We start from the raw sequence: 144,179 nt of genomic DNA, 5'->3' as shown, positions 1-144,179 counted from the left end.
GTGTTGCCTCTTTGGAATGGGACAGGTTATGGTTCAGTATCAGAAGCATATCTCAGAAACTTAACATAATAAGGGTTTTTTTCCTTATTTACCCAATTCCCCCTATGGACCTTAGTGACTCTCGTGCAGCTATCTGCCATGTGGTGACTTAGAGATGAAGGCACCTTGAACTTTATGGCACTTCCATCTCAACACACAGTCTTCTCCTTGACTGTGATAGAGAATCATGCATGAGCTCTTAAATGCTCGAGCCCAGAAGAATATTTATCACTTTGTAGTCATGAGGCCTATCTTACAGCAAAGCAGAGTATGGGGAGGCCTGGGAAATGGAGTCTTTCATGTGTCCAGGAAGAAGAAAATTGAAAGTACTGTTGCATCATCTTTCATGCAACTTTATGTTTGTGAAACTTTTCATTGATTGCACACTCCATAATTTATGGTTAGACATTTAGATTGTTTCCAGTATTTCAATATTATAAATACAAGCAGAACTTCCCAATTTCACTATGCTTCTAGTTGCAGCCACACTGGCACTGATCTGCCATATTCTCAGGTTCAGGCCTCCACCTACTCATTCACTCATTCACTGCCTCAGCTCTCACCCCCACCCAATCAGATCAGCCTCAGCTTCTTCTCAGAGTCCTCAGGTAGGTGACAGATACTCCAATTCCTCTACTCATTAGGGAATTATACACTGAGTGTGAGGCACTATGTCTGACACACATATGGCGACATACTACCTCTGCTGCCCAGAGCTGTGCCAGCTGTGTACTGTCAAGAACTGTTTCCTGACCGTCTACTGGTCTACAGCAGAGGGGAAAGGGTCGGAGAATACTCCGGTCCTTGCACCACACGCACTCAACCATTTACACCCCGAAGCTGCTCTGCATGGATGTGGAGTCTCACATAGTCCTTCGTTAATTCTTCTCCTTCCATTTCTCTGTTTTCTTGTGGTGGAGATTCAAATTCTCTTATTGCCCATGGTCCTCATCGATATCCTCCCTAGAGAACACTCACTCATTCTTCCACCAAATGCCAAAGCTGCCATGTACATCGACTGATACATACACATGCTCGTGGAGAGGCACATCCCCTAATACCGCCCACTGGGACCATTGTAGACTCATGGTCTCCAGGTCATCCAGAACCACCTCAGAGGTCAGGAGCACTCAGTGGACATCACCAAGAAAAGTTTCTATCTTCTTTTAGAGTATTTATTCCCAGGAGTGGGATAATTGGGTCAAAGGATTAAAAAAATTTTATGGCTCTTAATTCAAGTTGACAAATTATTTTCCACAATTTGGATGGTGGATAAGCACACTGTGTAGTAATATCAGTTTCTTGCACTGCCACCAGGATGAGGAATAACCATTGTTGTAAATTTTATCACTGTGATGGACGAAAATCATACTTTTTCCTTGTTTTAATTTGCATTTCTGTGATTACCACAGGCTTTAATCTTTTGCCATATGTGTTTCAAGGAATGTTTTTACTTATATGATTTATTAGCACAGATGTTAGTTTATTTATTGATTCAAAACATTTTTTATAAGTTCTTTATATAACAAAGATGTTAGTCTTCTGGCCATGGTGGTTGCATCTTCGAGCCTCTACTCCACCCTACAACCCCTGTTCTGGTCTATTTGCCTTTTTATTTTCGTTATTTTATTTTCACTGTTTTTGTTGTGGTACAGATGTTTAAGCTTTTTTTTTTTTAATTCAAAGTTGTCAATCTCTTCCTTTGTGGTTTCTTCTTTCTTTCTTTCTTTCTTTCCTTTCTTTTTTGTTTTCATTTTATTGATTTTGTTTTGTTTTCATTTCAAAGCTTGCAAATATATTACCTGCCCATCAATAGGGGACTGGATAAAAAGTAATCAGAAATATCAATATATTTTCTTTTTTTATATTGGGGTATATTGTTAAGTGAAAAAAGCAATGTGTAGAACAGTGTGTATAGTTTGCTACTTTTACTTTAAGAAAAGGGCAAGAGAAATATGGAGATAGATAACTATATCTATCTATCTACTTAGATAGAGAGATTTGGTTGTATGTTATTTTTTAAAAAGGAAAAAATGGAATAATAAAACCCCAAACTAAAAGGAACCAGGGCACTTTGGAGAAATGGCTAGGGCAGGAAATTATAAGACAAGTCTGAAATATCTTGTGTACCAGAAAACAAGGAAACTGTCAAAGATTGTTGGGTTTGTGCCAAAAGCACACAATAGCCAACAGTAAGGACTTTTCACTAATCAAAAATGGAGTAATTTGAATATTAAAAATAAACAAACAAAAAAGTCTGAGAAAATAATGACATATGTATGTACTTGATTAAAACATAATAAACATTTTAAGATCATGAGTTCATAATGATATTAAAAAATAATTCACGGGCCAGGTAAGTGGATGCTAGGACATCAACTCATTATTTTGAAAAGTAGTAAAGAAAAGAATAATTTATTTTGCTTCTTCTACATGAACTGTATTGCAGAGTAACCGAGTAGTTGATGAAGTTGAGATTTCCATTATAGATTTCCAGCTAATACATGCAAAGGAATGTGGTAGCCAGTCTCCAAGATGGCCCCCAACGATCCTGACTTTGGGTATTCACACCCTGTGTAGTCCCCTCCCACACTGTACCAGGGCTGACCTGTTTGACCAACAGCACATAGAGATAATGATATGTCACCTCTGAGATAAGATTATAAAAGATTTTGGCTTCCATCTGGTTCTCTCATTCTATTCTCTCTCTCCGTCTCTCTCTCTCTCATTACTCATTCTGGGGCAGCTGTCATATTGTGAGACATTTAAGTAGTCTATGGAGAACCTCACTAGGTGAGAAACTGAGTTATTCAGTTAAAAGCCAGTAGAAACTAAGGTCTGCCAACAACCATGTGAGTGAACTTGGAGGTAGATCCTCCAGCCCACAAAGATTGGAGTCCCAGTTAGCAGACTGACTGCAATGTCATGAGAGACTCTGAGGCAGAATCACCCGGCTAAGCCACTCTTGGATTCCTGACCCACAGAAGTTATGAGATAATGCTCACTGTTTTAAGCTACTAAATTTTGAAGTAAGTTGTTATGCAGAAACTGCTAACTAATCAAAGGGATGACAGAGTTAGAATATCATAGATTTGTACTGCCTCATAATTGGATGTTAGCAATGCTCATCAGTGACTGCTAAAACCATAAGGCACATACTAAAGGAGAACTTTATAACGATGGGTCTATAGGCTCTCAGTATCTGAACTAAGGAATGAAATTTAAAAAATATTTATTTTCATACTCACAAGTACAGTTTATTATGGTAAAGAGTACAGAGCAAATTCCACAAAGGATGAAATCAAGAGGAAACCGAGCACAAACTTCCAAGAGTCTCTCTCACTGGAGTCACCCAAGACACAATTTGACCAGGAACAAATTGTGACAACCCCTGCAAAGTGTTGCCAGTCAGGAAAACTGGATTGAATCTAGTAGTCTAGGGTCAATTACTGAAACTTATAGTTCCTATGTGACCAAATGTATCACTGGAGTTCCAGACCCTGAGAAAGAAACTGTTTTTACAAAATATCCTCACTAACTGGTACAGTATGAGTGATCAAATTTTTTAAAACAACTTATTAAATTTTTGTTTAAAAAATTTTTTTGTTTAAGAATTTTTTATTATGTACAATTTCAAAGATATAAAAAGTATAGACATTAATTGGCTGGATTCTATACATCCATCACTAATGCATTAACAATTACCAACTCATGGCCAATCCTGTTTCATCCATAACAGCATCCAGCTCCCCTCACTCCATCACGGTACCAGGTACCTTAAAGTAAATCCCAGACACCACATCACTTCAGCCACCGATCAATCTTAACATTACAAAAAGAGAGACAAATAGACATTACTCGTCTTCTGGTGTGACATAATTAAATGTCTGCACCATTATCTCTGAAGTATTATTGCTAAAGAAAAAAAAAAGAAAGAAAGGAAAGGAAAGGAAAGGAAAAGACCTGAATTTGAAATCAAGCGCCAGCTACATATTTACCAGAAATACAAAGGATATGTAGGAAACTCTACATATAAGTGACCTAATTTCTTTTCTTTTTTTTTTAATTTATTTTTTATTTATTTTCAGCATAACAGTATTCATTATTTTTGAACCACACCCAGTGCTCCATGCAATCTAGTGCCCTCTCTAACACCCACCATCTGGTTCCCCCAAACTCCCACCGCCCCCACCACTTAAAACCTCTCAGATTGTTTTTCAGAGACCATAGTCTCTCATGGTTCTCTTCCCTTTCCAATTTCCCCCAACTCCCTTCTCCTAACTCCCCATGCCCTCCATGCTACTTGCTATGCTCCACAAATAAGTGAAACCATATGATAATGGACTCTCTCTTAAGTGACCTAATTTCTTTCAAAATTCAAATGGCTTGAAAAAGTGCAAAAATAAAATTCTGAGATATATCAAGCCCCATGATATGTGGACTATATTAGTCAGGGTTCATCAGAGAAACAGAACCAATAAGATGTATATAAGAGGAGCTTTATTATAGGTATTGGTTCACATTATAGAGATAGACAAGTCCCATGATCTGTGTCTAACATCTACAGACCCAGGAGAACTGGCGGTATAATTCAGTCTGAGTCTAGAGGCCTAAGAACTGGGGATGCCAATGGCATAAGTCCCAGTCTGAGTATGAATGCTCTGGAGTCATGAGTGACAACGTCTGATGGCAGGAGATGGACGTCTCCGTCCAAGCAGAGAGAACAAATTTGCCTTTCCTCTATATTTTTGTTCAGTGCATGTCCTTAGTGGATTGGATGATTCCTACTCCAACTGGTGAGGGTGACTGTCTTACTCAGTCTACTGATTTAAATGCTAATCTCTTCTGTAAACAACCTCGCAGACACACCCAAAAATAACGTTTCACCAGCCATCTGGGTATCCACTAACCCAGCCAAGTTGATACCCAACATAAACCATCACATGAACACTATTCAGAATTCAATTCAAACAAGCCATCTGTAAAAGACATTGTGAGACAATCAAGGAAAAGAGAACATGAACTAGATATAAAAGGATATTAAGGAATTATTAGATTTCATAAGGTGTGATAATGGAATTCTGTTGTTTTTTTCATCGTTGTTCTTATCTATAAGGATACATATTGGAGAATTTATGGATAAAATTATGCTGTATGATGCTGGAATTTGCTTTGCTCATCATGATTTTTTTGTATTTTTACTTTCTAAAATATTATATTAATATTTTATAAGATATTAAATATAATATTAATATTTTATATTATTATAATGTATTTTATTTATAATGCATATTTAAATTTATAATTTAACATAATATAATATATAATATAATAATATAAAAATCAGTTATAAACTATTTAAATTTATAATATAAGTTTATAATTTATATTTTATCTATAATATAATATATTTTACAATATGAACATTAAATATTAATATAATATTAATTTATTATATTATGATTAATAGTATATTAATATTTAATAAGTAATATTAAATATTACTTATCTTGATTATGGAGTTTTCCTTTAGTTTTGGGCCCAAAGCAAGTGTCTCACTCAACTCACGCTAGACCTGGGCCTGAAGAGACCAAATGTAAACACAAAGGTCAAGAGGTAAGCAATGGAATAGCAGAATGGGATAAACACTACAAAGGCAACTGTGGTAGAGAATCTCTGGGGAATGAAGAGAGAAAGACGGGGAGAACGCGTGTCTGTGTGTGTCGGCATGTGGATAGCGGTGGATGGTGGAGGCAGGTTGGGGAAAGAGGGATCTTTTCAATGAGTGGTTGAAACTAGAGAGAAGTAGAGGGAATTCAGGATATGTTTTCAGGATGGAAAGATGGGACTTGCTAATGACTTAGAAAGAGGAGGGGAGCGAAAAGTAGGAGATTGGATTCAGCTTCAGTAATGGTGAACGGGGGGGATACCTTTAACTGAGGTGAGCGATTCTGGGGAGGAATAGCATTCAAGGGAAACCAGGTTTGATTTTGAACCATATTAAGTATGAGCTGCTTATATAAAGACACACATAGAGCTGGAAAAGCCACTCACAAAGACAGGTAAGAAGAGGTGAGCAAGAGATACAAATTTTGATGAGATCATTTATGGGAAAAAGAAAAATGGACCAGGCAGACAGCTGAGCTCTGGGGCCACCCACACTTAATGGTCAGGTAAGAAGGGGGAGTCAGGAAATGAGGCTGAGAAGGAGCCTGTCACTGAGGTAGGAAGCGACCAAGGAAAAGATTTCCTAAAGAATGGTGTGATATACTGCTGAGGAGTGAAATAAACTGAAAAAAAAAAAAAAAAAAAAAAAAAAGAACTAACCATTGGGTGTGGTAACAGGCTACCACGATATGGACGGTTTCCATTGAGTAGGGAGATGGAATCGGAATGAACTGACAAATGAATTTGAGAGAGGCAAGGAAATGAAGACACGAACCTGATAATGCATTTAAGCAATTCTTCAAGGAGAGAACAGAGAGGCGGCTTGGAAGAATCAAGTTGGGGCATAATCTACAACCCTCAGCTCTACTCCCTACCTACAGTATTTTGTATTGAGTACAGTTCTGGTTCAGGTAGCTGTGGAGATTGATTTCATGAGTATAGAGTACTTTGTGAGAAGATTATCAAAAAGGAAGTAATTTGTTTTACATTTTGCACGTATTTTTTATATATTGTCTTTTAACCAGCTATGACAATGGCAGAGAAGGACATTTGCTAAAAATGTTAGGTCTAAATCAGGGGTTGAGTTTTTAAAAGCAAGAATCATTTCTTGGGGCTCCAGGTGGCTCCGTCAGTTAAGTGTCTGACTTGCTTTTGGCTCAGGTCATGATTTCAGGGTCATGAGATCAAGTTCCATGTCAGGCTGCACTGGGCTGCCCTGCTTAAGATTCTTTCTCTTCCTCTTCCTCTGCTCTCCCATCCCCCAACATGTTCACCTTAAAGAAAACGAAATCATTTCTTAAGGCAGGGATCTCGGGTACAGGTAAGAAAGGGATGAGGGAAATTGAGCCCCATTTCTGAACAGTGCATCTGATGGCTGAGATGGGGGTCTGCCTACCACCACCTACAAAGTGAGTGCCCTAATTGAGTGGATAAACCCTTAAAATAGCCTTGAGAGGGAGTAGCCTCAGTGACACTTTGGACGTCAGAATTTGTAAGCAGTGTGCCATTGTCCCTTGTCTTTCCCACAAGAGTAAAGCCAGAACTATCCCTGATGGTTCCAGTCACCTATGGTGGGTGGGTGGGGGTGGTCCTTACCTCACCAACAGAAGCACCAAAGGTGGCATGTCTTCTCTCCCTCCCCCCAATTCCCTTGATCTCCAGGGAAGACAGGCAGAGAGAGGAGAACAGTAAACAAGCCACAGACCTCACCTCTCTGATCCACTTCCTTTTCATTAAGCTCAGAGGGACAAATTGCCTGCTTTGAGAGGTAAAGAAACTTATTGTGGGTTTTGAATTCTAAACCCAAGACACCAGGTAGTGTGCTCTCCTTGATATAGTCACACCTCATTTCAAGCAAACTGAACCATAAAATATGACAGCCTCTCTTGAGTCCTGCTTGTCGTGCCTCTGTCTGTGGCTCTTTTCACATTTCCTTCTCAGACTTGGGGTGATTTCTCAAAAGGGTATACATTTCTGTATTTTAGACAAGGAAATGCAACATTCATGTAGTCATCAACTTTGGTACTCTCTGGCCACACTTTGCCCAGAGCGACATCTAGAAACACACAAATCCATTTCTAAAAGCTTATAGAGGGTTGCCTGGGTGGCTCAGTCGTTAAGTGTCTGGCTTCAGCTCAGGTCATTAACCCCGGGGTCCTGAGATGGAGCCTCACATTGAGCTCCCTGCCCGGAGAGCCTGCTTCTCCCTCTCCCTCTCCCACTGCTTGTGTTCCCTCTCTCACTGTGTCTCTGTCAAATAAATAAAATCTTTAAAAATAAATAAATAAATCTTGTAGAACAAGACAGCTTTTACTGATTGTTCTCCCCAAAGGGGCAGTGAAAGGAGAATTATGTCACCCAACACAGCAATCTGTCCCAGTCCCTTCTCTTGAGAAGAGAAGTTATTTATCTCTTCCATAAAATGCCCTCACTTCTTCCTCTGGCCACTGGCTCCTCACTGCCCTCTCTTCTTCCTCGCTTTCTCAGGAAGGCCTGCTGTCAGCTTTTGCCACCTTCCTCTCCACCCCTCACCCCAGCAGTCCTGATGGTTCCTGACCAGAGATTTCCTGCTCTTGAATATTATCAGTCAAAACAGGGGTATGGGTATACCGTCCCTTGTGATAGGACTCTCATTCTAATCACCCAGGCCCTTGGAGTTTGGATTACTTTCCTATTGTTGCCACAAATTTAGTGGCTTGAAACAACACAAATTTATGATCTTCAGTTCCACAATTCATCACTCCTAAATGGGTTTCAAGGTGTTAGCAAGGCTGTGACCCTTTCTAGAGGCTCTAGAGCAGAATCTGGGTTTTGCCTTTTCCAGCTTCTAGAGGCTGCCACATTCTTGGTTCTTGGTCCACTGCCATCTTCAGAGCCAGCAACCACATCACTCCGATCTCTGCTTTCTTCCCTATATCTCCTTATCTGACTCTGGTTGTTCTGCTATCCCCCTTTTTCACATTTAAGGAAGCTTCTAAGAACTTTGGCCCTGCCCTTATAATCCTGGATATTCCCCCTATCTTCAGCTGATGAGCCAACTTAATGCCATCTGCAAACATATTTCCCCTTTGCCCTTTAATAGAACATATTCACAGTTTTGGGGGATTAATGATATGGACACTTTGGGGAAGCCATTATCTGTCTACCACAAAGTTCAAAGGCCAGTGTGGTTGGTGGTAGTTTGTGGGGTAATTGTCTCTCCTTCCTGTAGCCAAAGGCTACACAGGTGAGATGTTGTACTCAAATGAGTGGCTAAGGGCTTAGCTGAAGTCTTCCTCCAAGCTGAGCATCATGTAACCCTTTCTCAGTTTTAGCTCTGCTGCAATCCCTGTCCTTTACCCCCATGTTAAGGGTGGTTGGGCAACAATGGGTGGCAAGTGATCTTCAGAAGAAACACAGATCAGCAAACACTTGAGCTCTAGTCCAGAGACATTTTCTCTCCATGACAGCTTCCATTCTCTCCTGGAAACCTCTTGGCTCACGAACACTGAATCATCCAGATTTTGGTGGACATCCTGGCATTTGTACATCTAGCCCATCCCAGGTTAATGCCAGACTAACATTAAATTCTTCTTATTGTCTCAGGGAGGAGGGGAAGCAATGTATTCCTGGGGCTCTGATTTGCAGATGAAATACAGGATGGCCACATGTTCTGATCTGGCCACATCACTCCAGATTCCAGGTTTACACAGTATGAGAAGATAGTCTCCCAGTACGGGTGTCATTAATTCTTTATCTCACTGAATGCACCTGCTGCTTCTCACATCAAGATGTGAAGTCAAATTTCCCTCCCTGGGCTGGCCTTAGTGACTTCCTTGACCAAAAGAATGTGATGAGAGTGATATTCTAGGTCTCTCGTGGCTAAGTTACAAGGGCTTCACTTGATCATCTTGGAATCCAGCTATAATTATGTGAGAGCCCATGTCACACGGAGACAGCAAATGTAGGATCTCTGGTAATAGGACCTGCTGACCTCCTAGCTGAGAGCAGCCTCAACCACAAGCCACAGGAGTGAGCAGTCTTGAGCATCTAGCCCAGCCAGGCCTTCAGCTGACTTCAGCCCCACTTGTTGTCTGAATGCAAGAGCGTTCAAGGCCTTCAGTGTGAACCATCCAACTGAGACCAGCCAACTCTTAGAACTGCGAGCAATAAAAATAGTTACTATAATCCACTAAGTTTTGAGGTGGGTTTGTTACAAAGCAATGGACATTCAGGGTACATGTATACCCTTGGGGGAACCCAGAACAAATCTAGGTAGTGTGATGCTGGAAAAGCTGTTGAAAAATGTCAGATACTTATAGAGAAGATATAAAATGTGTGGTCAATAAATAATAAAGACAAAGTGCCATAGGATTTTGGAAGAGGAAGATATCACTTGTGGGGAGCTGATCAAAGAGGTTCCCTGCAGAAATGGGATTTAATCCAAGTCTTGAATCCTGGGTAGGCTTTAACAGGTAGAGAGAAGGGATAAGAGAGAATATATTCCTGAAAGAAGTAATGTGGATGAAAACAGCCAATCAAAAGAATTAAGAGTAGATGAGAAACCCAAGCAGATTTGCTAAAAACATTCGTCTTTCAAGATTCAGGGCAAGGGTGCTCCCTCCCAGGCATCCTCCTCTGCTTCCTCTAACTTTCCTGCCTTCGGCCTCATTTGAACTGATTTTTCTGCTTTTGTCATAGCACCAGGAATACTCTGGGCTCCACTTTTTTTTTTTTTTTAAACACTCCTATTATGATTAGGCTAAAGGTTAAGTGTCTATAACAGAGTTCCCCAGTATAGTGGCTTAAGTCATGAGGATAGTTCTTTTTCTCTCCCATATAACAGTTTTCAGAGGAGACCTGCCCCTCGTGGTCATTCAAGGACACAACCCTTCTAAGTCTTTGCTCTGCTATTCCCTTGGGCAATGTCACTAGTTACTGCAGTCAAGACTTGGTCACAAGCACATCCAGGCTCCGGACAGTCTGGAAGTGGGAAGAGAGGTAAAGAGGTGGTAGGCCTGACATTCCTAACCCACTACTGGTGTATATTACTTCCTTCACATGCTTTTGTCAAGAACTTGGTCACATGGCCTCACCTAAGCCCAAGGGAGGCTGGGGAAGTGGGGCCCAGCTGGACAGCCACATGGGACAGTAATTCTATCACTAGGGAAGGAAGGGATTCGAGGTGGGCAGTAGCAGTCCATGCCACAGGTGCGCCTCGTTCTCTGAGTCTAGGGGCTCTTTGAGGACAGAAGCCACACTTTCCTCAACTCAGGTCCCCTCGCCGAGCCTCCTGGCTAACCCCCAGTAGTATTCAATCCATACCTGCTGAAAGGAGAAAGCTATCACTGTGAATGGCCTTGGCTGGATGTGATAGAGGTGCAGCGGCATGGGGACCTGCGAAAGAGAGGACAGATGTGGAAGTATTTAATACAGAAATGCACAGGGCCTGATGGAGCTTGCCAGCACAGAGAGCTTTTAATGTTATGATCTTTTGTGATCTGAGTTGACAGCTCTTTGGCACAGGTTTAAAGAGCTTGAACTGAATACCTCACTTAACAGACATTTATTGAACCCATTCCAAATTTAAGAAATTCCTCAACTCTTTCAAAATCCCTTTAGGAAGAAGTGTGCCTCGAGCTTGAAGACTTTCAGGGTTCTTTCTCAATACTAGCTTCTGTTACAGTGACTGGGTTCGAGCGTCTAACCACACAGCAGGGTTTTTACCTGGCAACCTTTCCATGCCATCGACCCTACCTTCCTGCTCCGACACCACCTCTCTGGGGTGCTCACAGATCCCCAGAAAGTGAATGTGTGTGCTCATTCACGGATGTCCGAACACTTTCTCCTTTCTAGAAACCCAGGCTCTGTGGCTGAGGGCAGTCTAAGCATGTTATTCTTCAATGTCAGCCCAGGTCTTAGAATCAGTACAGACTGAGTCTGAATTCTGGCTCTGCCCTTTACTACTTAACATTGGTAGTAGGTTCAAGTTACTTCATCTATTTAAATCCCAGCTCCTTCACCTGTAAAATGGGGGTTGGAATGGGGCCATGTCACTGGGTGTGTGAGGATTTAATAGGGTTCTGAGTCTAAAGCACTTGGTCCTTAGTATTGCACTCAATAAACAATAGCTCTTCTACTAGTATGACAAGTAGGTCTTCAGGTCTCCGTGGCTTCTCACATCAAAGGCTATAAACAGGTGTAACAAAAATAATAGCCGGTTATGGCTGTGCACAAAACTCAAGGGTGCAAATTGGAACCTTAGTAATTTCTTGACCCAGCCCTAATTTCTGATTCCGTGGCTCTGTCCTAGCCTCTAGAGGACAATCTGATCCTGGTGCATGCTGTCCCAACCCAAGATTTCTTGGCCACATTTGGGATGATTATCAAATTGGAGTTCAGAATTCCATTTTTATTTTTATTTTTTACATTTTACACTCCTCCCTGGTGCAGCATAATCTGACAGCCTTACTCCTTAGCATAGTCACCATGTAAAGGGAGAACAGGGAACTCTTTGGTCTTCTATGCTTCTGGGACCCATGCTTTTTGTTGGCTACTGATGTCCTGTGGTTGTGGTGCTCCCTCAGAGATGATACTCTGAGAGAGGTGGCAGCTCTAGTCGCTGGCACATTTGGTTTCATCCCATGGACCAGGCCTGTCCCTCTTACCTCCTGGGACAAGCTGAGTTCACTCTCCACACCCTGCCAGGCTAGCTGTCTCTCATTCCTCGCTAACCTGTAGCTCATCAGAAGCTCATAGAAGCTCTCTAAGCTGTACTTGGTCCTATGAAAAACCGGGTCCCTCTCATTGTCCAGACGGACAATGCCATTATCCCTCTTGCTTCCTCTAATCAGAGGTGCAAGACCCATTCGAGCAACTGCAGCTGGGAACCTGAACCCCTACATTTTCCTTCCTGTTCTATCTCGCTGCCCTTGAGGACAGTGCTCCTTCTTTCCCTTCTCTTTCTCTCTCATGAGAACTCATGCTGAGAGGAGGGTCTCACCTCTTATAATCTTGTTCTTCCTATATAGCTCTGCTTCTCCATCTCTGTCCTCCCCAGCATGTACAAGGGACTTGTACATGCGCACAAACACACACACACACACACACACACTCACACGCGTGCACACACAGTAGAAACCAGTTCTCTGAGTTTGTGCATACTTTTCAGACTATCTCCCATCCACCAGAGAACAGAAGTTCTTTGAAATGATGAGCCAAGGAGTCTGCCATTCCTGTTAGCAGGGTTTTTTTGTTTTGTTTTGTTTTGTGGCTGCTGGGAGGAATGAACACGCCATTTGATGTCTCAGCTATCAGTCTGTCACAAATTAGTACTTCATGTCTTATCCTGTCTCGTGAGTTACACGGGTTTTTACCAGGTTACTACAGTTGCAAAGGAGCGCTACCGGCCTGCTCAGTTCTCGGAGCGGGCTGAAGCCCCTTCATGGTGCACCCCTTGACCCTTCCATTTCCCATTCCAATCTTTTCATTTAACTTTTATCAAATCGAAATTATACGTATAATTTTAGAAGTCAAATAATCTTCTAGACCATTAGAAAAGCGGCAGTCTTCTGGGCCCCTCGCCTGTCCTCCATTCCATTCTCCCTTTAGTTCTTTAGCTGGTTCTTTTTATATGTGCCTCTATGTTCCTAAAATTGGGATCATATGGCTGCTGCTCGACGTAAAGGCATTATTTACGGATTTCAAAGTAGGGAGATGAAGATAGCCCTTCCTTTAAAGACTCCCACACATACTAATTTGCCCTCCTTCTATCAATACTTAAGGTTTACTTTGTTTTGAGGATATAAATGCTAGTCACTGGTGAGCCAGATGGTAGAGTTTAATTGCCTTTCCCTTCTCAAACAGCGGTTTGTTTTCCCTGGAGCTCATAAATGCCCTTTTCCTCCTTGCTTAGTTTTCTGTGTAGTTTTCTTACATCTAAATTCCTGTCCTCTCCTTGAGGACTTGGCTCCCAGATACTTCCACCCAACCCTCTGGACCACAGCCTTCTTGGCCTATAGCACAGCTCCCATCTCTTATTTATTCTCTCATCTTCTCTTATTGGCTACCTCTACATGTTTGTTCTACTTTCTGGGATATTTCTATGACCTTTTATTTCAACTTTGCTATTGGCCTATAAGTTTTTTTACTGTCATGGTTTATTTTCTGTGTGCTCTTTGCTTTTTGACTTTTTTTTTTTTTAAAGCAACCATTCCTATTTCACAGATTCTATGTTATCTTTAATTTCTCTGGAATATGATTAATTATCATATTTAAAATATTTATTCTTGGCATCGTCTCTATTAAGACAGAGTCCTTTTTTTTTTTTTTTTTTTTTCCTGCTTGTTTTGGTCTTTGCCTTTCATGTTGAAGGACTACCTCAAATGTCTAGTGGTCCTCACCTTAACCTTTCATGTTTGGGAGTGCCGTGCTAAAAATCTGATTGTTGACTGGTGGTCTTGACCTGGAGTAATAAAGGTAGAGGGAGCAGTAGGTGTCAGTATCTTTTGTTGGATTTTCCTGGACTGCTCAGATTCCCTGTGGAATGATCTCCAATCTCCAGTCAACATCGAGGGAGCTGAGTGTAGGAAGAGGGCTGGAGAAGAGAGCAGAGTGGGGAGAGGGCCATCTTTTCTGGTCAGTATACAGACTTGGACTTGATCTTCCTGTTTTTAGTACTGTATCTCCTCTCATCAGTGCGTCACGTCTTCTAGTTCAAAGACCTCTGTTTTATCCTTCCCAGATACAAACTTTTAGTTTTGTGCTCAGACTGGGGCTAAGACCCCAGGATCTATACACTCCTCCATCAGTCCTCCTGTTCTTGGCCACCCCCCCCCCCCCCCGCATTTCCCCCTTCCTGAGCTACCTGATGCCTCAACTCTTGACTTAGGTTTTAGTGAAGTCAATTGCCACTGATCATCTGCTGTCAGCTTCCAGAATGTAGTGAGTGTTGTCCCTACTCCCGCTTTCCTTTGTCATTTGTTTACACCCTTAAGAAAAAAAATCCCTTTCCTGCCATTTTAGTAGGGTTTGGGGAGAGTGGAAAGATAAAAACTGTGTACAATCTGCCATCTTTAAGCAGAAGTGTCTCATTCTATTTGAGTCCTTTCTGCTTTCACTTGGGAACCATCCAAGTTAGATGCTATGATGTAGCATTTTAAACATCCTCTATAACCCGACTCCATTTTCCTTCCACTGCTCTGGATCTGCACCCAAATGGGGATTATCCCACAGGCCATCTTCTTTCCTCTTACAAACAGACTGCTCAACACACAGATCAAAATGACCTCAGACACCACACTTGTCAGTTTCAGCCTAGCTCTCAACAGTTGCCCAGAAGAGCTTAAAGATCCCTGGTCAGTACCATCTTCCATCCCCCTTAACAGCAATTGCAGACATTCAACCCTTCTACCAACCCCCCAATTCTATCCTACTTCTCTGTGCTTTATTTATTTTTTTTTAAGATTTTATTAATTTGTCAGAGAGAGAGAAAGAGAGCGAGAGAGCACAAGCAGGGAGAGCGACAGGCAGAGGGAAAATCAAGCTTCCCGCTAATCAAGGAGCTAGGTGTGGAACTCGGTCCCAGGACCCTGGGGATCATGACATGAGCTGAAGGCAGACACTTGAATGACTGAGCCACCCAGGTATTCCTCCTCTGTGCTTTAATCAAAAAATGACTTTCCTTCATATTTCAGGAAAAAATGGAAGCAACCAAATGTCGATTTCCTTAACTTCTTTCCCCTATTTGTCTACCCCATGAAGGAATCTGCGTCTGAACCCATCCACAGCCCTCTCTTCAATACACTTAGGGCCAGTACTGTACAGACTCTGCTTCCAAAACTGCCGGAGGCGCTCCTCCCACCATGTAGACCACACAGTGGCTTTCAAAAACCAGCTCCGCCTGCATCTTTGGGACTTACCCCCCCCTGTTCTTTGCATCTTTGACTTCTCTCCCTGTTTTGGACATTCCTTTCAGCTTAGAAACAACTTAAATGTTTCCACTTTAGAAGAATCTCTGTAAATCCCCATTTAGATACTTGGCTCTCTTTCTCTCCTTACCCCTTCACTGGGCTTCTTGGAAACATTGGTGCTCATTATCTCCATTTCCTTATCTTTCCCTATTGCTTAGACCTTTGCACTCAGCCTTCAGTCTCCCTCGCCGATGCCCCCTTGGTGGACACATGTGTTGGGCATCCCGCAGATCTTGGCTTACTTGGCACTATTTAGCAGGCTGGGCCAACGCCTCCCTGACCCACCAGTCTTCCTAGACTGCACTACTTCTCTCCTGGTTCTCCTCACTCTCTGGCCACTCCTCCTCTGCTGTAGACATTCTTCCTCTCCTGTGCTTGATGTTCATGTGCCCAGTGTTCTATCTCAGTCCTCTTTCCCTCTCCTTCTCCATAAGCTTCCTGCATTCATCCCACACTAATCACCTGGTCTCTCAGCACCTCTGTGTGGATGGCTGTCTCTCTACCTTAGTTTTTCTGCAGAGCTCAGACATGGATTTCCATCTGCGGGCAGGACATTTGTGCCAGGATAGTCCATGGGAACCCCAAACTCAGCATACCCCAAGACAAAACTAATATTTCAGAATCTAAACTTGCACGAAATGCTTTTTGCAATCTGTGAAATCTTGGAGGAAGTTACTGCATTCTCATCTGGGAAACTGCATGATAATACATTCCCTATAGGATTAAATGGTCTCATTATATCTATGATGTATGTCTAGCAGTTATGAGAATCATTGACATACTGTCCTTGCTCAACAAATGGCCCCATCATTAGTAGTAGCAGAAGGAGAAGGAGATGGTGAGGAGGGTTAGGCACCGCCATTACCTGTTCCCAGTCCACACACCTGGGATTCACCCCCGGCCCCTACCCCTCACCCACACCTCCACCTCACTGCCTCCTGACAACCTTACTCAATCTATCATCAAGCCTACTGATGCTATCCCATAAATATCTCTCATACCAGGTGCCTTGTTCCCATCCTCACTGCCCTGCCCTCCCTGTTCAGTCCTAATCCTCTCTCACCTATGTATTGAAAAGTCTTGCTGCCTAGTTTCCCAGCCTCTGATCTTAACCATTTTCCCTCCAGTCCATCCTCTAAATCTTCACCAAAATTATACACCTAACATGACTGCCTGCCTGTCACATCTCTCCCAAGCATGTTTTAGTAATACTTATAATCATAGCAAAGAGGGAGGGAAGCTAAATATTTAAAATTGTAACTGACCATACCTGCATCGTCTCCTAAGGCATGCATTTCTCCTGAACACAGGGCTCTGGTAAAACACCTGAGTGGGTGCAGAAGGTGAACAGTTGAGAATGTAACACAAAGAGATAGCTGATCTCTTCAGAGGAAATAGACTGGAATTAGGGATTTGGAAGGCAACTAGAAGGGAAAGAAATCTGAGGAAAGCCTTGTGGATGGGGAGATCCCAGCTCACTAACTCAGTGCGTGGCTGGAGAGAACTGGGCTGTGCTGAAGTGGGGCTGCCACATAAAGATTAGAGATATGGATGGTTCTGGGCTGCTCTAGAACCCCTCCCATTCTGCCCTCAACCCCACTGCCCTTTAGTCTCCCTGGAGGCAAAGTTTTGACTGGAACGTCTGGGAATGGGGAGTTGGGGTGGAGATTGGTGTGTCTGGGGCTGAGTTTTCAGCAACCAGGGCCAAGAGTTTAATTAACAATGGAAGGATTGAGCAAATAAGCAGATATGTGCGGATAATGGGAGTCAGGTTTCTTTCTGTTGGAGAAGAGTTGCAAATAGGTAATGAGGAAGGAATGGTGTGGGATTGGAATCAGGAGTACTGATATGAACTTGTGGATTTTATAGATCTATATGTGTATGTAGGCATATAAGTACACAGAATATACATGCATAAATATGTTTATTTCCATACTCTGTCTCCTAAGAGGGCTTAGAATCAATTATATCACAGTAGCAATTTAATCACACCTAGCTCCCAAATCTTGGTTGCTAAATACCATTCTCCACTAAAGGGAACTGGGGCACCTAAGAAAAAGCAATGATTCCAGGCTGGGAGAGAAATGTATAAGAGAAGACGGGAATATTTTATTGTTTTGTAAAGAAAAAAAATGTTCAATGAATGCTAGAGACCTGGCAAAAGAACACAGGAATGAGCTGAAGGAGTTCTCACTGGCCAAATCTGAAATATCCCCAAATTCATTTTGAGGATGAACACATATAATGACAGTAACAGTTTATAATCCACTGAATAAAATAAGAATCCATACTGATATAAATAAATGAAAAACTAAATAAGAGAAAAGAAAAAGGTCTCCCTATGGTTAAATGCCAAATAAATATGAAAGGAATAGTTAAGTTAGGAAATCATCAGTGGGTGATCAAACTAGTGGATAAAAGTTTGAGGAGGAAACAGAAATGTACATAATCTCAAAGTATCTCCCCCCAAATTTCTTATTAATTACAAAGGGGAAAATAGTAACTTTACAGCAAGAAATGTATCAGACAACATATTAATGAAGTGGTCAAAGATAATATCACTGGTAATGGCCAGAGTGAAATCATGCGCTGCCTTCTTTTTATTTTTTTTTTAAAGATTTTATTTATTTATTTGAGAGAGAGAATATGGGAAGGAGGGGCAGAGGGAGACATAATCTTAAGAAAACTCCATGCCGAGTGTGGAGACCAATGCAGGGTTCAATCTCATGAACATGAGATCATGCCCCTGAGATTAGGACCTGAGCTGAAAATAAGAGTCAGATGCTTAACCAGCTACACTACCCACGTACCCCAACATCATGTTCTGACATGATATACTGAGAATACATCATTTCAGTGATATTCCTGTTGAAAATGCATAACCTGAATCTAATCATGAGGAAACATTTGGCAACATCAACTAAGGGATATTTTACAAAATAACTTGTTAAAGTCAAGAACTTCAGCAAAAGAAAGGTTGAGGAACTTTTAAAAGAGATGGGGGAAAAGAAAGAAAACTATGGAAAGAAACTAGATGTCCATTGACAGATGAATGGGTAAAGAAGATGTGGCACACACACACACACACACACCCACACACAGTGGAATACTATGCAGCCATTAAAAATGAAATCTTGCCATTTGCAATGACTGGATAGAACTAGAGGGTATTATGCTAAGCGAAATAAGTCAATCAGAGAAAGACAACTGTCATATGATCTCACCTATATAAGAAATTTGAAAGGCAGGGTGGGGGATCGTGGGGGTAGGGAGGGAAAAAATGAAACAAGATGGGACTGGGGAGGGAGACAAACCATAAGAGACTCTTTATTTCACAAAATAAACTTAAAGTTGCTGAGGGGTGGGTAGGGGGGATAGGGTGGCTGGGTGCTGCACATTGGAGAGGGTATGTGCTATGGTGAGTGCTGTGAAATATGTAAGACTGATGATTCACAGACCTGTCCCCCTGGGGCAAATAATACATTATATGTTAATTAACTGCCCCCCAAAAAGGGATGGAAAAAAATACCTAAAAAGACATGACAAATAAATGCAATGTCTGATTCTAGATTGGATCCTGGACCAGGAAAAAATAGTTATAAAAGACTTTATTGAGACAACTGATGAAATTTGAATATGGACCATGGATTAGAAAATTGTATTGTATCAATGTGAAATGTCTGTATTTTAAAAATTGTACTGTGGTTATGAAAAAGAAAGTCTTTTTTTCTTAGAAAATGCACAGTGAAGCATTTGGGGGAAGGGGGCATTAACCTATGTGAGGTAGGTATGGGTCTCCAACCTATTCTCAAATAGTTCAGAAAATTCCATATCTGTCTATCTACCCATCTAACTAACTATTAATGATAAAGGAAATGGAACTGAGAATTTCCTGGAATTTTCAAAAGACACCAGACCCAGGAATCTCAATAAATTTCAAGCAAGTAAATGGAAAGATAGCCACATTCATATATATCCTGATAAAACTGCAGAATAGTATTTGAAAAAAAAAAAAAAAAAAGCTTGAAATAGCCAAAGAGAATAAGCAGAGAGATAATGTGTCAAAGTGGCAGTTAGCCTTAAAATTGAATTTCCAACTGAAATAATGGAAACCAGAAGACAGGTAAGGAAGAGTATGTCTGGATGACATGAGATCCCTTAAGGGGTCTCTTAGTTTATCATGCCCTATTAATTAAGGTTAATGGCAAACTATGACAATTCAATCCAGGTAGGATCAGTAATGGCCAGACCCTTTAGGAAAGAAGATTTGGGTCATGTCCACCAGGTAAAGAACTAGGTAGGACCAGTTGTGAAATGTGTATATTGGCTTTTAGGAGGGCAATTCAAGAATCTATCAACACTATAAAGTAACTCCCTTTGACTCAGCAGTTCCACTTCTGAGAATCTACCCTTCCAAATATATACAATATGCGCAAAGATGCCTGTGCAAGGATGTGTGGTCCATCTCCAGAACCATGAAATCTATCACGGTCGATCCCAACCAAAAGAATACCGTGGATATACCTCTCTATACTATTATGCAAGCATCCTTAAGAACTCAACTTATTTTGGTCAGTGAAAATAGCAAACCATGCAGACCATTACCTTTTGTGCAATTTCATTTCTGTAAAACTGAAAGCATGCATAAACACATAGTTGTATGTCTAAACACATATACAGATACGTGTGTGTGTGTGTGTGTGTGTGTGTCTGTGTGTGTAAATACTGAGAGAAAGGCTTATAAGAACATACACCAGACTGGGAGGTGGCGAAGAGACATGATGATTTGTATCAAGGAGGATGTTATCTTACTTCATATAGTTCTTTTTTTTTTTAAGGTTTTATTTATTTATTTGACAGACAGAGATCACAAGTAGGCAGAGAAGCAGGCAGAGAGAGAGGAGGAAGCAGGCTCCCTGCTGAGCAGAGAGCCCGATGTGGGGCTTGATCCCAGGACCCTGAGATCATGACCTGAGCAGAAGGCAGAGGCTTTAACCCACTGAGCCACCCAGGCGCCCCAACTTTGTGTACTTCTGTGATGCTTGAGTCTTTCACAACACAATGGGTTAATATATGACTTGTGGATGGAGAACATTTAAAAGTAAACTGCTCTAAAGGAGAAAGAGCAGCATTCCCAACAGCTCCTTGCAAAGAAAGGGGATGTCTTCAAAACTTAGAGCCATCCCTTTCTGGAGCCCTTCCCTAGCTGAGTGAACTCAAGGCACAGGGAGAAGTATTGTTCTCAGGGTTCTGTGAGCAGGCATCTATCCTCCTGGACATGAGCTGGGACTCTGAGTGGAGTATCAAACTCCATGTGTGGAACAGCCCAGTCATTTCCATTACCTGGGATGCCTCATCCCAGCATGCCCCATCTTCCCAGCACTGGCCCAGGGCTCCCATTCACCCACCCTGCTGCATTTCAAGGCCAAGCCTACTCTTTTTTAGGAACAGCGAAAGAAGCCCCGATGATAGTGTTTTCCAGCCTTCTCAAATTTGTCTCGTGGGGTAGAATAAGGTCAACCGCAGTGATAAACAAAACCAAGAACGAGGCAGTGTGTAGAGTATGGTGATGATTGCGGTTTTCATTTCCTCTAGACAGAGAAACCTCAGGAGGCTGAAGTCAGGGCTTCCCAGCATTTTTACCTGAGACTTACTGGGAAATTTCAAAAGTTTAGCCCCACACCTTGGTGGGGGACAGTTGGGGGCAGATGATTCCTTATCCAGGGATGGGATGGGGATTGTAGGGAGAACTTTGTGTGAGACCAAATACACTGTAGAGACAGGAGAGACTGGGAATTGGTTTGTTCTCTGGGGAAGTTAAAAGAGTTGGGACGTTTACAATTTTAAACTTATTTAGAAGTTAACATCTGAATACAGTTTTGAAGAGGTAAGAGATGCAGCCTTGTGAAAGTCAGAACTAGTACTCCAGGTACAGAGCCAGAAGGGCAAAGGCCCTGAAGTCTGTTGCGTTGCACAGCAAAGTCCTTGTGGGAGGGAGAGTAAGAGAGAAGATCAGAAGGGAAGGGAAGAAGATGGAGAATGAGAACTGCCTTGACAGCTTGTAAGGACTTGGGCGTTTATTCTAGATGAATTAGGGAGCCCTCAGCAATCTTACGAGCCAAGTAGCAAAATGATTTGGTTGTGTATAATAGGATAGTTGTGGTTGCTATGTTGAGAATGGACTAGATTAGTTAAGGATTAAGGGGAAAGCAGGGAGGCCAGTGAGGCCTACAACAACCCAAAGAAGAGCCCGTAGAGTTGAGATTTTCTTGACAGAGTGGCTAGTATCACCTGAAGGGCATGGGATACTCTCTGGGGGGACAGGAACTCTTTAGAACAAATAATGAAATTTATATACCACCTCTCTATGTTTCTACCCTCTGAGATTGATACTTTTATTAGTCAGGGGTGCGGCCAAGGAGTTTGCATTTCTTTTTTTTTTTTTTTTTTTAAAGATTTATTTATTTATTTGTCAGAGATCACAAGTAGGCAGAGAGGCAGAGAGAGAGAGAGAGGAGGAAGCAGGCTCCCTGCTGAGCAGAGAGCCCAATGTGGGGCTTGATCCCAGGACCCTGGAATCATGACCTGAGCAGAAAGCAGAGGCTTTAACCCACTGAGCCACTCAGGCGCCCCGGAGTTTGCATTTCTACATGTTGCCTGGTGATAGTACCTCTGGTCTGGGAACCATACTTTGAGAACCATCAACTTTTTCTTCACATCCCTGACGAAAATGTGCAATGAACATGTGTTTATCACACGTCCTAAAGGAAGCTTCTTCCTTACCCCTGTGTCTGGGTACCAGGCGTGATGCACTGAGCTCAGCTCTAGGCCAGGCATGGTGATGTATGAAATGAAGTTCTTCAGCATCTCTGGTTTCAAAGGTTTGCTGGTAACTGGTGATTAAACTTTTCAGGAAACGGTCATTATAGGGAAGGGATTCATTATAATAACAATAACAATGGGTGTGACACTTTGCCTGGGGGGTTTTACTCACATATTCTCCAATTAAATCCCACGGAAAGCCCTGTGAGTCTGGCATTATCACCCCTCTTTTATGAATGAAGAGAACGAGGCTTGGGGTTTAGTTTTCCCAAGGTCACACGATTAACAAGTACCACAGCCCAGCCAGGCCTGACTGACCACTCTGCTGTGTTTACATCGCAGACTACAGTCAAGAAGTCACTGATACGAGGAGATTGCCTTCAAGACAGGAGCTTCCTCCCTGGCCGACGGTGAGCCATTTTGAAAAATGCAGGGAATATGCCATCCTTTAAAAAAAATGCCTCCTGTCTGAATTGACATCCTTATTCACACAGCACATTTCCAGCCCCAAGCTCTTCTTAACAGTGCTGGTCCCCCAATAGGTAGCAGCGGCTGCCCCAACATAAGGCTTTTTCCTGATCTTTGTGATTTTTTACCGTTCTCTGGGGCAGCACGTTTCCTCAGCTCTCACTTTCCTCACTTTCGTCTCAGCCTCCTCCTGTAGGATGATGGACACAACTCCGGGGATGAAGCTTGGCAAATCAAGGTTTGCCGATCTCTAAATGGAATCCAACGCTCTCACTAGAGAAGGAGAAAAGAAAGTTCCAGGACTTTCCCGCCTCATCAGTCTTCCCCCCACCCTCCCGGGAGGATAAAAAAAAAGCCGCCTCAAAAAAAAAAAAAAAAAAAAAAAAAAAAAAAAAAAGCCGCCTCCCAGGGCCTCCCTGCGGGAGCAGCAACTGTGCTGGGAAACTGGGCCTGCTCCGGGAGCAGCTGCGCAGTGAGGCGCGGGGCCGGCGGGTGACAGGGGGTCAGGGCGCGGACCTGCCCGCAGGGGCGAGGTGAGCCGACCAGGAAGGGATGCTCCGCAGTCCCAACCAAGAGGGGGAGCACCTGGAGCAAGTGTGAGCGCGAAGGTGGGTGCTCACATAAGTGCACCCCGAGACCTGGAGGTCCGGGCATGGGCTCGCTCATTCGGCAGCGTTTCGAAAAGCCGAGGTGTATCCGCGATTCTTACCCTCTTTAGGGGGCCAGGACTCGGTAGAACAAATGATGAAAACGTACCTAGAGAAACACAGACACACACTACTGCACACCACAGGTTAACAACCCCAGATGAGGGTTGATAATGGGGACGCAGAACGACTATAAAAAGTAAGAATTCGTAATAACGTGTAAGGGTAAGGTTACTAAAGTTCGCTGAGCAGGATCTTTTTGGAGAATAAATGCATGCAGTATTTACCCATGGGAAGTGACACAGAAATCTTAATGGTGACTTCCGATGATGGGATAAAAGGTGCTTTCAATTTTTCACCATTTTCTCAGTAAGAAAAATCAGGTTTCTCTGTTGCTACCAGAGCGTCTGCATCCAGTCATTATCCTCGATCTGGGGAGCCCACACAGTGGCAGCCGCGGCCCGGGCCTAACTGCCTGGACTTTGTGTCGCGCGCGGGGAGAGGCGTGTGTTACAGACAAAAGGCGAGCAAACTTCAGGCTGGTGACAGCATGGGACGGGGACGGGCTCCTTTTTAAAGGGTGCCCAGGGAGCCCTCGGCCGACCGCAGCACTTGAAATCCAAAGCGCTCCCAGCCCGGCCGCCGCCAGCAGGGAGCTGACGGTGCGTGCGTGCGCGATCTCGGGGCTGCGGCGGCGCGCACGGGCGCGCCTCCGCGGCCAGTCCCCGGCCCTAGACGATGCCGCCGAACAGGCGGCGGCGCCGGCGCGCTCCGGCGGCCTGAAGCGGCGTCCGGCTGCCACGGGCCGGCGGCGCGATGACCTGGGCGGCCGCCCCCGGCTCGGGGCTGTGAGGGGCTCGGGGCCGGGGGTGGGTGGTGGCGGCGCGGCGGGCGGCCAAAGCTCCTCTGCGGCGGCGGCGGCGGCAGCCATGCGCGGGGCGGCGCGGCCGGGGCCGCGGGGCCGGGGCCGCCTCCCTGGGACCCGCGGCCTCAGGGCCCCGCCGCCGCCGCTGCTCCTCCTGTTCGCACTGCTGCCGCTGCTGCCCGCGCCGGGCGCCGCCGCCGCCCCGGCCCCGCGGCCTCCCGCACTGTCGCCCGCGGCCGCGGGGCCCAGCGTAAGCCTCTACCTGAGCGAGGACGAGGTGCGCCGGCTCATCGGTGAGTGGGGCCGTCTGCGTCGGGGTAGGCAGGTCGGGCCCGACCCCGGCTGTTTCCGGCCGTCCGCGGCCCGGCCCGAGAGGGGGGACCGCGGCCAGGTAGCGTCCCAGCACCCGGGGTCGTCTCGGGGCCCCGGCCTTTGCCCTGTCCCAGCACCCGGGGTTGTCTCGGGGCCCCGGCCTTTGCCTGCCTGGCTGGCCAGGAGGTGTGGTCCCTGCCCGGCCCCCGGACGGGGTCAGCCTTCCCGCCCACCCCCTACGTCCTCGCTGTCCCGCCGCGACAAACTGGGAATCCACCGGATTCCGTCTTCCCCGCAGCCTCTTAGGCTTTTCGCTCTATTCCCTATTCAAAGCGCCCAAACTTTTCTTCGGTGATGCATCAAGTTCCTTTGACCCTTCCTAGGCGTGTCATTGTAGGGTCCTGGATTTTGGATATCTCGAAGTCCACGTTTTATTTAGACCAAGCCTGCTAACCTCTGGCTGTGGTTTTGATGCCCCAGTAGAGGCCACAATTCTGTACTCTCACTTTCTGGTTATCATACTTGTTTTTAAAATTGAGGGGAGGGGAGGGGAGAGGTTAGAGGGGCACTGCATGTTCGTGGTAGTCTCCAAGTCTTGTGACGGATAAGCATATTTTTAAATGGAGAATGAATCTCTGGGTTGCAGATCTGCTAACTTCCACAGTATCTTTTCGGTTCTTGTCTTGGATGTGCGGGACTGTGGACCGATTTGTATTTCAAGGCCACTCTCCTACTCTGAATACCTTGTAAGGAAAGGAGAACTAGCTTTGGGTCAGTTGGTTGTTCTGTTCCACCTAATTAGCTTTGTCGTTTGGGGAATTAATTTGAAAAATAATGGTGTTTTTGTGCTGAGACCGTGGATTCTGGAAATGAGCCCTTAGAGAAAGGTCTGATAAAAATGGCCCCAAATGGGAAGTCTTTGGTAGTTAAAGATACCTAGATATTCTTTGTGTGTTAGGCTTTCCTATGTGTGTTGTGAACAAAATAACATTTATTTAATCTCAGTTTATGGTACATCTGAGTGATTTTTTTTTAAAGATTTTATTTATTTATTTGACAGAAATTACAAGTACACTGAGAGGCAGGCAGAGAGAGAGAGAGGAGGAAGCAGGCTCCCTGCTGAGCAGAGAGCCGGATGCGGGACTCGATCCCAGGACCCTGAGATCATGACCTGAGCTGAAGGCAGTGGCTTAACCCACTGAGCCACCCAGGCGCCCTGAGTGATTTTTTTTTTTTAATCATCCATTATCTGTCAGTTTTAGTTTTAGTTTTTTAAGTTTATAAGATTTTTTTTTTGAAGTCGATTCAATGTTGGAATGGTATTGCTTTTAGCAGTCTTGTTTAGACATTGTTACATATATGGTTTGTAGTCTTTAATCAAAGAAGAATGCTGTGTTTTTGTAATGTTCTGCCCTTCTTAATCCTCTTTTTAGTCTAGTTGAATTAGCTAAATTTAGTTGAAATGAATTAAAACTGAAAATTATGTTGATACTTGGAGCACAAGACTAAAGTTAAGGAAAAATAATGCTTACAAATAGACTCCTGTCACATAATTATTTTAAAAATATTAATGCATTCTGCATGGTTTTAAAAGGTTTTTTTGGTTAAAAGCTTGTATATAATTTGTGACTTTGTTTACATAAAAGAGTGCATATTAGAAACCAGCCAAGTGGGAGTAGAGGATAGGGAACAACCAGAGGCTGACAGTGATGGAGTGCCTGCCATTTACTGGCCCCTGCATGTTTTATACACATCATTTCCTCTAATTTTCTTGTGACCCCGTTAAGTAGATACCATTACTCCCATTTTAGAGTTGAAGAAAGTGAGGCTTTAGCCTTTTCAAGGTCACACAATTTATAATCATTAAAAAAAATTAAACATAGTGTTGACAAAGGCCACAAAGTTTTATTAAATTTAATGAAGACTTTGTTTATATAGAAGTTTTGTCATTGCTAATTAATATTTGAAATAATGTATATGTATTTGTCACTTGACTGATGAGCATCCACCTTTTGCCCAGGAATGGGCAATTGGGAGGCAGGGAGGGACGAGCCCTTCACTGATCAACTTCTGGGACAAGAGGGAATTCCAGTGGTATTTTTCCTAATACAAATAGAGCTGACCTGTTAAATTCTGATTCTCCTTGCCAGATCTAAGCCCATCTCCTTTATCCATTCTACCTTTGTAGTATTCCTTGGCTGCTCCTGGGTGGGGAAGAACAAGTGGGTAAGACTCAGATATGTACCAGGCATCTCTCTCTTTTTTTTTTTTTTAAGATTTTATTTATTTATTAATTTTACAGAGAGAGACACACAGTGAGAGAGGGAACACAAGCAGGGGGAGTGGGAGAGGGAGAAGCAGGCTTCCCACTGAGCAGGGAGCCCGATGTTGGGCTGGATCCCAGGACCCTGGGATCATGACCTGAGCCGAAGGCAGATGCTTATTAACCCACTGAGCCACCCAGGTGCCCTTGTACCAGGCATCTTGAGTTCTCAGACTGCAGTTTCTAATAAAGTGTTTAAGACTACTTGATATAATAGTTCGTACTGTGTGTTTGCATCATTATAGGTTAAATGCCTCTGAAAGCTGGTCTGGGAAACTAATCATCATTTTATAACATTTCTAAGACTATGAGTTTGGAATTCCAAGTAAGAAACTTATAAATAGGGGCTTATGGGTGGCTCATTGATTAAGCCCCTGCCTTCAGCTCCGGTCATGGTCTGGGGTTCCTGGGATGGAGGCCTGCATTGGGCTCTCTGCTCAGCAGGGAGCTTGCTTCCCTGTCTGTCTCTCTGCCTGCCTCTCTGCCTACTTGTGATCTCTCTCTCTCTCTCTGTCAAATAAATAAATAAATAAATAATCTAAATAATAAATAAATAAATAATCTTAAAAAAAAATAAAAGAAACTTATAAATGAACTCGATAGTGACAGCTTTATAAATTGAACTAATTGCCCTTGATATGAGAATAACTTGTTTTAATCCAGTTAATACGTGTACACAGTTTAAATATCAAATAGTGCTAAAAAGCTTAACATAAAACACAGCAGTATCGTACCCTTGGCCCTTTTATCCTTCAGGTGCTACTGGAAGTGACCATCTCATACTAGTTCTGTTTATTTATTTTCCTGTATTTTACTTTCATATTTTGAAATTAATGTAGAATAAGCATTTGATTGCCTAATATCATAATTGAGCACTTGCCCTTTTCTCTAGGCGTCTTGGTATAGCTACATAATAATTTTTGGTAAAACCAACAATCAGTATTTACATTGTTGCGTATATCCTTATTGCTCACTTCTGAGTTAAATAGTGATACCAGGTTATGGTTTTTTTTTTTTTCCCTATACTTTTATGTTTTCCCTGGAGCAAATAATTGCCTCCAACTTTTTGATTAGTTTTTCATATATCTATGGCTACATTCCGCAGATACCCCAAGAAATATGTTCAATGCCTTTTGATGTTTTTTGTTTTTTGTTTTTTTTTTCCAGGTAGTACAAATCATCTCTCAGTTCTCTTTGGTTTCATCTTAGAGACTCCCTGCTTGGGAGCCTTCCATCCTCTTACTCCAGTATGGACAGTAGGATTGTTTTTCTTGTGGTATCTCTTCCCTTCTCTCCTACCTTAGAGCCTGTTTCCTGAATCACTTGTTTTCTTTTTCTTGGTTTGCTTCATTTTGCTAACAGGTATCCTCAGTAGCTTCCTAAGAAGGGATGCATGGGAGGTAAATTATTTGAGGCTTTGCATGTCTGAAGGTATCTACCCTAGCTGCTTTATAGATGATTTATAGGTCCTTTATAGATAATTTGGCTACATTTAGAATAGTAGGCAAAAAGTGTATTTTTCCCATAATTTTGATGGCATTTTCACACTATTTTTGGATTTAAGGGTTTCTAAAGAGAAACTCAAAGCCATCTGATTGTTTTTATTCTTCTGTTTTTATTAAGGCTCAGGGTCTTTTTCTCTGGCATTCTGAAATTTATTCTTAAAAAGATTTTATTTATTTATTTGAAAGAGAGAGAGCACAGAGGGAGAGGGAGTAGCAGACTCCCCACTCATCAGAGAACGAGATAGGGCTCAATCTCAGGATCCTAAGATCATGACCTGAGCTGAAGGCAGATGCTTAACTGACTGAGCCACCCAGGCACCCCTGGCATTCTGAAATTTTATAAACTTTTGTGTGGGTCCTTCCTTCTGTTCGCTTGTTGTCTGTCTTGTTTTAGTAGGCCCTTTGGATCTAGAGACTCATATTCTTAAGTTTTCCAAAATGTCTCTTACTTTGATAATTTCCTACCCTTCATTTTTTGTTTTTTCTTTCTGAGACATACTGGTTTGATTACTGAATCTCCTGGAATTGATCTTCAAATACTCTTAACCTGTGTTGCCTCTTGTTTATATCTTTGTATTTGGAGGAAGAAAGTATGTGGGTAAGAATGATCTCAATTTTGTCTTCTAAACTTTTATTTTTAAAGTTTAATGATGATGTTTTTAAGTTTCAGGAGCTCTTTTTTTCTGTTTTCATTTTCACTTAATTTCATTTTCTGTTTCCATTTTATTCTTTATGGATATATTGGCTTTGAGGTGTGTGTATAAGTATTTTTCATTTTTTCTGTGTGCTTAATATGTTTTTAATATTTCTTCTGCTTCCTCCAGTGTCCTTGTTCATTTCAGGGTTCTTGTGGTTGTTTAGATCACAAACATCTGATCATCCTTGGCTGTCTGCAATTAAGAGTGAGATGCTGAAAAGCTGATTAGGAGAGAGAGTGTGTGCTGGTGGTAGTCTAGTGACTTCCTTTCAAGTACAGGTAGGCTTTTCATTGCGCTTCTACCCCACAGATCCGCACTTTCACATCTTACCTGAGAACAGTCAGCGTCTGCAGAGAAGATACTTTGAATAGCCTGCCTCTGATGTGTTTGGTAATACACTGGCTGCCTGGGTTTGGGTTATCTGGTTGAGGAGGGATGCCACCATTCAAGCTGTAGACTTTGACTTCCCTTTACAGTTCTGCCTCTGTGGTTCAGTTTCTTTAGAAAAAACTTAGGGTCTTCTGTTGGATCTGGTGGCCCCGCCTTTTAGATGCTCCCTTTTGTCAAGCCTGAGCATCAGGCTGGCCTTTGGTGCCTCAGGGGTCCTGAGGTGCAGTGACTCCCCTCTTAGAAAAGTTTGTTGAAGTGTATATTATGTGGTCTTCTTTCCCTTTCTGTTTCTCTTTGTGGTTTATTATCTTTGTGATTTCATTAGTATCATTCAGAGGAGTTTGGGGATGAAACCAGGATAAAGGTCAGTGGTCATTCTGCAATATATAAATGGCAGTTTAGGTAGGGCTTTGAGTATTTTTTAAAAAAATATTTTATTTATTTATTTAACACAGAGAGAGTTCACAAGTAGGCAGAGAGGAGGCGGAAGTCGGCTTCTTGCTGAGCAGAAAGCCCAGTGCGGGGCTCCATCCCAGGACCCTGAGATCATGACCTGAGCTGAAGGCAGACGCTCAACCCACAGAGCCACCCAGGCGCCCCTGGGCTTTGAGTATTGAAGAGCTGTTGATGTGTGATAGGTTTTTTTGTTTTTTTGTAATAATATTTAGAAGAGTAGTAGTTGATAACTTTTTAGAATGCTGCTGGCAGGTAGCAGTCTTTTGCCTTTCTTTGTCAGGCACAAAGGTAATTCCTGTTTTAAGTATGTACTGTTATTTTCATTTTATAGATGAGGAAACAGACTTGGAGGAAGTATGTAGCTAACCCAGTTCCTTGGTTGTGGGGCATATAGTCCTGATGGAAGTCTATCTGTACAGGGGCTCCAAAAGCCACAGGGGCTTTTACTCTCCATGTGGCATTACTGTGCCCCCAAGCCCAGTTTCACTGCTCTCATTTACTCTTCTTAACAGGCTGCAATGTAGTCATGTATTTCCCCATTTTTACTGGTGAGGATGTTGATTTGGGAGCCTTTGGGCAGTGAGTAAATGGTCCCCTCTTGACTCAGTCCTGCTTGAATCCAGAATCCAGAATCCATCTTGCCTCTTTGTCAGCTCTGGGGGAGCCGTGATTAACCAAAACACTCGAGAAGTAGAATCTGAAAGCCCGTGGCTACATGTTCGTGCTCTTGACCATAATCTGCATCTTCCCATGTTCCCGCTCTAATTGTATTATATAATAATAAGTAATTCCATGTATCCTAATAATAGTTTTAATAGTATTGAATTCCCTGGAATGCAGGGCTTGTGAAACTTGTATGTGGCTGGGGCAGTGCTAGGAGTTTGCTCCTAGCGAGATGCTGAGGGATGAGGGCAATTGTATAAACTGGAAATGGCATCAGTGGTGGTAGTGATAGGGACTCCGTAAGGATCAGGGGTCTTCTAAGAATAGACTATGCCTCCCGCCCATTAGATACTCACTTGGGGTAACTTGCTTTTCTATTAAAGTAAATACCCTCTGGAAGAGTTAAGCATTGTTCACATCTTATTTAAAGTCAGTTAAATACAAGTTGAGATCAATGCTCTTCAGATCAGTCTAGTAAAAATCTTTGAAGTCCAATCATATTTTGTTGTAGAAAATGGTGACTCAAAATTATTAAACTCCTTTTCTTGAGGAACTCAAAATTTCGGAGGGGAGACAGTTATGATGAGGACTGTAACAATGAGATAAGAGTCACACTGCTGACCGACATAAGTAAGTTATTGTAGGAGTGATGACTTTCGACTCTAGAAAGGGAAAGGGGAAAGAGCCTTAGAGCATTTAGGGAAAGTGTTCCAGGAACGGAGACATTTGAGCCTTCTGGGGATGAGTTTGATAAGTAGAAACGAGGAGCAGTTCTTTCCGAGTGGGAAAGCAGCATGAAAAAGCTACAGATGTATGAAAGTAGATGGGTGTGAAATCAGGAAGTAGGAAAAATCTAATGTGGCTAAAATGAGAAAAATTGGCAAAGCCAGTGGCAGAATGTAAAGCTGGGAGGTAGGTTGAGATTGGATTAGGAGTTTGAATTTCATCTCGTAGGTAACGAGGAGCTGTTGGAAGAATTTAGGAAAGGAGAATGTACAAACAGGACTGGGTTTCAGAAAAGATGACTTTTGGCCCCAGTGGAAAGGAGGTTGGAAAAAGACAAGCTGGATTTGGGAATGGGACAAAATCAGCCTTGGGCTGATAAGAGGGATCAACTAGGGTAGTGAAGGAGTGGGATGGATTTGTGAGGAATGTGCAGGGAGTTTGGAAAAGACTTAGTGGAGGAGACCTGACGTTAAAGCAAAGAGAGGAGTTAGAACGCCAGGGTTCAGATTTGGATTGCTGGACTGAGGGACTCTTTCCATTTGGGAGGAGGTTGAGGAAAAGAAAAATAAAGTGAGCCATGTGTTCCTCTCCTCAAAGCACCTCTCTTTCCTCTTAAACCTCAGGCCAAGTGCTTGATGGGGGAGAGCAGTGAGAGTGTTCTCTCTACTGATGTGTCTGGCATAACCTAAGAGGTATGGGGTGCTTGCTGGTGGAGTCGGTTAGCACCCCGCAGCCGACTCTCAGCCCTGGGCATTTTGGGTGGGGTTGGTGGCATTAATGCAGCATTAATTTGAGTCCATGTGTTCTTCATTGGAAGAGCAAGTCTGAGACATTGTGCAGTTGTGGGTTTTGAGTTTTTTTTTCCCCTTCTTCATGCTACACATGTGGGAGAACTCTGTCCAATTATGGTTAAACCTGTCCCCTATGAGTCACATCCTGAGTTGACTAGTCATTTCTGAAGGTGCTGCCTAAAACACTGTTTGGATTTTAAGGGTCATTTTAGAAACAAATGAAATCTGAGGGAAATTTTTTTGAGCATTGTGAATTGAGAAGTTGTATGGCATTAGTTTTGTGGCCTAATGCAGTTATGCCAGTGTTGTGAAAAAACTTGCCAGCTGTACCTACTGAAACAAAACAAAGCAAATACTTAGATATGAAACACAGCCTTTAGCTACCCTGAAATTATATTATACTTAAAAGTGCTTTTTTTGTGTCACCCTTGTTAATGCAAATCAGGTATAATATTTTCTGATCAAAATGTTATTAAACAACTCTCATTCATGTGTGACCTCTTAAAATGCAATGTGCCAAAACAAGTGTGTGTATATTGCTGAGTTACATAATAAATACTTAGTGAACAATTCTTTTACTGTGCCCAGCAAGTGTTACTGCTGAGTGGTAGAATATTTCTGAAAAGTAATTTCATAGGTCTCATGCTTGTTCATGAGATAAATATGCCTACTTGTAATCTCTCTCTGTCAAATAAATAAAATCTTTTAAAAAAAAAGAAACACATTCTTATATAAATATGTGTGTTTTAGTATACCTCTTGCTATATGCCAAGTACTTCACATGTGTTCTCTTTTTGTTATATCAACCATACAAAGTAGGTGGCATTGACTTTTTTTTTTAATAGATAAAGCTGAGGTTCTGGGAAATTACAGAATTCACAGGAGGTCACAGAGATGTCTGGGGCTTTGTGACTCCAAAGTGCATACTTTCTCTGTGCTGCCTCTGAAGGTTAGCAGTTTACTTAGTCCTTATCTCTGGAATCATCTAAGGGGCTTAAATAAAATATGGATTCCTAGACCTTTCCTGAGCAATTTATTTAGGAGATCAGAGATGGGGCCCAACTCATGACCTTTTTTGAATGTCATGTTTCACTGATTATAAGGTGTCCAGTTTTCCCATGTTTGAACATCTCTGAAATTGGAACCATTTTCCAATCAATGGTAAGTCATGAGTTAATCTTTTTAATCTTTCTTAGTGGCACAAAAAATAATGGTGCAATTTCGATTAAATGAAATATGGTGTTGTAAAAGGATTGCCACCTTCCTGTTTTGGGGGATGTAGGGTAGATAGCTCTCAGAACTCTTTCAGAGTTGTAAAATTCACTGAGGGTATTTATTACTTACTTGTGCGAATGGCTGTGTAATAATGTCCTTGCAAGGAAAGCAGATGATGGCAGTGAAATAACTACCATTTAGTTTACAAGCAATAGTAACTCAGTTATCAGCTAGGAAGTTGCTGGTAAAAGAAATATCAGTGGTTCTCAACCTCATTTTGTCAAAGTCTTCTGGCCTTTCTCTAGACAAAGGCATGGATACCCAGCTGTATTAAGTTTTGTGTACTGTGCTGACTTAGACTTTGGGGGCTTTGTAGGGACCTCTGATGAAAGCTTATGGTTGTATCTTGTGTCCCACAAAAGTTGATTTTGGAAGTGGGCACATTACATTCTGTATTTCATCCTGGTATTCCTTGATGTCCTCCACAAAATTTTAAAGATTTGCATACATTAAGATTCACTTAATTGTGTTGTATGTGTTTTAACAGATGTATAGTATCATGTACCCACCATTGTATCATATAGAATAAATTTACCACCCCCCAAATCCCGATTTATTTGAAATAAATTTGCTTTTAAAAATGTATTTATTATGGAAAAGTTCATACATTCAAAAATAGAGTAATAGAATGAACCTATGTGCACCCATCATCTAGCTTCAACAATTATCAACTAGCGGCCTTTTTTTTTTTTTTTTTGGCCTGTATCTCTCCACTTCCTAATCTACTCCTTTGCCCTCACTGCCCTGATTCCTCACTTGGATTATTTGAAGTAAACTCAGACGCATAATTTCATAAACACTTTTTAGTGTGTATCTCTAAAAGATAGGGACTTAAAAATTTATAATAATCATTATCACACCTAAGAAATTAACAGTTCATAAATATCAAGTATGTATGCTGTTCAGATCTTTCTGATTAAAGATTTTTTTTAATTTATTAATTTATTTGACAGACAGAGATCACAAGTAGGCAGAGAGGCAGGCAGAGAGAGAGGGGAAAGCAGGCTCCCCGCTGAGCAGAGAGACCAATGGGGGGCCTCGATCCCAGGACCCTGAGATTATGACCTGAGCCAAAGGCAGAGGCTTAACCCACTGTGCCACCCAGGTGCCCCCAGATCTTTCTGATTTATAGATAAATGTTTATATGGAGACTCTTGCCTGCCACCTTTTTTCTCTTTTATCCCCCTTCATCTCCCGTGTGTTTAATTCCTCTGGTGCCAAGCTCTTTTTCACCCTAGGTTCTGCATTTGATGGTTGCTTTGCCTCACACACTTTCTCCTGATCTTTACAGGCCTGGAGCCATACAGATCTCAACTTGAAATGTCACTGCCTCAGAGAGCCCTACCTTTCTAGGGTCGACCCCCAGTGCCACTGTGTTCTTATCACCCTGTTTTATTTTAAGCATATGATACTTTTGTTGTTTCTGTCTCTCCCTATACAAAAATTAGTTCTGTTTGAGTAAAGACCTTTTATATTTTCCACTCTATATCCCCAGCACTTAAAGCAATACCTGGCATATAGTAGATGTCCAGTAAAAGTTCAGTGAATGAATAAATCATACTTTTTTTAGGGGAGATCCACTGTCTTATGCCTTATGGGGTCTTCATTCTCTTTACCATTTTCTTTTTTTTTTTTTTTTTTTTTTTTTTTTTTTTATTTATTATTTATTTGACACAGAGAGAGAAATCACAAGTAGGCGGAGAGTCAGGCAGAGAGAGAGAGAAGCAGGCTCCCGCTGAGCAAAGAGCCCGATGCGGGGCTCGATCCCAGGAAACTGAGATCATGACCTGAGCCGAAGGCAGTGGCTTAATCCACTGAGCCACCCAGGCGCCCCTCTTTACCATTTTCCATTGCCTTCTGAGTTATTATCCAAGAGGGAAATTGGGCTGGACTTACTTGTATTTATGAATGGGAGTTTAAGTAAGTTAGTTTTTAATACCTTATTTTCTTTGAGGTTGCCTAATCTTCCCATCTCTGTTCTTTGTAGCCCTCTCTCTGGGTACGGTGTCCCCCATCTTGCCTTCCATAGCTTTATACTCTGTATAAACAAATCAGTATCACTATACCTACCACGTTGTCTTTCCCATATTCTACCACTCCAAAGCTTGACTAGCAACTCCCAGCAGGCTTCTGGTCTGTAGGACATTTGGAGGATGGAAAGTATTCAAGAGAGATTCTGGCGAAAGCCTTTTCCAATTACTAAAAGCTGGGAAGTGTAGTTTCTCATCTTCTCTTCTGAAATGCTTAAGCTACTCTTAATTCTGTCCAGTGCATTTTTTCATCATACACATTGCAGTTTTTACCTGTAGAAGATTGATTTGTGTCCTTTTATATCTTTCATGTCTCTACTTTTGACCACTTGAAGTACAGTTGCAATAGTTGTTTAAATGTTCTTGTCTGCTTATTCTAATGTCTGTGCCAGTTCTGGATTAGTTTCAATTAATTTATCTATCATCTATCTATTCATTTATGTCTTTTCCTTTGGGGGGAGGGGCATGCCTGATAGCTTTTGAGCAAATGACAGGCATTGTGATTATTAGTCTGGTGCGTGCTGAATATTTTTGTATTCCTATAAATATTCTTGGGTTTTGTTCCGGAACTCAGTTGAGTTACTTGGCAGCAGTTTGATCCTTCTGATCTTGCTTTTTGGATTTGTTAGATAGGACAGGAGTAATGCTGTGTAGGCTAGTTATTCCCCACTACTGAGTTAAGACCCCTTTGTGTACTTTCTCTGGTAACCTGTGTGAATCATGAGGTTTTCCAGTCTCACTGGTGGGAACAGTGATATTCCAGATCCTGTGTAAGTAGGTTTGTACTTTTTTTTTTTTTTTTTTGCAATGGAGACATTCTTTATTTATTTTTTATTTTTTTTTTTATTTTACACACTATAATTTTTTATTTTTTATAAACATATATTTTTATCCCCAGGGGTACAGGTCTGTGAATCACCAGGTTTACACACTTCACAGCACTCACCAAAACACATACCCTCCCTAATGTCCATAATACCATCCCCTTCTCCCAAACCCCCTCCCCCCAACAACCCTCAGTTTGTTTTGTGAGATTAAGAGTCACTTATGGTTTGTCTCCCTCCCAATCCCATCTTCTTTCATTTATTCTTCTCGTACCCACTTAAGCCCCCATGTTGCATCACCACTTCCTCATATCAGGGAGATCATATGATAGTTGTCTTTCTCCGCTTGACTTATTTCGCTAAGCATGATACGCTCTAGTTCCATCCATGTTGTCGCAAATGGCAAGATTTCATTTCTTTTGATGGCTGCATAGTATTCCATTGTGTATATATACCACATCTTCTTGATCCATTCATCTGTTGATGGACATCTAGGTTCTTTCCATAGTTTGGCTATTGTGGACATTGCTGCTATAAACATTCGAGTACACGTGCCCCTTTGGATCATTACGTTTGTATCTTTAGGGTAAATGCCCAATAGTGCAATTGCTGGGTCATAGGGCAGTTCTATTTTCAACATTTTGAGGAACCTCCATGCTGTTTTCCAGAGAGGTTGCACCAGCTTGCATTCCCACCAACAGTGTAGGAGGGTTCCCCTTTCTCCGCATCCTCGCCAGCATCTGTCATTTCCTAGGTTTGTACATTTTATCCTTTCTCTGACCGATAGCTTCCTTATCCATCCTCTGATAGTACTTAGCTGAAGACTGGAGGGCAACTGTCTGCAGATTGTTAAAGTATTCTTCTGCTTTCTCTTCTGTGGTACTTCATCCTGCATTCTCTAGCTGTCTTTGTCTTTCTGAACTCTCATATTTTCTATGGTTCTTGGTTATCTCAGAAAGGGAGTTAATCTGGTCCTGATATTCTCTCTTATCTATAAGTGGACATAGTCAAGGATTATCTTTTTTTTTTTTTAAGATTTTATTTATTTGACAGAGAGAGATCACAAGTAGGCAGAGAGGCAGGCAGAGAGAGAGAGAGGAGGAAGCAGGCTCCTTGCAGAGCAGAGAGCCTGGGATCATGACCTGAGCTGAAGGCAGAGGCTTTAACCCACTGAGCCACCCAGGCGCCCCAAGGATTATCTTTATGATTGTTTGCTTCTTTTCTAACAAATTATTTGTCAAAAGAGAATTTAGTCCAAATTAAAGAAAAACATTTTATGGTTTGTATATGTGTGTATGCACATGTGCACAAATATGGGAATATAGTAGATAATGTGGTGTGGGACAATACTGAATTCTGCATTTTTAAGTTTTAATTTCATTTTGTGGCATATGTATTTAATTAATGTGAGTGTTGGTTTCTTTATAAGATGAGATGCTTTTCAACTACAACAGGATGTCTTTTATCACAGTTGGTATAATGTATGTGAAAATGCTACATAATGATCAAAACTATTTATTTTAGTTATTGGTGAGAGATTTGGTTCTGGCTGAAAACTAAAATCATAGAGTGTTTGAAAGAGAGGTCACTTAGACATTAACTTGGTTGATTGATTATCTTTATTAGCAACACTTAAAACTCAGGCTCCAAACAATTATTTACTGATGTCATCTTACTAGGCCTTATTTTAGGGGCTTAATATATTTTAATAAATAGATAATATTTTAATAAAACAGATAAATATCCCTCATGGAACTGACTTCTAGCAGAGAGCTAAGTGACTTGCCTGGACTTCAAGTTAGCACTTTGCAATGCAAGTTGCTGGCAGGGAGAAGTGACGCTTGTGAGTTCTCCATTGTGCTTTGAGCCCTTTGACTCTGAGGGGTTGGCTATGAAGTAAGTTGAAGTAAGTTTGATGGTCACATCAAATGGTAATTTATTCCATCTCTATTGCAGAGCCGTACCTGCAGTGCATGTTTGAGCTGGTCAGATTATTTTCTTTTTCAAATAAGACAGGAACCAATGATAAATTATTTTCTAGAGTATCTTTTGACCAGATACTGGAACATTGCAGTGTTATGGCAGGGCATGCTTCATATGTTATGCTCTAGTGCTAGAGATTATGGGTTGTTTTTATCTCTTGTTTTCCTGGGATAGGATTTGGGAAGCACTTTTATCACCTTTGCAGTTGTGGCACAAATCACATCTTTGGAGGCATTCTTTTATGGATTTTTTTTTTTTTTAAGATGACAAATACGTTGATTAGACCCAAAATCTTGTCCTTTATCTTCTATTTTAGTGTCTACCTCTTTTTATAATTTCTTATAGTATTTCATCTACTATAGTATTTTCAGATGGGGAAGGTGACATTCATCATTTGAGTCATCCATTTGAAATCAAAAGTGACCTTATTCTACCTTTGATTCCACACAGGTGATATCATCACAGGTATGGGAGAAATAAACCTGAGCATGGTATTTATGATGGATAGCTTTGGGCTTCCATTTTCAGGGATCATGGAATTATATCGAAAGCTGCTTTCTGAAATGTAATCTCTGGAGGAGAGGGGAGGAGAGGTGCTTAGTAAAATACATCTTTGCACCCTGTAGCTTCCTGATTTGTTAAATCAGTGGCAACAAATAGCCACTTCAGTGGATTGTTTTTCAGTAGACTGTTGGTTTTGACCGTGTTATCATGTTTATTTTTTGAAGCGGCAAAGTAAGGAAAGGTGCTCTGTGATTGCAGATGCTTGGCTTTTCCTTGGGAGCACCAAGAGATTCCCTTTTGTGAAGTTTACTCCTTAGCGATACCTCAGGGACCAAGAGGGCAGGCCTGCTTGCCTTTCCTCCCAGGAGGCCAGTTTTAGGCAGGAGATGAGGAGGTAGTCTGGAGAAAGGGAAGGGGGGAGCATATTTACTATTGGCTCCTATTGTTAATCGGGCATACCATTTTTTCTCTTCGAAGCTCACTTTTATTCTTTTTCTACTCTCTCTGTGTACATGTATATGCTCTCAGTTGAGTTCTGTGGAGATGCTTAAGGTTGTAGGAGAAAGATTGGAGGAAAACGATGAAATGGTAGAGGATTACATGAAAAATTTTATTTAATCTATAAGAGATTATGGTATAAACAGTTACAGAGATTGAAGATTTATGTGCTTTTTCTTTTTAAATTATGAGGAAAGGATGCTCTTTTCCTTTAGTCTAATACTTGTAAATTCCTTGTCTTATGGTATAGTTAAACATTGGGTCTCAGCCAATTTCCTAGTTATAATTTGACTATAGCTAGATTTATTAGATTCTAATGGGCAAATTATTTTATTGTATCTATTTCAGCTTATTAGTTTCCATAAACCAGGAATATTTGAAATAAGATCGCTTTATTTATTTTCTTCCAGCATTGATTAAAATACAGAGTATTTAGTGGTCTCATACATAGTAAGTGATGTTGGCTTTTTTTCCTCTGGCTCATGTTCTACACTATACTCAGAACTTAGATTAACTTGACTAAATAAATTTTTTACTTGAGTTTTGACTAGCATTTAGAAACTGGATGATATCATAGAATTTAATAGAGGTTTTGCTGACATTTGGAAATCATAGATGATATCATAGAATAATAGAATTTTGTGGCTGGAGAGGGACATTAACCTCATCTGGTTTAACTCTCTTGTTTTATAGTTGAGAAAATTGATGCCTAGAGAAAGTGGTTAAATAATTGATTGCCAAAGTTCACTCAGTTACTTATTTGTAAAATGTCTGCTTTAGCTCTGTTTCCACTACATCACTTTTGTTTTCCTGCCTTAACTGATTCCGGATGTTTTCTTTAAAATATCATTTCCCTTAAAGTTCATCTTTGATGTAGTTGATTTTTATCAACAGGCTGCCATTTGTGCATCTAACATTTGAATGGCTACAAATATTCTAAGACCCCAGCCCTGCTTGTGAGGTGTACAGGGTAATAGGGAAGACAGATGCGTGAACAGCTCCTTGGAATGTATTTATTAAGTGCTATTAAAGGTAGCTCTTTTTATAAAGGGAGATGGTTTCCTCATTGGCACTATTCAGTTGTTGTTGTGGCCTTGAGAAACCAATAGTTAAAATCATTTGGAAAATTTTTTGAACTGTTGAATTATTTGAACTTGAGCTAGACAGGCCAGATCATGTAGGACACAGGACTTGCATTAGAGTTTGGACTTAAGGGTTACCTGGGTGGCTCAGTCACTTAAGCACCTGCTTTGGCTCAGGTCATGATTCCAAGGTTCTGGGATCCAGTCCTGCACTGGGCTCCTTGCTCAGCAGGGAGCCTGCTTCTCCCTCTCTCTGCCTGCTGCTCCTCCAGCCTGTGCTCTCTCTCTGATAAATATGTAAAATCTTTTAAAAAAAAAAAAAAAAGTTTGGACTTAAGATTGTATGGGGAAAATGAAATTTTCTTAATGAGAGTTGAGAGTTTTGGGAAAACTTTGGTTTCTTTGCTTGGAATTGGGGTTGTTTAAAAATAAAATTTATGAACAAATGCCATCATTTCTAATAAGAGCAACGTTTCTACTTTGTTGGAATTGGCAGTGAAAAATTTAAGTCTGGTTATTGTAATCGAACAGTTGAAATGTTCTTTGTTCTTTATTAGAACAGAAAAATTACACTTAGTAAAATAACAAAATGCTACCTCTTCAGTCTGTGGCTGTCCATTCTTACTCCTGTCCATCTTCCAGCAGCCCTTATATCCTTCAACCCACTCTACTTTGCCTGCTGTGTTCTCTTTTCTCCTGGTCCTTTCCCTTTATCTTGCAGAGCTCTAGTTCAGTTTTGAGGTCCTTTCTGATTCTTTTCATAATCTCTCTTATCTCTTCAGCTTAACTGAGACCTGATTTTCTCTTGTAAGTGATAGTTTCCTCATAATTCTTTCCAGTCACTGAAAGCCAATTTTATTATACTCTCTCCCCATGTGTGCAGGAAGAGGCCAGCTCTTTTTCTTTCCTTTTTTAAAAATAACAGTTTATTGAGGTGAAATTCACATAACATAAAACTAACCATTTTAAAGTGAACAATTCAGTGACATTTAGTACTTGTACCATGTACAGCCACCACTTCTTATTCCAAAACATTTCCATTACTCCAAAGTAAAAACTCCTTACCCATAAAGCACTCTTCTCCTCCCCCTTCCCCTAGCCCCTGGCAACCACCAATTTGCATTTTGTATCTATGGATTTATTCATTCTGGGTTTTATATATTGTATCTTATACAATGTGAGAGTTTTTTGTCTGGCTTCTTTTATTTAGTAGCCTAATGTTTTGGAGTTTCATCCACATATAACATGTACCAGTACTTCATTCTTTATGTGGCTGAATAATACATATATATATATATATATATATATATATATATATATATAATTCATTTATCCATTTGTCTGTTGATTGACTTTTGGGCAGTTTTCACATTTTTACTGTTATGAGTAATGCTGGTATGAATGTGTATAAATGTACTTGACTGTCTTCAATTTTGGATATATACCTAGAAGTGGTATTGTGGGCTATATGGTAGTTCTATGTTGAACCTTTTCTTTCTTTCTTTCTTTCTTTCTTTCTTTCTTTCTTTCTTTCTTTCTTTCTTTTTTTTTAAGTAAACTCTACACCCAACCTGGGTCTTGAACTAACAACCCTGAGATCAAGAGTTGCATACTCTGCTGACTGAGTCAGCCCACTGCCCCTTTGTTTAACTTTTTGAAGAACCATCAAGCTGTTTTTCACAGTGGCTGAACCATTTTGCCTTTCTACCAGCAGTGTATAGAGGTTTCAGTTCTCCACATCTTTGCTAACACTTCCTATTTCTGGTTTTTTGTTTGTTTGTTTTAATTAAAGCTGTCCTAGTGGGTCTGAAATGATACCATGTTGTGGTTTTGATTTACATTTTCCTAATGACTAATGATTTTGGGCATCATTTTATATCTTTGTTGGCCATTTGTGTATCTTTGAAGAAATGTTTACTCAAGTCCCTTGCCTAATTTTTGAGGTTTTGTTGTTGTTGTTGTTGTTGATGAGTAAGTCCTTTGTATATTGTAGATACCAGACCTTTATCAGACACATAATTTGCAGTATTTCCCTCCATTCTGTAAATTATCTTTACCTTCTTGATAATGTCTTTTGATGTACAGAAGTTCTAAATTTTTATGAAGTCTAGTTTATCTACTTCTGTTGCTCATGCTTTTACTGACATACCCATTGACAAATTCAAGATCATAAAGATTTACCCCTATGTTTTCTTCTAAGAGTTTTACAGTTTTAGGGTTTGTATTTAGGTTGCTGGTCTATTTTGAATTGTTTTTATATATGGTATGAGGTAGGGGTCCAATTTCATTCTGTTGTGTGTGGTCATCTAGTTGTACCAGCATAATTTATTGAAGAGGCTATTCTTGACTCATTAAGTATTTTTGGCATCCTTGTAAAAAATCAGTAAGCTAGAAATATGTAGGTTTATTTTTGGATTCTCAGTTCTATTGCATGGGTCTACATGTCTGTTGTTATGTTGATACCATACTGTTTGGGTTTCTGTGGCTTTGTGGTGAGTTTTGAAATCAGAAATTGTGAACTCTTCAGCTATGTTCTTTTTCAATTGTTTTGGCTGTTGGGAGCTATGTGCAATTCCATTGAGAATCTGCTTTTCTGTTTCTGAAGGAAAAAAAAAAGATAATTAGAATTTTGATAGAATTTGTACCAGTAGATAGATCCCTTAAGGTAGTATTGCCACCTTAACAATAGTGAGTCTTCCAATCCATGAAGATGGGAAGCCTTTCCATTTATTTAGGTCTAATTTCTTTCAGCAGTGTTTCATAGTTTTCTTTGTTAAACCTTTGTTCATATTTATTGTAAGGTACTTCATTCTTTTGGATGCTATTATAAATGGAATTGTTTTCTTAATTTCCTTTTTGGATTGTTATTAAGGGACCAGTTTTTATCATGCATTACATCCTTCCTTTCCTGTTTTGATTGTTTTGCCCAAAGACCCTGATGTGACTCTGCATACTCTTCCTTGTTGAGGTCAGTGATATTTACTTATATGATCTTTGACCTGTTAGGGTTGTTGGAATCATCTGACTTCTATAAGATATTCCTTCATAACTTCATACCCTGAGTTGTTCTTATTTCTCTCTCTATCCCAAAGGATATTAAAACCTGCCCAGATTTTTTTCTTAGCTATTATTCCTTTGACCATGTTGGTGTTCTAATTCCCAGGTCTATTTTCCAAATAAGACACTGAAATATGGCCACTTTAGACTTGGTCCAGGTCCACTTCTTTGCCCTTGGAACTTCTTTTTCTCACCAGGGCACACCAACCTTCTTTCTCCATCACTCCCTTCTACTGAAACCAGGTTCTGTGTCCTGGTCTCCTAGAGTTACATATTTCTTGGCTTGCTGCTGACTCGCTCAATAAAGCGTTACTGAATAGATTGTTTCCCTTGTTGCCCATTTAACTATTCCCCATTGCCCACTTCACCTCTGTGGAGCCTACCACATCACTTGCAGATAATTATAATCCTGTCATCTGCTACTTTTGCTTTGAGACTGAATTTAATTGCTTTTGTCATATTTGACAAACTAATAATGGGCAGCAGTTAGAAAAGAGTTAATTATCTAGGTCCCATCTTCATTTGTCTTTTACTTTTTCTTTCGTTTTTTTTTTTTTTAAGATTTTATTACTTATTTGAGAGAGAGAGAGAGTGTGCACAAGAGAGAGCACAAGCAGTAAAGAGAGAGAAGCAGGTTGCCCATGGAACAGGGAGCCGGATGCGGTGCTTAGTCCCAGGATCCTGGGACATGACCTGAGCTAAAGGCGGCCCCTTAACCAATTGAGCCACCCAGGCTCCACCCTCTTTCACTTTTTCTTTAAAAAGTCTTTTTGTAAGGGGTGCCTGGTTGGCTCAGTCAGTTAAGCATCTGCCTTTGTTTCTGGTCGTGATCTCAGGGTCCTGGGATGGACCCTGCATCAGGTTTTCTCCTGCTCCCGTGGAGAGTCTGCTTATCCTCTCCCTCTATTCTTGCTCTTGCTCTCTCTCAAATAAAAAAACTAAAATATTAAAAAAAATTTGCGAACATATGATGGGGAAGGAAAGAGAAAGAGTATATTAAAAAACAAAGCACGATGTTCTCCACAGATTTTATCTTTTCCAAAAATCAGTTTGTTGAAAATTCTTCTATTTCATTAATTATATTTTCTGATTATCAAGGTAAAAACATACTTTGTTATTTTGAAAGTGTATAAAACCATAAAGAAGAAAAATATACATTATTTTACCATGCCTTGGTAATCTTTGGTAAATATCTTTTCAATATTTTTTCCATGTTCTCATTTTTTTAAATGTTGTTGAACTTTCATGTAATGGCTAAGAATATAGGTAACTTTTTGAGGTAGAGAATACTTCAAAATTTGTAGTGTTAAGTTTTCCTTTCCTCCCTGCCTCCTTCTTAATGCCCTGTGGTCAGGTTATGGCCTGTACATTTTCTGCTTTAAAAAACTGATTGTGCTTTCCTTATGGCTGATCACTTTTTCTGAGTCTCTTACAGATCCTTTGAAAGAATTGAATTTCCTATAATGTGCTTTCTTGGTGTGTCTATATATCTATCATTAATTATAGCTGTGTGTGTATATATATTATAAATTATATACCCTATATGCTAGTATCAGTCATAGACTAAGAGTTTTGTACCATGATTATACTTAAATTGGGTTCTCTCCATATTTCTAATATTTGGGGAAGGTTTTACTTCCATTAGGTTCTCTTTGTCTTTCTAATATTTGGGAATTTTTGGACTCTTCTTTTTTTCCTTTTTTAAGATTTTATTTTTTTATTTAATTGACAGCAGTAGAGAGACAGTGAGAAAGGGAACACAAGCAGGGGGAGTGTGAGAGGGAGAATCAGGCTTCCTGCTGAACAGGGAGCCCGAACAGGGAGCCCGATGCAGGGCTCGATCCCAGGACTGGGATCATGACCTGAGCTGAAGGCAGATGCTTAACAGCTGAGCCACCCAGGTGCCCCAGGATTTTTGGATGCTTGAAATTGTGGTTTAGAGCTGTAAAGATTCAGGATTATTATACTTTTGCCATGAATTATACCTCTTCTCAGTATACAGTGCTTCTTTATCATCCTGTTTAAAATAAAACTGTTATTAATATCTTAATGTTTTAGAGTAACTTTTTTGGGGGGGAAAGAATATATAATTGGTCTATTTTCTGAGGGCTTCTTATAATCTGTTGCCTTTACATCTGATGAAAATTTGTTTTGGAATGGAATTTCCAGCCTGCTTGTTATTCCCCTGAAAGATAATGCTTTATTGCATTCTCTGTCATGTTCAGAGTTTCCTGTATTAATTGTCATTCAGATAGTGAGCATGGGTATTCCAAGGATTTTCTTCTCATTTCAGCCCCTTTGTTAGTGTTGCATGTGAAAATTCTTTGATCTTCTCTTTCCAGTTCTTAGTGCTTTACCAGATTTTACCTTTTGGTGTACCTGGGTATTATAAGGGAAAGAGGAAGGTGTTTTCGTCACTAATAATTTATCATTACTAGTGTTAATATTACTATATCAAAGATACAATCTTTGCCAATTTTTTGTTGAATTTCATTTCTTGAAGGCTTTCTCTCTAGTTCTTACTGACCTTCATGTATTACTTTAGTCAGTAACTGGATTTTTGTTCAATGAATTGCTACAGATATATGTGTATTTCTTTAAACATGTTTTTAAAAACCAGTTTTTTCCCATTTTAACTTTTGCAGGAAATTTAAGAAAAGAAAAAAAGAATGAAAGCATACAATAAAAAATAATCCATAATCCACCGTTTATAATCAATCACTATTAATATTTATTAATATTTATTATATATTTATTAATATTCTTCTCTGAGAAATGGAGTGCACACATCATTTGTATACATATACATATACATTTACCTTTAGTTCACTGAACATTTATTTAACGCTTATTATATGGATGATGTATTCTAGGTGCCAGATTGTTAAAAATGTGCTGTATATGATTTGTATCTTAACTGTTTTTATTTTATGTTGTAGTCTAAGCAAAACCCAATTTATTAAAATGTGTTTGTAACAGTTCTGTTCATGACTTCTCTGTTTTTTAGCCACTAAAACCTGTCTTTAAAGGGGAAGCCTAATATATCACATAGATGAACAGGGAGAGATTTGATTGAAGGAGTGTAATGGCTTGGGGTACCACCTCTTTCCTCCTCCAAAGAAAGAGAGACTCGGGACACCTGAATGGCTCAGTTGGTTGGGCAGCTGCCTTCTGCTTGGGTCGTGATCCCAGCATCCTGGGATTGAGTCCCGCATCGGGCTCCTTGCTCAGCGGGGAGCCTGCTTCTCCCTCTGCCTCTGCTGCCACTCTGCCTGCCTGTGCTCGCTCTCTCTCTCTCTCTCTGACAAATAAATAAATAAATAAAATCTTAAAAAAAAAAAAAAAACTTAAAAAAAAAAGAAAGGAAGAGAAACTCTTGAAAACTATTTTCTGTTATGGGTGTATAGCATTAAAGTTTATTGATGGCTGCTCTGTTGCCGGTCATTTATTTTTGTTTCTTCAGTTTTATTTTGTTCTTTTTCTTTTTACTTTTTTTAGATTTTATTTATTTATTTGACAGACAGGGATCACAGTTAGCAGAGAGGCAGGCAGGGGGTGGGGGGACAGGCTCCCTGCTGAGCAGAGAGCCCAATGTGGGTCTTAAACCTAGGACCCTGAGATCATAACCTGAACCGAAGGCAGAGGCTTAACCCACTGAGCCACCCAGGCGCCCCATCTTTTCTTCAATTTTAAATATTGTTTTGATTAATATCTTTGTACATAAATATTTGTATCTATATTTGGTTTCCTTAGGGTGGATTCTTAGAAGTGGAATGACTGGGTCAAAGAGCATAAATATTCATAAAACTTTGGTATATATTCACAAATTGTTTGCTTGCTGTATGCTAACATTCAGAATTATAGTTAAAGAATATAAATGTTTCTGTTACAACATCAAATGCATTCCTAAAAAAAAAACCAAACCCTTGAGGATTGCCTGTTCACTAAAAATAATAGGACTTATGGGAAAAATAAGGTTAAAGGCAGACCATTCAAGACCTCTGCAATTTTCAAACCAAGTACTAACAAAAGTATAATTGGTACCTTATGAGATAACTTGGACAGCCCAGTCAAACCACTTCACACAGCTGAGGCTGCCTCAGAGGAGAGTTAAAAGATATTAAAATGTAATAGGTTGGAAATTGCTGGTCTGTATGGTCTTGAGATAGTGCAGATGTGTTAGATTTCTAAGCCAGTGGAGCTGCCATAGAGGTGGGCACAAGAGGAAGTACAGCTTGCTGTGTTCCAGGAACTGTGTAGGCTGGCTGTGCTCCTCTGAGCAGGAAGCCCTGGGTGCAGGTGCTCATTTTTAGTTTTCTTAAAATAGGGCAGAGAGGGCTCCTGCTTGGCAGTAGCTGAGCCTGATTGAGGGTCTTTTAGTTTTCCACAGGAAGTTAAAATTTTTACCTCCTAACTCTGTTCTCCTTGCCAGGGAAAATTCAAATGAACCATCATAATTTTTGTGTTATACTGGCATTGTTATTTTATTTAATAACCACTTACAAGCTAATTGGTGTTATAGGAACCTATCTTATGACAAAACAGACTATTTTTGTTAATTTGATAAAGAAATGTTTTCAAAAATCTGTAGTCGGAAAACATCAACTCTGTTTAACGATCACATTAGAATTTAAATACCTTAATCTAGAGTAGTAAATTTCAAAATTTATTTTGGTGGCCATTAAGTGTTTATAGATATGGATCTCAGAACTCCAGACTGTCAGCAGCTTATGGATATTATTTGTTGAGGGGAGAAAATAGGGTTTTGTGGTGACTCTCATGTATGGAATGCCTTCATCCTGGATTATGCAGCTCTCAGTTATAGCAACAGAGAAGAAAGAGGGTAGGGAAGTCAGGTCAGTTCAAGAATGGCTGTTTTTTAGGGTTGGGTATGCATGTCTTACATAGGTTGGTGGGGGAAAATTGAGAATACTAGTAAGGAAGTAATTGAGGTAATTGGGGTTGAGGCCATTAAGAGAAAGAAGAGGATTTTGAATACTGGAGAACTTATGAGCCCAGAAAACAGCAGTTGTAACAATGAAGGGAAAGAGCTGAAGAGCCACTAGTTATTGAGATGTTACGGTTCAAGATTTTAGAGGTAGAGCAATTTACATATTGCTACTGCCCCTATATAGAAATGGGTTGCTTTGTTATAAGAGAAGGTTGTTGGGAGTTGAGGAACAAAAGGAACATTTGAAGGTCAGGTTGAAGAGTGCATTTGTCTCAAGGACAGTGGAACCTGCCATAACAAGTCAGAGAATAAGGATGCATAGAAATTTTATAATAATTTTATATAATCTCAATGAATGAGATTGCTAAAATGCTAGGAAGACTAGAAGGTGGCATAGTTTGGTGGTGTATATCTGAAAGGCAACAGGACTTCTGATAAGGGTACTTAAGTAAACATCTGAAGTGGTTTTAGAGATTCAGGGCAATGCCCACTGAGGGTGGGAGAATGAGTCCTTAAGGCTCTCCAGGGTCAGCTATGCCTCAAGGGGAGGAAGTTGGTCAAAGTCCCAGTGGTTTTAGGGGTTGATGGTATAGGAAGGAGTCATGGGGACTGGGATGAATAGGGTAATAAGTCATGGATGGATGAATAGGGTAATAAGCATGCCAGCACAGGTTGAGGTCCAAATAGGTTTTTGAAGCTTGAGAAAGTTAGCAGACTCTAGTCTTTTTTCAACCTTCTATTGGAGTGTTGTGTAAAAATTGTTCTGGTGTCTTCAAAGAAAATGTTTTCTAGTTAGGAACCTTGGTTTCTGTCTAGAGTTTGAATTGGTAGATTTTTTCCCCTTTACTTTTATCAGTTGCCTTAGCATCACTTTAATTGAATTGCCTTAATACTTGTTGAAATTCCATTGGACCTATATCTGCAGGTTTATTTTTGGATTCTGTTCTATTCCACTGATATGTCTGTCTTTTTATCAGTAACCACAATCTCTTGATTACTATAGTTCTGATCATGTTCTGAAATCAGGTCATGCAAGTCTTCTAACATTGTTTTTTCTTTTTCAAGGTTGTTTTGGCATTTTAGTTTCATTTTAGAATTAATTTGTTTTTTCAAAAAGGTCTGTTGGGATTTTCACTAGGATTACTTTAAATCTATAGGTCAATTTGAGAAACTTGACATCTTGACTTTTGAGGCTTATCTAAAAGAATGATTATCTCTACTTACTTAGGTCATCTTTAATTTTTCTTAGCTGTGTTTGGTAGTTTTTAGTGTAGAGGTCTTACATATCTTTAGTTAGATTTATTTCTAGGTTCTGGTGTTTTTTGTTACAGTATTGATCTTAAATTATACTTTCCAGTTAATATATAGAAATACAATTTATTTTTTAATATTGGCCTTGTAGTCTGAGACTTTGCTAGATTCACGGATTGGTTTTAGTAGTATATAAGTAGACTTTATAGTATTTTTTACACACATAATCCCATGATCTGTGAGTTTTATTAGTACATCCACTCCAACTTTTATGCTTTTGTGTTGTTCCTATACATCGGTTAGGACCTCCAGTTCAAGGTTGAATAAAGGTGGTAGAAGTAGACATCTTTGCCTTGTTTCTGATCTTAGAAATAAAAATTTAATAATTTACCATTGAGTATGATGTCAGCTGTAGGGTTTCCTATGGATGCTTTTTACCAGACTGAGAAAGTTTATGTCTGTTCTTAGTTTTTGGACAGTTTTTGTTATTAATTTTACCAGATGCTTTTTCTGCACCTACTGGGGTGATCTGGGTTTTTATCTTTTATTCCTTTAATGTAGTGAGTTAGTTAATTTTTTTGAATTAGTGATTTTTCAAGGTTAACTTCTCATATACATTTAATCATATGTAATTATCCTTTTTGTATATTGCTGGATTCGGTTTACTAATGTCTTATGGGGAATTTTATGTCTCTGTTCATGAGGGATGTCAATCTGTAGTTTTCTTATCATGTTTCTGTCAGGTTTATTATCTGTGATGCTGGCCTAATAAAATGAGTTAGGAAGTGTTTTCTTTGACTATTTTCTGAAAGTTTATGCAAGATTGGTATTATATCTTCCTTAAATATTTTATGGAATTCATCTGGACCCAGAGCTTTGGGTTTTTGTTGTTGTTGTTGTTGTTTTTTAAGATTTTATTTATTTGACAGGCAGAGCACAAGTAGGCAGAGAGGCAGGCAGAGAGAGAGGAGGAAGCAGGCTCCCCGCTGAGCAGAGAGCCAGATGCTAGGCTGGATCCCAGGACCCTGAGATCTTGACCTGAGCCAAAGGCAGAAGCTTTAACCCATTGAGCCACCCAGGTGCCCCTTAAAACAAAAATTTTAAAGGCAAAGTTTAATTACTATCTTGAGTGGGAAATTAGTAATTATTGTGAAAAAATAAGGTAGCAAAAAGAATTTCTTAAAGGGAAAACAAACTATTACTAAATTCTAGCTAAATACTGGTGCTTAGCAACGCAGTGAGCTGTAACCCACTGAGCCACTTTGGTGCCTCTTGGCGGGGATATTTTTATTATTTGGATTTTTAAGAACTTCTTGTCAATTTTGCTAAATTGTGTTTTTACAAGAATTCTTCTGTTTTATCTAAGTTATTGAATTTATTATCATAAAGTTGTTCATACTAAGATTCTATTTTTTTAACATCTGTAGGATTTGTGGCAATGTTTCCTCTTCATTCTTAATATTGATAGTGTTTTCTTTTTTTTTTCTTAATCAGTTTTGCAAAGGGTTTAACTTTCATCAGTCTTTTTAAATAGTTATCTTTTGGCTTTATCCTTATCTTTAGTTAATTTCTTTATTATAATATTTAAGAAGGTAGCCTATATTATGTCTAGTTAGAACCCATTTTTTAAAAATGTGTGGTTTAACTCATGATTAACACCCCCATGAGTGTTAATCAGGTGAGGGGCACTAACTGTGGGGTGTCTCAATTGGGTGGGGGCTGGCAGTGGGGGCAGTGAAAAAATTCACCCAAGGCAGAACAAAAGAGATAGAAGTTTTTTGAGTACACTGCAAGGGAATGGCCAGGCAGGACTGCAGAAGAGAAACTGCCGCTTGGCAGTGGTAAGGAGCCACAGTGGTGAGGGCAGAGTGAGGGAGAGTGGGGGCAAATGGAATTTTCCATTTTTGGTAATCTGAGGAACTGTGCCTGTTTGCAGTTGGTCAGTTAGGGCCTATGGCTATTTCAGGGTAGGTCACTTAATGAACCTGTCTGCTCTCAGCCCAGTGGTCTCTGTGGGCCCTTTTGCCTTGCTCAAGTTTCCATTGCCCAAACCTGTTGCTTTAAAGAGCCTCTACAACCCCTTTGTTTTATCTCCCATAATTACATTGTTTAAAGAATATTGTAACCACAATAACTTGAGTTGGCACCGTGGTGAGGGAGAGACTACACCAGGTGGAGTTGTCACACAAAGGAAACTATTTGCAGCAAAGAAGGAGATCACCAGAAATAACTTCCAAAGTCGATTCCCCAAGCAAGGGTGAATGGCTTCCTTTTATTTAGGGTTAGGATGAATATTAAGAAAGGGGAGCTTTGTCACTGTAAGTAGAGGTGAGCATAAAGTTATGCAAGTGCCTACATTACATGTTATGTTAATGAGGCTTATGCTCCTCCTGGGGGGAAGGTTTCAGCATTCTAGTGAGGTAAAAGTAACTGTCACTCAGTGTTCCGTCTGTGCAGATATGAGTTGGGGTTTGAGCTCAAACTGGTCTGGACCTGCCAGAGCTTTGACTGGGCTGTCATTTTTGCTTAAGAGGTAGTTTTGGTTTCCATCATGGGATGCTGTGCCCGTGGGTTCCTGGCTTGAGTTAAAAGATAAGCTGGAAAGAAGAGCTTAAAAATGTGGAAGAAGGTCAGTGAGTACATGTAGGTGAGCCGTAAAGGTCAAGTTTCAGAGTCCAGCTGGTGACAGAATATCCACACTAAGTTTCTCTTTTGATCTTTTGTTTACTGAAATAATATTGGTCTCCAACTATGATTGTGAGATATCCGTCTTGACCTCTTCATACCATAAGGTTTCAGGCTCACAGTATAGACTCACTAATCGCTTGATCTCCCCTGTACCCTTTCCCTCCAATGTGTGGAATATATATGTCATGCATTACTAGAGGGACACCTAGACACAACTTTATATAACAGCAAATCGGTTGAGATCAAGTAACTCTGTTTTTATTTATTCAGTTCTTTTGGATTATCGTGGAGAAAGCTTCTATTTGGTTCTTTACGTATATCAAATACTTGCTTTTTGTAAGTAGTGAACTGGACTCAAGCCTGCTCACTGCGTTGCTAGGCACCAGTATTTTATTTAGCTAGAATTTAGTAATAGTTTTCCCTTTAGGTAATTCTTTTTGCTACCTTATTTTTTCACAATAATTACTAATTTCCCACTCAAGATAGTAATTAAACTTTGCCTTTAAAATTTTTGTTTTAAGGGGCACCTGGGTGGCTCAGTGGGTTAAAGCTTCTGCCTTTGGCTCAGGTCATGATCCCAGGTTCTTGGGATCTAGACCTGCCTCGGGCTCTCTGCTCAGCAGGGAGCCTGCTTCCCTTCTCTCTCTGCCTGCCTCTCTGCCTACTTGTGATCTCTGTCAAATAAATAAATAAGATCTATTTAAAAAAATAAAATTTTTTGTTTAAAAAAAAAAAAGAATCAGTGTTAAAGGAAAATGTTAAATACAGGTAGGATGAAGGGGAATGAAAGAATTGAAGAACATGGTATATGTTGGAGTTTGGATGTGGCCCTGATGGAAAAGATAATATGGGAGTGAGTGAAATTTGGAAGTTGCTTCTCCAGCATTTCTCAGGTGTCTTGGTTATTTCAGCTTTAATCTGTGGAACTGACTTGTTTAACTGGTGTTTTCTGAGCATCTGCTTTGTGCAGAGAAGTGTCCTGAGAATATGAGGAGAAATCTGCTGTTCTCCATCTTGTCGTCTAGGTAGGGGAGAGGGCATGTGTTGGTGTGGCAACTAGGGTGAGTGTATGATGGTAAATGTTGTCAGAGTGAGTGGCCAGGATGTCTTTGCCTGTGAAGAAGGGGAGGTCATCTCTAGCTGGGGTCTTGAGGCCATGGCCCAAACTAATGTTTTCGCAAAATTACATGTCTTTCTTCCTTCTCTTTTGAATCTCTTTTCCTAAATCTTCATCAATTTTGAGGGGAGAAGGGGCTCTTGTTTGTAGGAAGGACTCTGAGAAGGACTGTGTCCAAAAGAAAGTCACGTTGAAGACCGAGTGGCTCCCAGAGTTCTGGATCTAGCACACCTGTGTTTAGTTGGATAACTACTTAATTGTTTTGAGTCCCAGGTTCTTCTTTTTTATTGATGACAGTGTAGCCCAGTGTCTTACCTGCTTCATTAGACAGCATATGTGAGAGACATTTATGATGTACATTTGTACTTCCATATTATTTCCACTCTTACTAGTATTTGAAATACTGATGGTTAATGATTTTGAGTGCATTTTAGGTGTTTAATTCTTTTTTCTCTTTTTTTCTAGGTCTCGATGCAGAACTTTATTATGTGAGAAATGACCTTATTAGTCACTATGCTCTATCCTTTAACCTGTTAGTACCCAGTGAGACAAATTTCCTGCACTTCACTTGGCATGCAAAGTCCAAGGTAAGAGAGTGGTCAACCAGAGATGCCAAGACAGGACCACTTGGGCCCAGAGGCCCATGTATGGGCTATATCTTAGGGATGGGCTACCATCTAAGGGCTATCTATATCTTAGGGATGGGCTACCACCTGTATAAAAGGGTCTGTGAGTGGTTGGCTCTAGCAGCACTGGGTCCCCTTTTCAAATTAATGTTTTAAATCTTTAGCCTATTCTTTTTTTTTTTTTTTTTTAAGATTTTTAAAATTTATTTGACAGAGCGAGAGCACAGCAGGAGGAATGGCAGGAGAGGGAGAAACAGACTCCCCATTGAGCAAGGGGCCTGTTGTGGGACTTGATCCCAGGACTCTGGGATCCTGACCTGAGCTGAATGCAGATGCTTAACCAACTGAGCTACTCAGGCACCCCTCTGTATTCTGTTCTGTTAGACTTTCTCAAGTCCTTTTAAAATGAAGGTAGCCATCATTTATGTGACTAGCTAATGATAGAACATTTATATCTTTTCAGGCTTTTTAAGCAGGGATGCAGATCTAGTTTGAAGAGGGAACATTTGGACCTGCTAATGACTGCTGTTTCTGTGAACTGATAGGAGTGTAGGATGGGGAAATTGATGAGATAGGTGCTTTGGACATGTTTGATGTAATGGCTAAAGTTCTGCCATTGATGGAGAAATAGTAAAAATGGAATATAGCAGACACAGGCACCCATATGAGCTGTGGCTAAGCTCCTTTAACGGTAAGGGACTTTTTGCTTGGCTTATTGTTGCTAAATTCTTCACATTTTCTCTGACTGACTAGACTCTCTGAACATGATAAATTTTCTCATAGGTCAAAGAGTGGGGGCTGACGGTAGAGCCCCCCTCCTCTAATCAACTTTAATTTCTTTTATTAACATTATAATAAATAATAGAATTTTATTTGGGAAATAAAAATAGTTTTGCTACTAAAATCTCTTTGAGTTTTATTTTTTAAAAGAATTATAAAGTGGTGTCTCTCCCGATATCTGTTGCAAAGTCATTTAAATTTGATGACTTTAATATAGATCTTTTTATCTACTTAGAAAATAGTAATGAGTATTAGGAAAATTCAAGTATTAGTAGAATTATTTTTAGAACTGTTGAGACTTTGTAGATCTACACCCCAAAGTAATCATTGTTTATAGTTTGGTTTACTTCAAAAATCATTAAAAAAATTTTTTTTAAACAAAAAGGGGATTTTATCATACCTATATTGTATGATATTTTTCCTCTTACTTACACTAGACTCTTTTTTCCTCTTACTTACACTATATTTTGGCATCTTTCCATTTCTCTACTATTTAACTTGTCTTTAATGGCTTGATAGCACGATATTGTATGGATATATGAGTATTTCTTAAGTGCCTCATTGACACATAGATTTTTGATAGCATTTCATTATTTCAAACAATGCTTCCTTTCACTGTTAGAGATAATTTACTTCACTTCATCTGGCAGGCAAAATCCATGGTATGGGGTTGGGGTTGGGTTCATCTTTTGTTGCTGTTTCTACTTGTTATTGATGAATATAGAAACAAAATATATGTGTGCGAATGTGTACTTGGGTGTATGTATGTATGTATATATAGGTGTGTATGTATACATACATTGAGAAATTTTTGTGCACTTGTAGTTATTTTCGAGTAGTAATTTGTCACCAAGTAGTGAAATTGCAGGGTCAGAGTGTGAGTTTTCAAAATTTTGGTAGACATTGCCAAGTTATATCTCTCTTCTCTCTCTCAAGATGGTACCAGTGAACCAGCACTCCTTATCAAATGTGTAGGGGTGCTTACTTCTTTAATTCACTTATTAACACTAAATATCTGAAGTATAGTTGTTTGGTAATCAGATGAGTAAAAATGGTTATATAACTATTATTATTATTACAGTTGACCCTTGAATAACATGAGGGTATATTAGGTACTGTTAGGGTACCAATGCCCCCCCATAGTCGAAAATTCATGTATAACTTTTGACTCCTCCCAAACTTAATTACTAATGGTCAGTTAACGCATATTTTATATGTTATATATATTTGTAATTCTTGCAATAAAGTAAGCTAGAGAAAAGAAAATGTTAAGAAAATTATAAGGAATTAAAAATCCATTTAGGGTATTACAGTATAAAAAAAAAATCCATGTAAATGGACCTGTGCAGTTCAAACTGGTGTTACTTAAGTATCAACTATATATATATAGATTGAAGCATACATTACAGAAACATTATATGCATATATATATAGGCATGAAAATATCGCTGCAGTAATGCGATTAAAGTTGACTTAGCTTGGATTCTTAGTAAAACATATATGCCTCGTCGTCTGGAGCACCTGAACCATCCAACATTGTTGCCTTGGGGTATCCAAATATGGGCCTACTTTTTTAGTGGTGGGTTGATATCTTTATGGTAAAAACTGCAAAACAGAAATCAAGAGTGAAAATTCATGTGAAACAATTACATTTAGTAAATGGAAACCTGGATATGCTGAAGTGCCAAAAGGTACAGATAATTCAGAAAAAGTTCACATGAGACATTTTAATCTGAGATATGTTGATTTCAATGAGAGGCACCTGAAATCTTCAAAGAAACTGTGCTAACACATTTTCCAGTGTTCTTATAATAACATTATGTGACCTTATTATTTAGGGGTGGGGTGACTTTTGGTTTTGATACAATTTCCAACATAAAAATTACAAGAATAATAGAAAGAATTCTCCTATATCCTTTATCCAGATTCACTGATTGTTACTAGTTTGCTTCATTTGCTTACTCTATCATTCATTCTTCTCCCCACGCTCACGCACACACAGTTTTTTTCTTGATCTGTATGAAAATGAATTGCAAGCATCCTGTCCCTTTGGCCTTAAATAATCAATGTATATTTTCTAGGAATAAGGGCATTCTTTATATAACCAGAGGACAGTGATCAAAATCAGGAAACTTATTAATATTAATATAGTACTGTTATCTAATGTACAGTATTCACATTTCATCAGTTATTCTGATGTTGTTCTTTATAGTTCTTTTTTCTATCTGTTTCAGGATCATGCAGGCAGTTGATGTACCTTTAGTCCTCTATTAATTTGGAACATTTCTTTGGCCTTTGTGTACCTTGACCTTGACATTTTTGAAACACACAATCCAGTTATTTTGTAGAATGTCCCTCAGTTTGAGTTGTCTGAGGTTTTCTTGTGATTAGATTCAGGAACATCTCTTCGTTAGTAACACCACAAAAATGCTGTCCTTCACAATGCACATGATGTCAACTTGTCCCATTATTGGTGATCTCTGATCACTCAATTCATGGATTTCTCCACAGTAAAGTTTTCTCCTTAATAATGAATAAGTAATTGTAGGGAAATTTTGTGATACTATATTTTAAAAATTCCATTCCTTATTAATGCTTTCAACTACTAGTTTCTACATCTGTGTTTAGAATTAGTTTTCACTTTTTAGCCAGTGTTGTCAAAGAGATTAGTATGTTCCTTCTCTCTGGAAGAGTCCGATCCACATTTGGTAAATATTTGGTGGGAATGTTGTAGAGGGAATGGAAATTCAAACATTTGTGGAGTAGCTGGTCTTGAATTTTAAGTTCCCTTGCTGCTCTGAGATTCTGTGTTCTGTGAACATCTTTCAGTCAGAGAAGCTTCTTATAGTCTCCAAAAAATTGATATTTAATCCTTTGTTACTTTTCCTACTTATAACGTTGATGAATATAAAAACAAATGATACGTATATTTCGAAGTAGTGAAAAATCTAATGAAATAGAAAATCTACTATTCTACTAACCTTGACTAGGGTGTGATTATTTCTGGGCCCACTTAAGGAAAAATAATGATACATCATGAGAATGGTTCCTGGGTAAGTATATGGGTAGTAACTTGTGAAGAAAAAGGCAGTGTGGCATGTGGCAGTTAGAATTGAACAGATTTAGGGTGCCTGGGTGGCTCAGTTGGTTAAGCGCCTGCCTTCAGTTCAGGTTATGATCCCGGCATCCTAGGATCAAGTCCCACATTGGGCTCCCTGCTCAGCAAGGAGCCTGCTTCTCCCTCTCCCTCTGCCTGCCATTCTGCCTACTTGTGCTATCTCTCTGTCAAATAAATAAATGAAATCTTAAAAAAAAAAAAAAATTAAAAAAAAAAAGAATTGAACAGATTTAAACCTCTTAATCATTCCTTTTCAGATATACACATGCATTGGATGTTTTTATTTGGAGTGAGTTTCAGGGATCTGATATTGCTGATAGTGGATGTCTGAGGAGTTTTAAGAGCCTGTCACAGGAGGAAGTTGGAGTGGAGGAGAGGAGAGAGGAAAGGGTTCAGATGAATAAATATATATATTCATGTATGTATATGTCTTTGTGTATATATACACACATAGACACATATATACACACACATATACATTTGTATATGTATATATATGATGTGTGTACACACACACACACACACACACACATATTTGTACTGTCCTGGGCACAGGTTGGTTCAGGAGGTGCCCTGGTATAGTCTGTGGTCTTTTCAAATTCTTCATGAATAATTTCTAAACTACTTCTGTGTAAGGTTTTACATATCATCATTAGTGCACATTGAACTACTGTTGCTGGTATGATCTTTCTGGTAAGGCAGAAAGATGTTCCCTGACTTGCTGGAGGGCATCACCATCTATTTACACATCTAGCCAGAATCCTAGAAGGGGTCATACAGTTCTGCTATATCTGCCAAGTCCATTTGACTGTCTGTGATAATTATACCTTAAATTCATCTTCTTTCTGGACCTGCTGCCCCATCTGTAGTTTGGGCCTTCATTGTTTCTTAACAAGAGATGGAAATGGTTTTCTAACCAGTCGTCTTGCCTCTGGATTGACTTTTTGCTGTGCAGCTGCTCCACCTCACCCCACATGCCCTACCCACCCAAACTACTTTAGGGCTCTCAGTTGCCACCAGAATAAAGTTCTGATTTCTTAGGAAGCCTTTATGATCTTGATTCTGCCTTTCTTTTCTACTTCCTTTTCAGCTAGTTGACTAGGGCCATTTTGTTTGGTAATTTTTTGAATGTCCCGGAAGTTACATTGCTGCTGTTTGCACTGCTAGAAATGCCCTTTCCCTATTCTTTACCTCATGAACTCCTGTTCATCTCCTAAATCTCAGACCTGGTGTCACCTCTCATTTGGCTGTGTCAGGTGCTCCTTTCTGTACCCACGGCACCCTTGTCTTTCCTCCCTCATAGCCCTTGTCATACTCTAAGAGTATTGTAATGGTTAATCTTTTCTATCTCCCTTCTAGATGCAAATCACTTCAGAGGGAGGATCTTCTTTTCATCTGTCTCTGTGTTCCCTGTGCCTGGTGTATAGCACCTGGCACTTGGATACAGGTGTTCTACTGACTGCAGAAGAGATGCATAGGTAGAAGCCACAGGACACAGCTCAACAAACGAGGGTCTTCTGAGTAGTTAGAGCTTTTTAAAGTTGGAATGTATTAGGAATGGGGAATTTCCCATTTCTAGATGTGTAAAACATAGGCTGGGTACACTTGACACCAGTTGTCCAACTGTGAATAAAGTTATAAATTTGGAGACATGAAGGGAATTCACAGATTGAGTATATAGCTAAACTAATTTCACAAGTTCATCTGTAACAGGATTTACAACGTAGGGGAAAGTAATCATCTTTTATCTTAAAATATTTTATAATAAAAATCCAAGGAATATGTTTGTGTTAATCCAGTTTCAGGCTTTGGCCACCATTGCAACTCCTAATCCCAACTTTAAGTCATAATCTCTTGGTAATTTTAGCACAGTTGAGCAATTGAACTTCATTTGTTTTAAAAATTGATCTTTTGGGTAATGATGTATATGTATGGTACAAAATTCAAAAGGCACAAGACGTATACAGTGAAAAATAGGTCCTCTTAACTTTGCTGGTACCATCCCTAGCCAATCTAGACACTGAGTTGCCCTTCCATTGGCAACCACTGTTACCTGATTCCTGTCTCCAATTCTAAAGATAGTCTGTACACAGATAAGCATCTGTGTGTGTGTGTGTGTGTGTGTTTTAACAAGTAACATACTGCATACTTTCTGCAGTTTGCAGAGCACTGAACAACATATCCTGGTAAAGTTTCTCTGTCACTGGAGATAGAGTTGAATTTTTTTTTCTTTCAAATCACTTAAAAATACATTCATGTGGTTATAATTTAGTTTATCGATCAGTTATTATGAGAGAAAAAAAAATAAGACCCAGATTTGGGAAGGGACTTGCTTAAGGTAGTAGAAGCAAAAGACAGAGGAGGTAGAGGTGTCTTGAAATGGGAAGGTCACACAAGGGGCAAGAGAGACATGGCTTCTTCACCTGAGAAGACACAAAGTTCTTCACCTGATTCCGTTGGCCCCGGGATGCAATCATGAACTTTCTGGAGGAAGGCCACAGCTCCTAAGTGCTAACATGTTATCAGAAATTCTCAGTTCTTACTTTTTAAGGTATGCTGAGAGGTAAAATATTTGCTTCCAAAGATCTCTAGGCTCTCCTTGATATGTCCATTCACACTGTTGATATTTTAATACTAGTTTTCACACGTCAAAGATTTTGCCAATAGTGTTGTTTTTCAGTGTTTACTTGGTGGTTTTGTCTTGCCAAATAGACTGTGGTCGTCTGAGAGGCTGAAGCTGTCTTATTCTTGACATTTGTGTCACATAGCCTTAGTGAGTAGTTGTTAAATACTATTGGTTAATTGCATTTGCAGGTGGGATGAGAACTCTGGTATTTCTTCTCTTTCACAAGACCACATGATAAAAAAAAGCCAAGACTACTAGGTGGTTTTAACAAATAATTAGTTTCTTGTATGGTCCAGAACATTCTCTGATATCTGGGAAAGAAGCATGCCACCATATCTGTTAAGGGTCAGTAGATATTTTAGGTATCTGGAAGGCAAAAATATACCAAAATATAGCAGAATATTCCCCCAACTCATATCCACTCTATAACTGTTCTCTGGTTTCAGGAGTTCTTAATCCTTGTTAGGATGGTCTGCAGGGAACTTGTCCAGAGTTCCTATAGCAGCTCCGGGGGCCAGAAAGCATTATCTCCTGCAGAGTGGGATTTCTGTGAAAAAGGTAGCACTTGTGGTGAATTCAGAGAAATTAAAAAAGCTATATGGCTATAGGCAAATGTTTTCACTTTAAATCTGTACCTCGTTCCAGAAGGAAATTGCTTTACTTTATCAGCTGCCTATTCGCAATTGCCATTTGTTTCCAAGTAAGGGAAGATTACCAAAAATGTTTATTTTTTAGCTTTTTCAAATATTTACATTTTCAAAACGACTTCTTTTCTGAAATATTTTGGCTCACTCTTTTTTCTGATAAACAATTGCTGTTCAGATTTCCTTTGTTCCAGTGTATTATGAATGTTAGCTTTAGAATGGATCTGTTCTTCAAAGGATCACTGGCAAGTGAGATTCCATACAGATTGATATATGGCAAAATAAAGAAAATTGGACAGTGATAACTGGCAGTTTGTTCTCTGCCCCCAGAAACTGCAATTAAAAATTAATATTCTAAGGATTTCAGAGAGAGGAGAATCACCTTGTGAATGCCTCACATGTTTAGGTAGTCCCTCAGAAAGGGAGCCAGTGAAGAGTAGTCTTCTGTGCTTTCATACTCCTTATTCCTGCAGGCTTCTTTTCTAGCCAGAGGGCCAGCCTTCTCAGACCTCCTATCCAGCTCCATTCACAAGCTTATTTCTCTCCCCCTTGCCTCTCTGAGATACTCGGTTGCTAATCTTGTCCCCTGCCCTCTGCATTGCCATTAGGGCCTTTGACCCTGTTTGCCAGTCTCTGCTTTCCTAGAAGTTTTGGTCCCTGGTTAGCTGTACCTCTGCTTATAATAACTGAGACCTAGAATAAAAGAATAAATGTAGGGAAACATGCATTTGGCCTTGAATCTGTTAAGTTTGAGAGCTATAAGATTATAAAATATATGCGTCTAGTAGATAATTGGGCATATTGGAGAGATTGAAGGTATAAGAGAGTGAGAGACCAGTGGGTGATACGAGATCCCATCAGTGATGAAATAGACTAGAACATATTATACTCGGAGAAGAGAGCTTATTTGGAGAAGAGGATATATCTTTCCATGGGACTGGAGTGCAGAGGTTGAGTGCTCTCACAGACCTCTGGTGCTGAAAAGAATGACAGAAAGGAGGTTCCTGTGGGCTAGCTAAAGGAGATGAGGACATTGTCTGAAGAGTGAGGAAGTGGTGAGGGCAGCAGGTGGTGAAGTGGTGAGGTCCTGTGATATTTGAAATGAGTTGACTAGGGAGGGAGAGGAGTCTGTGAAGAAGGGCTTGCTGACAGGTTTAAGGGCCAACCCTGAGCCTGGAGGTCATCTTTGTATAGAAGCACCCTTCTCTCCAGGGAAGTGAAATCCTTCAGCAATGGGAGATATGATCCTCCAGCAGTGCTGGGCAGGAGTAGAGTTAGAGATTGTTAGGGTGCTGGTGCACCCCTTTGAGGTATGAGGGTGCCAGTATGAGTGTGTCAGTAACATAGTCACTTTTGGAGCCCAAACCCTGGAAGGGTGAAACCAAGTCACTGGCTGAGCTGGAGAGGAGGGGAATAGCTGAATTGGCCATTGCATTCCAGCTCTGAGCACAGCCCTTGGCTTACAGATGTGCTTCATAAATGTTGGCTGAATCAGAGTGGTGGAGACAAAGGACTGGTTTTGTAGGGGTCAGAAATAGTGATAGGATCTTTGATTGGGTGGGATTTGTGCATTTTTTCTGGTTCTGGAGTAATTCTTTACTATGTAGCAATACTGAGTACTTAATATTGAAGCCACCAGGAAGATGCCAGGAGACAAAGTGAACCAGGGCCAAGACCTCTAAAAAAGTTTTTGTCTGTTGTTGAAGTTGATGCTATGAGAAATAGCCATCTTGAGTAGAATTCATGAGCTTCAGGATATAGGGGATTTTGTCTAGACCTAATGATCCTAAAAGAATGCTGACCCTACTGTCTGGGCCCTGAGGGTCAGGTGTTTTAAGAATTGAATGATAGGGGAAAAGAAGACTTCTGAGAAAAGCCAGGTTGCAGGAGAAGGTGGGGAAGACAATTTTTGAAAAGCCTAACAGTGTAGGAAGCAGTTTTAGAATAGTGAGGGCCCTGGGATGGAAGACAGAACAGAACGGCTACAGCAGTGTTCTTGGCAGAGCACAGGAGGCTTGTGTCAGAATGTTGGATCAGTAGTAAGCTGGTGCTTATGGGGAATGCATTGGGGCCGTAGGGTAGCTATTCTGGAACGACTGATGCCACTGGGGTCTGTAGTTATCAGAGGGACCTGTGCCAGACTGATGGGCGTGTTGTATTAATTATCCTACTTGATCCTCCTAATGCATTGTAGTAGCCCCATTTTATAAAAACTGAAGCTCAGAAAAGTTCATTTATGTAAGGGTCACATAGTGTCATGGGTCCAGTCCAATTCTTGCCTAATTTCTTTTGTGTACTTGCCCTTCATGTGATGCCCTATTCAAAGATAGCATGGATTTAGGAATATAGCGAGTCCATTTTCTTAGTGGTTTGAGTATTGCTGGAAAGCCTGCTCCTTCTTGGCCCAAACTCAACCACGGTGTAGCCAGCTCTCTTGCACCCCCTAGTGGCAGTCATAGTGTTGTGACGTACTAAGGTAAGCGTGAACACTTTCTAGCTCAAGGTACCACTAAGTCAGTGATATGCAGCGCCAAGAACATTTTTCTTTGTTGTGAATGTGGCACTTGAACAATTGTTTGTATATCTTACTGCAAAGTAGTAATATGATATTTGTATACCCCTACAATGTTCAGGGACATTCAAGTATGAAAGTGTGAAAAGAGACCCACTTATAGGGGGAGTTAAGTTCGTTGGCACGAATGCTTCTTATCCATGGGTGGACACCCTTTGCCCCAGCCTATCCCTTTCTCTGTAAACTAGGATGATACTCTTTTCTTGTTTCTTTTCATCTTTGTTATATCCCATTTCTTTGGCTTTTTTCATTAGCATATAAACACATTTATTTATTTACTTACTAAATTTATTTATTTGAGAGAGAGAGAGAGAATAAGAGAGAGAGCATGAGAGGGGAGAGGGTCAGAGGGAGAAGCAGACTCCCTGCTGAGCAGGGAGCCCGATGCAGGACTTGATCCTGGGACTCCAGGATCATGACCTGAGCCGAAGGCAGTCGCTTAAACCAACTGAGCCACCCAGGCACCCAACACATTTTAATACCTCCTATTAAAGAAAGAAAGAAACAAAAGGCTCAGAATCTGTCCTCACCTATCCTCCACCCCAAAACTGGTGGTTTTTCCTAGTTAAGTTTATTAAAGAATGATTTCGTAAACCTCCTTCCTACCACTCTTTTCCCAACCCACTCATTGCTCCTTGGCTTCTGCCAATTCTAGCTTTTCACCAAAACCAGCCTTGTGACCACTGAGTGGGAGAGGGGTACTGTTCTTATCGAGACCCCAGCAGGTTGTACAAAGAATAGTGTGAAATAAAAATCCTCATTGAAGGCCATGAAGGTGGCAGCTGTTCCGGATTTCAGCTATTGTTTTACAGTCTGAGCTGTTTCTTCCATGACCATCAGTCTAGCAATAGGACAGTATTTGTTGATGCTGATTAAGTTATTATTTTTTTAAGATTTTATTTATTAATTTGACACAGAGAGTTAGTGAGAGAGAGCGAGCACAAATAGAGGTAGCTGCGGGCAGAAGGAAAGGGAGAAACAGACTCTCTTCTGAACAAGGAGCCCGATGTGGGACCCAATCCTAGGACCCTGGGATCATGACCTTAGCTGAAGGCAGATACTTAACCGACTGAGCCACCCAGCCACTACGTAGGCCAGGTATTGATAGTTAATACTGGTGTTCCAGTTATATCTTTGTAATTATTTCTTTTCCTTTCCGGATTCTGAATTACTTGAGAAATAGATGCAGAAATTAGATGGGTATCCAAACATAAACTTTCTTTATGGTGAGAGCTAGACTAGAGATATTCTATGAGAAATTTCTGTTTTGTAATCTGTGGAGTGGGTAAATCTGCAGAGTAGAGCTTCCTCTGCCAGCCACGTGGAAGCCCTCAGAGCCTGGCATTTATCAATCAGAGACTGTGTTGGTCACTTGTCAGTGGTCTGTAAAAGACACATCTCAGCAACTTGGCTCGTCATATCTATCTCTCCAGGGCCGCTCTGTCAGTGGCTGTGTAGTCGTCAGCAAGATTTCTGAATCCTACCTAGAATGCAGATTCTAAAAGAGAGTGATAGTACTGTTCTGGACGTGAAATAGAGGGTGACTTACTGGGTTGAGTTTTGATCCAGTTGAAAATTTCTAGGTCTGCTCCTGACAATTTGAATTTTATTATAGCTAGATTATTTGTATATATGGAAGACTCATGCATATACTAGTTCATGAGCTAATAAGTGAAGTCAAACTGTTAGTGTCTTTTCTATTATCACAGATTCAGTTTGTTTATTTCCACATTTTACAGGTTGAATATAAGCTGGGATTCCAAGTAGACAATTTTGTGGCTATGGACATGCCCCAGGTCAACATTTCTGCTCAGGGGGAAGTTCCACGTACTTTATCAGGTGAGTCTGTAAGAGTTAACATACTGTCTTCAATTGCGTCCCCCCCATATCCCAAAAATAACAGTTTAATAATTGATGTGTAGTGCATCTTACTTGGTAGGTTTAAGATGTGTAAATACTTTGGAAAGTAATTTTTGAAAATCCTGATTATTTGCAGTGTGTTTTAAACCATTTTGTCTTTTCCATCCCTTCCAGAGCTGTCTGTGCTCACTTCTTCCTTGTCTCCTTTTCTGCATTGCTGGCCTTGGCCTCCACATGGTTCTGTGTCTGGTCTTGTTCCTCTTTGACTGATTGCCACACATGGCATGGATCATCACTGAACACTCATGTCTGACCTAATGACATCAGGCCCATGAGGGCCCCCTATCAACTGAGTACATTGCAGACTCTCTGTCCGGCCATTGTGCTGTATGTTTATCCTCTGGCCCTGTTGTTGCATTTGCCCCAGCATTCCATGGACACCGTACTACATGCAGTTTTGACATCCTTGCCTTTGCATGTGCCGGTCTGTGTATTTGGAACCACCCGTTCCTCTTTTCTGCTTATTAAACTCTCATTCATACTAAATATTCTTCAAGACTCAAAATCTGTGCTGTCCTTTTCTTGCTTCCTTCTCTCCCTCCAGTTCTTAACTCTTCTGTTCTTCCTACCCTGTAGGATCTTGTAATTTGACTGATTTTGAACTGATCCCATTATCTTGTAATTCTTTGTGCTTGTCTCTCCTTGCTGCGGTTGGCTACCCTGAGGGCAGGAGCTGTCTTTTTCAGCCATCTGCCCTTGGTGCCCAGTACTGCCTCTGCACAGGATGGTCATATAATACATGTCTGACGAAACAATTTAAGTGTCACATATACCCCAGTTTAACTACTTTTGAGAAAGGCTCCTGAAGATGTGAGATTTTAAGGAAAGCCAACTGAAATTCTTCAAACTTAAAAGTATAAGCTGTCATCTGTTATTAGTGACATACACTAAGCTTTAGGGAAGTATAGGGAGGCTTGCTCATATTTACTGGTCAATTTCTATGTAGATTATTAAATCCAGTTTCTGTTTAAAGAGGTTTTTGTTTTTTGGGTTTTTTTTACTTCATAGTTGATTAATTTATCAGGTTTATCAGTTTACAGGTTTATATTTAATCTCTTAATTAAGAGCAATACATAATTGCATTTTGATCTTAAATTGTCTCTCCTTTTTTTTTTTAAAGTAATTGTTGTTTCTGTTGCTGATGTAACTGGTAAGGTAGCAGGGTTTGCCCTACTCTGTAGCTTTGCTATATTATAATAGGACTTATGAGACAAAGTAATCTATTAAAAATCATGAGCAAAAGTTGAAAATAATCTCTTCCTTTATGTCTTGGCTTCTTTAATGATAACTTGTATATCTATAATAAATGAAGAAATAATGTCTAAAGCTGTATAGTCTGAAAGTAAGTTCTCTGAAAATTTCTGTTTAGTATTATGTAAATGAACTATTTTTAGTTTTATGCAACAAAAATAGAGAGTTCTGAAATACTTAGTAGGTATTAATGTTGATTTTTAGAAAAGTAAAATACCTTTTCTTTTTTGTTTTTTAAACAGTGTTTCGAGTCGAACTTTCCTGTACTGGCAAAGTAGATTCTGAGGTTATGATACTAATGCAGCTCAACTTGACAGTAAATTCTTCAAAAAACTTTACAGTCTTAAACTTCAAACGAAGGAAAATGTGCTACAAAAGTAAGGCATTTATTTACCAGTGTGTATTTTATATAGATGTGATGAGGTAAAAAATACGTTTTGTCATCTTTCTACAGATTTGTGACTAAATCTTGATGTTAGTTGCCAAGTGAGAAAACAAAGAGCACTAGCAGGAAATACTGAGATAATCGCCAGGTAGCTTGTTGCCAGGAATCTCCTTTGGGCTCCTCATTCTCAAAATCTTTTACCAGAATTGCTAATTTTCCATTAGGGATGTGAAATTGTACTCAAGTAGCTGGTCACATAATTGTGGTAGGGGGCCCCTGAATAACTGAGTGTTCACTGTGTTTTCCTTATAGAGGTGCTCTTGTGCAGAAGCATTCCCTGGGGCCAGATGGACTGGGCCTGAGACGGGGGTGGGGGGGGCGGAAGTCACTTAACTTAAGTCTTAGTTTTTGCATTTGTAAACTGGGTATAATAACCTATTTCAGAAGTTGTGCTTTCTTATTTTGTTTTAGATTAATTGAATCAAACCTAAATCTTAGAATACCATGTGTGGGTACTTAATAGATGTTAGTAGCTTTGGTTTTGAATAATCGGTTACTCAAGAAATTATAGTGGCTATGAGAATTCCCAGCACATAGGCTGTGGGGGAAAGAATTTTAGAGTTTCTCCTTAAAGGTCATCTAGTCCAGCCCACTCACTTTAAGTTGCACAGAGTTTGCACGGTCACTGAGGTTACTATCTAAGATAGGGAAAATAAAGCTCTCTAAACTTATTGACGGCCTACTATCTGATGGGCACTTTACTTCTTTTGAGCCTAGTTAATCCTTACAATGACCCTAGGCAGTAGTTCTCTCATTACCTTCATTTTCTTAGGAGTCAACTGAGGCTCAGAGCATCTGAGCCACTTGCCAAGGTCAGACAGCTAAGTGGTGCAGCTGGATGCAAACTTGAGCTCTTAGCTCCATTGTTAACCTCTCTCTTAATACATTTCCTAATTGAAGTTAGTGCTGAGTATTATCGAAGTACTTAAGGCCAACAAGTGAGTTACAGTGGGTGCTATCCAGATACATGCCAATAAAAAAGCTCTACTGCATTAGAATGGACATTTTTTTAAATGGGAACTGAGCAAGCACCTTTTAGCTTCACTGTTTGTTTTTTTTACAATTTTATTTATTTATTTGACAGAGAGAGCGCACGCACAAACGGGGAGCAGTAGGCTGAAGGAGAAGGAGAAGCAGGTTCCCCACTGAGCAGGGAGCCCGAAGTGGGGCTCGATGCTAGGACCCTGGCATCATGACCTGAGCCAAAGGCTTAACTGACTGAGCCACCCAGGCGCCTCTAGCTTCAGTGTTTTGATACATTTTTCAGTTCTAATATATTCAGTTATGTACCTACTTTCATGTGACTTTAAAGCCAAAGTGGACTTTAGAGTCTCTCTGGTTCAGTCTAGTCATTATATAGTTGATACGAGGAGACTGGGCCTAAGTTTGCACAGCCAGTCAGTGAGGACTATAGAAGACCTGGTTCCTGATCCCTAGGGAGGGGATATAACTGTACTGTGGTGCTTCGCCTAATGCCTAAGGCAGGATGATGGCAAAGGTGATGTGATTGATGGAGCCCACTTCTTGGTAGCCACTGAGGTTAAGAATCAGCTGACATTCAGAATGATCCCATACTTTCTCCATTTTCTTTATGTGTACCTGGAAATTAACATTAAAATACAGTGGTGTAATTTTCTGCTGTTTTAGACTTAAGTTTAATATAGTGCCCCCTTTTCATTTGGTTGTCATACTTCTGGCCACCCCAGTCATCCAATTTATGACTCTTACTTGAGAATGTGATCCTAATGATTTTCTGTCCTATTATGTTTAGAAAGTTACAACAGAAAATATGTCTGTACTTTTATCAATGTTAATGAGTGTTACTGGCAAGAAAATGTCCCCCCCCCCTTTTTTTTAAAGATTTTATTTATTTGGGAGAGAATGAGAGCAAGAGAGTACATGAGTGGGGGGAGGGTTAGAGGGAGCCTGATTCAGGACTCGATCCTGGGATTCCAGGATCATGACCTGAGCCAAAGGCAGTTGCTTAACTGAGCCACCCATACACCCCAAAAATGTTCCTTTTTTGTGTGAGAGTGGGGACTGCTTGATCAGGTAAGTTTCATAACTTAAGAACTCCTTAGAGTCTTTATACTCTGCTAGGGTGAATTATGCACCTCCATAGAGATGAAAATATGTTTTCCCCCAAACTTCTTGACCACAGAAACCCTTTTTCACTGAGCATCTATAAGCAACACCCATAAACTAGAGATTGGTGATTATAGTGATGATTATCAGAATAGTTAATGTAGCATTCATTATCTTGTAACAAGTACCTTATGACTTACTTCAGGCAGTATTCTAATAGAACACAAAACTACGTTAGAGAAAAACTCAGAAAATGTAATTAAAGTATTTAAGAGTTTTCATGGAAAGGAAGAATTTCTAAAGCATCTTTTATCTTTTTTTAAAATTCAGAACTTGAAGAAGTAAAAACTTCAGCCTTGGACAAAAACTCTAGCAGAACTATTTGTAAGTGTTACTGTGTTACCTTTCTCCATCAGAGGGAAGAAAAATGGCTGATTGCAAATGCATGGAATTATATGGGGCTCCGAGGCCTTGTAGTGTCCAGTTTGTCAAAGATACGTGAGGCGTTGCTATTCACTGATGTTTTGTAGATTGGTGTATAGTCAGGGGAAATGATTAGAATATTGACATTTTTGTGAAGCAAAATTCATACATATTTTATAACAAGTGATCTAAAGCAAGACTTTATATTATGTCATTTTGAATGGTTATAATTAAAGTATGAACATAAAAACGTGTCAGATTCTCATTTCAGTAGGAGAAGTTAAGAAAATCTGACTTGTGACTTGGACCGGTTAACCCTCAGCTAATTTTATATATTGTCAACTTTTTTAGAATATTTCATTTGGATTTATCTCTGAGAAGAAAGAAAACTATTTAAAAAAAAAATCACTGCTCCCCAAATTTACTTTGAAAATTCTGGTAATTTTACCCATTTCTTTTATGCTAGTAGGTTGTTATTTCACACAAAGAGACTAGAATACTGCATATTCTTGGTCTCCGGCTGTCGTTTCCTCAGTACCTCTCTCCTTCCCTCCCTTTCTGTCCATCCATTCAACATCTGTTGAGAGTCTGAGATGTGTCAGATGGTAAGATTAAAGCAGAGGGTTAAACTGAGCCAAGCAGACCCTGCCTTTAAGGGCTTGTACTGTAGTGGATGATATGGACAAGGCACTAATGCAGTGATAATAACGTAGTATGGCAAGCTAAGATAAGGCAAGTGCAAGGTGCTTTGGGAACCCTGCAGAGGGCCATATAATCTCTGAGGGAGTGAGGGACAGTTTCCTGAAGAAAAGTGTATCTCATCTGAGACTCGAAGGGTGACCAAGCAGTGGCAGGTGAGGTGTCCAAGTGAAGGAGTAGGAGCAGTGCATACACAGGCCTGGAAGTTGGAGGTAAACAAGCAGGATACAAATAGGGGGATCTTCCCAGCAAAGCAGTGTCCTCTTCTCTGCCCTGGTGTGTGCTTGGGTTGATACTGCCAGCCCCGACCTTTGGGACCTCCCTTTTCTGTCCCTCTCAACATTGAACAGCCCTTGTTATCCTTGAGGAAAGTCAGGCCTTCATTCAGGCTGTGTAAAGTCTAGCTGCCCTAGAAGCTATTTGGTCTCTTTGCTTTAATTTGTTCTGGTTTATTGTTTGTTGATTCAGTTTAAATTTTAGAAAGCAATTTTAAAAGTTTTTGAAAGCTTTAGCTGTTCTTTTTTGTCCTTAGCTATCCCCAGAACTCTACATTTGTATTTCTGCCAACCATGTGGATGTGTACTGGGTACTCGTAGATACAACAAAACTCTTAATCATCTCACTTTCTTCCCCCAACCTGCCTTTTTTCCCCGATCTGTGTAAAGGTACCCTTATCCACCTAATTCTTTAAGCCAAAGTTAGCAAAGTCTGTTGACAGTGCTTCCAGTCCATTAATTTACCTTCAGTAACACTCTTGCCCACACCACTGCTGTCTCTTTTTTGGACTACTGTAGTAACTTTCTCACTTGTTCCCTGCCCCTGTCCTGGCTCATTTCTCAAAGCATTCTGTACACAGTGTGCAGTCAGCTTGGTTTTTTGTTTTTTTTTTTTTCCAAGTCTCATCATGTGTATCATTCCTTTGCTTAATAATGATTTCCTGTCTTACGTAGGATAAAACCCAGATTCCTCAGGTTTTATTCAATAGAATTATGTGAGTACTCATTATTAAAACTTACTTGATGCCTTGGTTACACCAGTTCTGCTTCTATTTCTCTGTCTTCTCCTGTGCTTTCTGTGTCTTCTCCTTGGTTACACCAGTTCTGCTTCTATTTCTCTTTCTTCTCCTGAGATCACATGTATATCTCTGTGCATCTTCTCCTAGTTTGTGTGTGTGTGAGTGTGTGTGTGTCTGTCTCTTTGTCTTTGAGTTATTTCCCCCATTGCCAAGGTTTGCTTTCTCTCTCCCCCTGTGTTTTGAATAATACAGAATTGAACACTATATTATTAGTGGGGTCTTGATATCCTGCCCTTACCTTTGAAAATAAATAAGCAAAACAATCTGTTACTCTTACAAGAGAAAAAGACTAAAAGTTTTGTTTTTTTTTTTTTTTTAAATGTGTGGGTCACTCTGTTGTATATTCCTTCTGTGAGTCTGTGGTTGGCAAAAAGATATCTGATCTTTCCACTCTAGACATCACAGGTGACCAGTGGCTACTGTATTGGACAGCATACTATAGAACATTTCCTTCACTGCAGAGAGTTCTGTTGGACAGCACAGCCATACATACATGTAAAACTGGGACTTTTGTACTCATCAATGGAAATTTTTGTTTAAAACCCGTTTTAAAAACTTAAACAACATTTAGGGAATTTTAAAAATTGTAAGGACTTATACCAACATACCACTGGTGACTGATCTTACCAAAGAGGGGCAAATGAAATGAAAATATTTTTTTTTTTTTTACAAAGAACAGGATACTCATTGTTTATATTGGATCATAAAGCAATTGATAATATTGGTTTAAAAAGCTTAATATGCCTTTCATTTTTATTTTAGATGATCCTGTGCATGCAGCTCCAACCACTTCTACACGTGTGTTTTATATCAGCGTGGGCGTTTGCTGTGCAGTGATATTTCTTGTAGCAATAATATTAGCTGTTTTGCACCTTCACAGTATGAAAAGAATTGAACTGGATGACAGGTATTAAACCTATTTTGGGAAAGGAAAAAAATTAAAGTGTTTATCTGCATTTACATGAGAGCCCGCACACACCCATGCATTGTGGTTCACAGGGAAAGGAGGGAGGATGATCAGGTCTTGCCAAAAGAAAAACTGTTGTCCTTGTGATTATTGTCATTGTGTTTTTCTGAGTCTATTTAAAACATTTTTTGAAGACAGAAATTACTAAGAAGTGAGGATCACACTTTTGTTCCTGTCCCCCTTTAACATGACTCTATTCCAGATTCCTTGTACCTTTTTAAAATAGCCCTGTTTCTTCCTCCTAGTTCATCCCTCCATCATTATCCATCCATCTTCTGCCCATCCATCCATCCAAAAACATTTATTGAGAACCCACTGTGATTTAAACCATTGGTTCTCAACATGGTTGCACATTATTGTCGTGGGTAAGCTTTTAAAACATGGGTCCCACCTTCTAGAGATTCTGATGTAATTGGTCTGGGGTGGTGTATGGGCATCACTATTTTTCTTAAAGCTTCCTGGATAGTTCTGATGTGTAGCTTTGGAGATATGCTGGGTTGGATTGCCCAGTGCTGGGAATATTAAAAAATTGGTGATATACTTTATAGCTTCGAATATTCATCTTTGACATTAACCTGTAATTATAAAAGTTTATAAATCTGATGATAATGATTTGTGTAGTATACTGTGAGAATAGAAAAGGTGCTTGTCCCAGCCTAGGTGGATCAGAGATGACAGGGAGAACTTGATAGCCAAGATAGGGTGACACGTAAAGATGGAGTGACAGGTTTATTTTCCCAGTACGTAATTCTCACTTTCCTCCTCAGTGATTCCCACTTGATGATTGAAAGATTTCCAGCTTCGTGACTTGGCTTTCTCCTTTTTGTGGAGAGGTATCTCCCATATTCGTTGAATTTTTCTTGCTTTATTACTCTACCCCTACTTATGCTGCAGTCACATGATTATGTGTTCCGCACTTTGGCCCTATGTTTTGCCCGTTGGGAGTTTAGTTCTTGCTATCCTTTTGCCCACAGGGGTCCCTGCATTTTCCACCAGTCCAAACCTGTTCCTTCTTCAACTCTCACCTCCCCATTGCCTTTTCTTTCATGAAGTCTTTTCTAAGCCTCCCAACTGCCCATTTCTCCCTTCTCCGTTTCTCTCTCTCTCCTGCCCTATGCCTCTCTTCTCCCTCCTTCCCTCTCTTTCTCTTTGGTAGCAGTTACTGTACTTTTTTCTCCTATAATAATTTTTTGTGTACTTGTCTCTCCCACTAGACTGTAAGCTTTGTCCAATTAGGGAGCAGTATGTCTTACTCATTGCTGAATCTGCAGGCCTACATGTTGTCATACACACAGTGGATAGGCATATTTGTGGCATAAACAAAAACACAAGGGGACAGGGAACTGGCTGAGTTTGATATCTGCCCCTAAGGTTCTCTGTCCCCTCTGTTGTACTTGCTTTATCTGAGTAGAAAAGGAAGAGGAAGGAGGTAAGAATGAGAAGAGAAATACATGGGTGATATGTTTCAGATTTTGTGTATATGGTGATGTTGAAGTTAGAATTACAGTTTACAGAGGAAGAAATAATGGTGTTTAGAAGATTCTGAGTAGGAATAAAGTAACAGGAACATTTAGATAAGACTTTGAGTAGAGTTAAAGGAGTCATTGAGGAGCTTGGCATTTAAGAGTCTTGATCCACACACTTTCCTTGAATGGTTACATGTATACTAGGGCTTTGAACACACATTGGATAGAGTTGTGCAGAAACTGTCAGATTATATAGAGCGTATATGTTAGTCTGCTAAAATAATCAGTTACCACTCATGCTTTGGGTGTTCCGCTTCTTTCTATTTTCAGGCAAAGGTTTCCAGACATTTAATAAAAGCAACTTAAATTATTTCTTGTTTTCAGAGTTTAACCTAGTGGTTAAGACCATGGACTCTGGAGCCAAAGCATCTCTGAATTCTGGCAGTTCTACTTAATTAGCTTTGCGGCTAATAATGTACTTAGCATCTTTGTAGGCTTTTCAAGAATTCTGAGGTGGTACAAGAGTGCCACCTACTGTTCAGTTACTGGAGAGAAACAACCAGTAAATAATTTTGAGGCTGGCCCTTTATTTAGCTATCAGGGTATGTTGGTTGCTGGTATTATTTAAGTAGTAGTTTCACATACATTATACAACTGGAGCCTCACAAAAATCCTGGGAGGTAGGTTTTCTTAATTCCATTTTATGGGTAAGTAAATTGAGGTCCTTTATCTTCCCTTTTTGGGGTTGGTGATGTTTATCTTCCTTCCTCTGGACTTTTAACAACATTGATTTTCAGTCTGATCTTTGAGTAGTACTTAGAACTCCAAAAACAGGTGTTCTGTGGTTACCTACTGAAAAGGCAGAAATAAATGCTTAAGAGGTATTAATTTGTAGTGATCTTGAGTACAGAGTTAGCATTTACTTGAGCCTATGATCTTCTGGATCTCCCATATTATTTAAGAATAATATGGTGTAATGGAATGCCTCAGGTACTAGGAAATTTTGGTAAGTTCCATAAATTCTAAAAAGGTAGGATTGAGGGAAAAGGGAAATGTATGTGATTCAGTAAATGATACGATACCCTTCCCAAGCCTTGAGCATGTTGGTATATTTGATTTGCTTTGATATTCCTTATTTGATATAGTCCATTTGATTTTGGACCATTAGTGAAAGAGGCCTTTCATTCCACTCTTTAAAAAAAAAAAAGAAATCTAACTGAACAGCATGGGCTCTTTTCCTGAGAGATGACCCATAGGTCCCTAACATGTCTTTCTGTGAGGTTCAGGACTGCTGTCTCTGGTGTCTGAGGACTCATACATGCATTTCTGAATGACTGATAAGATGAACCTGCTTGAGACTGTGGAGACAGAAAAGAGAAATAGCTTTTCATTTTGAGACTAAAATTTCAACATGGAATGTTTGTGATGGACATCCATACATTATTGAGATTGCCATCAGGATTTTGAGCTGGTTATAAAGGCTGCATGCTTTTTTGTATATATAGAAAAAGGAAATTTATCATTGAAGATGACTTACCAGTTATTTCTCTTTTAAAAATTGTTTGCAGTATCAGTGCCAGCAGTAGTTCCCAAGGGCTGTCTCAGCCATCTACCCAGACGACTCAGTATCTGAGAGCCGACACACCCAACAATGCAACTCCTATCACCAGTAAGAGTTAATTTAATTGTAAAGATGATTTACTGAAGTTTTCTGTGGTCTCTCTGCCAGTGGTACCTGTGTGCTTTGTTATTTGTGTACCATCCTATGTACATAGTATCTAACATGTACAGAATTGGGTTGGACCTTCAACTTTTGCTTTCTAGAGCATTGAGTGAAACATTCTAAAATTGGAGTGGTAAAAATTATTTTTAAAAAATTTCAGTTTAATTGCTAGAATTAATTTTGGGGGAGATTTCCATAGATTAATTACATCAAAAAGGATACAGAATTACTTCTGTAGAAATTCAAAGGGAATATTTTCAGGTAGTTAGTTAGAATAAGCTAGTGAGCTGTATGGAAACAGAGTCTTAGATTTTAATGAATTGTTTGATAATCTTAAGGGCTGTAGATTTTACCTTTTTTTTTTAAAGATTTTATTTATTTTCAAGAGAGAGAACACTTGGTGGGAATGGAGGGGCAGAGGGTACAGGAGAGGGACAAACAGACTCTGTCACTCTGTGCTGAGTGCGGAGCCTATCCCAGGACCCCGAGATCATGACCTGAGCTGAAACCAAAAGTCCAGTGCTTAACCAGCTGAGCCAGCCAGGCACATTGTTTTTTAATCATAATGGGTTTTTAATCATAATAGCTGCCATTAGAATCGAGAACATGGAATCTGATTTCCTTTTTCTTCAAATAGGATTTTGATGAAAGTTTTTATACCATAACATGTTGATGTTGGGGAAAATAATCATTCTTAGAATATAATTTAAACATAATGAAAAATCAGTCTCCACACAAATAAAAAACCAACATAATCATCAGCATAAACAGTGGACCAAAATCAGGGTTCAATTCAGTAGTGCTATTGATTAATTAGGTTCTTACATTCTTGCTGCAGTCTTTCACTACTGTTTCCCATTCAAAAGAAGTAGAATTCTTTAGGGAAGTGGCTGATTTCAGGACTGTCAGGATGGACAGGTTGAGATGGGGCATTGAGCTTCAAAAAGAATGACTTTAGTGAACTGAGGCATTGAATATGTAAAAATTTATGAGTTTTAATATGTTTGAAAAAGTTGATCATCACAAGAGGTAACTCTCTCATGATGGTACCAATAATGCCTCATTAGGCATTAGGTACTTGTGAGGTACCAATAATGCCTCATTCTGATCACTGGCTGTATGAAATGTATTTCATATTTCAGCAGTTCCAGAGTAACCAGGTAGTGTTGGTTGGTGAGAGAAAATGCTTCTTTACAGAAGAATCCTGCCTAATAAATGTGAAAGGAGTGATGGAATTAGAAAATCATATTTGCAACCTCAATTAAAATACTTGATTCAGGAAAAGATCATCAGTGCATAAAATGTTGTCAACAAAGGGAAATGGGATCATTTGAGGGATCAGACTGTCACAGCCTGACTCCATTAATGAAACTTTACATCACTAACTGTAGGACAGCTAGATATTTTGTACTCCCACATGTGATACACCACCCATGCTGTATTTTTGTCTCCTCTCCCTACCCCAAGAGTTAACCTGGATCTAATTACAGCTGTGGAACTGACTGGAGGTTTACAAGAAATATAGGGATAGAGGAACAAGTTAAATGATACTGGAAATAGCAGATGCTGGACATTCTCCAGGATAACTGAACTGGTTCCTCTTTTTTTTTTTTTTTTTTTTTTTTTTAAGTTTATTTATTTATTTATTTTTAAAGATTTTATTTATTTATTTGACAGACGGAGATCACAAGTAGGCAGAGAGGCAGGCAGAGAGAGAGAGAGAGGAGGAAGCAGGCTCCCCGTGGAGCAGAGAGCCCGATGCTGGGTTCGATCCCAGGAGCCTGGGATCATGACATGAGCCGAAGGCAGCGGCTTTAACCCACTCAGCCACCCAGGCACCCCCTGAACTTGTTTCTTTAACAAGAATGGCAAGAGAAAGAAAAGGGGGAAGAGGGAATTCTCAAGATTAAGTGAAATTTAAAGGAAATGACAGTAGTTATCATCACTACCAATAAAAGAAAGGATTATATGTCCTTCAGAAGATATGATGACAATTATGAAAGTAGTTCAGACTATTCAGAAGAAACACATCATAGCTTTTAATGTTTAGATGACAAGCTTTGCTCATTATCAATTTTTTATTGTGATTGTAACCTTGAAGAAGTAGAGATTCGATTATTATATGTCAAAAGGAAAATACTTTTTAAAAGTTCATTGAAATTATTAAAAATATTTTTAGTTACTATCGATAAGAAATGTATTTATTTTTATGGACATTATCTTAAGGAAATAGATGGTTTATTATGTATGGCAAAAACAAACACTTTTTAAAACAATGGGAATTCATTTGAGTATAAATAAAAGAAGACAGAGAGGAGTAAAAAATATTTGAAGACATAATGGCCAAGAATTTTCTAAAATAATGAAACACAACAGATCCAAGAAATTCCCAAGAAGTCCAGATAGGATTAAGCATATACAAACATAGACACACACCTGCATATATCCTGTTTGGACTGCTGATGAGTGGGATCAGATGTCAGCCTAATCCGTTGGTCACAAAGCTCCCAGGCCTATCATCTAGATCTTACAGCAGCCTTTGGTGACTGCCATCCAGATCTGCTAACTGTCTTCAGGGAGTTTTCTTCCATGTGTTTATCAAAGTGCATAAATCTTAGAGATACCATTCTAATTTTTACTTGCTGACACTGAATCCTTCTTTTATTCTAACATTTTTTTCTTGGAATGAAAGTTTAAGTTATGGCTAAATTTTGTTTTTGCTGCCATCATAAGAATGGTAAATATGGGAACTGAATAACATGTATCTCACAGTGATAGGACTAGGCTGTATAAAATGACATTGATTAGATGTTTTGTTAGAAAAGGTAGTTTTATGACATCTCTTCATTTGGAAAGTTTTTTTGTTAGGAGACTGCATTAGAAAATTTGGGGGAAAAAACCAGTCCATAGAAGGGATTAAATTAAACACTGTGAGTTAAAGCTTGTTTCATTTGGCTGAAAGGCAATTGAAGTGGTGGTAATGGGAATACTCATTTTAGTGTTTCCTATTTTAATTACTCATTTTAAGATTTTAGGGTAGATGAAAAGTGTTTTCTTTCAAATTTAGTGTATCTTTTACAAGTAATTTTCCCTGTTCATGTGTGTGCCTTTTTCCTTGTATGATTCTTCCATTTATGTATTCCTGTGACTTGAGTCCTGAGGTTTTGACTGAATTAGTTGGCCCTGATGGCATAATAAGGGTATTTATATTTCTTGGTTTGGCTTTGTTGGCTCCTCAGGTTATCCTACCTTGCGGATAGAGAAGAACGACCTGAGAAGTGTCACTCTTTTGGAGGCCAAAGCTAAGGTGAAGGATATAGCAATATCCAGGGAGAGGATAACTTTAAAAGATGTACTCCAAGAAGGTATTTATTATCTCAAAACCAGTTTCTCAAAGGAGATTTAGTATTTTAGCACTATAAAAAATTTTTTTTTAATTCAAATTTTAAAAATTTCATCTCTTTGTGTCTAAAGATAGATAGAAGTGCCCAATTTATTTCCTTTATAAAACTGATTTTTATTTTCTCTTTCTTTAGGTCTTTAATTTGCCTTGATACAGCTTTGGTGTAATTATTAATTTTCAAATATACTAAAGCATATATTTTATATTAGCATTTGTTACCTTTAAATATATTTTCGTTTTTGTTTAAAGATGATATCCTCACCTAGCAAGCCAGTTTGCTGTGACAGATAGTATAGGGACTCCAGCAGACAGAGCAAGCATGGGCTTTGGAGATACACCCAACTTCTAATCCCAGTCTCACATCACCTGTGTGACCTTGGAGAAGTCATTTACTGTCTTCCACGTCCAATTGCCTCTTCTGTAAATTGGGACTACATTGTCTGTTCTTGAACTAGCTGTGGAGATCAAATAAAATGATGTACATTAAGTGAACTGACACAAAATAGATATTTTATAGATGTTATTACCCATGCTTTCCCTGCTTGTTGGTCCTTATTTTCTTTCTTGAGTTATAGGATATTAATTGGGGAAATGCTGATGGAGGAGTATAGAAATTAATAATAAAGTAGTACTTCATTGAACCCCTCAAGCTGTTCAAAAGAGAATTATGTTTTTCTTCCCCCTTTCCACAGTCTAGCTTGGAATGTTTTATTTATTTATTTATTTATTTATTTATTTATTTAAAAGATTTTATTTATTTATTTGACAGAGAGAGATTACAAGTAGGCAGAGAGAGAGAGGAGGAAGCAGGCTCCCTGCTGAGCAGAGAGCCCGATGCGGGACTCGATCCCAGGACCCTGAGATCATGACCTGAGCCGAAGGCAACGGCTTAACCCACTGAGCCACCCAGGCGCCCCTAGCTTGGAATGTTTTAAATACATATGAGTCATTCTGAATTCATCTCTTGGTTGAGGTGCTTATAGGTCAATCACAGCTAAGAGAGGGGCTTGAACTGCCCCCAGTGACAAATAGTAATGAGAAGAAGCAAGTATTTTAGGTCTGTTTTTGAGTGTATGCGGGGAGTCCATTTTTCTCCTTTGTTATTATTCCAGAGCTAAGCCTAGAAATTCATAAATGCCTCATTATGGAGTTCTAGTATTCCAGGCTATATCATTAATTTACTTAGGATAATTCAGAAAGAATTCTCATGTACTTATTTTAAATATGGCATTTCTAAAAGCTGTTAAAAAATTTCTTTGCTTTTAAAAATATATTATTTTTTTAAGGACTTTTATTTATCTGAGAGAGAGCAGAAGAGAGAGGGCAAAGCATGAGCAGGAGGGAGGAGCAGAGGGAAGGAGACAAGTAGACTCACTGCTGAGCAGGGAGCCCACTTCAGGGGATGATTAGTGATCTCCTTAATTACTGTTTTTCTTTTAGGTACTTTTGGGCGTATTTTCCATGGGATTTTAGTAGATGAAAAAGACCCAAATAAAGAAAAGCAAGCATTTGTAAAAACAGTTAAAGGTAGGATTTTTTTTTTCCATACTATTTTCAGAATGCTTTCCTAAGGTGGATCATGCCAGTGAAATTCTGTCTCAAATTCTTAGTCTGTGCCAGACCTTTCAGTCAGTCCATGTTAATTTAGCTCATATGAAACTAACTTCTGAGGAAATATGTGTTTGTTCTCATAAGGTATAGAAAATAGAGATTTAATAGTTTAAGATATTAAAACACTAGGTATTACTCAGGTTTGTAGTTAAACTACATCCATTTGACTTCATTGTTGCTATATCTAATACTGTGTTTTTCCTAGGTAAAAATTTTGGGGTTTTCCTCTTAAAAACATTGTTACTAGTTTTCCCTCCTTTCCTCCTTCCCACTCCCAGTTCTGCAGTCTATAATGAATAAAAAATTGACCCCCAGACTCAAAGTACTTTATGTGAATAGCCTTAGTCACTTTCCTCACACTCCCCTTGCTATAATGCTGCAGAAAATATCCATGTGTGTATGTCTACTTCTTGGCTTAGTTTTGTAGGTACAGCTGTAGTTGGCATTGCTGCCATAAGAAGTGTTTACATTTAAAATTTTGATAGATATTGTCTGATTGTTTGCTAAAGAGTAGCACTAAGTTTATGTTATCATGAACAGAATACCTATATTCACATAATATTTTGGAGAAATTTAATGCTGAATTTTTTAGTTTATAGTTCATATATATAAAAGCTTATATGTTAAATCTATTTGCTCATTTTAAGAGAAAGAAAAAAGTGGTAATTTATAGGGTACCTAATATCTGACAGTGTCTGATATAGACTGAGATGACAGGGTGTTAATTTTGAAAAAACAAAGTTAGCATTTTGATGCAGAAATAGAGGGGAAAATTAAATTCAGTTTTATAGGTAGGAGGTGGCAGTTTTATGAAGTTTTTGAAGTTATAAGAACTTATGTTTCTCAGTCTTCTTAAGTGAATTCGTAGAGAGTATGAAGGATTTATGTTTATTTTTCTAAAAAGCTGTACTAACCTAACAAAAAAATGTAGAATTTCATTTCTCTTAATTTAGCAAGATTGCTTGCTTAAGGATCCTTCAAATACATGCACACACACAGACATACATACACATTTTATGTTTTCTAAAAAAGTGGTTTAGCTTACTCTACTGTTCAGTATGTATTTTATCTACCTACCTCTGCTAGCCCCAAAGCACTTTTTTTTTTTTTAAAAGATTTTATTTATGTGACAGAGAGAAATCACAAGTAGACGGAGAGGCAGGCAGAGAGAGAGAGGGAAGCAGGCTCCCTGCTGAGCAGAGAGCCCGATGCGGGACTCGATCCCAGGACCCTGAGATCATGACCTGAGCTGAAGGCAGCAGCTTAACCCACTGAGCCACCCAGGCGCCCCCTAAAGCACTTTTAAAGGGTAATATTTACGTTAGGTCCATTAGATTTCCTGACTAGTTTTGAAGGATATTTTACATATTACTCTTTGTAAATGTAAAATTTGAACCCTAAGTTTGGTAACTATTGAGATTTGTTACATTTTCCCCATTTTTTTAAAAAGATTTATTTATTTATTTGACGGACAGAGATCACATGCAGGCAGAGGCAGGCGGTGGGGAGTTGGGGGAAGCAGGCCCCCAGCTGAGCAGGTAACCTGATGCAGGGAGGCTCTATCCGAAGACCCTGAGGTCATGACCTGAGCTGAAGGCAGAGGCTAAACCTACTGAGCTAGCCAGCCACCTCCATTTCCCCCATTTTTAAGGAAATATTTCTCTAATTTTCATATTTTTCTGAGGTTTATACATAATCTGTGGGCAGTTTACAACTGGGTTGTTACTAATTTATTCTGAATGAATCTTTAATTAGCAAAAGAGCTTTCTATACAGAATTGGATTGATTTAGGGGTTGGAAGCAGGGGGAAGGGAAATAATAGTGATAAGAAAACACAATGTGGATACTGGGGCTGTTTCACAAGATAAGATTTCTCCTTCCGGACACACTTGAAGTTGTAGGCACTTGGTTGTTTCTATGCCTTACCACTGTAATTATAATGTTCCTTCTGAGCTAGCCGGAAATAAGTGAAAGCACAGTGAGTCCTTAGCCAAGATGTGGTCATGGTTTGCATGAGAAACGAAGAGGAAATCCACTGACCACAGTCCTTGCCTCTAAATTATTAGATAACTCCACACGATTGGGTATCTCTGAGATTTACTCTTTTGGAATGTTATGATTTTTTAAATTGAAGATATGTAGGGCTAACCAAATTCTTTCACAAATCCATATGCTTTGTTACATGCCACACAATTAGAAGTACTTCTTAAACTGCAAGAAGTAAGTTTTTAAAAGATTTTGTCCTTTGCCTTTAGGCATAAGCAAGAAATTGCAGTTTGGCTTCTTAAAAATTTCATAAATTTGCACAGAGACTTAATGGATATTCTGATATAAATTTACAGAAATTAAAATTAGGAATCTGAATTTCACACAATGAATATTATAAAATTGAATTTCATAGAATTAATTATTTTGAGGTTACTGGTGTTAGGGTCTTGTTTTATAGCTGCTAATATTTTGTAATTTTGAAATAAATATTTTTTATCTTTTTTTCTTGTAATTTTTTGGAATGTAAGTATTTTAAAAGATTTTTTTTCCAGGAAAATGATTTTTTCTTACTAAATGGATAAAATTATTTTTTCCCCAACTCAAAGTTTTCTTAAATCATTATCCAGTTCAAGTGTCCCTTGCTTAATAGAGTATGCTTATTAAAGTTAAGAATTTGAAAAATTATGCATAAAATGACACGCCTTAAATATTTTTACTTAGATCTTCATACCCTTGACAGGAAAGTAAACAGTTATTAACTCGGTGCAGAACTCCAACTGTTACTAGTTCGCAGTCTGAAAAAGACACTACTGGTCCCCAAATCATCCTGGCCATAATTTAATTAAAATTTATTTAGATTACAGAAAGAAATAAAGGCACAGTCTGCCATTCCTAAATGATCCTAAATTTTGAGCAGTTTTTAGACAAGGAGTTTATTCCATTGGTGTGAAGCACCTTTTTCCAAAGAAATACGAAGTGTTTCAAGTTTTTGACTCTCTTTGTCTACCCATTTTACATGCCTACAAAGGTTTTAAACTACATGAAGCTGTCTGGAAATATGGACACAACTAGCAAGGGTGGAAGAGGGAGTGATTCCGCTTGGTTTTGCTTCGACAGCTCTACTTTTAAGGAGCGAATGTGACACAGACTCATAGTGTCTGACTTCAGTGTTCTGGATTTTGCTCTTGGTTCAGTATTTTACTGGGTAGAGCTCGGATGTGGGATCTTGGCTTTACCAATCTTTCTCTTTCTCTCTCTTGTTGCATTGATTAGAAGCTTTATAAGTTATTATGACTATTTTTATTGTTGATATACAAATTAGTCTTTTTCTTTATATAGATCAAGCTTCTGAAATTCAGGTGACAATGATGCTCACTGAAAGTTGTAAGCTACGAGGTCTTCATCACAGGTGAGAGAAGAAACCACCCAGCATTTAAGGGTTAAGCATAGTAACATTGTATGCTACATTTTTATTTTAAGAATGTTGTGATATGTTCTGAACTGAAAGCTTTTTGGAATAGCTTATTTTTTTTAGAATATCGAAGTGAAATGCATGCTTAGTGTACAAAATTTTAAAATGCAGTAAAGTATAAAGAAAATGAAGCAGAGTATGTAAGTCCACATCTGGATAAACATAGCTAAGCTTTCAAGAGGCTTTACATACTTTTATGAATATTTTCCTTTAAAAAATAGTGATATATAAATATCACTATTCTATTCTATATCACTATTCTATATATATATATATATATATATATCACTATTCCATATCACTATTCTCTCTCTATATATATATATGTGCTAAAAAATATTTGCTAAGAAATTTTTAAACAAAGAATACCAAAGACAAGCGTAATTAACACCAGTGAACATTTTGCCTTTTTTGTTTATGTCTGTTATCTATCCAGATGATAAGTAGATATTTATGAGTGTAGAAATATTTTAAAGTAAACTAGATACCTCAGCACTTCCAGTTCATTTCCAGCATGCAGTTCCACCGCCCCCAACAAGAGGATGTTTTCTTAAATAATCGTAACACTATTACTATCTTTGATAAGGTTAACAGATTTTTTAAGATAACAAAATGTACCTAACTCTTCGTATAAGTAACCATGAATTTATTTCCATATTTTAAAAGGATATATAGCAGTTCATTGAATGGATGTACTGTGTTTTATCTAACCAGTATCTTGTTGTTAGGTCATAGTATGATTTAAAAAAAATACTTAGAGTTCTGTATAAAGAACTCTTTCTTAAAAACCCGATTATCAGTCTTTTTCACAGAGCTATAAGGAAAGCTTCTACGTTCTCAGACAAAAAGAGCTTCTATATTGTATTGCACTGTGCTGTAGTATCAATATTGGGTTGAAGGATTTTTTTTTTTTTTTTTAACAGCATGTAAGGTCAACTTCATTTGTATGCCTCTTGCAGATTTGGTTGTGTATGTTTACCAAAATGGGACAGTGACCATCCCTGTTGGAAGATATTTATGAACTTCTGGGGGAAAAAACACATGAAAGTGATGCATGCAAAAGGCAGCATGCATTTTAATTTCTGGGTACTTCAAGCAGTTACTTGGGTTCTGCCATAAAATAAGATGACTATGCATAGTTTTATTTTTAAATATCATTTATACTTTGGTTCATATTGGAAAAAATTTGAGAACCTAAAAATAAGGCAGTAGTAGTAAGATCAAGAAAATGATGAAAATCAAACTTGAGTTTTATGGCATTGTAATGGTGGAAGAAAAAACAAATAATCCCACAATAAAGATATAAATATTTTTGCTGTGAATGAACATAAAACATCTCTTAGCTTCTGGGCAGCCAAGCTGAGGAACCATTAAAAGTTCATAAATCTCAATGTTAGAAGAGAAAGAAACATAAATGTTCCTTGGGGGAGAAAAAAGATTTTCTAGTTTCAAATTCTAAGGCAGCTGCCTCATTAAGCTTATCATATACTTGGGGCATTGATTAATATAATGAACAGATAAACTTTTTAGTTTCACTGAGTATAAAAAAATCCCAGGGACCTTTGACATACAATACTGAGGGACTGAAGGGTAAAGTCAAGTGGTTGAAGAATGTTATTTTCCATCGACCTAATTGAGTCCAAGTGTAAAACTTACTTACTTACAGAGGAATGGATGGATAACTCATTCCTGAGACTGTATTTTCTAAGAAACACATTGTGTTTCCTCTGAGTAACAAAACAAGAATTGGGTAATGGTCATTTGGAAATGTCCTTCTTGGCAGTATTGGAAGTGCTTGATGTTCTCTTATGCTGACTCTAGAGGGAAGAGTCAAAAGTGTTTAATACTAGTATGTAATGTTAAATCTAGTACTTTGGTGCCTACCTTGTATTCTTAGGTAGAAGATCTGCACCACTTCAGCACAGAAGTGGGAGACAAAGCTAGGATTTTCTAAGAAGTACTTTTATATCCTGTGTAGCTCAAATATGCTTTTGCAGAAAAATGTTCAGAGCAAGTATTTGCAGTATTTCCCATGTGGCTTTCAGCTATAGGGTTTTCCAGCAAGCATCCTGTCAGGATGAATTAGCAGCCCCAGGACACCCTTAGGTGATAGAATTCCACATGCTGAATAGGGTCGATACTGGACACTCAGTGTTTGGGGAAAGTCTTCTAGAAGCAGATTGTACAGTTTGGTCATAGTTAATTGTTCTTTCTGGCTATACAGTAATACTAGGACTCCTAGGTTTTTTGTGTTTTTGTGTTCTTGTTTGTTTGTTTGTTTGTTTGTTTTTAGGTAGGTGCCACAGCCAGCATGGAGCCCAGTGCTGGGCTTGAACTCACAGCCCTGAGATCAAGACAGGAACTGAAATCAAGAGTTGTATGCTTAACGGATGAGCCACCTAGGAGCCCCAGGACTCCTAATTTTTAATGAGCAAAACACATTGTTAATATGTAGAAAGTACCTTATTGTTCTCTCCACTCATTGTAGCAGTTTGTTTCATTTTTTTTTAAGATTTTTTATTTTATTTTATTTATTTATTTGTTAGAGAAAGAGAGAGAGCACAAGCAGGCAGAGTGGCAGGCAGAGGCAGAGGGAGAAACATACCCCCTGCTGAGCAAGGAGCCCGATGTGGGATTCCATCCCAGGACTCTGGGATCATGACCTGAGCCCAAAGCAGCGGCTTAACCAACTGAGCCACCGAGGCGTCCCAGTTTGTTTCATTTTTAAGGGGATTAGGGCCCACCATGCTTTTTTTTTTGATCCCTGGTGTCATGGGTGTCTCTGCGTTTCTTTGTTCATTCTCTTATTCTCATTCATGAATTGCCAGTTTTGCATTTGCAACTCTGCTAGGCCTGAGGAATAAAAATGAACTAATGAGTTTCAGTATTCATATTATAGAACTTATCAAGCAAACAAAATACACTCAGTAAGAAATGATGCCTTGTTTTAGAATTTAACTTTTTCTTTTTTTTTTTTTTTAATTTTTAATTTTTTATAAACATATTTTTATCCCCAGGGGTACAGGTGTGTGAATCACCAGGTTTACACACTTCACAGCACTCACCAAAGCACATACCCTCCCCAATGTCCATAATCCCACCCCCTTCTCCCAAACCCCCTCCCCCCAGCAACCCTCAGTTTGTTTTTTGAGATTAATAGTCACTTATGGTTTGTCTCCCTCCCAATCCCATCTTGTTTCATTTATTCTTCTCCTACCCACTTAAGCCCCCATGTTGCATCACCACTTCCTCATATCAGGGAGATAATATGATAGTTGTCTTTCTCTGCTTGACTTATTTCACTAAGCATGATACGCTCTAGTTCCATCCATGTTGTCGCAAATGGCAAGATTTCATTTCTTTTGATGGCTGCATAGTATTCCATTGTGTATATATACCACATCTTCTTGATCCATTCATCTGTTGATGGACATCTAGGTTCTTTCCATAGTTTGGCTATTGTGGACATTGCTGCTATAAACATTCGGGTGCATGTGCCCCTTTGGATCACTACGTTTGTATCTTTAGGGTAAATACCCAATAGTGCAATTGCTGGGTCATAGGGCAGTTCTATTTTCAACATTTTGAGGAACCTCCATGCTGTTTTCCAGAGTGGCTGCACCAGCTTGCATTCCCATCAACAGTGTAGGAGGGTTCCCCTTTCTCCACATCCTCGCCAGCATCTGTCATTTCCTGACTTGTTTATTTTAGCCAGAATTTAACTTTTTCTAAAAGTTAAACTGGTTGTGGTGTATAATTCCACATGCAAAACATGTTGTTTTCTTTATGTCTTAACATTCCTTGAGTAAGAATTGTAAAGCATTGAAATATTTTTAAACATTTTGAAAGTCTTTTTATTATTTTTTCCACTGGACTTTGTGAGAATAATTTTTACTGTAGGTTAAAATAGCTGTAGAAATAAAATTTATTTATTTTAATAACAACTTACTTTAATTATATCAGAAGTACTTCCTGACAGAGTGCTCTTGAATTCTTCTTTTGCTTGTAGTTTGGCTTTCCATTGGCCCAAGTTGCCTGTTGGCGACCGTCTAAACACTGAGTACTCCGAGCTCTCACTCTGCGAGCACACTGGGCAAGACTGAGAATTGGATGCGTTCTTGTCTTAGGTCCCCACAAAACCTTCCCTTCGTCTGCCTTTTTCTTGTCTACAGAACCAGTTTCTTCTCTCATCCACTCTTCCTCTAGGTCCCAGATCTTCCTCTTTATCCTTTCCTTTATAAAAGGGCAGAATGAAAACCAGCCGTTTGTACTTTAAAACGTGTCCATGCAGCTTGTTACCTCTTCTGGAGAGATTTTAACGATTTTATCAATGAGATAATTAAGTAAAAAGTTACATAACCTTGAAGAAAAATAATTTCCAGATACCAGATACCAGTGGAAAGAGGTATCATTAGGCAATAGGATAAAAGTATTTATGTGTGCCATGGAAATTTAAAGAGAAACAAGACTGTTACTATGTGCTTTGGCTTTATTTATAACAGCATTTTGTGGTTGGTGTGATGCCATGTTAGAGATATGGAAACTAAGGTCAGGAGAGAGAGTTGCACAGACTATCCATAAATGGCAAATTTAGTATTTAGAAATCAGTTCTAAGTCCCATGTGACCAGCTAAGGACATCTTGGCTGTTGTGGCAGTTCCATCCTCTTTGAGGTCTTCTTGATTATCATATTCTCGTTCATAATCTGCCTTTTTTTTTTAATGTTTTGATGGACTTAAGGGGATCTCATAATACACTCATAATGCATCAAGTCATTTTTTAAATGTCTCTGATTACCCCTTAAGAGTAAAGATTTAGGGGCGCCTGGGTGGCTCAGTGGGTTGAGCCTCTGCCTTTGGCTCAGGTCATGATCTCAGGATCCTCGGATCGAGCCCCGAATCAAGCCCCGCATCGGGCTCTCTGCTCAGCAGGGAGCCTGCTTCCCTCCTCTCTCTGCCTGTTTCTCTGTCTACTTGTGATCCTCTCTGTCAAATAAATAAATAAATTATTAAAAAAAAAAAAAAGAGTAAAGATTTAGTGTATGTATGTAATGTTAGAGTGTGTCTTCAGAGAATCCAGTTCACAGGAAGCAACTTGGAATTTACTGCTTTTCCTATCAAGAAAGTGCGTATGTGGAAAATACTTATGTCTAGTTTCAAAGGGCATTTGTTAATTTTACTACATTTTTAATGGTAATCATGTTTTTAAGTATGTTTGAGATTTTCTTGTTTTAGGTTATCTTTATTACTTTTTATTAAAAATAAGCCCTTGAGGATTTAGATTTCACTTGTTCTCCTGATTTCTTATTATTTTGTAGAAATCTTCTTCCTATTACGCATGTGTGTATAGAAGAAGGAGAAAAGCCCATGGTGATATTGCCTTACATGAATTGGGGGAATCTTAAATTGTTTTTACGTCAGTGTAAATTAGTAGAGGCCAATAATCCACAGGTGAGAAAAATTTTCCCTTATACCAATTATTTACCAGGAACTTCTGATTGTATTTTTGAAAGTAGATGTTAACCTTCTTAATATAAACTGTGTAAAAGCCTGCAAAAAGAAACTCAAAATGTACCAGAAGTTATTTATAATCTGTTGATTTAGAGGAAGATGGTTTATGATTCCAGTCTTGAAGATTGCACTTTACTGATGCTAAAGTTCTTCCTTTTCATCCATTGTGTGTTTATTTATAATCACCTCAACTCTAACACCATCTCAGTCATTTTCCTGATAACTCTTTGAAGGTACCAGTATTAGATCTCCCTTCTAGGAATGGAAACAGATTTAACTGAGTCATTTGGTCCATATTGTATCAAAACCTGGTGGTGACTGGAAGTCTGGATTTTGGAGATAATCCACTTATTTTTAATATGCTTGGCTTAAGATGTCAGTCACTTAAGAGTTTCCTTCTCTTCACTGCTTGTGTACATAGCTGTGAAGCATTTGGCTACATTCCAGATGCATGATGGTAGTTGTCCTAAAGTCTAGCTGGTGTTTTGTTTTACTGTAAATTGTAGCCACATTAAGTTTGTTTTAGGGTTGTTTTTTTTTTTTTTAAAGATTCTATTTATTTATTTAATAGACAGAGATCACAAGTAGGCAGAAAGGCAGGGAGAGAGAGAAGGGGAAGCAGGCTCCCCGCTGAGCAGAGAGCCCGATGTGGGGCTCGATCCCAGGACCCTGAGACCATGACCTGAGCCGAAGGCAGAGGCTTTAACCCACTGAGCCACCCAGGCGCCCTGTTTTAGGGTTTATAATAATGTACTTACTACAGTTGCCAGGAGAAAGTGGATTCAAAGGCTGCATTGAGTGTTTGACTTAATATGTCAGGATTAAAGCCAGGGTTCTAACAAGTTGTTGGAGGCTGTAACCCATCAGTATCACCTGAGGAAGAATTTCATTCCTCAGCTCACAAGACTGGCATCCTGGCTCTACAGGAGCACATCAGTAGCAAGAGCTGTAGACTTCCATTAGCTTGAACATGGTCCTCAGAGTACATCTAATAAAAACTATTTTTTTTGAGTTTTTAAGAAAAGAACAGGCTATTGAGTAATAAGCATTTGAAATTTTACCTTGAGAGTCCGGCATTCATGAAACAGATATTTATTGAGCAGTTCTTTATGTGCTGGATGTTGGGGAGCTATACCTGACAGATGAGAGGGGCAGTGAAGTAAATGGTAAGTTACATTACAGAATGGTAAGACTGTAGTAGATACAGATATTAGAGAGCTATGGGAACATATTCTTGGTCAAGAAGTAGCTTTTTAAAACTCCAGTATAGGCATAAAGAAGTATTTTGGGATTAAGAAGTATTCTGTCTTTTGGGATAAAGAAGGATTTTGGGATAAAATAAGTAGCTGACTGCCATCATCATTTTTGTGCTACCTCCAAACATCTTTTTTTTCCCCCCCAACAGGCAATTTCTCAACAAGACCTGGTACACATGGCTATTCAGATTGCCTGTGGAATGAGCTATCTGGCCAGACGGGAAGTTATCCACAAAGACCTGGCTGCCAGGAACTGTGTGTGGGTGCCATGAGCTTGTCACTATCATTTCATGTTTAGTTTTCTCTGGATTTGGGGTTCTGTCCAGGAGCCACAGTGGGCATTATATGGTATTTTAGAGTAACTGTGATCCATATGTTTTAAATACACCAATTGTATTTAATGTTCATGTCTTTAATTTTCAGCATTGATGACACACTCCAAGTTAAGATCACAGACAATGCCCTCTCCAGAGACTTGTTTCCCATGGATTATCACTGTCTGGGGGACAACGAAAACAGGCCAGTTCGGTGGATGGCTCTGGAAAGTCTGGTTAATAATGAGTTCTCCAGTGCTAGTGATGTGGTAAGTGCTGGGACTCCTGGACATCAACAGGTTTTATGTTTTAATTTTTTTTTTTAATCTGGTAATTGTTCCCTGACACGTTTCATTGAGAAAGCTAGTGTCATTAGCTCCATTCAGCCAGTTTATGGAAAGAAGCTGTGACCCGTACCATGATCTTTTACTGTGTGTAATCACAGTTCATCCTCAGAACAGCCGTGTGAGGAGCTGTGAACACTAAGAAGTAGCTGGGTACTACTACCCCAGTTTGAAAGGTGGCTACTAAGGCTTAGAGAGGTTTCCAGAGCTGATTATTTTTCTTTTCTTATTTAAGTCTCAGAATGACCAACTTGTTGCCAGATGATAAAGATTTATTGTTTTCTTCTTTTCAAACAGCCTTTTTCAACATTATGACCTGTGTTATTTATAATTCCCCAGATGTCACTCTCTTCCCTTTAGTCAGTTTCTGAGTAGTTCTGCCCACCAAAGCACATCATAGACTGGATCCTTTATACTTAGTGATGAATAGTTTCAGAAGCAATGTTTACTTGTAGGTAATTTGCAGATATTTTAAGTTTCTTTTAACTTCTCACTTTTTAGTCTGATTTGAAAGATGGATTATTTTCCTTTCTCTTGCTTATTGCAGTTTATTATTGTAGCTGAACAGGTAGAGATTAGGTAAAATTTCTGCTTATCAGAGTCAGTTATCATATGGTTTCACTTATTTGTGGAGCATAAGAAATAACACGGAGGACATGGGGAGATGGAGAGAAGAAGGGAGTTGAGGAAATTGGAGAGGAAGATGAGAGATGATAGAGTATGGACTCTGAAAAACAATCTGAGGGTTTTAAAGGGGTGGGGTTTGGGAAGTTGGGTGAGCCTGGTGGTGGGTATTATGGAGGGCACGTATTTTGCATGGAGCACTGGGTGTGGTGCATAAACAATTCTGGTACACTGAAAAGAAATTTTTAAAAAATTAAAAATTAAAAAAAAAAGAAATACGAAAAAAAGAAAAAAATTTCTGCTTATACAGTCCCCCTCTGGTGGCCACTCAACGATGTTAGCGTCATCACATAAAATCTTATAGAATTGTCTGCTTCAAAGTTTCAACTGTAAAAATTGGGCTTACTGTATCATTGTAATTTGTGTCTCATATTTTACTTACAGTATGGGGTTACCCTTTTACTTCTAAGTTTGGATGCTCTAAGGATCACTCTCTTAATACAGTCATTTCCTCAGTGTATTAGTATCCTCTGGATGCTATAACAAATTATTGCAGCCTTGGTGATAAAGCAACAGAGATTTATTCTCACAATTGAGTTCTGAAGGCCAAAGGTCTGATGTCAAGGTATAGACAGACCATGCTCCCTCCAGAGGCGCTAAAGGGGAAACCTTCCTTGCTTCTTCGGCTTCAGGTGGCTGTTGGCATCCTTCTTGGCTGGATCACTCTGCTTCATGTTCGTATCATCTTCTCCTCTATGTATGTCTGTCTCTTAAAACTCCTGCCTCTCTCTTATGGAGATACATATGCTTGCATTTAGGACCTGCCCGTATAATTCAGGATAAACTTTTGAGGGGAGGGAAGGGTTGCATTTTTGTTTTTGATTTTGCTTTTTCTCAAATAATATGAAAAGAGAAAGCAGAGTTTGATTTTAAGCTAGCCCACTGCTGCTGTATTGAATATCATTAGGGACCAATTATATTCTTACTGATATGGTATTAGTTTTGGGGGGTTGCTAGATATTTATTTAGAAGTTCTGAATTATAGCTGGAATTCTTTAACAGCTTTTACATTAAGCAAAATTGTTTTCACAAGGGTATAGATGAGTTTAACTTTGGTTTTAGCACATAGCTTTAAAGCATAGTATCAGTTAAACTTAGTACTGTATGGTTTTCAAATCTACCCCTTTAATAGAAAAGCTTGTATCTGAACATTTTTGAAAGCAAAAAAGTAAAAGAAACTTTGTTGAATATTTTCTTTGAAAATCTTACTCTGGGGGCGCCTGGGTGGCTCAGTGGGTTAAAGCCTCTGCCTTCGGCTCAGGTCATGATCCCGGGGTCCTGGGATTGAGCCCCACATCGGGCTCTCTGCTTGGCAGGGAGCCTGCTTTCTCCTCTTTCTCTGCCTGCCTCTCTGCCTACTTGTGATCTCTGTCTGTCAAATAAATAAATAAAATCTTTAAAAATAAGAATAATAAAATAAAAAATTTTTTAAAAATCTTACTCTGTTATTAATTTGAAGTATTAAGTCACCCATCTGTTTGAGATCTTTTTATTTTTCCAATGGTTGATTTTTAGAATTTATGATTTTGTTACTCATTGAAATATAGCATAATTGCCTTAGCAGAAATGAAGGGGCAGTGGTGGTGATAAAACTAGTCTAATGGGCAGGAAATGGATGTTTCTTAAATGACAGATATGCCATGTATCTTCAAGAGATTGGGGATTGTTTGATTATTCTCTTAGAAAAAGGAGTATTGATTGATAGCTATTAATTAATTGACAGGTAATACTTCAAGGGGTTGTACAAGATGGCCAGTAGTGCGGTTTGCTTGCACATGGACGCCCCCAAAACACACTTTGCTTAATTTAATGTATTTATACAATATAGGGGCGCCCCTGCTTTTTTAATTCTTATATTAAAACACAAATGTTAAAGAGTGCTTTTTAATATTTGTATTAAAAATATGTACATATAATCATCCTCTGTTCCTGTTTTTCCTTTATAGATGGAGTTGGGGGTTCAAAAGCTACATTTAATATGGTACTTTGGGGCTGAGAAACTTTATACATAGTCATATACAGAATAAGTAATGTAACCTCACTCTCACCAGAGTCTCTGAACATGTAAAATACATATTTCAGGTATAAATGTTAACACCTATTTCTGCCTTGGAGAGGGCATTCTCTTTGTCCTTTAAAAGATCCTTAACATTTTGCATTTTTCTTATAGCTTAAAGTTCTATGTGATTTGTTTGGAAATACATTAATGTTTTTATCTTAAAAATAATACATTGCATCTCTTGCTTGTGTTTTCAGTTTTTACTGGAAGGATTCAATACTTCAGTATGTCAGGATTCTTATAATGTTAATGTCAGCTTTTAACTGTTAAACTTAGGAAATATGCACAAATAGATTTTGACTAGTTATAAATCTCTTTTATTATTTTCAAGATATGACATCATCTTAGGCATTCTTAAGAATTTCTGGATATTGTTTTTATTCTGTTTTCATCAGATGTAGATATCACCATAGATTTTTTTTTCTGTAACTTTCTTTTCCTTTATTTGAAAGTAGATTTCTTGATTTATATCTTCTTTCAATTATTTAGGTAATTATAAGAGCTAACATAATTCTGCTGTTAAGATACTACATCCTACTAAGAGACTAAATGCAATCAGAAGTGCACAATTAAGTTTCTTTCTTGGTGCTTTTTTTGTCTTTACAGTATTACATTGTGTTTAAAAAACATTTTCTTGAGGAAAAACAAGTCAAGGAAATGACTTCCATGCTAATCTTATCAGTGTGACTTATAGCAATGAGGAGACTCTTTAAGGTATCTGAACAGTTTTTAGGGTGTAGAGTAAATTAAAATGAGTTCCTGTGCCTTTACAATATTTATTTTGTGAACTTTAAAGATGACCTAGAAGAAGGAGGGAAATCTGCAGAGTTATCTAGATACTGTATCTACAGCAGAGTGCTTCTTACTGCTCTTGTTTGCCCAGTGTAAGGGAAAGTCATTGCCACACCCTGAGCAGGTTTGAGCAGGAGAAACTCAAATTCATAATATACCCATGAAGAGTGGCCTTCTGAACTACTGTGGTATCGAATAGAAAGCTACAGTTTTCAGAGAATGCTTACCATTTTTAGAAGTATGGAAAACTTTCTGTTTTATATTTTTTTACTGCTAATTTTAGAATAATGCTTAGATTCCCAGTATTTATTCATTTCCATTATGGTTGCAGATTTTATACATCAACAACCTTAGACTTATTATTCAAACATGAAATTCACAATTTAAGAGGAATAGCATTACAGGTTGACAGATTGTAGCTAACACTTGTTAGCATAACGTATAAACTTGTTGAATCACTGTGTTGTATACCTGAAAGGAATGTAATTTTGTGTGGCAACTATACTTAAGTAAAAAAAACCTAAATAAATAAAAACTAGCATTAAGTGGAATTGATATAAGACAGATATAAAGACATTAAGGAAAAGCTGGAGAGGTGAAAGGATCATTCATATTTTAGGAAATAAAGATTTAAAGTTTAATATTATTAACATTAAGAATATATTATTTAGTTGTATTTAATAATATATTAATAGTCCTGGTATTTTCTGGAAAAGAGGAATAATAAATGGATTTACTTTAGGAACAGTTGTATTTTCAGAGGTGACCGGTTGTTGTCTTGTGATCAAGTATTGCCCTTGATGTATTTTCTGTATTAGGCTCTACCTAAGAATAGATATTTTCCTCAAGAGATCTTGTGAACATCCTTTTCCCTTTCCTTCCTTGTCCTTACCATTCAGTTTAACATTTACCTTTACATAGCCTGTGTTCTGATGGAGAAGTATCTAAGCATCTAGTACACTAGAGGAAAAAGTCTCATCAATAGCAGATATGTGTGATAGCCTGGTAGGTATCCAGTATTCCTGCTTATGGATTCTAGGGCAGATTCATAGCAGAAGTGCATGCTCCCACTCGCTTGCTTGCTCACTGTCTCTCTCAAATAAAATCTTTAAAAAATTTTCAATTTAATTAACATATGCTGTATTATTAGGTTCAGCGGTAGAGTTCAGTGATCATTAAATACATACAATACCCAGTGCTCATTATATCACGTGCCTTCCTTAATGCCCATCACCCAGTTACCCTATCCCCTCACCTACCCATTTCCAGCAACTCTCAGTTTGTTTCTGTAGTTAAGAGTCTCTTATGACTTGTCTTTTTCTCTGTTTTCATCTTATTTTATTCTTCCCTTCTCCTAGTTCATCTGTTTTTTTTCTTAAATTCACATAAGAATGAAATCATATGATATTTTTCTTTCTTTGGCTGATTTATTTAATTTAGCATAGTACTCTGTAGTTATATCCATATTATTGCAAATGGCAAGATTTCATTCCTTTTGATGGCTGAATAATATCCCATTATGTGTGTGTGTGTGTGTGTGTGTGTGTGTGTGTACATACCACATCTTCTTTATCCATTCATCTGTCAGTGGACATCTGAGTTCTCTCCATATTTTGCTATTGTGGACATTGTTGCTATAAACATTGGGTGCATGTGCCCCTTCAAATCACTATGTTTGTATCCTTTGGATAAAAATACCTAGTAGTACAACTGCTGGGTCATAGGGTAGCTCTATTTTTAACTTTTTGAGGAACCACCATACTGTTTTCCAGAGTGGCTGTACCAGCTTGCATTCCCACCAACAGTGTAAGAGCGTTCCCCTTTCTCTGCATCCTCGCCGACATCTGTTGTTTCCTAAGTTGTTAATTTTTAAAACCAACTCTTTTTTTTTTTTTTAAGATTTTATTTATTTGTTTGACAGCTATTACAAGTAGGCAGAGAGACAGGCAGAGGGCGGGGGGGGAAGCAGGCTCCCTGCTGAGCAGAGAGACTGATGTGGGGCTTGATCCCAGGACCCTGGGATCATGACCTGAGCCGAAGGCAGAGGCTTTAACCCACTGAGCCACCCGGGTGCCCCAAAATCAACTCTTAATCACAGGGAATTGGTAAAGAAAGATCCACACTCCTTCCCCTGGTTTTCAGAGCCTTCTGTTTCCTGCCTTATCTTCCCTTCTTAGTTTTATATTTTCCATTGTACGTTTCCTAATGTCCTGCATTTCATCCAATCTGGAATTCCTCTTGGGTCCAAAGACATAAGGTACTTTAATGCCCTTTGATGTGGTCTTCTTTGGATCCCCAGAGAATTTTGTACTTACCTGATGGCACCTACCACTGCTGCCTTATATTTTTATGCATAAGTCATTCTTCCCAGAATGGGCAATGGAAATTTTGCTTTACTTATTTTCCTTTAGCAGGTGTTCCATAGTTATAGAATTGAAATTGATGTACATATGTGTACCTTTTGGGTCACTTATTTTAAGAACATTCATTCTTGGCCGGCTATGTTAATCTTATCTCCGGAGAGCTGTGTACTTGAATGTGTTAAAGAATCCTGAATGGCTCATACAAACTTCTTACCATCTTTATTTTCATGCTGAATCTCACATTTCTCCTTGTCTCACTCTCAAAGACTTTGCTTCAAAGATTTCATCTCTTTTGACTACAGTTGTTATTTATGAGTACATTTATTAATTGACCTTTGTGCACAGAGACTCCGCTCTTAACTGTCAGATACATTCCATATATGTCTACTCTCCTTGCCTACCTGGGGCCCATGTTTCTGAAAGCTTCAGTGCAATCTTTGATCTGTACTTTTCTTTAGTTCTGCTGTTGGAGTAAATCTTAAGTCAATGTGAAGATACAACACAGTTGAAGACGACAAGTAGAATATCTGGTTTGGGGAAAACATGATTGATTTGATAGGAGTCATGTTGAATTCAGGATGCTAATGGATGGGATATGGGTCTGGAATTCTGAAAAACATAGAAGCAGGATATTAGAAATTGGACATGAGCTTCATTAAAGTGAAGATTGAATGAACAGGAGGGTTTGATCCCAGAGGTAGTGAATAGATAGTAGAAAGCCAAGGGAAGAATATAGGGAATATGTAGTTTCAGTTAGCGAGAAAAGAAAGATGAACAAAGAATTAAAACAGTAATTGAATGCTGTGTCATAGAAGCCAAGGAAAGAAATAGTTTCAGGGAGACTTTCATTTATAAATATACCTGCAGTGGTCAGAAAGGATTAGGAAATCATTGAGGGCATTTGAATGAGTGGGTTTAGTAAATCATTAAAGATAAATGTGATTGCTTTGGGCTCTGTGGGAGATGTTAAAGCCGGGGCAATATGTAGATTATACATAGAAGGAGTACAGCTATGAAAGAGAGTGAAATGATCTTGATTTGATGGGATGGCAGGATAAAGAGAGGCTTTTTTTGGTTCATTTTAGGCCAGGGAGAAAGATTGGACATGTGGTTTTTCAGGGGAGGTCCAAGAGATGATTGGTGAATGGGCTCAGGAGGCCCCAGTTAGAGGTATACAGGTCTCGGCATGGGAAGAGGAGTACCTTTCTTCTGGGATGGGAGTAAAGCAAGAAATAGAAGGAGAGAAAAGATACAGGAAATTCTTGAAGAAGGATCTCTCATTGGGGTAACTTCACTAGGGACAGAAAGAGTAAGAAGGACTGAAAAGTTTCCACATTTGGTGAAAACTATAAATCCACACAGATCTAAGAACTGAACAAACCCCAAATCCAAGACGCGAGAAGAAACTAAACCATAGTGCATTATAATCAAATTGCTCAAAACTAGTGATAAAGAGAAAATCTTAAAAGCAGCCAGAAAAAAAACCCCAAAACCAAAACAAGTTACTACACAAAGGAACCAAGAAAAGGATGGCAAAGGAACCAAGAAAATTGGAAGCAGTGCAAGGGAGAAGACAGTTAAACATTTTAAAAGTACTTTTCAGAAAAAACCCTACGAACATAGAATTCTGTATCCAGTGAAAATATCTTTCAAAAGTGAGGGGGAAATAAAGACTTCTTAGAAATACCAAAGCTGAAATAATTGCCATCAGCAAACCCATATTACAAAAAATGTTAAAAAAGTCCTTTAGGAACCAATGATACCAGATGGAAATACAGATCTACACAAAGGAACAGAGAGCACCAGAAATGTTAACTATATGCATAAATATATGTCTTATTGTTTAAATCTCTTGAAAAGATAATTGAATACATTTCAGTGTCCCCCCATTAATAAAATAGAAAATACTTAAGAATTTAGATTTGAAGTTGGTTGATAGTATCAACCAACTTAATCTAAATGACAACTACAGAACACCCAACAACAAGGGAATCCGTATTCTTTTCAAGGGTACATGGAATATTTACTAAGATCGTATTCTGGGCCATAAAACTAGTCAGTGAATATAAAAAGATTCAATTCATACAAATAGGGTTTTGTGAACACAGTAGAATTAAATTAGAAATAAAAATAGGAATCTAGAAAATACCCAAATATTTAGAAACTAAATAATACACTTCCAAATAACCCGTGTATCAAAGAAGAAATCAAAAGAGAAATTACCAAGTATTTAGACTTGAATGAAAAAAATACTATATTTCAAAGTTTGGGGGAATGTTGCTCAAAGGGAAATATACTATTAAACATCCAATATTAGAAAAGTCTCAAATCAGTGACCTTAATTTTTACCTTAAGAAACTGGAAAAAGCAAATTAAACCACAAGTAGGTAGATGAAAAGAAATAATATAGATAGAAGTCAGTGAAATATGAAATAGAAAAACAGTAGAGAAAATCAATGAAACCAGTGCTTGTGAGAGTACTATTTATGATAAATCTCTCACCAGACTAAGCAGGAGAAAAATACATTGCAAATTAACAGTGTAGTAAATGAGATAGTTGATAGCATTACAGATCTTCACAGGTATTTGGTAGTAAGAAGATTATGAACAACTTTTTCCCAGTAAATTCACACACTTAGCTGAAATGGACAAATTCTTTAGAAAATAACTTTCAGAGCTCATTTAAGAAGTAGATGATCTGAATAGCCCTTTACTAAAGAAATGGAATGTTTAGTTAAAAACCTTCCTGAAAGAGAAAACTTTTAGGGCACTGGCATTCCAAACATTTAAGGAAGAAATAATATAAATTCTGTACACTCTCCTTCAGAAAACTGAGGAGAGAATACTTTCTGATTGATTCTGTGAGGTCACCACTACTTTGAAATAGCACCAGACAGAGAGAAGAAGAAAACTATATGTCATCATAACTTATGATCATAGATGCAAAAATTCAAACAAAAATTTAGCAAAAAGAATCCAAAGTTTATTTTTAAAATTGTATTTTGGCCACGTAGGCTTTATCCTGAGAATGCAAGTTTGTTTTACCTTTTGAAAATCAAGCAGTGCAGTTTACCGCATTAATATACTAAAAAAGAAAAGCTATATGATCATCTCAGGAGATGCAGAAGAAGTATTGGGAAAAAATCCTCAGTTCATTCCTGATAGAAATTCTCAGCAGTGTAGGAATAGAAGAGAGCCTTCTCAGTCTGATAAAGGGCATCTACCAAAACCAAAAACACCTATTGCTAACATTATACTTAATGCTGGAAGACTGAATTATTTTACCTAATAACAGGAACAAGACAAGGATGCCCACTCTCTATCACTTCTCTTCAGTGTTGTATTGCAGTTCTAGGCAGTATGCTAAGGCAAGAAAGGGGTGGGGGGAACCCAACAGAAAAGATTAGATAGGAAAAAGTATTTGTGGACAACAGGATCATCTATGAAGAAAATCCAGTGTGATATACAAAATAGTTACTAAAACTAATAGTGTTTAAAAAGATTATAGGATACAAGATCAATTTTTAAAAATCAGTTTTATTTCTATATACAAATAATGAAGAGTCAGAAATTAAAAGGTTTTTTTAGATCATTCTTATTGCATATATTTGACATATAACACTAAATTTAAGGTTAGAGCATGTTGGATACATTTAAATATTATAATGCTTGTTGTAGTGATACACACTATAATTATAGTACAGTATTTTTGTGTATATTATATTATGCATTAGATCACTGTGGCTTATTTACAACTCATTGCAAGTTTGTACCCTTAAACAACATCAGTTTTATCCTCGTATTCCTCATCCCCCAGTAGCAACCATTTTACTCTCTATTTTTCATGAGTTTGACTTTTTTAGATTCCACATGCAAGTGATATCATATATTACTTGTCTTCCTCTGTCTGACATCTCACTTAGCATAATATATTCAGGATTCATCCTTACTGTTGTAAATGGCAGGATATCCTTCCTCATGGCTGAATAATATTCTGTTGTGTATATACCACATCTTTGTATGCATTTATCAGTCGAAGGGCATTTAGGTTATTTCCATATCTTGACGGTTGTGACTAATGCTGCAGTCAACATAGGGGTGCATTTATCTCTTCAAAATACTATTTTTATTTCTTTTGGGTATTTCTAGTCGTGAAATTACCAGATCATACATAGATCTATTTTTAATTTTTTGAGGACTCTCCATATTGTTTTCTTTCCCTAAGTTTTTTAAAAACATTAAAGTATCTAAAACTATTTCTTAGGAATATATTTGACAAAAATATGAAGTATCTATACAAAACTATAAAGCATTATTGAGAGAAATTAAAAATCTGTATAAATGGAGAGCTATACCATTATTTATTGGTCAGAAATCTCAATATTAAGATGTTAGTTTTCTCCAAGTTGATCTATAGTTTTTAACACAGTCCCAAAGAATAGTTTTGCAGGCTTTTAATTTTGGAGGTAGAAATTGATTGACAGATTGATTCTAAAATTGATATGGAAATACAGAGGACCTGTAATAGCCAGAAGAGCTTTGAGGAAAAAAGTTGGAGGTCTGATTTAAAATTCCACTAATCAAGACAGTGTAATGTTGGCATGAAGGTAGATCAGTTAAACAGAACAGAATACCTAAAGGTTGACCCACATATGTATGGACAGTTAATTTGCAAAAAAGTGCAAAGGCAGTTTGGTGGAGAAAGGATTATCTTTTAAACAGTCCTGGAGCACTTCAATATCCAGCTACAAAAAAATGACCTTTGATCCAAACCTTGCTCCATATATACAAAAATTAACTCAAAATAGATCAGAGATTCGAATATAAAATCTAAAACTATAGCACTTTTAGAAGATAACAAAGAAGAAAATCCTTTGGAAGTTTGTGTTAAGCAAAGATTTCTTGGGCCATCTAGTCAAGATCCCTGGAAGAACAAATCAGGTTATCAAAATTTAAAACTTGTGCTCTTTGAAATATAGTATTCAGAGAATGAAAAGACAAGTCACATTCAGAGAAAATATCTGCAAATCATATACATCCAATAAAGGAAATAACATGCAAAATATATAAGGAATTTTTAAAACTCAGTAACAAAAATGGACAACATATTTGAAAAGATGCTTCACCAGTGAGGATATACAGATGGCAAATAAGCATATGAAAATACCAAGTTCATTAGTCATTAGGAGAATGCAAAGTAAAACCACGGTGAGAAAATATACACCCATTTTTTTGGCTAAAATTAAAGACTGACATTCCCAAGGATATGGAGGAACTGTAGCTTTCCTACGCTGCTTCTGGGTAATATATATGGTATGTTCACTTTGGAAAAACAGTTTGACAGTTTCTTAAAAAGTTAAGCATATCTGGAGCACCTGGGTGACTCAGACAGTCAAGCATCCAACTCTTGATTTCTGCTAGGGTCATGATCTCAGGGTTGTGAGGCCCAGCATGGAGCCTACTTAAGATTTTCTCTCTCCCTTCTCCTCAGCCCTTCCTCCCCCCAGAAGTTATATCTGCCATATCCAGTTATTTTGCTCCTAGATAAATGAAAGCATATACTCTTACCAATACTTGTACACAGGTGTTTATAACAGCTTTCAGTAACTAAACCTGGAGATAATCAAATGTCCATCAACAGGTAAATGGATAAACGAGCTGCTGTATTCATATAATGGACTACTATTCAACAATGAAAGGGACGAACTCTCAATGCGTGCTGTGTCATAGATGAATGACAGAATCATTATTCTCAGTTGAAAGAAGCTAGGCAAAGGAGTGTACTGTTTGAGTGAGTCCAGTTATATAAAATTCTAGAAAATGCCAACTAGTAACAGAAAGATTCATGGTTACTTGGGGATGGTAGAGATGGCAGTGGGGAGGAGCTGGAGGAAATTATTCTAGAATAGGAAAATCTTTTGGAGGTGATGGATATGTTCATTATTTTGATTGTGGCAGTGGTTGCAGGTCTTATCAAATATATATATTTGATATATATATATCAGGTCTTATCAAATTGAGCACTTTATGGCATTTTATTGAGTATCAGCCATACTAAAATAGAAATAAAAACTATCTTTGTTTTCTGACCAGTACTGCTAACATATCTAAGATTAATTTCTAAATTTGCTAGCTCTTAAGACTAAACAAAGACTTTGTTTAAATATTGAGTTCCAGGCTTCAGAATTACTAGGATAGGACTGAGGAATCTATACTTGTAACAGATACTCTAGATGATTCTTCTCATCTTTCAAGCTTGGAAAACACTTGACCCAGATTAAATTAACTGTACTTTGGTCATCTGAATCCCATTTCATATGTGAGTAGGGGATGTTAGGTTTCTAGTATTAACAGAAAGGCCAATCATAAAACATCTGATTGTGCTGCTTTTATTGTGGTCAGATGAGACCTTTTAGAAATGGACAGAATTCTTTTCTCAGCAGTGTGTAGTAAGTACACTGAGGTCAGCCTTGCCTGATAAATTCCTGAAGAAACAGAATGGAAATCTCTTACAACCCCAGCATTAGTTAATATTACATTAAAGAGTAGAAAAGAATCTTATTTATATACTTTGACAGCTGACATCAGTGTTTGTTGTTAGTGAAAAAAGTTTCATATCCTATATATTTAGAACCTATAAAATAACACAAATTGGAAGAAAAAGTAAGATTAATAAAAGAACCTTGTTATTCTCGAAATGTTCTTTAAACGGATGTAACAGCAGCCTTTCATAAAACTCTGGAAAAAACAGCTTAACCTTATTGCCCCCTTTTCAACAACGTCAAACAAAAGGGAATTATAGAATAAGTCTGTCGAAATTTTAAATGGCTTAGTTATCAGAAGACTTTAGAGGGCAATTTTTCCACAAATCATCCTCATACTATTTGGTCTTGATTTTTTTTTTAAAGAGTTGGTGAGCCAACATGTAATTAATCACTTTTGTTGACTTTTAAGGAAATGAAACAGCAGTGTACCCTTTGGCTTTATTGTTCTTCGTTTTGGTGTTTTTTAGTGTTCCAATATGTAATATGAGAACCTTATTTGGATGCTTATTGTTAATAATGTAGATAAAATTATGTGAAAGAAGTAGTTTTTTAAAGTCAGCTTACGGGGCGCCTGGGTGGCTCAGTGGGTTAAGCCGCTGCTTTCGGCTCAGGTCATGATCTCGGAGTCCTGGGATCGAGTCCCACATCGGGCTCTCTGCTCAGCAGGGAGCCTGCTTCCTCCTCTCTGCCTGCCTCTCTGCCTGCTTGTGATCTCTCTCTGTCAAATAAATAAATAAAATCTTTAAAAAAATAAAAAAATAAAAAAATAAAGTCAGCTTACACAGATTATACTGTTTTCATACCTGGGTACCTTCCATACCTCACATATCAGCAGCATTACTGTGAAGGCCTCTTACAGTCGAAGTTGTTAGAGTGTACCTCCCTTGTCGTTGGATGGGTTAGTCCCTGTGTACAAAATGGGAGTATCACTTATTACTCATTCCCATTGTTTCTTCCTCCTAAGTCTAGTTTGGATTGATTATTCCTTTTCTACAGCTGCTGCCACAATTGGTGAATAAGAACAGATCCATCTCATTTCATGAAGAAGGGATGGGAACACCCAACCAGTTTTACTTCTTTGGGCTCTGTTCCATCAGAGTAGTGAACTACCTTCCATATGGAAATGAGACATGATTTTTAAAATCATTTTAATTACTAGTTACTAAAAATTACTAAAATGCGAAATAAGCATTACTAATCATCGTCATTATTTTAAAAAGTTTACCTAGAGTACACTTTTAAGATAGACAGATTTAAGATAGACAGATACCTGATTGTATGTAGGCACCTTCCTTTAACTTTTATTAATTTGAAATCATTTTTCCATTTTTAAAGCATTAGTTTTTTGTTTTTGTTTTAATTTATTTGACAGAGAGAGCAGAAGCAGGGGTTGCCGCAGAGGAAAAGGGAGAAACAGACTCCCCGCTGAGCAGGGAGCCCAACACGGGGCTCCATCCCAGGACCCTGGGATCATGATCTAAGCTAAAGGCAGACGCTTAACCGACTGAGGCACCCAGGCATTCCTTAAGCTAGTAATTTTAAGGAACGTTCTAGTAGGTTCTGTCTCTATGGAGATTTTTTTTTTTTTTTAAAGATTGATTTATTTCAGAGAGAGAGTATAAGCAGGAGGGGCATAGGAAGAGAGAACCTTAAGCAGATTCCATGCAGAATGCAGAGCCCACTGTGGGCCTCCCATGACCTTGAGAGCACTGCCTGAGCCAAAATGAAGAGTCAGATGCTTAAACAACTTGGGCACCCCTCTATAGAGATTTTAAAACTACACATGCATTTGCATCTGTTCCTCCCTTCCTCTCCCCTTACCCGCTTCAAGAACACAGACTTCTGGGATGGGCATTGCTCCACCCTGATGATCTGTCAGTGAAAATGATACTAAGTTCCAAAGACTTAACTTTATGGTTATGGTATTTAAGGGAATGCTGGCTTCAAAATGAATTGGGAAATACTCACCTTCCTCTGTTTTTTGAAAGGGTTTGCATAGGATTGTGATGTAGGTTGAATTGTGCTCCGCTGTAGAAGTTTGAATTCACCTTAGAATGTGACATTATTTGGAAATAAGGTCATTGCAGATAATAATATTAAGATGAGGTCCTACCCAATTAGGGTGGACCTTAATCCAGCATGACTAGTATCCATGTAAGAAGAGATACAGACATGTGAGGAGAGAATGTCCGTGAAGGGCTGTGTCTGTAAGCCAAGGAGCACCAAGGACTTGTGGCCACCACCTGATGCTGGGCGTGAGCAGGGAAAGATCCCCATGAGTTTTAGAGGGAGCAAAGCCCTGGTACATCTTGATTTTGAACTTCTAGACTCCAGAACTGTGGAATAACACATACAGTTGTTTAAGCCATCTAGTTTATGGTACTTCATTATGGCATCTGTAGGGAACGAACAAATTCGTCCTGTTTTCTTCTTTCAACTTTGATGGGATTCACCCAGTGAAATGAGATGCAGTTTTCTTCGTGAAAAGATTTTTAACTACGGTTCAATTTCTTTTTTTTTCTTTCCTTTTTTTCCCTAAGACTTTATTTATTAATTTGAGAGAGAGAGAGAGAACCAGTGGAGGGGCAGAGGAAAAGAGAGAAAGGAAAAACAGGCTCCCATGCTGAGCAGGGCTCCATCCCAGGACCCCGAAATCATGACCTGAACCAAAGGCAGTCGCTCAACCCTCTGAGCCAGGCAACCCAAATTCAATTCTTTAATAGATATAAGCTACATAAGTTTTCTGTTTATTCTTTTTTTTTTTTTTAAGATTTTATTTATTTATTTATTTTACAGAAAGAGAGAGCGAGATCACAAGTAGACAGAGAGGCAGGCAGAGAGAGGGAAGCAGGCTCCCTGCTGAGCAGAGAGCCCAATGTGGGACTCGATCCCAGGACCCTGAGATCATGACCTGAGCCGAAGGCAGTGGCTTAACCCACTGAGCCACCCAGGCACCCAGGTTTTCTGTTTATTCTTACATCTATTGGTAATTTGTGTCTTTTGAGGAATTTGTTCGTTTCATCTAAGTTATTGAACTTAACTGTTGTTGTGTTTATATTTTTTGATATAATGATGCTCCCTCTTTCATTTCTGATTATCAGTAATTTGTGTTCTTTATTTTCTTTGATTAGTATAGCTTAGTGGTTCTCAACTTGGGACAGTTTTGTTGTTCTCAACAGGGGCAGTTTTGTCGTCCCCATCAGGGGACATTTGGAGGTATTTTCAGTTATCACACTTGGGGCACAAGTGAGTAGAGATCAGGGATATTGCTAAACATCCCACAAGGTACAACAAAGAACTGTGCAGCCCACAGTATACATAGTGCTGAGGTTGAGAAACCTGTCCTAGAGTTTATGATGTACCCCTCTACATTCAAATCATTTGTGTTTAACATAAGCACTTCATATTTCCATTTGTCATCTTCTTCTACCCATTATGCTACTGTGGGCATACATTTTGCTACTGTACACATTATAAACCACACAATACATTGTTACTGTTTTTGCTTTAAACAACCCATTAAACTTGAAAATAAGAAAAAAAATCTAATTGTTACTCATATTTTTAATACTGTGCATTTTCTTTGTAGATCCACATTTCCATCTCAGCTTCTGTTTGTCTAAAAAGTGTATTTTTGCCTTCATTTTTGAAGTATATTTTGGTTTGGTATAGAATTCTCCACTGATATTTTTTAAATACCCTAAAAGATATCTGTCCACTGGGTTTTTGTTTTATTTTGTTTTCATAGATTATAATAAGAAATAAAATTATTGTTCCCTAATACAGGGTTTTTTAAAAACCTGTATATTTTAGGAAGTATTTCTGGATTTTGTTACTATTGAAAAATAATTACTTAAAATGTAATGCACTATGCTCAGATCTTGCAAACAGACTTGTTTTTAACTTGTGTTTTTTCCTTTTCTCTATTTCTTACCCCTTCACTCATTACCCAATTACTTCTCTGATCCTCAGTTTTCTTACCTGTAAAATTGGGTTACCAGTTCTTCTCACAAATTTGTTGTGAAAATTAGATGGAGATAAAGGATTCAAAATGTCTAGAACAGAAGGGACTCATAAAAATGTTATCTTCCTCCTCATCCAGTTTAGCTGTTCTCATCTCAGGGTTCGTAGGTGGCAGCAGATAGCAGGAGTCCCTGCTCTGAGTCCTTTCTGGCTGTATGGCAGTAACTCTGTGTAGACATGTTACCTGCCCTCTGCATAATCTCTATGAGCCACTGTAACCATAGCTGAGCCAAAATGGGGAGCTCTGGTTGGACCATGCTTGTCACTGCTTTTGATTTCTGTTTTTACCAGTAGTTCACATGTTGATTTTAAATAAATCTGATCTTTTACTCAGGCAAGATTAGAAAATCTTTTTTCAGGATACCTTCATCTGTTAATTTCAATCATTTAAGTATAGTGAAAATCCATGACATCTTATATTTTTACATAGTTTACATAGTTAACTTATTCAGAATTCTCTTCCCTCCAGTTAGGCTAAAGTTAAATTTATTTTCCACTTCTCAATTATATAGATTAACTATACTTATTCAATGTAACATTTTTCATATTAAGAAAATTTTAGACATAATTAACAGTTTGGGGTGGTTGGTTTTGTAATTAGCAGTAAAAACCGTTCTTTCCAAGGGATCTAATCACCTTAGAATATATAATATATTATAATATGTAATAATAATATTCCTATTAAAGAGTGCATTCATTAAAATGCTTTTTTCTCCCAGCAGGAGAAACTAGCTATGGTAGACTTCTTTTTGTAGATAATATTTTGCTTTCCTTATGAATCAGGTGCTATTTTTGGTCCATACCTGGTCACAGGCAACAGCACTCTGACAAGTGTTTTACATTTCCTTCATTGTGTTTCTCCTTCTTTCCTCAGTGGGCCTTCGGAGTGACACTGTGGGAGCTCATGACTCTGGGCCAGACGCCCTATGTGGACATTGATCCCTTTGAGATGGCCGCATACCTGAAAGATGGTTATCGAATAGCCCAGCCAATCAACTGTCCTGATGAGCTGTGAGTTTCTCTGAGCTTGAAGACGTGGGTTTCATTCCATTTATGATACTGGGATAAAAGAAGAAGAGCAGGTGTCCATATTCATACAGAGACTTCCCTCTGGAGAGTAATGACTCTTTAGACTTGAATTAGACTCATAGAAAACCACAGAGTCAGCCTTGGACATTAGAACGTTTTATAGTTCTTTTACTTGTAGTGCTTGGTCTAATCTGAGAGACCAATAATGTACATGGTAAGGAAATACTGTGTCAGTTATTTTGTGTAGAGTGAGTATCCGAGTTTTATTTATACAGCCTTAGTTACAGAAAACCTCTCTCATTGTCATCTTGCTTGCCATTTGGTGTCAACTGATACTTAAGGAAAATGTCCCAGCCTGCGATATTCCTGTTTACTGCCTTCATCATGTAGGTGATGTTCCCATATAAAGGGAGTAGGGTAGGTAGGAGGCTATTCAGGGGTGACTGAGTGCACAGATGACTGTGGTCTTGCTTCCTGAATCCCCTGAAAGTTTCTATACCATGGTGAGGTGGCAGCTTTTGCACTGATTTTACTGTAGATCCAGGGTGCTTAGAGTTTCATCTTCCTCTTCTTCCAAGTTCTTTCTCTCAGAAAATATAGGTTATTATTTTGTCTGTGTTTTAGGGATTTACATGAACTCTCTATATTTGCTGATGTATTTTGCTATAATGTTATGAAGAGTTGAAATCCACACATAAAATCCAGATAACTCATTTTAGTTTCTTTTCATTTTAGAACTGCTAACATTGAGTAATATTCATTGATGTTTAGTATGTCATTCTTCCCATGCCCACCTTTAGACAGAAAACAACTGGCATCAAATTGACCAAAAGATTAGGAGTACTGTTGCATCATTAGCCCAATTTTCCATTTTTGTCATTGCAGATTTGCTGTGATGGCTTGTTGCTGGGCCTTAGATCCAGAGGAGAGGCCCAAGTTCCAGCAGCTGGTACAGTGTCTCACGGAGTTCCACGCAGCCCTGGGGGCCTATGTCTGACTCTCCTCTCACAGTCCCACGGCATCAGGAGCATGGTGCCTTTTGGGACTCCCTTGGAACCAGTCATGGATGCTTTGTACGTCATGCACCACCAGCAGAAGCACATATGCCTTCCGGAACACTGTGCCTTAGGAATGCTTTAGGATCGGAACTTTGAAAGACAGACTTAATAATGTGGAATATTTTCTAGATATCATTTTTATTAGGTTGAACTGAAAGGGTTTTTTATAAATTTTTTGGCCCCCAATTTTTTAAAATATAGTTACTTTGGACTAGGGGTACATTCTTACAAAATAAATAAACAGTTTTTAAAATTGTTTAAACACAGATACTTGGAATAGCTATCTTAGTGCCAACTGCTTTTTCACTTTTTTACTTCAAGGTAATGTAGGTGATTCACCTTTAAAGTTTGGTTTTTCTTTTTCAATATTTATCACTAGTCCTGGGAATGGTTTGTCTTCAAGATATATTACTTTTTCTTAGGAAAAGGAAAACAACACAAAAAGATGTCTGGTTTGCCTTGTATAGGAAAAGGCAATATTGGAGGAAGAAAACTTAAAAGCTAGGGTAAAAAAAATAAAAAAAAAACCTTAGAAATTGTCCTTTTGTGGAAAACTGTTTCTTTTTTTATTGTTTTAATGAAAATTATTTCTGCTTTCTTATTTTGGGGAAAGTAGAAGATGAATTCATTGAAACACTTAAATTTCCATCAGCCAGAAGTAGGCTGGGGGCAGGTCAGTCAGTAGTAAACAATGGTGATTTTATTTATTTTTTTACTCTCTGGAAAAGGAGATGATACTATTCCAGAAAGTGAAATCGTGTTTCTAAGGTTAAGAATCCCTTTTATTGCACCTAGACTAGTGCTGTGCACAGAGGGGGTGTTTCAGTTGTTCTGGATAGTGTAAAAAACAAGAAAGTAAACTGGTGAATTTTGTGCTTCAAGGCTGGTTTAAGTATAAAGTTGTTTCTTAAAACACTTGAAAAATTAAAAAGATTTGTTTTATATTATAATAGTATTGAAAATATTGTTCCTAATGAATGATTGGTTGTGTTTGGTAAGTCTTTGAACATCTACCAACTAGATAGATAAAACCCACATAATCAGGCTCCTAAGCCCTAACAGCTGACTGTACTCATTCTCCTAGTTCTAATAACTTGGGATCATTATCACAAGGAAGTATTACAACATTGACACTTTTCTCCAGAGCCATTAAATGAGGGATATATATGTATTTATGCTTGGTTGTAGTTGACCTAAGGCAGAGTTGAACGAGAGTCCTAAATAGTTAGGCCTATGGGTGCCTGCCTCTACTCCTGTCCTCATAGGTATATTAGGAAGAATGTATAGCAGTTGGAGGTTCTTGCCATTGTTGAAGTTTTATGAATCAGCACATCTGGAAAAATAGCTCGCACAACACATGCTCTGCCAAAAGCAACCTAAGAGCATGATTTTTCTGAGTACCATTTATTAATAACACTGTTTCTTTTGTGTTATGAAATACTCAGCCCCCTGAAAGTCCAGTTTTCTGAAAGCTCTTTGAAGTCTTCAAAGTTACAAATGTTTTTGTTCACAACCTGTAATCTTAGAGAGCATTCAGTCAACAAATACTTTTTTAGTTCTTATATGTATTATGCACACAGAATGGTTCAACTTTAGCATCCCTCTCAGCATTCAGTGCGTTGTTTTGTGTTCAGATTATTGCATTGTTTAGAAATCACAGTTCTTTATACAAGATTGGTCCAAAAGAAAAAGTGCTGACATCTGACTTTTATCCCAAATTAGCAGGTGCTCTCAGAGGTGCTCTCAGTTTGCTGGGATGTGTGATGCCTTTAACCTTATCTTTTTGTGTTTGTAAGCTGTTTTATTTTATGTATGTGCATTTTTTTTGGTAGGTGGTTTAAGACTTCAAATAGATTTTTCTTGCTGAGCTACTTGACTTTGATGAAAAGAGCAGTTACAAGATTTCTGTGGCTGGTCATTTTCCAATTGTTTTTTGTTCTAGGGTGTGAATATTTATTGAAGACATTTTGCAGAAAATATACTTTTTTTTAGGAAAGCAGCAAATTAACAAAGTGCTGATGTGATATTATAAGCTGGCTCTAATGACCTAGAGCTCCTTTCTTATAACACCCCATTGTAAGAAAATTTTATTTGTAGAATCAAGGAGGATTGGGTTATTCATTCAACACATGTGTATTTATTGAGTGCCCACTGTATGTCTGGCTCTCAAGCTATGCAGGGAATAGGACAGATGAGGTTCCTCCTTTTCTAGATTTTTACATTCTGGTTGGGAGAAGCAGATAATGAACATAAGTAAGATTTTGGTAAGTGTTTATGAAAAATAAAAAGAACAGTATCATAGAGAAGAACTTGAGGTATAATATTTAGCCAGGCTTCTCTGAGCAGGTAGCATTTGAGCTGAGATCTGAATGACAGAACACCAGCTATGAAAAGATCCAGGCTGAAGTGACATAATTGAAGAGGCCCAAAAGCAGGAACAAGCTGCCCTCTAGATTTGGCCCTACTGTTCTTCTTCCAGATGCTACTGCTGGAAGAAGTGGACAGAGGCCCATGTGACTAGAATGTAGTTAGGGATGGGAGGGTATCAGATGAGGTCTGGGAGATACAGTAACAGAGAGTAGCAGGGCCTTGTAAGCCATGGGGCACATATTTTATTCTAAATAAAATGGAATTTTTCATTCAAGGATTTTTTTTTAAATAAGAGAGTGACATGATTTGACTTGTCATTTAAAAAATATTATGCCAGGTCTTTTGTAAAGATTAAATTGTAGGGAGGCAAAGGGGAAAAGTATTAAGAGTCTTTAAGAAACTGCTCCATAGTTCAGGTTTTGGAGCAATTTGGGTAGTATGGGTGTTTGGAAGGGGCAGATTGGAGACATGTTTTGAAGGTAACAGGACCTACATCCTTTGCATGTTGGAGGGTCAGGTAGAGAATGAAAGAGAGTAATCAGGGATGACTTGTTGGTTTGGGGCTTGGGCATCTGGTTGTGTGGCCAGACTATATACTGAGATGGAAAACCTTTAGAAGGAACAGGATTTTGTTTTGGCAGATGGAATGAATCAGTTATCTGTTGTAGGCCATGTTTAAGGTGCCAATTGTTTAAGTAGACAGATGAGAGTCTGCTGCTCAAGGAAGAGTTCTCATTGAACATACTAATTTAGGAGTGTGACATGTAGACTATATTTAGAGTCATGGTACTGGATAAACTTAACCTCTGGAGAGAGTTTAGATGGGAGGAGGTTTTAGGACTAACTCTTACACTCTCTCAACATTAACACTCTAGTGAAGGAAGAAGAGATATCAAAAAAAGGACTAACCAGAAGCCACTGTAGTTGAAAACAGCAGCAACAATAACAGGAAAATGAGGTGTCATGGAAGCCCAGGAAAGTCAGTATTTCAAAATGGAGAAAGAAGCCTCTATGGGATTTGGCATCATGGAGGCTATTGACAAAAGCAGTAGGGATTAGAGCAAGCTGAAGTATGAATACAGTGTGGGAAGGTGGAGACCCTGCTGTAGTCAACACTCTTGGAGAGGTCTGCTGTGAAGGAAAATGGAACAGTTAACTATAGGAAACCAAAGAAGTGTTTGGGGTGCAGGTTGGAGGACTGGGAGGAGAGCATGTTTTTTCCAGGTGAAGATACAGTACTGCGAGATGTTCCATAGGCTAATGGGAATGATCCAATAAAGGGAAGAAATCCCTCTGGGGTATGGGACACTCTTTTTTTTTGTCATTTGGTCTACAAGCATGAAAGACTATCTAGTCCAGCCCCCAATCCCTTTGGTTGTGGTAAAGGCTGTGGTTTTAGTGGGGAAAAAATGTGAAGGGATGGGGAAGTAGCACTTGAAATGAACTTGAAAACAGAACTTGAAATGTTTTCATTATATGAAAATCAGCTTCTGTTGAGTTCACTTCCTTAGGACTTCAGACCCAACTTGGTCATCTTGCTTGTTGCCATCATCTTTTGCCCCATCGCCTCCATAACTTCTGGACAGGCGTTGGCCCTTAACCCACCCAGCCAGTCAGTCTCTGCTAGAGTAGTACTTCTAGCATAGAGCTGCTGTCCCTGCTTAAACCCTTCAGCACTTCCCCAAAGCCTTCGGGATAGAGTTCCCAAGTCCCAGGTACACACAGTCAACCACTCTTCTCGGCAGCTCACCTCTTGCTTCTTCACCAACTCACTGCTTCCAGTCTAAATGCATTTTGTCATTTCATGCGGCCTTTCAAATCACCCAGGCACCCAGGAGACGGCTCTGACACCTTAAACCTGTTCCTTCAGGCTTTGTAGTTGCTTTTCAGCCTTGTTCGCAGATTTGCACTCTGATAGAGGTAAGTTGCAGGCTAATTTTTACCACTTGGCTGTGCATTCTTGATAGCAATTTGTATGTCACGCACATCTGAATCTCGTTTGCTTAGTGCTTGACACATGGCAGGGTTGAATATTGAATGAATTAAGTAAAAATGATCTATTTGCATGAGAGCGATTTGGCTTTAAAAAAAGTCTGCTAGTTCTTGAAAAGCATTATCTCTTATTTAAAATATTGTTATGTTATCAATGTGATGTTTATATTCAACTTTGAAGAGATCAAGTTTTGTATAATATAAACCAATACAGCATAAAATCAAGAAGCAGATTAGTAGGGAAGACCATATCCCACCCCAGTGGTTGCTTAAAAGCATCGTCCTCCCCAATCCCTTGGCCACCTTTTCATTTTCCCTGCTTTTTCTTTGGTCACAGGGATAATTAGCCCAATGGCATATTGTTTCATGCTTCCATAAGGTCAGCTTTATTTGGAGTTGTATATGAATTATTACCCCAAGTGAAGTAATTCGTTGAGTTTAGTGGGAGAATGTTTTCCAGGTGTGTCCCTTACCACCTCATACAGTAAAAAGGAGGTGATATTATTTATGGGGCTAGAAAGGAAAAATACAGTTGCTTATTAAGTTAATCATTTTTTTTCTACATTCATTTTTAAGCTTAGAATAACATTTTAGAGTAATATTGAACTTTATTTTTTGGGACACAAGAACATCCTACATTAATGTATTGAATATATACATTTTATATATAAGTAAACTGAATCTACAGGCCCCTTTGCTCTCTGAGTGCTATTCTTTAAGGGCCTAATGGGAAATGTCTCTTAACCCTTCAAAGAACAGATGTTAGAAAAAAAAAATTTCCCCCAAACTCTATTTTTATTAACATATAATGTATTATTTGCTTCAGGGATACAGGTCTGTGAATCATCAGTGTTACACAATTTACAGCAGTCACCATACATAGCACATACCCTCCCCAGTGTCCATCACCCAACCACACCATCCCTTACCCCCCTCCCCTCCAGCAACCCTCAATTTGTGTCCTGAGATTAAGAGTCTCTTATAGTCTGTCTCCCTCACCAGTTACATCTTGTTTCTTTTTTCCCTCCCTTCTCCTATGATCTTCTGTCTTGTTTCTCAAATTCTTCGTAACAGTGAGATCATATGATAATTGTCATGCTCTGATTGACTTATTTTGCTTAGCATAATACCCTCTATTTCCATCCATGTCATTGCAAATGGCAAGATTTTGTTGGGGTTTTTTTTGGGGGGGTGGTTTTGATGGCCGCAGAGTATGTCTTTGTATATATTTACCACATCTTCTTTATCCATTCATCTATTAATGGATATCTAGGCTCTTTCCATAGTTTGGCTATTGTGGACATTGCTGCTATAAACATTTGTGTGCATGTGCCCCTTCAGATCACTACATTTGTATTTTTGGGGTAAATACCCAGTAGTGCAATTGCTAGGTGGGTCAGAGGATAGCTCTATTTTCATCTTTCTGAGGAGCCTCCATACTGTTTTTCCAGAATGGCTGCACCAGCTTGCATTCCCACCAACAATGTAGGAGGGTTCCCCTTTCTCGGCATCCTCACCAACACCTCTTGTTAGAAACTTATTTTTTAAAAAAAGAAATGAGAACTGATATTTGAAATTATTCTTTGAACAAATAATAGTATGCCATTTGTTCATACTTGGTTTATCCCACATTTCAAAACTAAAGCATTTCTTAATGATTTCTTTTTAGAGAGGGGTAAGTACTCCTGCGGGGATATATCAAGCTTGAGGAAACCATGTATAGTTCTAAAATAACTAACTATTTACCTTTTAAAAAAAGAAAGAAAGAAAGAAAGCTGACTTCCTGGTGCCTGAATGTTATATTTGGAATCAACTTTTTTTGCATCTTTCTGAGTCTACTTTTTTGCCTTTTGCCTTCTTGGCTTCCAGATAAGCACAGGCTAATAATATTAGATGGGCATGCGTCATGAGGGATAGCATTTGGATAGAACTGATAGAAATCTAGTTTTAATCACTTAACCAAATAACAGGTTTATTTCTTTCCCATTACAAATCCAGAGAGAGGTAAACTGGGGCTCATACAGTGATTCCAGGGTATCATCCATTACCTGGCTTCCTTCATTTTTGCTGCTCTGCCATTTTTAGCACCTTTTTGCTCTCAGCGACCGTCACCCCCCTCCCCTCATCCCTGACCCCAAGGCCTAGACCTAGGAATAGGGGAAAAAGATGAAAGACAAGGCATGAGTTAGCTGAGTCCTTTTTATGAGACTCTTAACTTTCCCATAGTGTATTTCCACCAACATCTTACTGGCCAGAGCACATGGACAGCTGTTAGGGCATTGTGGGAAATTAGATTTTATTGGGTTTTTTATCAACGGCTTTATTGAGATATAATTCACGTGTCATCTATTTTTTACCATTCCAAACAGAAACCCGTTTCCATTAGCATTTCCCACTCTCAGCCCTAGGCAACTACTAATTTACTTTTTTCTCTACATTTGCCTATTCTCACCTCTTATCTAAATGGAATCTTAAAATATGTGGCCTTTTGTGTATAGCAGCTTTAACTTAACATAGTGTTTTTGAGATTCATGTCTCAGCATGTATCAGTACTTCATTCCTTTTTATTGCCAAATAATATTCCATTGTATGGATATTTTCTATTCATCATTGTAGGGATATATACTATTCACTTGTAAGTATATGCATATTTGAGGGCATTTTTTTTTAGTTGAGCATTTTCTTACCCTGAGTAAAACTGGGTTTGCGTTACTAAGGAAGTATCATCTAGCTGTTTGTTGATGGGCAGCTAGCAATGTCTCTCTCTGCACAGAAATGGAGTAATGGACTGCAATCTGGTCTCCAGTAGCAATATAGTTAATGCTTCAGAAGTTTTCAAGTATGAGAGGAAGTGCAGTGATTGTGAAGTTTTAATGAATGGAGGGAATGCCCAGTCAGCTTCTTTTAAGATTGGCGAGGACCACCGTGTTTGAGGAGAAAGCCTCATAGGACTTCTTACCTAAACTTTCAGCCTCTAAGACTTTGTCCCGAAAACCTACTGTTCCCTGGTGTTTGCTGTTACTTTGGTCTCTGGCCCTGCTGTTTTCCACCAGTCCATAATTCTGCCACCGCTTTATAGATTTGAGCTTGCAAGGATATTTATTTCTTCTCAGTATTTGGCCTGCAGTATCTCTTACCAAGTGCCTTTCCTCTAGTTTCATGGTCTGATTATCTAGGGCCTTTGGAAATAAGCCAGAGATTAGCTATATGTTTCCCAAAAAATCTTACTAAAAGAGCTTAAATAAGCATTTATTTATTTAATGCTATATCACCTGAATCTATTGAACTTTATTTAGCGCATTTGCATCCATATAAGGCTTGTTAATTTTTGAAGTTAAACTATTTGGCCACGGCATTACTTAGTACACACCTAAAGAATGCCTTAGAAGTTGTCTGTATAAGTCCGGGAACAGGATACTCTGTATACTCTGATGGACTTAAGAAATTGGTCTTGGGTCCTGGCTGCAGAAGAGCTCCAGAATTAGTATTCTGAATAAAGTTCCTTTAACTCTGACTTTGCTCGGAATGGGCTTGACTTGACCATAATCTCTTCACGAGGAAATGCAGTGTCTTGATAGAGCTGTGTTTTAGGTTTTGTGTTGGAATCTCCAGGCAGTGCCCCTCTGGCCTTTGCTCTTCCTATTCCCCCAGAAATACCTACAGATGACTTAGCTGAAGGAAGGGCAGCTTTATTTGACCTAACAAGAATTCTTGGTCAGCTAAGCAGACTCCTGTCTTGTGATAAGTATTCCCTAGAGTTCTTCTTGTTCTTCTGGGAAGGCAGGAAAAGGAAAAGACAGGAGGCTGCAACCTGGTGCTGCCAGGCTTTGTGCAAACCTGGGATTGGCTCCTCCCTGAGGACCTTCCCCGTCTCCACTGTCCTTTCTGGCCAGTTTGGACCTTTTCCATTTTCAGCATCCCTTTGTTGCCAGCCTCACCATCTGGCTCATGTATCATTTGTCCCTCTCAAAAGAGCCTCATTCCCTTTCCACAGGATGCAACATTTCAAGTGCATTTAAACAATATAAGATTTAAAAATAGATACAAAGATTGCTTTTTTCACCACAGCCATTTTAGGATAGCATCACATTTTAGAGCTAAAAAGAGGGTAACCTAACTATATTATTTTACAAGGAAGAAAACTGAATTCAGTATCATTCCCCAGCCACAAGATGAAAAATAGACTCTTTTTCATGTTAGTGATTTTTAGGGAGGTGAGTGTTCTTTTTCAGGAAGGGGATTTACTTTAATTAGAGTAGTCATTAGAGTAGTCATTAAATGCAAAGGTGGGTATTTTAATTTAGATATCTGTCAAAGAGTAAACATTTATTTTATTTTACTTATTTTTTAGACCTCTGGGCAGTTTGGTATTGGAGCACAGTGTTCAAGACAGAGTAGGGGCACCTGGGTGGCTCAGTTGGTTGAGGGTCTGGGTCTTGATTTCAGCTCAGGTCATGATCTCTGGGTCTTGAGGTCGAACCCTGCATTGGGCTTCATGCTGGATGTGACATCTGCTTGAGATTCTCTCTTTCAGCCACTCCCCCACCCCCTGCTCGCTCACTCTCTAAAAAACAAAAAAGAGAGGCAAGAGAATATTCAAGGGGTAAATGGCTGATGTTGCATGAAGGGCCTCACATTGAGAGGTTTGGATTTTGTTTTGAGTGAATGGCTTCCCTGAGGTAGTGATGTGATCACCTTTTTTTAGCAGGATTAGGAGCAGGTGGCCATTGCTTACTGTATACCAGGTATTGTACTGGTTCCTTTATGTGCATTATTTAATTTGCTCTTCACCATCCTGTCAGGTAGTGTTGTCATCATCTCCATTTTACTGCTGAGGAAAGGGAAACTGAGATAGTATATAATGGAGCTGTGATTTTAATCCAGGGAGTCTGACCAGAGCATAGAGAAGACACCTTTACCATTGGGGAACAGTAGAGGATTGCAGGGATGGCTGGGAGATAGTGGGAGACCCTGTTTGGTGGTCTTAGTGTCTATAGTGCCCTAAGAGACAGTATTATTGATAAAGTGAGAGGTTGGACAGAGCCCTGGTAAATATCACGAGAGTTTGTAGCCTTCAGTGGGTGAATTTGCAAGATTGCTGACCAATAACAAGTGAAAGTAGAACTCTGCTGAGGTTGGGAGACAAAGGATTTATGGTGGTGCTGTCCTGATTGGTGATGGCATTTTTCTCCACGTATTTGACTGTAATAGAATCTGCTGTAGGGATGCCTGGGTAGCTCAGTGGGTTAAGCTGCTGCCTTCCGGCTCAGGTCATGATCTCAGGGTCCTGGGATCGAGTCCCACATCGGGCTCTCTGCTCAGCGGGGAGCCTGCTTCCCCCTCTCTCTCTGCCTGCCTCTCTGCCTACTTGTGATCTCTGTCTGTCAAATAAATAAATAAAATCTTTAAAAAAAAAAAAAAAGAATCTGCTGTAACAAGGAATCGATTAAATAAATGTTTGTTTCTCTCTTATATTACAGTCCAAAGGGAGGGAAGTGGCCTAGGCTAGTGGAGTGGTGGCTCATCTTCTTGATCCACTCAGTGTTCTAGATCCTTCTATCTTATTCCGCCATTCTTTTTTTTTTTTTTTAATCAGAGGGAGAGAGAGAGCACAAGCAGGAGGAGCAGCAGGCAGAGGGAGAAGCAGGCTCCCTGCTGAGCAAGGAGCCGGATGTGGGACTTGATCCCAGGATCTTAGGATCTTGACCTAAGCCGAAGGTGGATGCTTAACCGGCTGAGCCACCCAGGTGCCCCTTGTTATGACATTCCTTTTTTTTTTTTTTTTTTTTTTTAAGATTTTATTTATTTATTTGAAAGAGCACATGAGAGGGAGGAGATCAGAAGGAGAAACAGACTCCCTGCAAAGCTGGGAGCTGATGCAGGACTTGATCCCAGTGAGCCGAAGGCAGTCGCTTCACCAACTGAGCCACCCAGGTGCCCTTGTTCTGCCATTCAATAGGCTGTGCTCATATGGTATACGGCCAAGGCTAGGTCTTTGTCACTTTAGTGTTCCAGCACCTGAAAGGGGTTAAGAGCAGAAGTGGAAAGCAGTAATTTCTTTTTAGGTAAGTGAAAGAGAAGTGGGTCTAGCTGGGTAGCCATGTTCCCAACTAAAACTCAGTTACTATGGAAGAAGAGGACAGATTTAGGGGCCCTGATAAGAGATGGCTGAATGGGAATTTGATAAGAGAATTGGAGTTTTTCTGGATAGGCGGGAGAACAGCAGTACAAGAGACTTTAGGGTGTTGATGAGATGTAATTCGGGTGGTCATTTGAGCTCTGACGAGGTTGTAGTTAGACCAGTATATTGAGGGCCTGGAGTCCTTGAGTCTAGGAGGTTGCAGGATAGATGTGAAACTAAAAGAGTGAAACTAGAAAATAGGAGTTTGTGGTCTGGTTAGAATGGGATCTGGGTTTCGGTCTAAAGGTGACTTAGTTCTTGGAGATGATAGGACCTGTGGTAGAGCCAGGGGTTTGGGAGATTGACAGAGTGAGATGGAGGGTTCACAGAGTATGTCCCTGCACAGTACTCAGACTTCCCATCTTAGCACATGGTACCCTTTACCATCTGGACCCTAGGTCTCTCTCCCCTACACACCTTCTTTCTACCCAATAATCTGTTTTTTGTAAAACAAATACTCCATTTCCCAGAGGTAAAAACCAAAAGTGCCCATCTTGTGGAAAGCTACATCATTGTATATCCAAGCACCAGTTCCTCTTCTCAGGTTTTTGAAGAGTCTGGCCAGAGACTGCCATGATTGTACTAGCCCAGACTGCCATGATTGTACCCAGGCTAGGAGGTGAGAGAGGTTGGGGGTTCAGATCTGAGGTGGTCCTACCAGACTGGACCTCCCACTCCTTCCCAGATCTGGTTCAGAGTCTTTGGCCCTGGATCTTTTAAGGAAGTCATTGTAGATGCAGGCCATGAGAAGTGGCCCTCATGCTCCCCATCCAGAGGCTCTGCCCACCCTCCACCCCCTCTCAGGAAAATGGTACACTTCTCAGGAAGTGGTATACTTGGAAGCCTGCTGTTCAGATGAGAACATTCAGTGCTGCTCAATATGAGACCAGCCTTGGTTCCTCTGTTCCTCACCCCCATACTCTATCCACTCCTTCTAAATGTGTCCCTTCATCCCCCCCAACTTCACTTTCCTCCATCACTGCCCCTCTCGTCCAGGCTCCCATCATTCCTCCTGGATAACTGTGACCCCTTCCTAATGGGGCTTCCTTCTAGCCTTCCCAGTCCATTCTCACAGCTGCCTGAGCCATCCTGTGATGGGGAAATCCTCCCAACCAAGGGCCTGTCTGCATCCTCATAGTGGCAGGTATGGCACGGATTGATTCTCCAGAACAGCTGGAAACCCTATAATCCTGGACAGGAATTTCAGAAGGAATTACACAGGAAACATCACTTTCCTCCCATGGAAGATGTGGGTGAGGGGAAGAACCTCTAGAAACAGACCAAGGCCATGATGGTTATACTAACGGAAGGACTTCCTAGGCTAGGGGTGTGGAAAATGTTCCCAGAATAGAAGCCATCGCTCTGGGGTGATCACCTATAGACCTTGAGGTCCCTGGAGCTCGGGAAAAAGGAGGGCTGACCCAACATAACCTTGGGCTTATTTTTTCTGCAGCAGACTAGGCCAGGCACCCTCTCAGAAGCAACACGGTTTGCTTGTCCCAGGTTCACTCTGTGCTGTGGCCTGGCCAGTTGGTATCCCACAGACTGTCTTCACTGTCCTTGCTCTCACTCTGACCCTCCTGTCCCCTTCATCTTTGTCTTTAGCCCTCTCCTGATTCAGCCCTATTCAGCAGCTCTTCTTTCTTTCTCAAGTGCATTCTGGGCTCTTGGAACAATCCTCCCCTCTTTCAGAGGAGCTTTCTCATCTTACTTGCCCTCTTGCCAACACTACTGTCCCTTCCCACCCTGGATCCCCTAGGCTGTGTTCTATTTATGGCCCTCTCCCTGATTTTCCCATCTTTGGTGGCTTCCTCCTCTGTCTATGTGAACTGGACCATGACTTCCCTTTTCTCTCCATTCACTTTCTCCCCTGCCTGGTGCCATCATACTGTCTGGAAGAGCTGATGGTTCGACCTCCCCTGGTCCATCTCTTGGCTTGCCCAGGGTGTTAGCAACCCCCAGCCCCAGACCAGTGTCCTTTCTGTACTTCATGTGTTTACTTTCTGGGGCTGCTCCCTCTGCAGGTTCTAAGACTCCCATGGCTGCCAGATTCAGTGGCCTTTTCTGAGCCCTTATTCTCCTGACCATACCAGTCACATCACCCTGCTTGAAAGACTCTACTACCAACACTTCTCTCCTGGGCCTTTTCTTGCTCTTACCTTGTACACAGGTATACATCTCTCTCCCATTCCCCCAAGTATGGGGTGCTCCCAAGGTTCCTATTCCCAATCTTTTTTCTCCATCTTGCCCCTCAGTGATTCAAACTATGCTCAGAGTGCTGTGATGATGCCCCAAAATTGTGGTTTCGACTCACTGAGAGTAAAATGAGGACCTACAAACTATGCTCAGATAACTGATCTGTGCCCAGCACCCACACACCTAGATCTCTGGTCCAGGCCTTTTTGAATAATTTCTGGATATCCCCACCAACATATCTTATAGCCATCTCAACCCCAACATAACCAACACAAAACTCATCACTTCTCAGCCTTCTTCCAGGGCCTCCCCAGAGAGCCACCTTCTCTCCTCCTGTTGTGATTCTTACTGAGTTATCTAGGGGAAGAAATTTGGTTGTCTGATAAGGCTTCTCCAGTCTCCTATCCTGAGAATGTCTGCAGGGTAGCCTGGATCAGACTTCTTCTTCTTCTTCTTCTTCTTCTTTTTTTTTTTAATATTTTATTTATCTATTTGACAGACAGAGATCACAAGTAGGCAGAGAGGCAGGCAGAGAGGGAGGAGGAAGCAGGTTCCCTACAGAGCAGAGAGCCCGGTGTGGGGCTCAATCCCAGGACCCTGGGATCATGACCTGAGCCGAAGGCAGAGGCTTTAACCCACTGAGCCACCCAGGCACCCCCTGGACCAGACTTCTATCCCCTCTATGCTGTCCCTCAGACTTTGGCAATAACATCCTGTTTGGGCCTCCTGCCCCCATTTTCTTCCCAGTGATAACCCTGACTGCCAGAAATACGTTTTTTGAAAATCACTCAAGTTTTTATTGCCAGACACTGAAGAATTGTTAGGAGAAATTCTTTCCTTCAACATGTTTGGAAGCACAGAATCATGTGAATATGAAAGATGCATATTTTTTTTATCTGTTCCATTTTAAGCCCCCCAAGCAAAAAAAGGACCGTCCACCCCTTCTTTTGCAACTTCTTATAGCACTTAGGGTTTATTAAATATAATGATTTCTTAGAGCAAAGAATAATTTTACTGAAAAAGGTAATCCTTCCATTGCCCACTGAAAAATGTACACATATGGAATTCATTATTCTAAGAGTTCCTCCTGGCAGAAAAAACCTAAATATATTCAGAAAAAGGGTTGGAGAAAGTTATGTCAAAAACAAGGTTACTTTCTAAGACAGACATTCCTGAAAGAAACAGAGAGAGGTGGACTTAATTGTTCATGTCGGTCTTTAGGGTAAAATGGCCACGTGTAGGGAGTTTTTACATGGACCTCACTGATGGACTGCCTTTTCCACAGCTATGTCCCCATGATATTACTTAGTGTCTAGCTCATATGTTCCTCTATACAGTCAGCATAAATTTATGCATGTACATGATTCAGCTAAAGTCCCTGGAGTTGCTTTCAGCAGTGGTAACAACTTTGGCCCAATAGACCTGACCACTAGACCCAGTCCTGAGACCATAGGGTGCCGACTGGGGTTGAGCTGTAATCTGTGCCTATGAGCCACTAAGGAAATGCCCTATGACCTAGACATCACCAACTCTCTGCTCTAATTCACCAGCACAAACATCACCTAGAACCTCATTCTGAAGAGCTGACACTGTTGGCCAACCTACCATGAAAGGGAAGCCCTGACAACTGCCCTGATGACTTCATGACAAACGGCCTTCCCTCACTCCCTCCTGCCCCAGGAATTAAGTTCCTCGGTCTGTTTTTTACATTGTTATGCAGTGGAATTAGAAAGTACACAGTACTTTTGTTACAAATATACTTTCTCATTTAGGCACAGGATACTCGCAAGTGGCCTTGAAATTATTTTTGAAAATCTAAGGAAAAATGTATTTTTTATAAAAAGTATACCTGCTATATAGTAAGTATTTGATTAGCTTCCTGTTGTCTGGGAGAAAAATGCCAAGTGATAGGTATAGGACTAGTGTTTGTAGTTGGATTAATTAAACTCTAAGATAAGAGGGAGAAAAAGTCCTTTTTTTTTTTTTTTGTTAAGATTTATTTATTTATTTGAGATAGAGTGTGTGAGATGAGGGAGCACAGAGGGAAAGGGAGAGAGTCCTAAGCAGACTCTACTGAGCATGAAGCCTGACACAGAGCTTGGTCTCATAACCCTGAGATCATGACCTGAGCCAAAATCAAGAGTCAGACACTTAGCCAACTGCACCACCAGGCATGCTGAAAAATGGTCTTTTTGAAGGCTAATGTTGCCTCTTCCATGTCTCTTAATCTCTTTTACTTTTTTCACTTATTTTAATTTTCTGTACTGCATTCTGGGTAATTTTTTTAACCTCCCTTCTGATTCACTAACCCTTTTTTAAGTTGTGGTTCTGCTGTTTAATGGATTTGGGTTTTAAAGTTAAATGGATGTATTTTTTTATTTCTAAAAAAATTTTTTTATAAAAAGAATATATCTCTTTTAACCTAAGCAGTTGCTTATATTTTTTATTGTATCTTTTGTTTCTTTAGCCATTGTACACATGTCTTTTTAGTAATCTAGACCATTAGCTCCATTTCTTGAAGTTCGTGGCAGTCTAAAGCTGCTGGTCCTTTACTGACTCATTTACCATGTCTTCTATTTTCATATGGTCTGTAAGTTTGAGTTGTGACCTCATGTTCTGCTTGGCCTTCTTTGTCAAAATCCCATGGGACAGTAAGACATGAACAAGAAATAATATTGGGGGTCAAGATTATAATTGTTTACAGATGATATCATAACATACCTAAAAAGTACAGGAGATTCAATGACATAATAAAACTCATAGACAAACTTAGAATTAATAAAAAAGCAAAAACAAGCAAAAAACAAAGGAAAGAGAACTAGTACAGAAAAACACCAAAATCACTAGCCTTCCAATAAGCTAAATAACCAAAATGTCCAAAGTTATAAACAGAAAACTTACAGAAGAGAACATATAAATGGTCAACAAACACAAGAAAGAAGTTGCCCCATCTGAAGTCAGATGCAGTGAAATGTAGCAAAAAGTCTCTTTTATTTTTATTAACATTTATTGAGAATTAAACTCATTACAATATCAAATGTTGATGAGGGAAACTGGTATCTTCACACATTCTTGGTAGGACTGCAACTTAGTATAGCATTATTTATAATTTTAAAACTATGAACAAGAAGCAGGTGAAGTACAGATACTATGTAGTAATTAAAGCAAATCTAGAGGAAATGATGAGAACTTCCTGTTAAATACAAAAACTAAGTTGCATAATACTGTGTACAGTTAGATGAACTTTGTGAAAACAAAACAAAACAAAACACAAGATTATGTTGATCCAGGTGTAGAGAAAGTTCTGGAAGGATACATGCCAAGCACAGAACAGTGATGAGGGTAATAACAGTTACTGTGTATTTGCCTTGGGCTATGAAAGGTTACAGATTTTTTTACATCTATTAACTTAAGTCTGCCTGGCAATTCCGAGAGGATAAAACAGGCTCCTCAATCTAAAGTTTTCTTAAGTTGAAGGACATTTTTCTGAAATGACATATTTGATTGTGTACTCCCCAGAAGTCTCTGTCTTCCTTTTTCATCACTCTTCCTCAGCTGGTTCTCTAGGTCCTTACATTTTTCTCTCATGTTTCTTACCTCTTTGTATTTCTGTTTTAGTTTAAGTCAGTGGTTCTCACACTTGAGGTGCATCCAAATCAAAGGCTCATGAAAATGCAGGTTGCTGGGCCCCACCCCCAATTTAAGATTTAGTAATTTCAGGCTGGAACCCAGAAATTCTCACTTTAAAAAGTTCCCAGGAATGCTAATGTTGCTGGTTGGGGATTACATTTTGAGTTCTCAGCTATTTCTTTCATTTGTATGCATCTTTTTTGTTTGACATTTACATCTCTTAATTTCCAAGAACATTTTCTATTTTCTCCTTTCTAGTGACTTATTTCTTTTTTTTTTTTTTTTTTTTTTTTTTTTTTTTGTCTATAGAAGAAAAACTTCCTAGAATCTCTCTGAGGATACTAAGTAGATTTTTTTTTTTTAAGTTATTTCCTACTCTTGAAACTCTCTCTTCTGGGTTTATTGTTCTGTTTATCTTGATTCCTTTGTGTGCTGTTTTACTTAAAGATCTAGGAATCATTGGCTACCTATTTATATCTGTGAAGTATTTGTAGTTTAACATAAATAGTTGGTGCTAGTCTTCAGTACCATCTTGTGGCTCTGTTTATTCAACTCTCTCTCCCAAGTGGGAGCCTTAGGCAGGATGCCATTTAGGGGTCATGGCCGGGATACCATCTACCCCTTGTCCTGGTAAAATGAGAAAGCCTTTTCTTGTGATGCCAGCAAAGGCACTAGGAGCCTCAGCCTTCCCAGAGATCCTGTCTAATTTCTTTCCGAGAGTACCCTCTGATCTAGCCTTGGGTAGAAACCATCTTAGCCTATTTATACAAAGCAGGCAAGCATATGGTAGTTGTGCTCTTGGACACAGCTCTTTCTAGAAAGACCTAGGACTCTCCCTCATTTCTGCTCTCTACCATCTCTTGCCCTCTGTGCCTGTACCTTCCAATCACAAAGTCTCCCCAGACCCCCCATAAGCAGTGGCTCTCACCTCCTAGGCATCTACTTCCATGGCTACTTCCTCTGTTCCTCTTGGCCCATCAGGATAGTTCCATCTGATTTTATTCAAACTCTTATGGTGGCCCCCTCTCCCATGCTTATTAGTGCTGTGATTTTTACTTCCTTTTGCCATTTTTAAACTAGTGTGGTCAGTGTTAAAATGAGGCTCCTCTTGCTCAGTTGAGCAAATCATTGCTGTGGTAGACAGATTCCTAGCAAAACTAGGAATGAAGAGTTTATAAAGAAAATGTGTAGGGAGTGTTCCATTTCAAGAATATGAGGGAAGAAAAAGGAAGAAAGCATTTGAGAGAGCTTCTTTGGAGATAATCTTATTCAGAATCCTAACCCACTTGCCTACAGGCCAGCACTAGAAGGACTGGGGCCACAGTGTCCAAGAGGAAGACTGAGGAGTAGAGAAAGAGAAACTGAGCAGCCTTCTAACCCTACTCCCTCTTTTTTCTTCCTACTGTCAGTAGGAGGCCCGGGAATCCGCAGCCCCTCAGCCACTCTCCTTTGCATTTGCTCTTGGGATGGTTATGGATCTGGGGAGCTTGCCCTTTACCTTCTGTCCTCCACACACCTGCTCTGTCTCCAGGCTCCACTCTCCCTCTCTTTCCCACCCCACCTCTTCCATTTCCCACTTGCATTCCTTGCCTTTCCCCTCTCTTAATTACTGCAGATAATGCTGATGAAGTTCTTGAACCTAGGTGAGGTTCAATGGGGTGAGGTTCGGAGCCAACAGCTAAGAAAGAATTCTTTAGACGTCTTTGGTGCAAAAAGGTGGTTTATTAGAGCACGGGGACAGGACCCGTGGGCAGATGGAGATGCTACTGCACCGGGAATGTGAGGAGTGGCTGGTTATATATAGAGGAGTTGGGTAGGTGAGGACAAGGGGGTGTTCAGAAGGGCTATTGGGGTAAAGAAGACTGTCAGGATATTGAAGGCCTGGTTACTATCAAGCCAAGGCCACTTTCCCTCTAATGAGGCACTAACATAAAGACAATTGGGAGTCTCCTGGTGGAATGTTACATTCCTGCTATCAAGCATCCTTGTTAGTGAGATTTAGGTTTAGAAGAAATTTATTTATTTATTTATGGAGGGGAGGGTGACATTAGGGCTTGAGGAATTGAGTTATGTGCCTTTGGAAATTGGGCTATTGATAAGGTAACTTCTTTGTTGTAAATCTCAAGGACATTTGTAAACCAAAGGAGACTCCTGCCTTGCAGGATTGTGATCTCTGCAAGTTAAGTATTTGTTTTCCTTCTAGGGTAGTCAGGGGTGCCTGAGGAATGTGACACTATTACTGAGGGGAGCGGGTGGAGAGGGGTGCAAGGCACCAGCTTTTGCTTTGTCCTCAGCCAGCCTCCTGCTCCCTCATCATTCCCCCCTGAACAATTTTGACCCTTAAATCTTTAAGGTAGTTGAAGATGGACAGTCTCATCTTCTGTAATGTCTTCCTGCTGAATAGGGGCATAGAGTTGTCCCTACCTACTCGGGTCAACATTGATCAGTTGAGGAATGTATAGGGGAGTTAGGAAAGGCAGAGGCAGCTGAATCCAGTGCTGACAGTGAAGAGGTGTCTTTGCGCGTGGTAAGCATCATCTGTCATTGCGAAGTCATTGCAGCAATGGAGTCTCGGCACCAAGTAGAGAAACAATGAACAAAGCAACACATTAAGTTTAATAAGGTGATAAAAATGAGAACCCCAAGAAAGAGATTTTTAATTGTTGACCATAGTCCTCCTCCAAACCAGGAACTTAACCATTCACTGAGAGAGAGAGAGGAATCTTGTAGAACCTTAATCTGGGTATTCATATCTTTTATTAGTCCTGTGACATTTTTGCGATAGTCTGGGATGTACACACAACATTCTGTTTTGATAATTGCGCATGTGTCACCCTGTGCTGCTGTGAGGACATCTAAGGCCATTCCATTTTGTAGGACGGCCTTGAGTATCTGTGAGATTTCAATATTAAGTAGGGAAATGCTATTTAGTGAATCATTGAGTGCCTTTGTAGTATATTTATTAAGGGCTTCTACATGCCACATGACATCCTCTAGTCCCACAGATGGAACAAAAATGGATGCTAAGTGATTATAACATTTAAAAAGAGATTGTGTCCAATTTTGCTTTAAGTTAGGGAGATTAGTTGGGGTGGTGATGGTTTTAGTAATGTCCATGAATCCAGGAAAATCCTAAGGTACAGCGACCTAAGCACCCTGGAGGAAGGCAGGGCCATAGGTTAAGTTCCACATATCCAGTAGGTTCCGTTTGGAGCTGACCTTCTAATGCCAGGTCGTCTTACCCAGTCAGTAGCAAACCCATCAGTAGCCTGGAGTACTATTACTTGGGAACACATTTCTAGTGATAGCCATCCTAGAGATCATGTGTTATTTGCCCAAGTATCATACATATGATTTCTTTGTTCCCAGCATAAAACTGCCTTTTGACTGAGCTGTCCAATCATGGGTGTGAGTCACAAATACGTATACCAGATTTGATATATGCCATCCTTAGTATAGCGATAAAGAGGGTTTTGGAACTTAGACCCATATTTGATTAGGAAGTTATGGCTTGACAGCAATCCCTTTCCTTCCAAATAGCTCCATGGGCATGTAGTACAGGGAAGGCATATTTGGAGTCAGTGTTAATGTTTATTTTTAGGCTTTGGCAACTGCAAAGTGCTAGTGAGCACTACAGTATACCTAGCTTTTCTTATTATTTTTTTTAATAAAAACTACTGTCATCAGTAAACCAACTGTCATTTGTATTTTTAACAGAGGCATCTTAAATCTGGCCAAATAGAGTAAGCAATATCAATAACCTCTGAACAGTTTTGCTCTATAGAGAAAGAAGTACAGTGGTCAGGTTTAGGCATACAGGTAACTAGCTTTAAAGTTTGACAACTTTTAAGTATTATTTCTGGCATATCTGTAAGTGTAGCCTAGTATTTAATAAGTCGGCCTCCAATATCCATTGGTGGCCTTTGGTTTCTAAGACAAATCTGGACCTGATGTGAAGTCATTACAGTCAGGGACTGTTCCGTGGTGAGCTTTGAGGCTCTTTTTATGAGGAGGGCTGTTTTATGCTTAGCTAAAGCATCTGTTTGCAATTGCACCTCAACAGAGGTAGCTTCTAGGATATATATATATGACTAAGGGATGAAACCATTAAGTAGCTCTTTGAGTGGTCCAGCCTTAACAATATCCTGAATACAGAGGATCACTGGCAAGTGGGAGAAAGCTTGTCAAGAGATAAGGGGAGTCCTACATGCATCATCCAATCTAACCATAGGGGAATCAATCCTATTTTCCAGTTGTTTAATCACGTGCCATGGGGTCTTGTTATTATCCCCATGAAATAAAAAGCAAGAAGATCGTCTAAATGAGCTATTGTGTAACTTTTCTGAAGTTTACCTCAAATTGTTTAGCTTAGGTAAACAAACATTTAAAGACAATCAAATCTAGAATTTAATATCCGTAACGGTGTGTTACTAAACATAATTTTTCTCTCTAAAATAACCCTAATTTCTAGAGATAGCCAAATCAGGACTAATTTATTTGAAAAACAAGTCCAGTTTTAACAAATTGACCTAATTATTTACATAAGCTCAGCAAGAACAGTGCATAATCATATAGATCTTTTAGAATCTGCTTTGCTGGAACTTTTTATAAGGAATCTCTAGGTTGAACGTTTAGTAGCCTCTCCAGGCCAGAAGCCAAGCCACATACTTGCCATCAGGCATGCCTGCAATACCTGTCGATTTGGGCGAATGCCTCTTCATGAGACTCTGCACCTACCAAGGGGTGACATTCTTTACTCACCTGGTGAGGCTGCTGGGAACTCTGTAAGCAAGGTATCAGGCCAACAGTCCCAAGGGGCTTTATGGCTCCAGGTTTCATAAAGTCAACCTTAGTTCCTTAAAGCTGTCTGGTCATATCTGAGTCTATGCATGTCTTTCTCAAATATGACATTCCAGTCAAAGCCTTGGTAAACTAACCCATGTTTCCAATGGTGTCCTATTGCAAGGAGAACAGATTCTTATTGAACTTATGCAAATGACTGATTGCCATGGAAGAAAGAATACTTACTGAGACCTTTTGGTTTCAGATGGTTCAGATAGAGAGAAAATTTGAATGCCTTGAGCACTTTTACATCTCTGTAAGTTACAGATAACTTAAGAAAAAGTATCCCTCGTCTAGAAGAGCAAACATTAGAGAACCAGCAATGTCTAAAACAAGACAAAACATTAAGAGACACAACACTATAATCTTGTAGTTCATTTAGTCCCGTGTTACTAAATCTGGTGAATGCGGCTTTAGTTAGTTTTGGAAATTCTTACCCATTTCAGTTTTAGGATTTTCAAGTATATCAAATATCTATTTGTCCTGAAAGTCCTTTATATGAATCTCCTTTAAGATAAAACTCATTTTACAAGAGAATTAAAACAATTACAAATGACAAAACTCGGAATGGATATGGTTAGAGCTGATGAGACAAGAGTTTATAATTTAGCTGGCAAGGAAATCAGGTTATTTCTGTGACACATAACATTTTCATAATTACAATATCAAGTGATGATCTCTCAAAACATTAAAACTTTAGGAAATGCATAGAATCTCTAGAATAATTATAGCATTTTCCCAAATGTAACCCAAGGTTTATCATTGGTTTAAATCTTGTCAACAATTGCTAAAACCTTAGAAAGTTTTAAAACACATGCCTAAATATAATTAGGGATTAAACACCTGATAAAACAAAACATAGGAACTGAATTTTCCGGGCAGGCAAAGAGAAAACCATTTACACTTTTTAACAGATCAATTAGCTAAGAAAACTTCGCCCTTTTAAACGGAAAGAAAACCAGCTTTTTATACCAGTGTCTTTCCCTTTTTTATTTTATTTCTAAGTGCGCAATCTTAAGATAGGAGTTTTCTGGATTTCCCTCCCATCATGAATGATGTCGCAGACAAGGGAGGGGGATCTTTCCCCTGCTGTCCTGTTCGCGTCCCAAACGGGAACTTAGGAGCGTCTTAGCTAAGGCCTATCCGTATAAACCCCGGACCAGGCTACTCTGTGGAGTAGATGACCGTTATGCTATATGACGCCCCGCGAGACTCAGGGTGCAGCCCACTCAGACTCTGTAGCCAAAGCGGTGGAGCCTTACAGACACATTCACACAGTCAGGCACTCTTCAGATTCAAACAGGTTGGATACCCTCCCCTTCTGGGCATCTCTGGCTAATGGGAGGTGATCAGTCTCCCCTTTCACTCTTTACAGATTAGAGTGAGTGTCTATGGTTATAGGCAATGGAGGATGGTAACAGGGTGTTTTCGCAGTCCCTCAAGGTTGGGCTGCTTCCTTAATCTCTCAAGGCCAAATGGCCCTTATACTTGGAAGTATAATCTATGTGGAGGCAGGTCAGGAGAGTGCTAAATCACCTTGGAGGCTGTTTTTCTTTCTTTTTTAGTCTGTCCTGACCATATCTAAAATTCCTTTTATGAAGATTTCCCTTCACAAATCTTTTGCAACTTTCCTTTGCATTCAGGTTTTATCCCAAGTCATTTCCTTCCAAACCACCATCTCATTTAGGACAAAATTACCTTCTTTTATCTTTAATAAAATGCATTTCCATTCCTTAAATCTTTCTTACATATTATCTACTTTCCTACATACAGAGTTGTTTCCCTTATTTCCATCAGTCTTAGTTACATTTAGCAGAATTTGTACTCATAGAAACACCTTAATCAGTTATTAACCAATTGTGAACTGTTACAACAGAATTCTTTAGATGCCAATTTATGAATCAGTTAAGCGTAAAACATGTTTACCAACAGATTTAAATATTCTTAGTTTCTTTGCAGTAAGAAGTCAAAAGCACAAACCTACATCCAGTAATTAATGACCTAGCATTTTATCCTGCTTGGTTAAGACCTAGATGTCCATAATTTAATTCCATTTGTCATCCAACCAAAACTTTAAACTTTCAGGTTACCAAAGACTTTGAAAGCTATTTTAACAATTATCCATTAAAACTTTGAGACAGATAATTAACCATCAGTTTAGTCATCTCTTTGCTCACAGATTTTAAAAATAACACGAGCTTATTTGACCTTCAGTAAATTTTGAAGTTTCACATTTACTGCTGATAACTTAAAAGACATGTCTATCTTAATTAAACCAACAAACTTAACTTCATTCCAATACTGATTTACTTTCCACCTGGGCCACTCCACTTTGAATGTTTACCTGAGACATGGGTGCGAAGATCTGGAGTGGGGGGTGTTAGGTCCAGGGGCTGCTCTTCTTGCTCCTTGACAGCGAAGAGAGAAGGAGCCATGGTGCATGATCTAGAGGCTAGTCATGCAGGCTGCACACACGTTGGTGCAGAAACAGAAGGGGAAACAGAGGAAACAAAGTGCTGCCAGGAGGCAGAGAAAGGATTCCCGGTTTCAGAGCTCATAAGCCCCAACAAAGGAGCAGACGCCAAGCTTTCCCACCAGCAAGGGGGGAGGGGTTAAGCAGTCCATGTCGGGCCAGAGAAGACAGGGAAACTTCCCCGAAATAAAGAGAGTTTCGACAGCTGCTTGGGAATATTCCTTACAGTCTCCGTCTCAAGTTAGACTAACCCCCGTTGGCTCCAGTTATAGCCATTAACACAGGAAGTGAGTGAGGGAGAAGCCCCCACATCTATTAGGAGAAAACAGAAAAATAAAGTCAGAGTCCCCCTTGCCAGGGATGGCCCAGCAACCTGGGTTTACTAGAAGGCTTATTTACATAATTATCACCCAGTATGTCAGGAGGAAGTTTACTAGCTGACTCATTCAGGCAAACACATTCTGCAAAAGCCCCTTAGTTTGGGGTCCTGGTGTAGAGCAATGAAGGCCTAGGTATGAGCAATGCGGGTATCCTAGGTCCATTTGCCCTGTTTCCTGCAGAGGAGATCTAACTGAGAGATCCCACTGCCATGCTCAGTCCTTCTCTAAGTTTTGCAATCCCAATTATTTCCAGTGGGTTAAAAGGCACCCTAAGGTAGAGTCCTTGGGAACCGATGAAGCCTACTGAGGCCATGCTCCCAGAAAAGTCCATTACCAAAATCCCCCCCGACTCCTGGGTGGCATCCCACACAGGATATGTCAGAGGTTCCCGTGTGTCAAAAGCGACCAGAGGCGTCCCTCAACAAAAATCGCTACTGATCACCATCCTGCCTTCCCTTAGAAGGCATTCCTGCCATAAAAGGCCCTGGAGGGGTGCCAGCGTCCCTCCACTTCCCCATCACATCCTAGGCTGCTGATGGGTGCCTGGTGAATAGACCAAAACACTCTACCATGCCATGCCATCTTCTGTCCTGAAGACTGCATACTGTTTTGCCATTTTAACCCATGGAAATACTAGAAAAGTTTGGCAAGGGGAAACTACCCAATTTCGTAGCTTTAAGTAGTTAGCAGAAGACATTGACAAGAAACAGTAAAGACTGAAATCCATCATAGTCTATGTGACATTCCAACACATGCGGGCCTTACAGCCAACTTCCCTAGGAAACGGTCCCCGGTTGCATTTTAATTCAATCGGGTACTGGTTTCGGCCGGCAACCAGTGGAGGTCCCTCGGCCAGAAGTGGCTAGACCAGGGATGTGGAGGGGATCACATTAGATCAATCAGGAGGAAACCTCACAGGGAGTCTTAAGATTGGCAGCCATCCTGGTGACTTAGGTGGCTGTCCCGTGCCCAAGAGAGACAATTTTATATAAGAACAGGAATAAGGAGAGGGTATCAAGTTTCTGGGTTTATTGCCATTCCGGCCAGGGTACTAACTTACAGCCAAAAGGCAGACGCTCTCCTCCCCGTAGAGTAGCCACTGGGCTAGAGGATTACAGCCTGAACAATTGACATGCAAGTGTTCCAATAAGACCATACTCCTTGAAAAGCCCCTGAAATGAGAGTAAAGGAAGAAAAGAGGAAGAACTCACCAATTTTGCACCGAAGCTCAGAGTCCAAATGTAAAGACTCACAGTCCCTTTGTGGTCACCAAACGCTGAAGTTCTTGAACCTAGGTGAAGTTCAATGGGGTTAGGTTCAGAGCCGACAGCTAAGAAAGAATTCTTTAGACGTCTTTGGTGCAAAAAGGTGGTTTATTAGAGCTCGGGGACAGGACCCATGGGCAGATGGAGATGCTACTGCGCCAGGCATGTGAGGAGTGGCTGGTTATATATAGAGGAGTTGGGTAGGTGAGGACAAGGGGGTGTTCAGAAGGGCTATTGGGGTAAAGAAGACTGTCAGGATATTGAAGGCCTGGTTACTATCAAGCCAAGGCCACTTTCCCTCTAATGAGGCACTAACATAAAGACAATTGGGAGTCTCCTGGTGGAATGTTACATTCCTGCTATCAAGCATCCTTGTTAGTGAGATTTAGGTTTAGAAGAAATTTAACTTTATTTACTTTTCCTTCTACCTCAGCCTCCTTCAGTTTTTATGGGGGGGGGGTGACATTAGGGCTTGAGGAATTGAGTTATGTGCCTTTGGAAATTGGGCTATTGATAAGGTAACTTCTTTGTTGTAAATCTCAAGGACATTTGTAAACCAAGGGAGACTCCTGCCTTGCAGGATTGTGATCTCTGCAAGTTAACTATTTGTTTTCCTTCTAGGGTAGTCAGGGGTGCCTGAGGAATGTGACACGTATTACTGAGGGGAGCCGGTGCAGAGGGGTGCAAGGTGCCAGCTTTTGCTTTGTCTTCAGCCAGCCTCCTGCTCCCTCATCAATGCCAGCCTCACATTGGTAAATTCTCATGGCCATTTATAAAGGACTGTTACATTCCTTTCTCTTCCCACTTTTTTCAACAAACAGCACTGCAGAATGTGTTGGTGGATCTCAGGAGACAGTAAGGACACATAAGCACAAACAATGTGGTCAAGAGGCCAGAAGGAATGGCATGAAGGATGGACTCCAGATTCAGCACAGAGGTGCCCGGAGGGCTTCCCAGGAGCTAAGTTGTGAGGAAGAGCAGAGTGGGTCAAGGGAAAGGGATTTGGGAGGAGTTTTCAGGCCAGAGAGAGCATCGTATGCAAAGTTTAGAGACACACTACAGGGCCACACATTCAGGAGTGACAAGCTCTGTCACTTTGTCCCCCTTATTTTAAATCTCAACCCCATGAGATGAGCATGGCAGTGTAAAATACCTCTGTTTTAGGATCAGTACATCAAGGCTCAGATAATCCATTCCGGGAGCACTTTTAGAACACCATTGTCGGCCACACTGTGCAGGAGAAGCTGACAGTAAAGAGGAGGATGGGATTATTGCACTAGATTGGTCATACTGATTATAGGATTCTTTTTTTTTTTTTTTAAGATTTTATTTATTTACTTGACAGAGAGAGATCACAAGTAGGCAGAGAGGCAGGCAGAGAGAGAGGAGGAAGCAGGCTTCCCAGCGAGCAGAGAGCCAGATGTGGATCCCAAGACCCTGGGATCATGACCTGAGCCAAAAGCAGAGGCTTTAACCCATTGAGCCACTCAGGCATCCCTGATTATAGGATTCTTGAGACTAGAAGCTTTCTGCTCTCCAAGAGTGATCAGAAAGCCATAGGGCCTTTTTGAAGTTTCATGGAGGAGCAAGAATAAGGTGTTTCCTGCTTAAACACTCTGTAGTCCCATTTGTTAAAAGTAAAGGAGAAATTCATTACAGTGGATTAAAAAAAAAAAAAAATCCAGTGAGGATAAGCGTCTGCTTTCGGCTTAGGTCATGATCCTCGGGTCCTGGGATTGAGCCCCGTGTCGGGCTCCCCACTCAGCAGAGAGCCTGCTTCTCCCTCTCTCTCTGCCTGTCGCTCTGCCTACTTGTGCTCTTTCTCTATCTCTGTCAAATAAATAAATAAAATCTTTAAAAAAAAATCCACTGAAAAGTATACAACGCTCTGAGGATAAAAAATGGAATGATTCCACCTGTGTCAGTGCCAGAATAGCTGGGGGCAACATTCTGGGTGGAGGGCACCCAGGCACTTGCTGTGAAGCTGGGTTCACATAGGTGCTCTTTTCTTTGATCTCACAGGTCCACAAAAGAGCCAAGTTTTCTAAAGGTATTTGGAGTCCTATTATACAAAATACTGAGAAAACCTCCACTTGCATAGGATTATCCCTGTTGGGGTAGACTGGGATAGTTTGTAGATGTGAGGACCTTGAGGCCTTCTGTGTACCCTCAGTACTGCCTTGGCTCATCCGTGACTGGGAAAGCAGATGCCAGCAGATGTGTCAGGCCATGAGCAAGTTGTGGGACCTGACTGTGGGTGGCCCTGGGGCCTGCCCTGCTGGAAGGAGGCTGGCTGGGCTGGGAGTCATACACACTCATGATTCCTGATAGCTCTGGGACCCTGGGCAAATTCCATCACCACCCTCAAGTGTCTTCCCTGAGAGTGGGTATAGTGGGCTTATATACTAGGTCTGGGGTTTTGATAGGCTTCAGTGTGATGATGTCTAACAACACTCTTGCACTCTTCAATGGGAGTACTTGAGTATGGTGGCGCGTGGGATCTAAAAAGCATGGGAATCCTCAGTCCCCTGCTCTATCTAAATTCAAGGAAGTTTGCTTTTGCTTTATATTACATCTGTGTTTAACATTAAAAATATATTATATTACCTAATTTTGCCCCCTCCCAAATCTTTGAGCAAAAATTGATGTCAGAATGCCCTGGGCACAGAGATGGAGCAGGGGCACAGGGCCCTGGGGGGTGGGCAGCTCAGTCTAGGAAGCCAAGTGATGGGAGTGCCTTGCTTAGTAAGGCACAAAACACTAAATGCATGTTGCCAACTGGTTTATTGCTACAACCCAGAAGAGAGAAGGTGTGAGAGTGAAAGACTTACCAGGGTTCCCTGAGAAAGTGGAATGGGTGCCCAGTTGGGTGGATCAGTTAGGCTTTCCAGAGAGGTATGCCCAGACTTGAGGGGATAGTGCAGATCTCTTTTTCTGCCCACCCAGGAGTCTCAGCCCCTCCAGGGCTGACATGGCCTCCCTGTGCTGGGCCTGCAGAGCAACTTGGCAGTTTCACTTCCTGGTGATGAGAATGTTGTCACATCTGCCAGCCACCAAGCTCTGGGGCCAAACTCATGCTGCTCCTTTCAGCTGCAGGGGTGGTGGTATCCTCATGGGAGAGAGGCAGGCTGGCTCTGTGTGGCCTAGGAAGGCTGAGTGAGGTTCCTGGGAGCCATGGATGGAGGCGGATTTGAGTTACCATAAAGTATATTTGCCCCAAGGAGTAATGGCAATATGGGGCAGGGCCTAGTGAGACCCTCGAGTCTCCACCTCGCTTCTATCCAAGCACTGTGGATTATGAGGTCTGTGACTTGCAGTGGGACACAGAAGAGGCATGAGGTATTGATGTTTCTTCCCCAGGTGAGTACCAATGATCTCAGTGCAAAGAGTACCTTCCCCTCTCCAGATCTTTCTGTAAGCCTTCTGGCTGAGAGAGCTGGGTTTTTAGCTGCAGAAAACTGCAGATGGAAGACACTGGACCATGTAAGTGGAGGGTGCCACAGGGAACACGTACCAGTTTAGGTGATGATGGAGCCTAAGTGAGACAGAGAGATGGCATGAGGAGGGAGCATCTGCAGGGTGTGGGATTGACTGGATGAGGGAGTAAAGAGGGCTAGTGTTGGAAAACCTCTCTTATTCAGCCACTCTTGCCCATGGGTTTTCATAGTAATTCTGAGGACATTGCACATTAATCCACTTTCGTGTTCTTTAATGAGAATAATTAACCTTGTAGTATACAATTTATGCCTTTACTTGGAACCAAACTTCCCATCCTGTGCTTGGTTCCCTGGCTGTGGCGGGGTATCATAGGTCTTTCTGGGCTTCTTTGTCCCAGCCATCATAGCCTTGATGGGCCCACCTACATTCTTTCCATAGAGGTTCAAGGACTTTTCACCACCAACAGTGCTACTACTACCACCATCACCAACCATGTACCCTCACTGGGCTTCCTCTCCCCTAACCTGCTCCACTCTCCCACCATCGTTGTCATCAATGTTGTCTCCTCCACTAACACCACTAACCATTACTGTTATCAGTTCTACCACCACCCACCATGCCACCCCCATCCTCAGCACCAAGGCACCATCATCTCATTACACCCCATGTTGTGGGAAGCCCTTTCTAACCAACACCTCAGTTGGCATTTCTCCATTCTTTTAACTTTTTTCTTTAGAATTCTGGGCCTCCTATTGGTCCAAATCCTTGCCAAGAAACCTGCATTTGTCTCTTACTTCCAAAAGTAGGAAACCTCTCAGAGTTTGTTTCCCTCCACTTTTAGGAAAAGATAAGAATGTTCCAGATGCATGACAAGTTGCTTATTTGACTGGACTAAAATGCCGAACAACTGGTTCCACTAGTTTCTTTACAGATTGCCTTGGCATAACTAAAAAACCATAGCCAGCCCTTCTCTCATATTTCAATTAGCTACAATCATTAATTCATCACACATATTTATTTTTTAAAGATTTTATTTACTTATTTGACAGAGAGAGAGATCACAAGTAGGCAGAGAGGCAGGCAGAGAGAGAGGGGGAAGTAGGCTCCCTGCTGAGCAGAGGGCCCGACATGGGGCTCAATCCCATGACCCCGGGACCATGACCCGAGCCGAAGGCAGAGGCCCCAACCCACTGAGCCACCCAGGCGCCCCTCATCACACACATATTGAGCAATAGTCTTTATTAACTGGTTTCCACAGTTCATAAAAGGCTACCTTGTCCTATCTGCCTTCCCCTGTGAAAGGCCCATCTCAGTGCCTGGAGCAAAAGAGGAAAACTTCTTTGGATCCTATATCAAGAACACTTCTGACACTCTTCATGGAGGCTGAATCAATGGGAGGGAAGTTCAGGCTCTCCACCTTAGCCTTCAGATGTTGTTCCCCAGAACTAGACCAGTTCCTTGAAGTGCTGTTTATACTTGAACTTGCATTCATGTGGGATAACTGGCTCTCTGCAGTTAGGCAGACTGGCTGTAAGCCAGTGAGTTATTCTGGCATGGTCTTGCTATTTCCCATCATAGGTTATCACTGTTTATTTGTTTAATATGTATTCTGTTCTGCAGCTTGACCTTTTCATATTCTGCTGAGCTCTGGTGATCTTTCTTTGTCACTGGTCTTATGAAACTTACACATTTCAATAGCCAGATGGGAGTATAGTGGTATCTCATTGTGGTGATTACTTGTCCAGCTTTCTAACTATTGGTTGTTTAGGTATCCTCTTCTAAACACCTGTTGAAAACTTCTGCTCATTTTTCTATTATTTACCTGCCTTTTTCTTTATGAATTTTAGGAATTCTTTATATATCAGATACATAGCTCTTTGTCAGTTACAGATCTTACAAAGAGTTTCTCGTACTCTGTGCTTGCTTCTTCACTGCCTTGATGGCCTCTTTTGATTTTCCTTAATGTAGTCAAATGTATCAATCTTTGCTTTTGTGGTAGTGGTTTTATGCCTTTTTTTTTTTTTTTTAAAGATTTTGTTTATTTACATGTGTGAGAGAGAGAGAGAGATCAGGAAGGCCAGTGTGGGGCTGGATGCCAGTACCCTGAGGTCACGACCTGAGCCAAAGGCAGATGCTTAACTAACTGAGGCACTCAGTTGCCCCTTTATACCTTATTTTAAAATGAAATCTTTATCCTTCAGTTAAAATATATTCTTCTATATAATCTTCTAAAATCTTCATTGTTTCGAGTTTAACATTTAGGTTCATAGTCCACCTGGAATTGACTTTTGTGCATGTTTTGGTATAGGAGTTCAATTTCATATGGGTATTTTAGAGTTCCACAATAATTTATTTAATAAACTATAGAAATGATCCCTGAAAGTATAGTCTTTTTTTTTTTTTAAGATTTTATTTATTTATTTATTCGACAGACAGAGATCACATGTAGGCAGAGAGGCAGGCAGAGAGAGAGGAATGGAAGCAGGCTCCCCGCTGAGCAGAGAGCCCGATGTGGGGCTCGATCCCAGGACCCTGGGATCAAGACCTGAGCCAAAGGCAGAGGCTTTAACCCACTGAGCCACCCAGGGGCCCCTGAAAGTATAGTCTTAAGCTCCACAATAATTTATTTAAAAGGCCATTCAATTTCATTGTTCTTCAGGGCAACTATTGTCTTATAAGCATTAATGAGTTCTGTATTCACACTGTCCATACTACAATTGCTTTTTCAGTGTCTTAATACCTGATAGGGCAAGCTTTCCCACTTTAAGAGATCTTGGCTCTTAGACTTTTGTGTTTCTCTCTATATTTTAGAATCAGCTTATCAAGTTCCAGAAGGAAATTCAAAGAAAGACATACTGTACATTTTGATTGGGAATAAATGAATCTAGAGATCAAATTAGAGAGAATGGGCATCCTTTCACTTCAAATGTTTCTTCCATTTCTTCTCCTTCTGGTATTCTCATTACATGTATGTTACACCCTTCATGATTGCCCCACAATTCTTGGATATTCTAGGTGTTTTATTTTTTATTCTTTTTATTTTCTGCTTTTCAGTTTAGGAAGTTTCTATTAACATATTTTCTTTTTTAAAAAGATTTTATTTATTTCTTTGACAGACAGAAATCACAAGTAGGCAGAGAGGCAGGCAGAGAGAGAGGAAGGGAAGCAAGCTCCCTGCTTCACAGAGAGCCCGATGCGGGGCTCAATCCCAGGACCCGGGGATCATGACCTGAGCCAAAGGCAGAGGCTTTAACCCACTGAGCCACCCAGGCGCCCCCATTAACATATTTTCAAGCTTTCCTTGGTCATGTCCAGTCTACTGATGAGCCCATCAAAGGCATTCTTCATTTCTGTTAGAATGTTTTTGATTTCTTGCATTTCCTTTTGATTCTATCTTAGTTTCCATCTCTCTGCTTACATCACCCATCTTTTCTTATGTGTTGTCCTTTTTTTCCATTAGAGCCTTCGGCATTATAATCATTGTTATTTTAAATTTCCAGTCTGATAATCTCAAAATCTCTACCATATCCGAGTCTGGTTTTGATGTTTTCTTTGTCTTTTCAGTCTGTGTTTTTTGCCTTGTACCATGACTTGGAATTGTTTTTGAAAGCCAGACGTGATACATTGTGTAAAAGGAACTGATAGGGCATGAGGTGTTATTTTTCTCTGGCCAAGAGTTAGGCTGTATTTACTTCTTGCTGTACTTGTGGGGTCAGAGGCTGAAATTTCTTCTAGTGTTCTTGTTTTGTCCCCTCTGTTGCCTTTGGGTTCCTTCGAAAGGATCTGAGGCTTGTGGTCTCTTTTTTTTTTTTTTTTAAGATTTTATTTGAGAGAGGAAGCACAAGCAAGGGGGAGGGGCAGAGGCTAAGGAGAGAAGCAGACTCCCCGTTGAGCAACGATCCCAATGTGGGGCTTGATTCCAGGATCCTGAGATCATGACCTGAGCCAAGGGCAGACACTCAACCAAATGAACTACCCAGGTGCCCTGGCTTGCAGCCTTTTAGCTGTAATCCTGTTACTGTATGTTGATGTGGTAGTAAGGTGTGAGGAAAGGGAGAATACTTCATAGTCCTATGATTAGCTCTGTCTTTTAGTGGGTCTGTGGTCCTGGGCTTCACAAGTGCATCTTAGCTCCCTTACACCCGAAGTGAGATTGGAAGGATAGAGGGACCGGCTTTGGGTATTTCTCTTTCCTCCTGTCAGTTAGGCTTTGGCAAAACTCAAAGCCTTAGGCTCTAGCAAAATAGTTTCCCTTGAGTGCAGACCATTTCAAGAAGAACAGAGAATTCTGGGTGTATTCCAGAATGGTTACTTTCCCCTCTCCCCACTGCCAGAAACACAGCAGGACCCTTCTCCAATGTTCATACTGAGAGCCTGATAAGCTTCTAGGAGTAAAGCACATGAAAGTGATGTGTGGGGATCCGGAGACTGCCCCCTTCAGAGTTCTTAACTCTCCAGCTTGTCTATGCTGAGCTTCTAGCAATTGGTCAATTATTGTTTAAGTATTCCTACCAGTACTGGCTCCAGCAGTGGACTTTTGCTGCTGGGATTCATCTGGTAAGCTATGGTTCTCTGTATCTGTTTCTCCATTTTTCAGGGTAGCTGTTTGCCCTATGACCTCAATTCTCTGTGGATCTAAAACCAATTGTTGATTTTCAGCTTGTTCAGCCTTTTTCTTGTGTGAAGATGGGGGTGATGACTTCTAAACTTTCTGCATGCCAAACCAGAAACTGGAAGTCCATTCTTTCAATAGAAGTTTTTAGCCAGTGATCTTGACATTTCTTTTTAGGTCTTTTGCTATTCTCTTAACAAACTTCTGTCATTTTTTTATAGAGAGGTCTTGCAAGTACTCTGTTGGATTTATTCCTAGGCACTTGATATTTGTTCATGTTATTGTAAATGTATCTTCTCTTAAAATTTAATTTTCTAGTGTGTAAGCATGACTATTCACAGACCTGTA

The 144,179-nt window shown here is 39.5% G+C and overlaps 1 protein-coding gene across 2 annotated transcripts; it reads left to right on the top strand.

The window, feature by feature from the left end:
- The first annotated feature begins 24,343 nt into the window (after window positions 1-24,343).
- Window positions 24,344-111,395, top strand: RYK (receptor like tyrosine kinase). 2 transcript variants are annotated; one of them, XM_059162651.1, is made up of 15 exons: window positions 24,344-24,751; window positions 54,048-54,169; window positions 65,688-65,787; window positions 67,362-67,496; window positions 69,980-70,033; window positions 72,609-72,753; window positions 75,848-75,948; window positions 79,242-79,367; window positions 80,846-80,932; window positions 84,344-84,413; window positions 89,793-89,925; window positions 91,391-91,500; window positions 91,665-91,824; window positions 109,240-109,376; window positions 110,280-111,395. In XM_059162651.1, exons 1-15 carry the CDS (start codon window positions 24,523-24,525, stop codon window positions 110,389-110,391), a joined length of 1,821 nt encoding a protein of 606 aa, XP_059018634.1. In that variant the 5' UTR covers window positions 24,344-24,522; the 3' UTR covers window positions 110,392-111,395. The 2 variants fall into 2 exon arrangements, with proteins under 2 accessions (XP_059018634.1, XP_059018633.1); XM_059162650.1 differs by having other exon boundaries at window positions 75,848-75,949; window positions 79,234-79,367.
- The last annotated feature ends 32,784 nt before the right edge of the window (window positions 111,396-144,179 follow it).

This window comes from Mustela lutreola, chromosome 2 (genome assembly GCF_030435805.1).
Source record: "Mustela lutreola isolate mMusLut2 chromosome 2, mMusLut2.pri, whole genome shotgun sequence".
NCBI classification, from domain to species: Eukaryota; Metazoa; Chordata; class Mammalia; order Carnivora; family Mustelidae; genus Mustela; species Mustela lutreola.
The sequence above is the reverse complement of the archived record's forward strand: the minus strand, read 5'-3'. Positions and strand labels throughout refer to the sequence as shown.

Bases quoted from the DNA above. Each gene is read 5' to 3' on its own strand.
- RYK (XM_059162650.1), top strand. From the start codon at position 24,523: ATGCGCGGGGCGGCGCGGCCGGGGCCGCGGGGCCGGGGCCGCCTCCCT. The intron at 70,034-72,608 runs GTAAGTGTTACT...TTTTTATTTTAG, and splicing joins AAACTCTAGCAGAACTATTT to ATGATCCTGTGCATGCAGCT. The intron at 72,754-75,847 runs GTATTAAACCTA...AATTGTTTGCAG, and splicing joins AGAATTGAACTGGATGACAG to TATCAGTGCCAGCAGTAGTT.